This window comes from Pogona vitticeps, chromosome 12 (assembly GCF_051106095.1).
Source record: "Pogona vitticeps strain Pit_001003342236 chromosome 12, PviZW2.1, whole genome shotgun sequence".
Taxonomy (NCBI): domain Eukaryota; kingdom Metazoa; phylum Chordata; class Lepidosauria; order Squamata; family Agamidae; genus Pogona; species Pogona vitticeps.
Genome location: NC_135794.1, coordinates 6,435,187 through 6,550,625, shown reverse-complemented (window position 1 = coordinate 6,550,625; position 115,439 = coordinate 6,435,187). Strand labels below are relative to the sequence as shown.

The 115,439-nt window shown below is 46.2% G+C and overlaps 3 protein-coding genes and 1 non-coding gene across 5 annotated transcripts; 1 reads left to right on the top strand and 3 right to left on the bottom strand.

Annotated features, from left to right (window-relative positions):
* Positions 1-8,895: 8,895 nt before the first annotated feature.
* SHF (Src homology 2 domain containing F) lies at positions 8,896-22,093 on the bottom strand. Its single transcript, XM_072981537.2, has 7 exons — positions 21,669-22,093; positions 18,292-18,421; positions 17,538-17,759; positions 16,714-16,920; positions 14,363-14,492; positions 13,541-13,660; positions 8,896-11,114 (listed from the first exon to the last, which is right to left on the bottom strand). Exons 1-7 carry the CDS (start codon positions 21,954-21,956, stop codon positions 10,907-10,909), a joined length of 1,305 nt encoding a protein of 434 aa, XP_072837638.2. The 5' UTR covers positions 21,957-22,093; the 3' UTR covers positions 8,896-10,906.
* A 2,903-nt stretch (positions 22,094-24,996) lies between these two features.
* Positions 24,997-25,068, bottom strand: TRNAH-GUG (transfer RNA histidin (anticodon GUG)). Its single transcript has one exon. It is a non-coding gene; the product is annotated as a tRNA-His (tRNA).
* A 9,018-nt stretch (positions 25,069-34,086) lies between these two features.
* Positions 34,087-56,101, top strand: SLC28A2 (solute carrier family 28 member 2). Its single transcript, XM_020803681.3, has 17 exons — positions 34,087-34,227; positions 34,304-34,392; positions 34,703-34,800; positions 35,607-35,796; positions 36,727-36,868; positions 38,150-38,263; positions 38,412-38,489; positions 38,848-38,928; positions 39,972-40,052; positions 40,709-40,834; positions 41,808-41,938; positions 43,176-43,344; positions 44,486-44,683; positions 47,718-47,799; positions 48,519-48,617; positions 49,720-49,834; positions 53,130-56,101. Exons 1-17 carry the CDS (start codon positions 34,162-34,164, stop codon positions 53,260-53,262), a joined length of 1,992 nt encoding a protein of 663 aa, XP_020659340.3. The 5' UTR covers positions 34,087-34,161; the 3' UTR covers positions 53,263-56,101.
* Positions 54,249-103,656, bottom strand: ALPK3 (alpha kinase 3). 2 transcript variants are annotated; one of them, XM_072981550.2, is made up of 14 exons: positions 103,349-103,656; positions 96,266-96,304; positions 91,027-91,148; positions 79,861-79,978; positions 75,567-77,064; positions 66,738-68,595; positions 65,656-65,803; positions 65,388-65,515; positions 64,510-64,545; positions 63,179-63,453; positions 61,399-61,487; positions 60,401-60,621; positions 57,844-57,892; positions 54,249-57,239 (listed from the first exon to the last, which is right to left on the bottom strand). In XM_072981550.2, exons 1-14 carry the CDS (start codon positions 103,510-103,512, stop codon positions 56,897-56,899), a joined length of 5,088 nt encoding a protein of 1,695 aa, XP_072837651.2. In that variant the 5' UTR covers positions 103,513-103,656; the 3' UTR covers positions 54,249-56,896. The 2 variants fall into 2 exon arrangements, with proteins under 2 accessions (XP_072837651.2, XP_072837652.2); XM_072981551.2 differs by lacking the exon at positions 96,266-96,304.
* Between the last annotated feature and the right edge of the window lie 11,783 nt (positions 103,657-115,439).

The window sequence follows — 115,439 nt, the reverse complement described above, 5'->3', positions numbered from 1 at the left end:
ATAAGACATTTGTGTTTTACTTGCATATTTTTAGCTGCTGCCACCCTTCCCAGCTTTTGATATGGTAGAAAACAGGTCACTGCAGAGAAAAATAAAAGGATGTGGCACATGCAGGATAAAGAATAGAACCTGAAACATGCAGAGCAGTCAGAGGAGGTATGGAGAATATTTCTGATTCCCCGTTTCCCACTGCATTTATAGGCATTCACCCTCCAGCAGTCATCGTGACCAATAGTAAGGTATGGTGTTTAGGCATCTGGCTGGAGAGCCAGAAGTTGCGAGTTCGATTCCCCACTTTTCCTACTTGACAGGGGCTAGACTTGATGATCTATAGGATCCCTTCTAGCTTTGCAGTTCTAAGATGATGATGATGGTGAGAGTTGTAGACCAACAACAGTCGATTCAATGCAGCTTGGCTACTGCTGAACTAGAAAGATGATGAGGTGATAGCAGCACTCCTTCATGGGAGAAATGAGGTATTTTGAGAAGGTCCATTTTTGTCTGAAAAATTGCTGTAGAACGCCTATCAACCAGTTTCAGCAGAAATTGTAACCAAAGAAGTCAATGCAGTTCATGCTTTTTTCTACTTCCTTTCTCAATGGTGTATTTTCAGTTTTAAAAATTCTTAGAAGAGACACAAACAGAATTGGACTTTTGCTGCATCTTCACGTTTTGACCAAGTAAGGCATCCAATGAGATGCTGCTCTTAGTGCTTGTTTGGACCCCTCGATTTCTAGCAATGCCCAAAATCTAAATGTACAACGTGCCCAAATGAGCCTTGTGAATGCACATATTCTCTCTGCAACTAACAAAAAGCACACACAAATTCTTGCCATTTAAGAGGAAAATGCGAGGGCTTTTTGTGCTAACATGTCAGAATGACCCAAGCAACAATTTACATCTCCACTGGCCACTGTTCTTGTCTCTGTAGGGAACTGTTGGGATATGGTGGCTAAAGTATTAAAACTTAGGGTGTGATCATACAGGGAAATAAATCATAATTTGGACTGGTCTGGTGCAATCTATAACATGACATTCAGGGAAATGCACTCCAGCGTAACCCTGGATGGTGTCCATGCTGGGCCTTTTTAGTCCAGCTGTACAGCTACTATTTTGGGGGGAGATTTCCCAGAAGATGGAGGTGTTGCTTAAAGGGAGATTATTCCCATTAAAACAACTCCTTCCGGTGTGATCAGAGGCACACCTTTGCAGCCCTTTTTTCACACCTTGCAATGGGCCATGTCAGGTAAAGGTAAAGGTTCCCCTTAACATTTAGTCCAGCTGTGTCCGACTCTAGGGTGTGTTGCTCATCCCCATCTCCAAGCCGTAGAGCCAGCGTTTGTCCGTAGACAAGTTTCCGTGGTCACGTGGCCAGCGCGACTAGGCATGGAATGCCGTTACCTTCCCACCAAAGTGGTACCTATTTATCTACTTGCATTTGCATGCTTTCAAACTACTAGGTTGGCAGGAGCTGGGACAAGCAACGGGAGCTCCCTCCGTCACGTGGATTCGATCTTACGACAGCTGGTCTTCTGACCCTGCAGCCCAGAGGCTTCTGTGGTTTAACCCACAGTGCCACCACGTCCCTGGTCCATGTTATAATCCCCATTAAGTCATGAATCTCACTTGCTGATGTTGTATCAAGATCTCTCTTTTTCACCGCCTACTTCATGGAGTTGTTGCGAGGATAAGGTGAAGAGTAAGAAGAACCATGTACATCAATCACCTTGAGAGGAAAAGTGGACCAGAAAAGTAATCAAGACATAAACATTTAATTAGCAAACGTCCAAATGTTACTCTCAAAGGCCCAACCTCTCCGGGAGAAGGAAGTCTTAAGGAGTAAATCTCCCCTACAAACTCTAGACCATCTGAAGCCCCAGTGGTTTCAAGGACTCTACTCTGACTACACATCTGGATCCAGGTGCATTTAGAATGCAAAAGCCCACCAAGTTATTTTTTTCACCTGCAGCAAAACAATAGCAATAAGAAAGCCACCAATTCCTCTTTCCCCCTCCTTATTGAAGAAAACACAACCACAATAATTTCAATAACTAAGAAAATCAGTTCCCCTTCATGAGCTTCAAAAGTCAAGTGTTCCTAAAGCAGATTATTCCATCTGCCTGACAGCAGAGCCGGTCCTTCCTAAGGAAATGTCCAGTGAGAAATTTGGCAACACAGCTTTTCTGCAGTTACTGGAGCAACGGAGTCTTTGCTCATTAAGAAAAACATCAAAGTGGCCCTCGGCAGGCATGCAGCGTTTCACAACTCAAAAGCGGGCAATGGTCAACTGTGGTCAGCCAGGGCAGTGAGGGCCGGTCAACGCCACCTGTTGCTGGCCACCACCGAAAACGTGAGGAGCCTCGTTTCCTTTTGTCATTCTAGGGTTCACCACTGGAGATGTAAAGCAATCTTAAGGCACATCTGGAAACCTCTGGGCCATATTCTCTCTCTCTCACCCAGTCACTCATTCACATATACACACACTGGATCAGAGGGGTGGGGGGAGGCCCTATGAAACCCACCAGAACAGGCTAAGGATTTGCACCCTAATGTACCTTAATCAAACAGACCCAAAGCTCTGGGCACCCCCTAGAAGACTAACTCACATCCCACCCCATTACACCTGCACAGCAGCATTTGGAAGAAAAGGGAGACATTGGGGTGGGTAGGAAATCTATGGCTGAAATGAACAGTCCTTCCTGTTTCTCTTCCCCCCACAAACCGTTGGCCTGGGCATTCGAACGCAAGCAAATCCACGCGAAACATGTTCCCTTTTCATCATCATATACTTACAGCAATTGCTCTAGCCACTGAACAAGGCCCAGAGAGGGTGGGTTTGGGTGCTGATGGTGGAGTCAAGAAGCCGGTGATGAGAGACACGACGACATCATCGATGGAGCTGGGAGATGCCAAGAGGAAAATAAAGAACCGGCTTGTTCTGCTGACCAAGGGGGGGGGGGTCAAAAAAAAAAAGAGCAGCCAGGCAGGTTGATTGGAAGCAAACAAAAGGGCTTATTCGGCTGGCTGCACCCGGTGGCTGGCTTTGTCGCTCTCTCTAAAGCAGCGCGGTGGCCCAGATGGTTTTACCCATGCTCAGTGTGCAGCGCCAGCCAGCCAGCCTGGGCATCATGTGATTCTCCACGGCTGGGAGAGTGGGTTGGTGAGAAGGCGGCAGCGGTGGGGCGGGAGGGAGAGGCCGCGCTAGCAGCTCACACAAGGAAGTGCCCGCACAGGGTGGCATCTCCGAGGCATTCACTAGCCACCCAAGGAGCCCACGGCTCGATGGTTGTCCTGGCCGTCGGCACTCAAAACCTCCAGGGTGGGAGCCTTCACCAAAGAGGAAGAGCAAAAGCAGAGAGGAGGGGGTTGCAAAGGCATCAAGATTTCCAGCCACACTGCCTTGACCATCAGTTGTTGGTCAAGACAGCCCTAGGACGACCAGCTGTCTTTGGAAGGCCCCCCCCCCTTGCGGGCATTGCAGAAGGCGGCACACACTTGGGGAAACCGGAGAACGTGGCCGTGGGGGTGCAAAAGGAGAAATCTTCAGGAAGCCCAGTGTTCTTATTCGTTTGCTTTTATGGACCCAGCAAATCAGGAGACGTCAGATGGTGAAGGGAGTTTCATTGAAAACAAAAAATGGAAAACTGGGGTGGGGGGGGTTGTCACTCTTTGTCACAGGTGGTACCGATCAGAGCTTCAGGCACCCGGATGCCAGGAAGAATACCAGGGTCAGTAGCTCACAATGGGGTAAATATATGGGGATCATATATCCATGGGGATCATATATCCATGATCCACATGGATAAACCCTGAGTTGGGATCAACGGGCTACCAGCAGCTGAAGATGGGTTGTGGCCTCATTTCCTAACTTCTTATCAACTTCCTGTTAACAAAATGTTGTTTTATAACGCCTGTAATGTTTTATCATTCACCAACGTGCCTGCTTTAAAAAACCCATTCATCCCACGCTAACCTTTTGGCTCTTGTCATACTCTACCTTTGTTTTCCCAGGTCAAAGTGATATTTATTTAATTGAGAATACGGACCAATGGCTTTACTCCATCTAGATCAATGGTTCCCGACCTTGGGTAAACCCGTGTGTTCTTGGATGGCAATTCCCCAATTTTCACTAGCCTTTTCACTGAAATGTTTGGAAGTGTTTAATTCTAACTGGCCAGAACCTTTATGGTATTGGTGGAAAGTTTGTGTAGCTTTGCTACAGCTAATCGCAGCTAATTGACAAGGTGGAAGGGTGCATCACAATTGCACAATCAGGCCCATGAGGTGCCCCAGCACCTAATCAATTAGCCACAGTTAAGCCATTGCAAATTATACAAACCATACATGAATACTAATAGGGTTCAGGCCATTGTGTTTTAATATTATAATTAATTCAAATATATTTTAATATTTGTAACATAATGTATTAACAACAGAAGTCAGAATGCTCTCAGTCATGGCTGCAGGTATAGTTCCTTCAATCTTTGCTAGACGACGATTCTTCCCCATTGGAACGCATTAAACAGGTTTCAATGCATTTCAATGGGGAAATGCTTTTCGCTAGATGATGATTTTGCTAAACAGTGATTTCAGTGGAAAGGATTATCATCGTCTAGCAAGGCACCACTGTATTAAGGAAGAATTAACATTATATTTTAAATGTTGGGTATGAGCGTATGAAAAACAGATTTGGGTAAAGGTTCCCCTTGACATTTAGTCCAGTCGTGTTCGACTCTTGGGTACGGTGCTCATCTCCATTTCCAACCCACAGAGCTAGCGTTTTTGTCCGAAGACAATCTTCCGTGGTCATGTGGCCAGTGCGACTAGACACAGAACACCGTTACCTTCCCACCAAGGTGGTCCCTATTTATCTCCTCGTATTTGTATGCTTTCGAACTGCTAGGTTGGAGGGAGCTGGGACAAGCGATGGGGGCTCATTCCATCGCGTAGATCCAATGTTACGACGGCTGGTCTTCTGACCTTGCAGCACAGAGGCTTCTGTGCTGCAAGGCCAACAAAATATAAACCATCCTGCTTCTTGTCTCCTAGACTGCGAGCCACTAAGGAAAGCCTGCCTGAAGAGAAACGGGACAGCAAAGATGGGGCCAGCCGGCACTCCAGTGGGAGGGAGTTCCAGAGTCTAAAGGAGCGGCCACAGAAAGGGCCCTCTGCCGGGTCCCCACTGAACGCACCTGTGAAGGTGGCAAGAGACAGGCCTCTCCTGATGAACATAACACCCAGGCAGACTTGTAACAGGAGACACAACCCTTGAGATAGCTCGGCCTTGAGCCATTTAGGACTTTTTATAGGTTAAAACCAGTTCAAAGCTTGCAGTGTCAATGGCTATGATGCATTGGTCCAGGTTGTAACCAAAGGGCACACATGCCCTTTGCCCCAGGATCTCCACGGGGAAAAGGGAAATCCTTGTCTTATTAAGCAGTCAGGCACTGATTCTTGGATAGCAGGGCAGCCCATCTTTCTGTCACAGATGATTCACTTTTGACGCGTTCCTACCTTTTCCCCCTCCCTTTCCTTTGTAAGCCGCGGTGGCTGCCTTCCAAAGCCCCAACAGCTTTTCCTCGGCCCCCACAGACCAGGGGGCGGCTGCTAAGTCGTGACACGCGCTGGCTGGCTGCCTTCCTAGAAGGAAGGGATGTGTTGACAGTAATCTCTCTCACACCCTTCCCCGTAAGGGTAGCACTCGCTGTGCCTACAACAACAATCTCTCCCAAACCAGCCCCCTCTAGACCTGTTGGACTACCCTCCCCATCATCCAACAAGGCCACTTGTTGGATGATGGCTCTTGGTGTCCGGGGAAAGACCTCTTGGGGAGCCAAGAGGGTGGCAGGACAAAAAAAAAAACCCAACGTCCCCCATTTCTGAGGCTTACCGTGCATTTCGGAGAAATAAAAGAGGCGCCTAAGCGTGCGTAGCTTTTGAAAATATGAATAGCTAAAGCGGTGTAGCGGGACAGTAAAAATTGCCTGGGGAAAGACATTCAAAGATTCTTAGCCAGAAGCCTTTTGTCCTTTACACGCACTTGAGTTGAACGGCTTAACTTGCAATGGTAAATTGTTGCTAACTTTCCAGCCACCTTACGAAATCCACCACCCACCCATCCCCGCAAGAGGATGCTGATTCTTAAGGCTACCCAGTCTTCTCTTGCCCTGAATGGTTCCATTCATCATCACAGAGCAACACAATTTAACTTAACACAAACTTGGCTTGTATTTTTTTAAAAAAGATGGCCCAAAATGCACTACAATAGGACCCTGGATGCTGAAAAACACAGCTTACAGCAAACGTTATTTTTAACAGTGAATGCTATACATACATAGCATGATCTCTGGCTAGTCCTGGTAATGACATGGTGGAAATGTATATTTCTGGGATTTGTCTTTTAATATTTTCAGATTGCAGGTAAGCGAGTCAGCGGATACTGATCCCACGGATAAGGAGGTCCTACTGTAATTTTTTTAAAAACCCAAAGAAATGCAAACAGAGTATATTTCTAATATGATTAAAAGATAAAAATCAGATAGTTTGGTTGGAATCACTGATGGGGTAAGGATACCGGTGGAACCGGCAGAAACAAAATAAAGAAGCTCACATCTCTAACTATCTTTCGTCAATCAAGACTTGGGAGATGCTCTGTGAGGGGAGCATGGATGCTCGAGCACTAATCAGAAGAAGATAATCAAGGGATTGCACCCCATTCTCTTTAGAAAGAAGAACATGGATGAAGGAAAAGCAAATGGGCCCTGCGCATGATCAAGGAAACACAGACTGGGGACAGCCCGCTTCCCATTTGCTATTTCCAGCTTCTTTTTGCCTTGGAACGGTGGGAACCCCACTCTGGCCTCACCCACCCAACAAGGGCTACTGGGCAGAGGTTTCAGTGCATTTCCTCTATCATAAGTCTCTTTAGCCTCATTTGATCAAAACAGGTATATATCTTAGAAATGAATGACTCCCAGTCACCAAAGACTTCCATAAAGACACATAAATGACCAGTCAAACATGAATAAAATATTGCAGTGTTCCCTTACCTCCTAAATAGAGTGATCTGATGAAAAGGAGAGGGCTCTACCTTTATCAGCTGCGTGGAAGGGGAAGTTGTGTTAAAAGCTGCACCTGCCGAATAGGCTTCAGGTGGCTTCAGGAATTTGGCAGCTGAGCTACAGGATGGGGGTGTTTCGATTCCCCTTTGTGTGTCTCCAGGAGGAAGAAGAGCCAGCCTATGTAGCCTTGGGCAAGCTGCAGTCCTAGGGTGCCCCCAGAAACCACTTCCGAGGACTCTACACCTCAAAAACCCTGGAAAGCGTCACCCCAAGTCAGAATTGATTTGAGGGCATATGGTGGTGATGATTAAGCAACCATTAAAGGTTCAGGACCCTTCTTTTTCATCTGGCCGCGCTACCCTGGACCGGAGACTTAATGCTTTCAGCATCTAGTGGTGCAAGAAGACAGCAGGAACTGGGAGATCTGTAATGTTTATGAACTATTTTTATCTGCTTCATTTTCACCCTTTTGTCTCTTTAATTTTATCTACTGTTAACCACCCAGAATAGTGCATTGTGCTCATTGGGGCAGTACATAAATTGATGTAATAAACAAAATAGTGTCACACCCTTCTCCGAAATACTGTTAACTTGATAAGAGACTTGAGGATTTTATTGATTCCTTTCCTTTTCATTACCTCTGTTTTTCTGCTTTTCCCTTCTTGAGGATGAAGTATGCTCAGAGTATGGCCAAGGGCTTACTGCTACCTCACACTTCAGGTTCCAAAAAAAAAATTCCACACTCTTCTAAATGAGACCCTGGGGAAGGAGAGAGTGCCCAGTTTGAAGTTTGTCCCTTTAAGGCTTCTGTGCTTTGTAAGAAAGAATTGAGCCCAAGAGGTGCAGTCGTGGATATGGCTTCTCTGAGATAGGTGCTCACTTCAGGTTCGCGTAGATATCACGCGGCAGGCATCCAATACAGCTCAGAATCCAACACCCATTTTCTATGTGTCCTAGATGTGGAAGATCTGGGTTGCATCCCTAAAAGTTCGCCATGAAATATATTTGTTAGCTTGATGGGGGGTCACAACACTTACGCTTCTGTTTCCTTGGTTGTCAAAACAGATCCAGGCGGCTACCTCTCTCGAAACGTCCAGACCTTCGGCGTTTTAAAGCAGATTTCTAGCAGTGCAAGCACAAGATAACGCAGGCCGACGAGACCCTGGCAGCCCTTCTATGATGTGCTACTCTTGAAATTTTTGCTCAAACCCAGAGATGACAAGCTTGGCAACTTAAACCAGGAGGCATCCATCTTTGTGGGAGGTTAATTTGCTCCCACCAAGACACCGGACAGCTCTTTTTTCAGCAATAAAAGCTGGGTTATTATTGTTGCTGTGTGCCATCAAGCCACCCCTGACTTGTAGTGACCCCATGAATAAGATCTCCAAAATCTCCTGTCCTCAACAGCCCTGCTCAGCTCTTGCAAACTCAAGCTTGTGGCTTCCTCTAGGGAATCATTCCATCTCGTATTGGGTCTTCCTCTTTTCCTGCTGCCTTTCACTTTTCCCATCATTATTGTCTTTTCCAGAGAACCCTGCTTTCTCAGGATGTGCCCCAAGTAGGACAGCCTCAATTTCAGCATTTTTCCCTCCAGATATAGTTCAGGCTTGATTTGATCTAGGACCCACTTGTTCATCTTTCTGGCAAACCCAGGGTATCCGCAAAGCTCTCCTCCAGCACCGTATTTCAAACAAATCAGTTTTTTTTCCCTGTCAGCTTTCGTAACTGAACTATAATGCCAAAAAAAGACTTGGGGTAGGGAGGTGGGGAGAGCGAAGATGTAAAGACTCAGGCAGGCATGCTTACCGGTGAGAAGAAAGAACATTCCAGCAACTTAAGATATGTCATCCAATTTAATTTTTTAAAAAACGGTCTGCAGAAACCAGGAATAAAAGGCTCCTGAACTTGTACCAAATGAAAGTTTCAGAATGTATCAGGAATAAATGGATAACAACAGGGATCCCCACGCATGCACAAATTCTCCCCTCACACAAACAGAAGCGGGCTGCCTTCTGCCGTGTCTGATTCCTCCTCCATGAAGCCAAGGGTCAGTGCTTTGGGACAAGCCACATTTTGGACTCCAACTCCCAGAATCCTCAGCAGCCTGCTGCCGAGAGCTTCGGAGAGTGGCAGTCCAAAACAGTAACTTTTTTCTGCCCCTCCCTAGCGCTGCCTTTTGAGCAGAACTGCAGAAGGATTTTCGGGACTTAACAAAGCAAAACAAAAGTCACGTTTTTCGAAGATCTGCCCAGCACCGTGGACGCCAGCAGGCGGATTGAACCCGGAAACGCCTGCATGCAAAAGCTGGCGCTCTCTACCACTGCGCTGCAATCTGTCCATCTTTCCTATCGCTGGGTTCATTTCCTTCGGTCCTCCTGACCCACGGCTAGCAGATCCGAATCTTCCATGTTCGTTTGCTGTTTCGGAAGCACCTACTTCACATTCTGCAGCAGTGACGAGACAGGCAGACAGCCACGTGCCAGGAAAGATACCAGCGCCGTAGCCTGCTCAAACCCCCAAAGAACAGCTGCCTGGGTTTGACACCCACAACAAATCCACAAGAGACAACCCACTTGCTTCTCTTCCCCATCCTGCGGTACAGCGGCCCCTTCTGTAAAGGCATAGGTTGGAGCAAGGAAACCCCACAAGGCATTAAATCTCTTTATCAGACACTTTCACGGCCTCCTGGCCACGTATAGGTTGTGGCTGATGGGGGTCACGGGAGAGAGCAATGACAGAACGACATTATACGTAACTAGGGGAGAAATAAGGTGTCAAGCCAGCTGTGCCACCAAGAGGACGTTGGCAGCTCCTCCGTGCTTTTGGCGTTGCCTGTCTCACTCTCTCAGGCCTCGATGGCCCGCCATTAAATCTGTCAACCAGCCTTCCCCAAACGGCCCCTTTCACCACGCAGCGGGTTGCACCGTACGGCAGAAGGAACCGGGTAGGGAACGGCTGGCCCAAGCCACCTCCAGGGGAAAAGTTCAAGATCTGAATTGACACTGGACAATACGAGCAAATGCAGTCGGTGGATGCTCTGGTCCAACAGGCAGGATGGGGAGAAGACTCACGATGCCAGGTCCCTCTGTAATTCTGACCCTTCCAATCCGAGCACCGATGATCTCCTTCCACTTTGCAGGAGTTCACGGGCCACGCAAACATCCCCGTGGCCCAGCATGCAAAGAATCAATACAGTTAGAATACAGTGGAGCCTCGCATCATGACGTTAATTCGTTCCAGCGAAATCGCTGTAGAACAAAAACGTTGTGATGCGATTTTAAAAAGCCAATAGAAACGCATTTAAACCAGATTAATGCATTCCTAGGGGCTTCAAACTCACTGTCCAGCGAAGATCCTCCATAGCGCGGCCATTTTCGCTGCCTGTGCAGTGACGAACCCATGCGAAAACACAGCGGGCGGCCATTTTGTTTAGCCAGCGGCCATTTTGAAACCACCGATCAGCTGTTAAAAAATCATCGCAAAGTGATGATTGGTTCCCGAAGCAGGGAACCGATTATCGCAAAGCGAAATTCCTCCATAGGGAACATCGTTTTGTGATCGCAAAAAGTTCATCGTGATGCGATTTCGTCGTCAAACGGAGCACCCGTCTTGCGGGGCACCACTGTACAGTCAATGCAAAGCCGAAGACATCTCCGTTCCAGGGTCTGGCGTTCCCAGTTTGGTTCCCGCAGCCAAGGACTTCCCACCCCTCCTCTCCCAGCCTATGCAACCAACCCATTGTGGTCCAGAGGTTCCCCCCCATACACCCCCCACTCTCTCCTGGCGTGATCCTCCGTGCTTTTGCAACCCAGTTAACCCTTCTTCCAACAGCATCCTTCCCGAAGTCACGGCTCCGCCGCAAGGCAGCTGGAGGGTTGGGCGGTGACCGGGTAGAGCAAGGAGATGTGTTCGGCCCCCTGGATGGGTAGCTTGTGGCTGGCGTAATGGTGGATGATCTCAGGCACGTTGTCAAAGGGCGGGCTGTGCTGACCGAGGACGAACCTGTTGTCTTCCGTGGGCAAGAGTTTCATATGGAGGAAGCCCTGGCTGCTCCTTCAGGGAAGGGAAATCAAGAAGACCAAATATCAGATCTCGAAATCAAAGACCACCCCAAGGCTGTTGCAAAGCACAGATAATAGGGACCGTTAACATCATGGTCGTGTTTTTTCCTCTTCCTGTCTCCGGGGTTTCGTTGAGTATTTAGTCTGATGGTTCTGGAGGACCTAAATCAGGGATGAGCAAAGTTCAACCATACCCAGATCGTAGAGGTTGGAAGGGGCCCGTAAGGCCATCTAGTCCAACCCCCCCCCCCAGCTCAGGGCGGAAATAGAAATCCAAGGAGATCTTTGGTGTTGTTCTGCAACTTCCAGCAGCCAGGGCCAGCATCGTCAATGATGACACTGTCCCAACAACGTCTGGAAGGCAACTGCTGGACAGCTCAGTGGGATGAGGCGTCTGGCTGTGGAGCCAGAGGTTGGGAGTTTGATTCCCCACTTGTGCCTCCCTGACAGGGGCTGGACTCGATGACCCCTAGGGTCCCTTCCAGCTGTGCAGTTCCAAGATTATAAACCTTAGTCTACCCTGACCTTAAATGCCAACTCCAGTGGGGTGATATCCTCTGGCTCGTTCATATCAGAAGGAACTGGGTTGCTTATTACATTCAATTACTCTTTTCCAAGATATCCCCAATGATGAGAATTCCCACATGGTGCACGCACAGTGGGCCTACTGACTTGTATTATTACAGTGGTACATCACTAGATGATAATCCGTTCCACTGAAATCACTGTTTAGCGAAATCATTGTCTAGCGAAAAGCACTTCCCCATTGGAATGCATTGAAACCTGTTTAATGCGTTCCAATGGGGAAGAATCGTCGTCTAGCGAAGATCGGTGATAGGAAAGCCGCTTTGCGAACTGCCGATCAGTTGTTTAAATAGCTGTCTTGAAAAGCTTAGGTCCCAAAAACACCCGTTTTGCGAGTGTGGAGGGAGCTGTCAAAATTGTCTAGCGAAAATCGGTTTGCGAAGCAGGGACCAAACACTGTCCAGCGAAATTCCCCCATAGGAATCACTGTTTTGCGAATCACTATAGCGACTGCAAAAATTCAATGTCTACCGAAAAAACTGTCATGCAGGGAAACTGTCTAGCGAGGCACCACTGTATATTTAAATCTTTTCTTTCTTCTTCCACCATAGGGCTGATGACAGTGTACACATAGTTCCTAAAAAGTCTCCTCTCCACACACTGATACGGGGCAAAGATGCCTTATTTCAGCAAAGTTATCTGCCTTCCATCCATGGTCAGCGGCCTGGCAATTAGGATGTCATCTTATCTTTGAACATGTCTCAGATAAAGCAGAAATGCCATTCTGTACCCATCCGAATAGCATTTTCTGATTTGAGGTTTTCTGGGGTTTTACACTTTAAACTGTAAACCGTCCAGAGTAGTGCTTGCATAAATGGGGTGATCAATCAATTAGTGATTGATGAATTGATCAATCAATCAAGCTAATAAGGCTAATAAAGCTAATGTTAATGTTAACAACAACAACGTTTTATTAGAGGATTTTAAAAAAACCCATAAATCTTCCTTTAAATAAATTGCTGGCATTATGTTTAGCATCAACTTGCAGAACTTACAAAACAAACCACATTGAAAATGTCCTTTGTAATTAGGAAAATGTTTAAAAAAACACACAAGTTTGTGTTCCAAACTCAAATAAAGACATTTCCCAAAGATGCAACTTTTTATTTCAATTCTATCTTTATACACAATACTGTAATCCTCATTATCTTATCTACTCGATTATCCAACTCTCACGTCTATATACTCTGTGCCTGGGAAGCGCCTAGAAAGGGCCGCCATGATTTGGTATTGATTTGACAGAATGCAATAATTTCTATTAATTTATCCAAGTCTTCCTCCAAGTGTGGATATTACTGTAGACAAAACAGCACCACACGCAAAATTGTTGTAAGCTGCCTAGAGTGGTCCTATGTGATTCAGATAGGCGGGATATAAATTAAATAAATAAATAGAACAAGGGAGAACCAGCCGCCACCGTGGAGCCCGACAGCGAGGTACAAATTCTTCAGAAGGAGCAACCTGCCCAGGGCCTGCCAAGCCCAGCGGACGCAGAATGCCAGCTGTTTGGGGTGTTGGAGAGGAAGAGACGGGAAGACATTGTGGGAGACATCACGGCATCTGCTCAAAAGGCGCACGGCTCGCTGGCTGGCTTCCTCAAAAGCACACCTCCCTGACGTAGCCAAGTCTACATGTCCTCAATGCTCCCTCAACCCAGAACTTGTAAAAAAAATTACATTCCCAAGCTTGGAAAAGTGACATGTAGCTGGTGGTTCCCAGAATTTGCAGTCTTGGGCGCTGCTCACTCCCCAGCCAGCCCTGAATGAAACTACTCTGGTCAGCCGAGGACGGCGCTTGACCCACGGAAATCCCTCTGCTTTCTCGGCCACTCACTTGAGGGAAAGGGAGAAAGCATCGTGGCTGCTCTCGCTGTTCCGCACCAGGTAACTTGCTTCTCTGCAGAGGCGCAGCAGACCCTCGGCATCCACTCGGCTCAAGGTTCCGTGGTACCACCTGTAGATGAGGGAAGCATGCAAATGCGAGTAGATAAATAGGGACCACTTTGGTGGGAAGGTAACAGTGTTCTGTGTCTAAGTTGCACTGGCCATGTGACCATGGAAGATTGTCTTCGGACAAACACTGGCTCTATGGCTTGGAAACGGGGATGAGCACCGGCCCCTAGAGTCGAACACGACTGGACAAAAATTGTCAAGGGGAACCTTTACCTTTACCTGGGGACTCAAGGCTGGGAAACACTGATCTAGACTGTCAGTCTATCTGTCCATCTGTCTACCTACCTACCTTACTTATGCTCTCTCCTTCTCAAAAGGGCCCAAGGTGGGTTACAATATTAAAACAAAAAAAGGCTGAAACCAGCAGTAGCAGAGCTCAGTCAGCAATGGAATGCTGGCTTTCCATGGTTCCCCAGAAAATATTTCCTGCTCGTGCACCGTCGAAGCGGCCAGGTTTGGCCTCCAGATGCTGTTGGATAACATCCCCCATCAGCCCTGCCAAGTCTCACGGATGGGGAGGGACGATGGAAGCTTGAGCTCCTCAGCCTCAGCAGGGCCAGACATGCAAGATGAGTCCATGAGGCTGAGTGGTGTCAAGAGTATGATGTACCGGGGTGCCCAAGGAACAGAGTGGTGGAAGTGGGGGTGTCGTGGTGGACGCTGGGGTGCCCACCCACCCCTCTCCAACTCCCAGACTACTCACGCCTGGCTCTCCAGGGGCAAAGCGGGGTTGACACGTTCGCCAAACGCCAGCCCATGCTCCATGCTCAACCGACCGGGGCTGCCGCTGTTCTCCACGCAAGACGGCAGCTGACACTTCACGGTCCCCTGGCCTTAGGGTGCAAACATACAATTGTGCATGACATGAGGAACGGGTGATGGAAGGGCCCCGGGGTGCAGCACGAGAGCGACCTTACAAGGCCGGGCGATGGGTTGTGAAAGGAATGAAAGTAACTTGGACCCACAAATTACAGTTGGGGGGGGAAAGGAGTCCATGAGAAGGCCTGGGCTGCTAACTGTGCACGAAAGTTAGGAAACTACTTTGTTTTAGGCTGTCTAGATGAGCACCATTGACCAGCAGCCACCATTTTCTAATTATGATATTTTCCCAGATGAAAATTAGTAATTTTTTATTTGATACGTTGCTACCTAACTTGAAAAGGTGCAACGACACGCTTTGAGGGTGTTGCCATTGGCTTTCCCATACCTACAAACCTATCCTGTGAAATAAATCCATAAATCTAGGTGCCACAGCTTGTGGGAGGGGCAGCGAGAACGTGGCTGGCAGCCATCTTGGAAAATGGCTTCCACAGAGTCATTCCGGGCTCCTCAGAACATTCCCCACAAGTCACCCAACTGGCGGCTGCTGTCAGTGATGGACCTTTCGATGGAAGATCATGACCAGCAGTGGCTCTCCTGTGTTTCAGACATAGGTGTTTCTTAGTCTTGTCTCAAGATACCAGGGAGTGAATACAGGGCCTTATTCATGAAAACTCTTCCACTGAGTGACTGGTCTTCCCCAGGATGTATTAGTACAATCCCAATTTCTCACTAAACCATGAGGGCAGTAACCACAAAAGCACCTTCCCACAGGAAGTGAGGTTTAAAAAATATTACAGTGGTGCCTCGCAAGACGGGCACTCCATTTAACGACGAATCCGCATTACAATGAGGTTTTTGCAATCGCAAAAGCGATCGCAAAACGACATTTTGAATGGGGGGATTTCGCTGCGCGATGATCGGTTCCCTGTTTTGGGAACCAATTTTCGCTTCCCGAGGATCAAAACAGCTGATTGTCGGGTTTTCAAAATGGCCACCAGGTGCTCTAAATGGCTCCCCGCTGTGTTTAGGAGCCATTTTTCACTGCACAGGCACCCAAAAATGGCCACCCCATGGAGGATCTTCGCTGGACAGTGAGTTCTTAGCCGACTGGAATGCATTAACTAGGTTTTAATGCATTTCAATGGCTTTTTAATTTTCGCTTTACGACATTTTTGTTCTACAGCGATTTCGCTGGAATGAATTAACGTCGTAATGCGAGGCACCACTGTATTTCATTGCTTCCTCGTATGAACCCGTATTACCTTACTACCTGGAAGACATTATCTTTAAGAGGCAGTGCTCAAAAATATCCATCCAGGGACTCAAGAAGTCTGATGTGGGGGAATGCAGGGGGGTAAATGAGCAAAGAGGATGCTCTGTTCCCAACATACTTTTAATTTAATTCATATAATATTTTCTCCTTGTAAATTTTATTTCCAATGGACAGTCCCCATGGGCTATATTCCCAGAGGTTCCTCAGACTTGGGATGCAAATGGACAAAAGGGTGCAGGCAAAAAAGTGACGAGACATCAGAGTGAGATTTACCAAAGAGGAAATAAAGCAAAGGTGTGCTTCGTAACACTGCAAATGTGAAGCTGTGTAAGAGAAGGCGGAGGGGCCCCACTGAACACACTGAGGGGTACTTAGTAAACAGACATCATCCTGCAGTGCACAGACTCAAGATGCAGACAAAGGGGCTTGTGGCATGCAGACAGTTTAACTCCTGGATCCGTGGCAGCCACATCCAGGCCCTTCCCAGCTTCTCATGGCTGAACTATGCAATCAATGTATTTCAGATAATGATTCTAATAATTATACGTTATGTATTATATAACTTTTTATATACATATATCGCACATATATGGAATAGAATGGAATAGAGCCTTCTATTCCTCAGAAAGTCTAAAGACATCCATGGTGAAAGAAAGAAAGAAAGAAAGAAAGAAAGAAAGAAAGAAAGAAAGAAAGAAAGAAAGAAAGAAAGAAAGAAAGAAAGAAAGAAAGAAAGAAAGAAAGAAAGAAAGAAAGAAAGAAAGGTGCAATCTAGAAGCTTGCTCTTCACCAAGCAAAGCAAAATGAAACAAAACTGGGAAAACCACAGGCTTCCAAGATTCAGAGTCCCCCTTTGGTTCCAGCTGACAGAATGCCAATGCCCCCAATTATAACCCCTTCATCCACATTCAAACGTTCAGAGCCCCAATGCCCAGCTTTTTTGAATGGAGAATACCCACCGCTGATATCCAGGGGACTGGACAGATTTGCAGAGTGTTCAGGGCTGGCAGTGGTGTTCTGGAGGTTTGAAGGAGCGTTTAGCGGTACGCCTCTGGGGCTGGCGCTCTGGAGGCCGGGAGGTGCATCCGCGTCTGCATGGTTAACAGAGCTATCCAGCTGTCCAACTGGTGGGGGCCACGGTAACTCCCGGTTCCCTTCTATCTCGACTGGAAGAGCCATAGGAAAGGAAAGAGAAAGAATTCTGGAGAGAGGGTGGGTGGATATCCTCAGGGCTTAAAAGAAGTTCCTTTGGTTTTGGACTAAAGACTCCCGGAACTCAACAGCCAACATGGCCAATGGGGGAAAGGGGAAACCTGGATCAACTGTCTAAAAGAGGGTGTATCTTTCTCATTTGGAATATCTGCAGAGAGCAGAATGCAACCTTGAAAATGAAAAGGCTCCCATATAATGGTGGGAGAAGATTAAACATGGACTTCCCAAGGAACGTTCAGATCAGCTTGTCAACTCTACCCAACTTACAGCCGCCGAGGGAAAAGGGCAGGGATTCAGCCCTGGGCTTACGGGCTCCTTGGCTCTCAGTCCGAGAGATGAAAAATAATTAAGATGATCCTGCCCTTCCGCTTTACCCTGCCCCAGAACTAAAGCCTCTGTCCCTTCCCCTCATCCTGCCCCTGGTTCTTCTACACCAGTGGTTCTGCACCTTGGATCTTGGACTGCAGTTCCCGGAAGACTTCATAACCAGCCAGGCTAGGAACTGCGGTCCATGAACACACTGGGTGACCCAAGTTTGGGAACCACCGTTCTACACCCTTTTGTGGCTGACCGGCAAAGACTCTGGAGATCCGCTCCTTTTTCCACTCCCAAGGCTGGTCGTACTCTTCCGGCGGCCGCTCGTCATCTTCAGGCAGCCACGAGTGGCGGCACTTCGCACCGGGCGGGCGCGGCGAATTCGGCTCTGAACCATTTTCCGATTCATAGGGAATGTCATACAGGTGTAGAGGTTTTGGAGACGCCAGCTCTTCCTGGGAGTCTTTTTTCTGGATTTCTGGAGCATAATAATAATAATAACAATAACAATAACAATAACAATAACAACAACAACAATAATAACAACAACAACAAAAACAAAAACAACAACAAAAACAACAAAACAACAAAAACAACAAAACAACAAAACACCAACACCAACACCAACACCAACACCAACACCACCACCACCACCACCACCACCACCACCACCACCACCACCACCACCACCACCACCAACAACAACAACAACAACAACAACAACAACAACAACAACAATAATAATAATAATAATAATAATAATAATAATAATAATAATAATAATAATAATAATAATAATAATAATAATAATAATAATAATAATAATATTATTTAAAAAAACTCCATTTGGAAATCCCCACTGTGGATTTCAGCCCTGAATGTTTGGATTCCATATGTATAACCAAAAGCCAAAGCAGGGATGGATGAAGGTATAGAGCTTGATTCTAACCTGCGGACAAGGAGAGAGAGTTCAGAAACAGTAAGACTGAATACCAAGTTAGTACATTTACCAGCCAACAATTTCTGAGCTTCATACGGCTCCATGTAGCCTTCGCTATTCATCCTCTCCGGCTCTCCTGTTGGACTGCTGCCTTTCTGCCTGGTGTCAAATGGATCAGCATAATCCTCCAGGACCAGCATCTGAAATGGAGGAAATAATTCCGTTAGTTTAAGGAGCTGCAGCCCCAGAGAAGGAGAAATGTCAGCAGTCTTGGCCAAGCTAACCCATCCTCCCCAGTCAGCATGGACGGTCATGTTGACTAGGAGTTATGGGAGTTGTAGTCAACAAGCATGGAAGACACCAGGGTTGGGGAAGACAGCCATATTTACTAAAAAGAGTCCCGTGGAAACTTAAAAGTGGCAGAGCTACCAGAGCATAAGTATGCTGCTTCCTTAGGTCCGCAGAATGCTACCCTCTCTTGGATAGAAAGATCATGAAGTCTGTCAATGTCACTTCCTCCTAAATTTGAATTTTTAAAAAACTCAGGTTCTTTCTTAAGGCCCTATGTCATCTGTGGATTTTGGTCAGATCTTAAAAAACGAACTGAAACAGAATTTCTACCCATCTAGTAGTCACAGATCCTTTTCACCGCAGAGAGACCCTCCCGTAAAGTATCTGGTGGCCACAGGGGTGTTAAAGAGGAGCTGCCCCTTGAGAAAACAGATGACCCAAACCTAATCCAGCACTGACAAGGTTCAACAAACAGGGAAGCAAATATACCAGCTCTGAAAAGTTTAAGCACTGAAATCCCCAGGAACAGACAGACGGATCTGAAAGTTTCTGCTTCCCCCACATTCAAATATTTCAAGTCCCAGATTCTTTCCAGCCAATATATAAAGGAATTTGGAAATGATGAGGGAAATTCTTATTAAAAATGAACTTTTGTTTCAGTTCAACCCTAGCAGGGCTTAAAGCCCGTTCTTATGTGTCCTGCCTTCTGGGATGATCAAGAACAGACCCTGCCCCTCCTCTGTAGGACTACCTTTCAAGTACAGTCGTGCCCTGCTTAACAACGAATCCGCTTAACGATGCCTTTTTTGTGATCACTATTGCAATGGTTTAATGGGCAAAATCCGCTTTGCGATGATAGGTTCCCTGCTTCGGGAACCGATTTTTCAATTTACGACGATCAGCGAACAGCTGATCGCCGGGTTTCAAAATGGCCACCAGCTGAAGAAAATGGTGCCCCGCTGTTTTCTAGGACGGATTCCTCGCTAGACAGGCACCGAAAATGGCCGCTGTATGGAGGATCTTCGCTGGACGGTGAGTTTTCAGTCCATTGGAATGCATTGAAGGGGTTTCAATGCGTTTCAATGGGTTTTTTTATTTCGTTTGATGTTTTCGCTCTACAGCGATTTCGCTGGAACAAATTAATGTCATCAAGCAAGGGACCACTGTATTTGAAAACTGCTATCAGATCTCCCCTCAGTCCTCTTTTCCTAAGGCTAAATACATGCCCAGTTTTTTCAGTCTTTCCTCCTAGGGCTCTGTTTCAAGTCCCCTGATCATCCTTCTTGCCCTCCTCTGAAGCTATTCCAGTTTGTTGTCATTCTTCTTAAAGTGTGATGTCCAAAACTAGAATACTCTAGATGAGGCCCAACTAGCGCCGAACAGAAGGGGACTCACAAGAGTTGGAGACTATACTTCTGTTAACGCATCCCAAAATATAATTTGCCTTTTTTTTGCAGCCTACAACTGATATAAATAAAATGCATTTCTGTGCATCGCTCAAAAGCATGCAAAAAAGGGAGCAACCGAACGGCACAGAAATCGTGTGTATTCAAACATCTCAAAAATAGGCATCTAGTGTTTGGTCCAAGAACACAACACACACTTATGCAAATATAGTGTACTTAGAAATAAGCCTCACTGAGGTCAATGGCACTTCGTGGCACCAGTTAGTCATGCACAGGACTGTAATTTAACAATATGTTCCATTGCATGTTGCCAGTTTTACTGTCTGTAGCCAAAAACTGTTACAAAGAAACTCAAAATGCAAATAAGCGAGTATTTGGAAATTTAAGTATCCAGTTCATTTGAAACACCCAGCCTGACAAACACACACCAAAAGCAGTGGCAGAATTTCAACAACCTCAGAGTCACAAGAGATTTTTTTTTCCAAAAAGCATTTTGGACGAGAAATTTTTCTTGGGGAAAATGTCAACCATCCACAAAATGGAAAATAATAAATAAATTTCCAGTTTGGCTTTCCCTTCCTCCACCATACACATTTCTTCTGAACTGCAGGAGCTAACCAGCACAGCTTTGGGGTAGGCGGAAATCATTTGTCTATCATAATCCCACACCACCAGAAATGAAAGCAAGGCTTCCTAGCTCTGATGTGTGGCTTTTTTTTTCTGGGAAAAAATGGAAATTTACAGTAGAGATGTAAAGTTTCTGGAAATTTCCATTTTTTTCCCAGAGGGAAAAAATGGAATTTTGGGGGGGGGAACTTTTAAATCTCCAGCTCTGATGAAAGCAGACAGCATGCAATCGTTGACACTCGTACACGAGGGGTTCTGTGGGAGGTTTACTCGCAGGTAAGTGGGCTTCAGAAAAGTCCAGCTGGACCGACCCCAAACTGGGGATTCTGCTTCCCGGCAGCCAAGCAGATGTGACTCCGAAGCCCAGGAACAAGGGCAAGAATCTCTCGGCACCCACCCTCCTTGGGTCGGGAGGGTGCAGGGAGGATAGGTGCCCCTAAGAGGGGAGGCAAGCCATCATCCCCAGGAGAGCCCCCCCCCACCTCCAGGATGGATCTGCTGCCGGGCAGCTTCCTGGCTGGTGGGGGTCCTTCTCGGTCCCCTTACCTGCAAAAGGGCAGGACCCCCCCCCAGTAAGAGGGTGAAGGGTGCTTGGAGGATCGTAGCCCGGCTGACCCCCCCCAAGTAAGAGGGTGAGGGGGTGCTTGGAGGATCGTAGCCCGGCTGACCCCCCAAGTAAGAGGGTGAGGGGGGGCTTGGAGGATCGTAGCCCGGCTGACCCCCCAAGTAAGAGGGTGAGGGGGGGCTTGGAGGATCGTAGCCCGGCTGACCCCCCAAGTAAGAGGGTGAGGGGGGGCTTGGAGGATCGTAGCCCGGCTGACCCCCCAAGTAAGAGGGTGAGGGGGGGCTTGGAGGATCGTAGCCCGGCTGACCCCCCAAGTAAGAGGGTGAGGGGGGGGCTTGGAGGATCGCAGCCCGGCTGACCCTCGGCCCCCTCCCCAGCCGTGAACCCAAGGGCCCTTACACCTGAGTAAACAGGAAAGGGGGGCCGTGAGTCGGTCCCCCGGCCCCTTCCTCCAAAAGAGGGGAAACAATAGGGGGAACCCCTCTCTCGCCCCCCCCCCCGAGACCACCACCCCCGACCACCAGCCAACCCCCCCCCCCAGGCCAGGCGCGGCCGGACCTTCTCCTGCGGGCCGGGCGGGTCTCCCTCGGCCGCCTCCACCCGGATCAGGCGGCGCCGGGGGGAGCAGCGGCGGCGGCGGCCGGGGCGCCCTTCTCCGGGGCCCGGGACATCGGTGGTGCTGGCGGCGCCTCCGGCCGCGTAGGGGTCCTCGAAGTCGCGCTCCCGCTGCAGCCGGTAGGCGGCCAGGAGGTCGGGCTGCTCCGCCGGCCCTGCCGCGTAGTCGGGCTGCGGGGGCACCGGCTTGGCGCTGCGGAAGAGGAGGCGGTCGCGCAGCCAGCGGGCCATGGCCGGGGCCGGGGCCGGGCCGGGGGGGGGAGGCAACCGGGGCCGCGGCGGCTCCCTCCCTCCCTCGCCGGCCGGGCTGAGGAGGCGCGGGGCCCGCCCAGCTCTCCGGAGCTCGCCCCCGCGAAGCCTCCTTCTGCTCCTCCTCCTCCTCCGGGTCCCCCTCCAGGCGCCGCCGTGGGCTCTTCCCTCTCCGCCCCCCCCCCGGGCAGAAACCGGCGTGGGCCGCCCAAGAGCCCGCGCCGCCCGAGGCCCGGCCCGCGGGACGCCCTTTGGGGAAGCGACTTTGGGAGACCACAAGCCCCGGCAGGGGTAACTTTCCCGGCAGTGCGTCCCCTGGACTGTTGGGTCTCTCCTCCCTTGCCCAAAGTGAAGCTGGAGTTCCGAGTGACTTGCCCCAAAATAAAAACTATTATTATTATTCCTATTTTGATTCGTTGCAAATCGAGAATTATTAAGTCTATTAGTCTTCGCTGGCTTGTCGAAAGGGGAGGGGAATGGGTATGCTGGAATCAATAGAAAATTCAAATATGTTTTGGCTTGGTTTTCATACATTTTCTGTTGGCAGTCAGGTATATCTCTGTGACTAGACCCTTTTGTGACCTGTAAACCTTAGGCCCAAAACGGACTGGAGAACCTCTCTCTGCCAGCTGCCTATTAATTTTTGAAATTTAATTATCTTTCTTTTTTTTAAAGTCACGGTATTACTGCTCTTATTATTATACTGTGTTATTTTGATCTTGATTCAATAACTGCTCAGAGTAGTGACTCCCCCACTCATTGGGTGGAATGAATGAATGAATGAAATTGTTCCAAACCCGCATTTTCCATGTTTGGGTCATACTTTAAAAGGCAGGTCCAGGGAGTCATGAATCTATGCCTGTCTATGTGGGGAGAAACCCCATGGAGCTCAATGGGGTTTCCTCCTAGATATATGGGTACACTGTAAATGATGGCTTCCTCCAGGTTGGGTTTGCAAAGTTATGTTGGGTTTGCAACCCTATGCTGTGTTTGCAGCCCTATAGTATAATTCTGTACAATGGAATCCCGGAACCCTTCAACCTATCAATGTTGCACAAAGGAGTGAGCATCACTCGTCCAGATGTTTGGATGACAATCTCACAACCTCTCCGGGCATCCTGAGCTACCACCACTGGCCATTCCTGTTCAGCCCCATAGGCCCAGAAATTTGAAGGGCAAGGAGATTTCCGACCCTTGCATCAAAACGTGAAAATATTACTTCTTTTTTTTTAACTGCAACACCCAGAATCCCCTAGCCACCAAGGCTAGGCAGTCTGGGGTTTCCTGGAAGTTCAATAAAAAAGTTTCCAAACTTTTCAGTGCGTTTTATTTTTTTTAAAAGGGCTGGCCTACCCATCACCTCTTCCTCGATTCAGTTTAACACAGGTAGACATCCTTTGTGCATAATCTGGAACTCCAGACAAAGCAGAGTTTCTGATCATGCTTTAGGGTTCTTTATGTAGGATTAGGAATTTTCTTTTTCCGGGGCTCCTGATTGTGCCCATAGGATCTGTGTGCATGCGCACCATTCCCTCCGTGCATGTTCAGCTCTTTGGTGTGGAAGAGCAGCCATGCAAAGGCACTCCCACGGACTCAATGTACACACAAAAAAAACCCACTTCTATTCCACTTCGGTAATCAAGCCAAAGCACATGTCAATGAAACATCTGCAGGGGAATCCAGATTATGCCATCAGAAGGTGAAAGGAGTTGTCAGGCAGGCTGTTTTGAGGTTTACTACAGGTCAGAATCAGCCCCACTGTTTGAGTCTAGAAAGGCTGGGAAACAGCCATGCAGCTGGAAGATCTGTATTATACCCGCCTGTATCATACAAGCAGGTGAAGGGACTTGAGTCAAATGTCTAGCGGCCACATGCCGTACAAAACTCCTCTAAGACAAGAATCAAATCAAAAGCAAAAGTGAAAAAATTCAGAGGACAAAAATATAGTGGCTCCTTAAAGACTTAACTGCTCTATTTTTGTTTGAGGAACTGGGGTGTGAGACCCAATCCGCAATAGGCCTGAGCTGTAACGTTTCAGCAATAACTCAAATCCCGCCTGCCTTTTTCCCGATTTACACTTGAGAAAGACGGGCCAGGCCAATTCCACCTTGCCTTGAACTGTATATGTACCTCGATATCCCCCACTCCTAGAGCTGCAAAAATAAGTTAGTTCTGGCAGTGGTCACCATGACTTCTGGTCATGGTGATGAGTACATAAAATTGGTATGATCTGTGATTTCCCTCATGATTTGATGGACTACCCTGTCTCTAGTCCAGGGATGGGAAGATCCAGACACTGGGAAGCCGCTGGGCTACAGCTCCCATCAGTACAAACAGCAGGGTCAGTGTTTGGGGACGATGGAAGTGGTAGTCCAGCCAATCTGGACAGGCACATCATCCCTTCATTGTCCTGCTCCCTTCATATTTGCAGGCTGGGATGCTTCTGAGCATCCAGAGCTGATTACAGGATTGGTCAGCTTCAAGATGGCTTATTGAGAAGACTGGTGCTCCCCCCCTCCCTGTGAAAAGGGTCAACAAATGGGGGAAAATCAGAATAAATTTGATTTTAGAGCCGCTGCTGCTGCTTCTTGGGCAAGGTGAGAAGGAGAAAGGTGTTTTGGTGATAAGGGATGGATGATTCTGTAAGCTGGAACAGAGAAGAAATAATTGCAGTCTGCTACTACCCATTTGGTGTAAATGAGCGGGGTAGAAATCTAATAAAATAATAAATTAATAATAAATAAATAAAATACCTCTGCACCCTAAAAGCTCAGCAGTGGAGTTTCCTGTTGCTTTCCATCAAGCCCCCAATAAACTCAACACAGGCATTGGGCCAAATGTCAGAATCATTGCTTTTCCCTGGCCAAGTGCTTTCCTGCAGGACCAAACCTACTCTGGTGCTGTGCTTTTGATTTCTGGGACATAACAAGCATTATATTGCATTTCATTGTTTAAAAGCGTTAAAAACATTTCTTTGCTAAATATTAAGTAAGGGGAACGAAAAAAAATACACACCCGCTTCTGCCGTGACTCGGATTCGAACCGAGGTTGCTGCGGCCACAACGCAGAGTACTAACCACTATACGATCACGGCGAGCTACTGCGGCTGCTCTCTCCGAAGCCTCAGCCACCGCTTTCATTATGCTAGTCAGTGACGTCATCTGGGCTGCCCTGGCTAGCCATTCACGCATGCGCCTTACTAGCATTGGTGACTGCCTGCGCTCTTACAGACCGCCCGTTCTAAGATAGGAGACCGTCGGTACCTTTATGTTCTCCTGCCCGATGCCTACGAATTTTGTTTACATCCATTGCAAGTGAATTTAGAATGCATTTAGAAGGCTTGAAGCATGAAGACGTGCTTTAGCGGGGAGCAAGTTTCATTCAATTTAATCGAACTGACTTTTTTTTCCCCCCAAACATAGGATCCAGGATCGTCCTCCACGTCCTTTCCTTGCTGAACTCTATTGCTGGAGCGATTATTTTGTTCCATCATTAACAGTCCAGAAGAAAGTGTTTTTTTTTTAATAATATTATATTTAGTAAGTGCTCTGCAGTATTAAAAAAAATTAATCGCCCTTTCAAAGCTTGTAAGCAAAAAGAGGAAAATCATTTAACCACGACGATCAACGATAGTCTTAAAAAAAAAATTCGCCTTGGAAATGCAAGGGGATCATCGGGAATCCTGGGTTGCTCCATGTTTCCTTCCTTTTGGGGAAGGGAAATGCGTTTGCAGAAAATAAATACACGTTGAGCACGTTAGGCAAAAGGAGGAAGAGAGTTGAGCACGTTAGGCAAAAGGAGGAAGAGATGCAATCTCAAATACAATCTCTGTGTACTATACTTTCCTCCAAGAGATTTCTAGGCTGCAAGCGCCTTTGAAGGACTGGGAGGGAGATGTACTTGGACTGCCACTGTACTTGGACTACAACTCCCATGATCCTTTGCCCCCCGCAAGGACTGAGACGCCTAGGAGTTGAAGTCCACCACACACCTGAGTTTCCCCCACCACCACCACCTCCGTCAAAAGAGCAAAAGCAATTGCTCCTCTTTGCTCGCCCGCGAAAGAGAGGCGTAAGGACGCTAAGCACGCCCACTCTTCCATCACAGCGGCGTTTTAAAACAACCACTTCCCTGGGAGAGCCGCCACTTCCGCTTCGCCGGGCGGAAACCGGAAGCAAGCTTCTCTCCGGATGGAAGAGCCCGGATTTCCCATCTCTATGGCCTTAAGGTTCGAAGTGGCGAGGCGTCACTCTATCGTTCTTGCCTCTCGATGGTACTTTCGCCGCGCGCAGGCGTGGTGGCGCCCTTGTGGGTTTATCTTCGCCCATCTTAAAGATGGCTGTCTTTCAGACTGATAAAAGGCGGGAGCCTATGGTCGAGGTCTCTGTCCCGCTGGGCATGAATGGTCCCCTTCTTCTCCCATCTTTCTCTGTGCACACAACATGTACACTAAATGACAACCAAAAAGCAAGCAAACAACAAAAACCAGGGAGAAAAGCAAGCAAACAAACAAAAGGCTTGAATGAAAGGTCGCTTGCCCATGAGGGGCTGTGTGTGTTTCAATTCTCTCAAAAGAGATAGTGGTTTGCATGGTTGCCACCTCAAGGATGCTGGTGGTCGTGGGTAGTGTTATAAACCTTTTAGACCAGTGTTTCCCACTAGCTGGGGCCACCCAGGAGTTCTTGGACTGCAACTCCCAGAAGCCTTCACCACTAGCTGGGGTTTCTGGGAGTTGTAGTCCAAGAACACCTGGGGGGCCCAAAGGTTGGGAACCATCTTTTTAAGATAAGTAAATAAACAGTAAGGACATCATTGCCTAACTGTGTTGCAGCAAAACCTTTTTTTAAAGGGTTGTGACACAGCAAGAATATTGGGCTTATTTGGAATGCCTTTTTTTCCTGCATCAAGGACTAGCGGGAAATATTTGTTTTATCAGTGACCCCAAAAGGAACAAGATGTAGCTTTAGAAAGAGGTAGTCTGTGCAAGCCTGTAAAGTAATAACAAAACTTTTAAAAGACAAAAAACAATAGCCTCAGCTTCTGGGAAAGACTTCAGATAACATCTGGAGGGCACTAAACAGGAGTTTCAGAAATACTTGTCGGAGCTTTGATCCATAAGAACCTAAAAGCTTCTATGCAAATAATCTAAAATTTATCAATAACTTTATTTTAGGGACATTATATAACCATAGTATTACGAGCCTTGTTTCTGTTCAGCAAAAGATCTAGTGTCAGGGCAAAAGGCTCAACTAGTGTCAGATCTATGCACAAGCTAAGCCAGCTACAACGCAGGGCCTCAGATTATGACACAACTTTAAATAACTGCATGTTTTACAAAACGGAATCATGGTGAATAATGTCTGATACCCTTGAGGTAGGTTAGGCCTCCAGCATGTCTTAATGTATCCTATGCATAACAAAACATTTGCATGGAAATGGCTCCAAATTAGTATCACAGTTGCACGAGTCTAGTAGACCCCTTTTGTATGGGTCAATGACACTGAATATTTTAGAATGAACTTTATTGATGCAGTACATAGATACAAGGATGCTTAGGTGCAAGGTTGTAACTACCATAGCACTGACCATATAATCTCTTTTGCTACATAGGTGAGATCTGGAATGATCACAATTTTTGCTCTGTGTGGTTTTACTAATCTGAGCTCCACTGGAATAATGCTGGGAGGCTTGAGTCAGTCCAGAGTCCCAGAGGTCATGGTACAAATGAACAGGCTGAGAGGGAGAAGAGATGAGATTTAAAATTTGAGGTTTAAACAAATAAACAAACAAATCCCCAAGACTCCTAAGCTAGCAACCGAGTTCCCGAGTGCCTCTCTGAATGACCAGGCCTATTAGCTCTGCTGCTGTAGCTTCACTTTGCTATCCAATACAGTCCTGGTCATCAGGAGTGTGAGCTTGGCTAACCATGAATGCCCAGGATTCCTTCCTTCTCCGTTTTTGTTGTGTTTTTCTCTCTGAAGTATCCCTGGCACCAGAATGCAAGAGTGAATTTTCTTCCACCATCCCATGGACTTCATTCACTGGAGCCTGTACCTCTCTGATCAACACGTGTCCAGCAGGTATTGTCTGTGTGTTTTCTCGAGGAATGAAAACCATAGGTATTAAGGGGAGAGAGTGACTTTCCAAGGGTTTCCTCATCTGCTTCACACATTGGCTTCCAATTTTTTAAATTGTTCTTTAAAAGTAAACCATTTTTTCATATAAGACATGCCACTTTGGAGAAAGCATTTGCCCTCTTTCTCACTGTTACGTGTTCCAGTTCTTCCACCAGCGATCTTAAGAACATCAAGAAAGCTTCCTTGTCAAATTAGTATTGTCCCTCCCTTAGTAGTGCCAGAAATGAACATCACTCAGACTTGATACTTTATTTTTTTCATTGGCCTATCAACTCTTTTGCTATTAGCAACAGGTACAGTGATCAAGGACAAGAATAATATGACAATATATCTACATTTATCAGTGGGTGGAGGGACGTTGGTTTTATACACAAAGAAACAAACAAGAAATAAAATGTGTTCTTCTTAACAGATGCAATTTTAGCCTAGTTTATCTTAGGCCAATTAAGATAGGGAAACAATTTAAAATTGCTGACAACAACTGATCGTGTGAGGCTTCTTATCAGATCCTACAACCTCAGAGATTTCAGGTATGTTAATCCCCAGCTGTCAAAAGCAGGATAGGATTTGTGGCTTTGAGGTTTTTGTTGAAGTACCAGACCAGGAAAGGCAATTTTACAGTAGCAGAAAGAACACTTCAGATGGAAGTAATGACAAAATATGCCACTAGGGGGTGAATGAACCTTGTAAACCCTACTACGTATTTGTTTTTTTGTTTTTTATTATCAGAATTCATCATTTAGGTAATGAATTAATAATTATAATTCAACAAGTTAAACATTTTCATTTTTAATGTTGACAGCAGTAGATTAATCTATCCATTTCTAGTATTTAACATTAATCATTTAATCTTTAAACTCAATATTCCAAGCCTTGTCTCATACCGGCTTTTAGATTTATATAAAGCAGAAATGACCATATCATGAAACAGTTGTTTCCACCCATTATTCTGAGGGAGAATGGTATTTTCCTAGCTCCCCCCAGCCCTGTTTTTGAAATTGGTCTAATTTTTCCACCAGGACCAAACACGGCTGACGCCATTTAGCAATAGATGAAGCTGGAGAATCCTTTAACCTTTAGATGTTTTGGAATTCCTTCATGCCTTAGCTTACACTGGACTGTGGGAGTTGTATTCAAAACACACAGAGAGCCACATGTTCGACAGCTCTGTAGTAAAGGATGAGGGTAGGTGGCAATAAAGCCAAGCAAAGGAAGCTATTGTGCTAAGATAGAAATGCTGGATGCCATGGTGTTTGGAGAATACCTATAGAAACCGTGTCGCAGTGAATTCCTCTGAAGCGGCTTCTGTTTGCCGGAGATAACGTCAAAATGCACAATCAGAACTTTCCAGCTGAGTATGACTGAGAAAGTTGCTAATTAATCGGCTTTTTCCAAGGTAAAGCAGTTAGCACCCGCAACATGGGAGTCAACCTTCCGAGGGGACTTTAGCATAATGCATTTTCTCCTGTGCGAACATTGCAAAGATTAAAGGTTATTCATGCACTTCAGATAATGCGTTTGTTTTCCTGATGCTTGTTTTATCATCGCTTGCTTTGTGGCATTTCCTTGTCAGAAGAAACAAGAGCTTTCACGAGACAACAGAAAGCATTTGTTTCCTATACAACCTTCAAAGCTTGCTTTTCAGGGTGCGATATAGGTAGAAACACTTTTAAAATAACAATAATATATGGCTTGGTGAAAGGAAAGGTCTTCATGCTGAAAAGACAGAGAAGTCAATACTAAGCAAGCATCTATAGGAAGGGTGCTTAGGGCCAGGGAAACATAAACAAAGTGCCACAACTGTCTCTCATCACCATGTGCCTAATTGTAGTATTAATGTATCCCATGATCTCCCACTGCTTCTTACACAAAGCCCAATGTTACAGTGGTGCCTCGCTAGACGATTACCTCGCAAAACGGTTAATTCGCAAGACGATGGGTTTTTGCGATCGCTATAGCACTTTGCAAAACGGTTTTCCCTATGGGCGATTTTCGCTAGATAATGTTTCGGTCCGTGCTTCGCAAGACGGGTTTTTTTTTGGGGGGGACGGTTTTTCACAAGACGACAATTTTGACAGCTGAGTCCGCACTTCGCAAAATGGTTTTTTAAGGGATGGTTTTTCGCAAGATAGCGATTTTGACACCTGGGTCCGCGCTTTGCAAAACGGTTTTCCTATGGGCGATTTTCGCAAGACAATGATTTCCCCCCCATTGGAACACATTAAATAGTTTTCAATGCATTCCAGTGGGGAATTGCATTTCACAAGACGATGTTTTCACAAGACAGCGATTTTCGCGAAACGAATTAACATCGTCTTGCAAGGCACCACTGCATATATTTTTATTTTGGGGGGGGGGAATCTTGTGTTCAGATAAATGACATCACTCTATATTCTGTGTATCTTTTTCATATACAGTAATTTAATTTCTATCCCATCCATTTTTAAATGCAGGGACCCAAGATGGCCCATAAAAATTATTTTTTTAAAAAATGATACAGAATATTAAAATGCAATTAGGATGTGAAAATCATGAAACACTACTTAATAGTATATTTCCAAAACACTGATTGAAAAAATGATTCCTAAAAATGCAGCAATTCCCATTGGGAGCTCCTGTCACTGCAGCCGACTCAGTTGCCAAAAGACTGCCTGAAGAGAGGGGTCGCTGCTGCCCTACAAAGGATAGGAGGAGAAAGTTAACTTCCATTGAAGGAAATTCTACAGGCTGGACCAGCCACTGACCAGACTCTCTCTCCTGGCCTCACCTGTGAGGGTGGTCCTATCAAGAGAAGACCTTTCCTGAAGATCTTAAGATAGGAAAGGTTTGTAATGGGAGATGTGGCCCTTCAAATAACAGGGATCCTGGTCTTACAGGTATGTATATAAATCATAACTCACACTTTGAACTGGGCTTTGAAACAGACCAGTAGCAAATGGATTGCTTTAACGGCAGAGTTATACATTTTCTGTAAATAACCCCTTCCAACAAGCCGGCTGCATCATATTAGCTTAAATAGAAACCATTTTGTTTTAATTGACTTCATCTTCTTTGTGAATTTGCGCCAGGCTAGTGCCTGCTAGAAGAAGTAAATGAAGGTGGATAGCTCAGTGGTTTGGGTCTCTGGCGAGTCAGAGGCTGGGAGTTCGATTCCTCACAGTGTCTTCCTCACTAGGGGCTGGATTCAGTGATCCATAGGGTCCCTTTTAGCTCTGCTGTTCCAAGATCTAAGTCGCCTAGGTGGTTTCTAAATATTCACATTGAATTTATATCACTGTATATTTATGTGACGTGGTGCGCTGTGGGTTAAAACACAGAAGCCTCTGTGCTGCAAGGTCGGAAGACCAACAGTTGTAAGATCGAATCCCCATGACGGAGTGAGCTCCCGTCGCTTGTCCCAGCTCCTGCCAACTTAGCAGTTCGAAAGCATGCAAAATGCAAAAATTATGAATAGATAAATAGGTACCACCTCGGTGGGAAGGTAACGGCGTTCCGTGTCTAGTTGCGCTGGCCACGTGACCACGGAAACTGTCTTTGGACAAACGCTGGCTCTACAGCTTGGAGACGGGGATGAGCACCACGCCCTAGCATCGGACACGACTGGATTAAATGTCAAGGGGAACCTTTGCCTATATTTATGTGATTTACAGTGATGTCGTGATACATGTTAAAGTGCAGTCACTCATCTTGGCCGTTCTCACAAGCAAGCCAACAAAGGAAGTCCAGAATGCAGATAGCTGTTTTGATCTACATCAATAGACAGGATTCCCCATTTTTTTCAGGAAGCTGGGGGTTGTAGTAGCTTTGATAAATCCATTCTTGGTGCCGAGACTTTATCACTTCTGTATTTCGGGAGACTTTCCGTATCACACACGGCCGGATATGCTTCAGGTTTGAACTTCTGCAATGCCCTGTACAGTAGATGCAGGAGAAGCATCTCGTATGATTTTCATGAGATTTCCCGGCCACTTTCCATCATGCACACCCCTTGAGACCTTCCCAAATCGACAACAAAGTTAGGTTTTTGTTTTTTTGTTTTTTAAAAATATGGATTTAGATCCACTCCTTTAACAAATGCTTCTGATCCAGGAATTATCATCGCTGGGTGTGAGCCTGGGGAGGAGCAAAGTCTTCTGGAATTCCATCCCCAGGTCTTTGGACTGTGTGGTTAATTCATAACAGATCCACTGCTGGAGCAGAGATGAGACAGAATCCTCTGTGACGGTGTGCGGGGACTGGATGGAGCTGGGTACGACTGTGAGTTCATTCACTAGTCTCTCTGGAGTTAACCGCTGTCGTTAGTTAGTCTGTGAAGAAGTCATCGTCTAGGTGAGCCAAGTGGCAGGGGGGAAAAGGGGGGGCAGCACAGCTGGATAAGCTGAATGGAATGCAAAGATGAAAGGCCACCAAGTGCATTCATGTTATTTGTCACTTTGAAAGCACATCTTCATAGGTAACAAATAACATATAGTCTGTACAGTCAGGGGCCGGTCCTATTATTAGTAAGGCAACTGCTTTAAGCTGCAGATGATGGGAGGTGGCATCTTCTCCTGGATGTCATGGGCTTTCTTTTTTCTTGAGGTACAGATCCTATGCGTTGCCTCTTGTGGAAGACCCTCCCATGACCGGTGTTGAAGTCCCGGTCCAGTCTTTGTTTGACCCAGTTCTGTCCATGGCATAGAAATGGGCTCATGAACTTGTGCTTAGTTTCAAGCCGCAGTACGACTCAGATCAACTCTCAGTCACATTCCGCCCTGCCCGTGGGCTAGAGAATTTCGTTCCTTGAGGGCAGAATTCAAGAACCCCCAAAGATGGCAATCTTCCCATGGTCCTTCTCGCCCCCCGAGTAGCCCAAAAGTCTGTGCATTCGTTCGTTCATTCACTACGTAGCAGATTCTGTGCCCCAGCACAGCCCTTTGTAAGTAATTCATCACAATTGTGATAGGGCTTTTGTTAGAAAAGAGCAGCTTGTTGCATTAGACATGCTTTTGTGTTACTTTTCATCACTGTAATAGTAGTAGTGATAATTCCATGGCTTAACTCTTGAAAAACGCATCTAACTAGGTCTCTAAAACACTTCTGAAATTTAATTTATAAAGAGAACTAGAAAATATTATTTGTTGTACCCTTAGAGTGAGTTCCTCCCCACTTGTTTGATTACTTTTGAAGTATAATTTCATTACGCCCTTGTTTCTCTCTCCACCCCCCACCCCCTGTTACAGGCTAGTCATTACTTCTAAGATGCCGGTTCTACACTTTGCCCGGGCCTAAGAGTACCCAGCTAAGGACTGCTGCGGTGGGTTTATTTTTGTTGGCTTGCTTGCTTGCTTGCTTGCTTGGCTGGCTGGCTGGCTGGCTGGCTGGTTGGTTGGTTGGTTGGTTGGTTGGTTGGTTGGTTGGTTGGTTGGTTGGTTGGTTGGTTGGTTGGTTGGTTGGTTGGTTGGTTGGTTGGTTGGTTGGTTGGTTGGTTGATTGATTGATTGATTGATTGATTGATTGATTGATTGATTGATTGATTGATTGATTGATTGATTGATTGATTTCTATACCACCCATCTGGCAACCCAGGCCATTTTGGGCAGTTTACATAGCAGAATAAAACAGAGTATAAAAACAAAACAATACAGTAACAGAACAACTTATAACTTAATCAATACCATGTGAAACCAATAAAAAATAATATCAGTAAACATTAAAATAAGAAAAGGGAAAAGATGGTGGGGGTTGAACGTTAACGGTTGAATCGAGATCAAGCAGAGTCCAGGAAGGCCTGTCTGGATAAAAATGTTTTTAATCATCATCACCGAAAAGCTCCCAGGGAGGGCAACAGGCGAATTCCGGGCAGGAGAGCATTCCGCAATTGCGGGGCTACCGCCGAGAAGGCCCTGTTTCTGCTCATGGACCTCTGAGCATCTCTTGGAGCCAGAACCCTCACACAGCCCAGCCTGAGAAGATCTGACTCCTTGAGAGTAGGAAGGCATCCTGGCCTGCATCCCTTCTCCAGCTGATGCTCTTCCACCTCTTGTCTTCTGCTCCATTCAGCTGCTGAGATGGGAGAAGTCAGGGTTTCCCTTGAAGATGGAGGAGGTCTGGTCAACCCTGCGCTGGAACTTACGGTAAATTCTCTTCCCCTTACAAACGCCGGTGATACCTTCTTCCTCCCAAAGATAACGATGACTGTGCTCTTGGCAGGAACCAGAAGGAAATCCAGGGATCGAAAAGAATGGCTGTTCATCTGAGGTTATAGAAGAAAACAACACACAACCTGCTCCTAGCCAAAGGTACAGTCAACAAGGGAGAGCCCCGTTTAGATACCACCAACAACCCCACCCACCCCCCCGGCTTGTGGAATGCAAGGAGGAGGATCATCCACACCCTGAGTTTTTTATATCCACCCCGTGGCACTTAAGCAAGGCTTGAAGGGGCATCATGTAAGCCTCTTCGTCGGATATCCCAGTCCACCCTAGAGAGCATGGATGCAGAACTGATAGCCTCTATGCCCATCCTGCTCTTCAACATGGAGCAGTTCCACTTTAAATCCTTCCCTTTGTGCATGGATTTTAATTTTCTTTCCAATGCGATTCTCCTCAGATATAAGAGCCTGGCTCAACCTTTTTCAAAAGCAAGGAGCTTTTGCACGGCTCACCAGAAGCTGCTTGAGAAAATCATCATTGGCATCCTGTGCATAGGTGAGAACTTGACACGAACAGGTTTTGGGGGGAGGAGGCGCCGAGCGACACAGCCATAAACTTCGAAATGCAGGAACACATCATGACCCACTGTCTGCATGGAGACAGACACAGGGTTTGGAAAAGAAACTTACAGTTCCCAGAACCACCCCAGCCAGCATGGTCATGCAAGGCAGGGAATTATGGGAGTTGTGTTCTACAAAACTCAGCTCCGACCATACTATCCACTATCCACCAAATAGTACTGGGTCACAGCATCACACTCAATGTAGGGGAGAAGACTCCCTGGAAAAAACCCGGATGTTGGGAAAGTGTGAAGGCAAGAGGAGAGAAGGGGATGACAGAGGATAAGATGGGTGGACAGTGTCATCGAAGCGACCAACATGAATTTGACCCAACTCCGGGAGGCAGTGGAAGACAGGAGGGCCTGGCGTGCTCTGGTCCATGGGGTCACGAAGAGTCGGACACGACTGAACGACTAAACAACAACAAAACTCATTGAGCCTTCAATAAAGAGGTTCAACTTGCTAAAACACATCCTTTTAGAAATTCAAAGTCTAGCTTAGGGCTGAGGAGCCCCAAGAATCATGCACATTTCGTTTCCCACTTGAGCTGCTGCAAATGGAGAGACGTTCTCAGTGAAGGAAGCTCTCCTTGTTATCTTTTACTTTAAGACAATTTGGTATCTAAGAGGATGCAGACAATAATATCTGATAACGGTGAGAGGGAATGCAACCCGCGCTGTGGATGATGGGTTTGACCCAACGGTCTTGCTGCTCACGGGCTCTTGTGTCTCACCTTTTTAGCCTACCTGGCCTACTTCATTGCAGCCTGTTGGCTGGATTTCCATCGTGCCTTGGCTCTGGTGGTTTTAACCAGCTTGGGGATCTGTTACCTGGCCGTTCACCTGGTGAAGAAATGGTGGGGCTCCAAGATTGCCCAGATGCTGAGCCCTTGCGGGAGATGCTGTCAGAGGTCCTGGAGGTGGCTCAAATGGTGAGTACGTGACTAATCGCCTGCATAGATCTAGTAGATGGAGGAGAGGCTACTTGGCCTGTAGCTATGAAGAAATCTTTCCACCCTAGAAATACCTGCCTGGGGTGGGGAAAACAAGCATTTCTCTAGGATACACAGTAAGATTCCCTTATCTGCAGGATCAGCATTCACTGATTCACTTATCCACTTTCTGAAAATATTAAAAGAAAAATTCCCAGAAATATGTATTTTTAAAGGTGACGTTACTAGAATTGGCCACTAGAGGGGGCCAGAAACCATGTACAATGGTGCCCCGCTTGATGACGACCCCGTTAGACGACAAAATCACTTTACGATGACAGTGTTTCTATGGGGTTTTTTCACTTAACGTTGATTCGGTCCCTGCTTTGGGAACCGATTTTTCGTTTCACAACAATCTTTACAGTTGATTGTCGGGTTTTCAAAATGGCCTCCCGCTGTTTTCCGGACCTATTTCCGGAAGACAGCAATCGAAAATGGCTTCCCCTATGGAGGATCTTCGCAAAACGAGCAGGTATTTCCCCCACTGGAACGCATTAACCAGTTTTTAATGTGTTCCAATGTTTTTTTTAACTTTCGCTTGACGACGATTTCGCTTAACAGCTATTTTAATGGAACGGATTATCGTTGTCAAGCGGGACACCACTGTATAAGTACAGTGTAGTGTTTGCTACTAAAATAGCATTCACTATTGTCTATGGTTTTCAGCATCCTCGGGGTGAGAGGCAGGGCTTGCTACCGATCCCCTGCAGATACAGGGGTCCCACTGCACATGTCTAGGACTGGAGATGGGACTCTCCCCGTGCAAATCGTGTGCTTTGCCATGGAGCTGTGGCCCATTCCAGAGATGAGCCTCGTGCCCATCCAGCCAAACCTGTCTCATTGTATCCCCCTGACCTGTTTTCTCCCCAGGGTGTTGTGCGCTCTCCTTTTGATCGGTCTCATCACCTGGCTGGTTCTTGACATGTCCGAGAAGCGAGAGCAGCTGGTGTCCCTCGGGGGCTTCGCTGTGCTGGTGTTGATGCTCTTTGCCAGCTCCAAGCACCATAGCGCTGTAAGTGGTAGCTTTTGCCTGTGTTTGGGGTCTTTACACATGAAGAGAAATGACGGGCAGCCGCCTGATCCTCCTCCTCCTCCTCCTCTTGCTTTTCCTTGTTTCTCTTCCTCCTGCTGTCACATGTGCAAGCCAATGCACCTATCGTATGTCAGGGAACACTCCCCCCACTGAATTTAGGCAGACATCCTTTGGGGTGATCGTGCCTCTGATGTGGGCTGGTATCGCCGAAGCCATTTAAATAAAATCTGCAGAGAGGTGAAGAAAAATCACTCTTTGATTTATATCCTGCCCTTCCTCACAATGATCCCATGGCAGCAAACAATTTTCATTAGCATTCGAGCATAACGCAGCACAAATAACATACCAGCAGGATGACAGTGGAACCCATGGCCTCAGGGGTAGGTGTTGAGCGCTTCAACGCTGGAGGCATTCAAGAGAAAATTGGACCACACTCGGTCAGATCTGTTTTGATTTGGATTCCTGCATTGGGTAGGGGGTTGGACTGGATGGCCTTAGAGGCCCCATCCAACTCCATTATTTTATGACTCTATGATCAGTATAAGAGCCCTGCTGATCAAAGCCCTATCTAGTCCAGTATTCTGTTTCCACAGTGGCCAAGCAGAAGCTCCAAAGGGAAGCCTTCAAGCTGAACAGCCTAGCATCAGCATTCTCCAGCAATTGGCATTCAGAGGTTTTCTCCCTCTGAACCTGGAAGTAACATATAGACATTGCGACCGTTAATAGCTAAAAGCGATCTTATGCTCTATTGGTTTGCTCACTTAAAGCCTTTGCGGGATCTGTTGCATCCTGTTGGATCAGCAGGAATTTGAGCAGCCATCTTTTGACCCTTGAGTGTCAGATTAGAGTCACACATTCTAATCTTTACCACTCTCTCAAGTGGTAAAAATGTTTCCCATAGCGTACACCTTTCCTCACCTCCATATGTTGCATTTACTTGTTTTGTGAAGGGAATGTAAACACAAACTTACTTTGCAAATCTGATTGCTTATGCATACGTCTCTGAGGAAATCCTATAGGCAGAGGGAGAGTGTGGTCATTGCAAGAGAATATGCATTCCCCATAATGTTTATTTTGACCTTCAGTATCTGCAGACTGAGTTGCAGATTGGATAATACCTCCACCTTCTCCTCCAATGAGCCCCAGATATCTCTGTTTATACAGAGATTTCTACTTTTCTAACACTGTACAGTTGCTGGTTCTTACGGAATGCACCCAATTCCCTTACAACTGGCTCTTATTTGTGCAATGCGTTTGCAGGTGTCTTGGAGAGCTGTCATCTGGGGGCTTGGCCTGCAGTTCCTTCTCGGCGTCTTTATCATCCGGACTGACCCCGGCTTTCAAGCTTTCCAGTGGCTCGGCAAACAGGTCCAGGTATGGAGCATCTTAAGTGGGAAGGACCACAGTTCAGAGGGAGCAGAATCCATGTTTTCTGTGCCCAGCCTCTCCAGACAGACCTTCCTATGTTTCTTTGAAGCCTTATCCAGACTTAATACTCTCTGCACCCTCTTTTCCTTTGCAGATATTCCTGAGCTACACCACAGCAGGTTCCAGCTTCGTCTTTGGGGACACATTAATCCAAGATGTATTTGCCTTTCAGGTGAGTTGCCTGAGGATGCTCGACAACACTGATGCTTGTTTCCAACCCTCCCTCCCATGCCCAATAAATTCTGGGGGCACTTAAATGATGAACCCCCTCCAAAAAAAAACACACCTTGCCCAGATCCTCCTTAAACACAGCATTGGTCCTGCTGTGCAAGGAACGTCCACCAGATACACCCCTCCGAATGAGCCACCGTCTCTGTGTCAGTGCGTGACACCCAGTATGTCCCTAATGAACTGCATTCCAGACTTTGTTACGACATTCTCTGTGATGCTTCGCAATCTGATGTACCAGTTCAGCTGCAGGACCAGGTTGCTTGCTAAAGCTGACATGTGCCTTCCCGTTCTGTCTCCAGGCGTTGCCCATCATTGTCTTCTTCAGCTCTGTGATGTCGATTCTCTACTACCTGAGAGTCATGGAGTTCATAATACTGAAGGTGATACAGTTTATTTAAACTCTGGACCCTCAGAGGTCACTGACACTGGTCATTTTGGAGTGGGTTGGTGTAGGCTAAATAGAGGTTGCTTGGGGTCAGGTGGGGTGCAATCCTCGCATCCAAATAGTATATCAGAGCTCAAGAGACCCTATTTGGTCTGGCGCCTTCCATTCTGACTTTCTGATATTGTGGAGTGGCTTAATATGTCAGCCATTTCAAGATATTGGCGAATATCTTCTGCCCCTTAGCCAGGGAAGTGGATTGGGCTACGGGCAGTCTCTCAACCAGTACTTTAAGACAAAACAAAGAAAAACTATATTTTTTTATATAAGTGATGCAGCACATCAGCGATGATCTACCAGAATCTTAAAAAAGTAAGAAATTCACTTCCTCTGCCTCTCAGCCACTGAGCAGAGGAAGTGTTCAATCTGTCGATATCCTGAAGTGGCTCAGTTATTAAGCCACTTCACAATCTTGGACATTCAAAACAAAACAAAGCTTGACAACCAGAAGGCTTGCTTTTGATCTCTTCCCAGAGATCACTGGAAACAGATTAAACTAGAGTGGTTCTACCCACACCAAAAAAGTTGACGCCCCTGACAGGGTCTCAGAAAGATGCTCATAGGGATACTCTCAGGACAATTTGGTTTGCTGCTGTGATTACATCATGTGATCACTAGAAAAAGGAACAAACCAACCTGTCCCCGCAGGAAATGGGACAGCTTTGGAATGTGGTGCCTTGAGAAGCCAGGTTGGCTCCGTCAGGCAATGATTTTCCTCTCCAGGCAGGCTTTTAAGCAATGAGAGGAGGATTTAAGAATGCTGTATCTACTGAATTTAGAGAGTTCTAAACGTTTTTCTTTTTTAATTGCCTTTCTGATGGTACTCTGAGGTCTGGAGTATCTCATCCCTGTGGAACTGGATCCTCTGCTAATAGTAGTTGTAGGTCTAGAAAATAATTTTTCCAAGCTTTTGAAACTTTGTAGCTAAATAACTTTAGGAAATGCATCTCGAGTGACTCTATCTCTGGAAACTCCCTATAGATGTCCTGGCTTTTGCAAATCACTATGGGCACAGCACCCACAGAAACTCTCAGCGTGGTGGGGAATATATTCGTAGGGATGGTAAGTGATTTTTTAAATTTTGTTTTCCCCAAGTAACCCCGACACTCTCAGCCTTCTCTAGACAGAGCAAACAAAAACCTGATCAGAACACATTGTACATATTCCTTCTTTCGCGTGTTGTAAATAAATTAGATAAATAAATAAATAAGCAAGACAGAAATCTTTGGTCCTGATAACTACAGTTGAGAGAGGAGGGGACGTCTTCTCTCCAGGAAGAGAGGAGGAGGAGGAAGAAGCAAGATTGAATTGGACCAAGGTTTGGAAGGAACCTCCCAACCTAGCAGTTCAAAAGCATGCAGTGCAAGTAGATAAATAGGTACTACCACGGTGGGAAGGTAATGGTGTTCTGTGTCTAGTTGCGCTGGTCACGTGACCACAGAAGATTGTCTACGGACAAACACTGACTATACGGCTTGGAAACGGGGATGAGCACCATGCCCTAGAGTCGGACACAACTGGACTAAATGTCAAGAGGAACCTTTTCCTTTACCTTGGAAGGAAGGCCAGCTTAGCTCAAGGTAGTTAACAGGCAGTCTAGGATATTGGGGGACCTCTCTCCCCCGCACCACGTCTTGCGTGCCAGATGAGTCCCGCCCTACCACCTCCAGCATTCCCCAACCCAGCCCAACGGGGTGACCCTTTCCTTTGCCCGCCAGACAGAAGCACCGCTGCTCATCCGTCCTTACTTGAAGGACATGACAAGGTCAGAAGTCCATGCAGTGATGACCGGAGGCTTTGCGACCATCGCCGGCAGTGTGATGGGAGCGTACATTTCGTTTGGGGTGAGTATCTTAATCCAAGAACTTCAGAGGTGGAAGGGACCCTACAAGATCAACAAGCCCAGCCCTGGATGGGCTGGGGAATCCAACTCCCAACCTCTGGCCATGCCATGCCAAGAGAGAAGGGAGGGTTTAGGGGGGCGGGAGAGGTTTGCAAAGGGCCGTGGCATTTTTCTGTAGCACATGGCAGGGATGTCACCTTGGTTATTCCTTCTGTCCTGGAAACTCCTCCTGCCCGGAAGTCTCTGCATTTCAAATGGCATGTTAGTTACAGCTGTTGCTTTAGCTAGAGCTGCTTTGGATGCATCTGGAAGCAGCTCATGAATGGCAGCGAAGAAGCCCTTTCCAAATCTGGCTGTCTTCCAGGGCTAGAGGCGACTGAGGGGAAATGGCTGGGCTGGGCAGTTTAACGACCAGTTCCTTATCGCTAGAAATGCAGAGACTTACCCCTGGGGGAGGCCCTTGTGACGGTAACTCTTAGGAGGAAATTCTTTAGTTTATAACCCTTAGACGAGAAGCTGTAGGACACTGCCGAAGCACTTACTTGGCATAACAACGATGACCGCCTGTGGTCCTCCAGACTCTTTGCACTACAACCCCCATAATCCCTGATCATGGCCCATGCTGGCTGGGCCTTAGGGAAAGGGCATGACAAAACAGCTGGACCATATTGCTTGACTACCTCTACTCAGGATGGGCAAGAGCACCCCTTGGATATTGTTAGATTGCAACTCCCATCAGCCTTGGTCTGCATAGCCAATAGAGGTCATGGGAATTGTAGTCGTGGAGGGCCATGCATTCCCCTTCACTGTCCTATTAACCACTAGGTTGCCTTTTGTGGGGGGGATCTGCAAGCACTAAAAACGCTGGCCCTCCCCCTCTTCGTGGCACAGGGAACAGGCCTGTCCTCCGAGGAGTCCATCAAATGTGAGACGTCTCCCGTTTGCTTCCTGCTCACTTTCCTTCCTTGCTCCAGATCGAAGCCTCTTTCTTGATCGCTGCCTCAGTGATGGCAGCGCCGTGCGCTTTGGCGGTTTCAAAACTGGTCTACCCGGAGGTGGAAGAGTCCAAATTCCGGAGCCGGGAGGGTGTGAAGATTCCCTATGGGTGAGTGCAGGGTTGGGGGCTTGCAAGCTGATGGGAAGAGGACCAGCTCGGCTGTAGGCAGAGGGAAGAAATGGTCTCTGCCAGCAGATGCTGGGGAGGAGGCGGCAGCGGCAGGCCCCGGTCATTCCTCCAGAGCCCCTGGCTATGCCCTTTTTGTCAGAGGGCAACGCTTTCAGATGTAGCAGAGGGTCCAGTCTAGATAAAACCATAAAAACGGTAGTTCGTGATGGTTCGTGGTTTGGGATTACCTACAAACAAGCACAACCCCCTTGAAAAAAACGAACCAGTTTGCAATTCGTTTTTCAGGTTCATTCCAGTGCCTACCTGGTCCTGCCGCTTCTGCCACTGCCACTTGTCACCGGTGCCATCTTCAGAGGCGGCAGCAGGAGGAGCTGGGCCCACTGTCTCTCTGAGTATGCACCTACTGCCCAGCTCTTATGCGGGCGCATGTGCAGAGGCAACAGGCTCGGCTTCCCTGCCAGGAGCCTGCCGCGACCTCTGAAGAGGGCGCCCAGCAGCCTGCAGTGGCAGCAGAGGAAGTGGAGGCGGCAGGGCCAGAGGCGACCGGGGGGGGGCGTGAGAAGCGGGTGGGGCGGGCCGTCCTGTTTTGCCAAAGCAGAAATGAAACACCAAGTGGAAGAAAGTTCAGTTTCATTTTTGCTTCAGCGAAACGGGATCTCCGAAAGCAGGTCACGAGCCAAAGCACAAAACAGCCTGGTTTGTTGGTTTTGCTGGTTTGTTGTTGGGTTCGTGCCCATCTCTAGTCCTATCCACTGGTAAAAAGTAGACGTAGAACTCAGAAAAATGGACTGTTTGGGACTACATCTCTCATAAACTCTCTGCCAGCATGGCTACTGAGGAACTGTGGGAGTTGTAGTCCAAAACTTTAACATTCTTAAGCTCTAAATTGAAACAAGATTCTGCTACCATTCAGGTCGTATGCTGTGCCTTGGATGAGAGAGGAAAAACACAACCATTACATAAGATTGACTCTCTCTCTCATCAGAAATCAACCCATCAGGCTGTCAATTATTGCTCTTAGACTTTTTGTAGTGATGCAAAGATCAGCTCAGATGGGAATTGGCTGTGGTTGGATTAATATGTTAATCAACCAGAGGATGAATTCCAGCTCCACCTTTTTAATAATTCTTTTTTTAAAAAATCATTCTGCAGAACCTTGCAGAAAAAACAGTTCCTAGGCCTCTTAATTGTCTTCTGATTTGTTCTCTTGGCACAGGGAAGAGAAGAACATTCTGGAAGCGGCCAGCAACGGAGCAGCTGTCTCTGTGGGACTGGTGGCCAACATTGCGGCCAACCTCATTGCCTTCCTTGCTGTGCTGGCCTTCATCAACGCCTCCCTGGCTTGGCTGGGGGGTCTGGTCAACCTGCCGGAACTCTCTTTTGAGGTACCGTCCGCAAGCCAATGACCCAAATTGTGGCCTCAGTTTAAAGGCTAGACCCAGCTAGAGAAGACCCCTTGAATCTTCTGCTGAAGGTTAAGTCAATACTTGCGTGGCTCCATCAATTCATTGGGCTTACCATAGCTGGGATTGGCCGTTCGCTTGAGACAGTCTACAAGCTTGGTTTAAAGATGATAAGAAACCGTGGGGTTAATTGCTGAAGAACTGGCTCAGGGATGTATTGGTTGGTTTCCCATGGAAATAGGCTGCTTGTCAGTATCAAAGACTGTCAAAAGCAAAGAGAGTATACTTATTAAGGAAATCCTGCATCAAGCATGAGAAGATGGGGTTGCTGTCTATGGTTACCAAGGTAGGAAGATGAGGAATACAGAGAAGTGAAGCCAGACCTGAGAACATGAGTCTATAGACAAGGGAACAATAGATCAGACCAGACAAAGAGAGGATGCATCCAGGAATCTTAGTTCTCTGCCTCTTGTCTCTTCTGCCTTATAGGCTCACAGCTGTTTCTGCAAGAGCAGTTGCATTTCCATAGGTCTTGCAAGCCCTTGCCTATAAGCTCCTGCACAGCCTTGTTCCAGATGCTCCAACCATCCTGATTTATCAACGACATCCCCAATCTCCTAACAAGTGGCTCTATTTCAATGAGGATGCTTGGTTAGGGAATTATGAGAGTGATCAAAAACAATCGCAAACTTTTAAAAAGTTATTTCCAAGTTCTGATCCACCATAACCTCTTTTCAGGACTGATGTTATTTCAGAAGTCCGACAGCAAATTTTTCTTTTTCTCTTGAGGAAGCTGTCTGTGCAGAATGCAAACTTTCTGGCCTCCGTGGGACTCACAAAGTCTTACCTCCATCCTTCTGTGCAGGGTAGATCCTGTTTTCCTCGAGACAATGCTTTTCCTCCTTTCTCCCTACACATTAAGATGGGGGACTCCCTCTAGATTCTGAAAGGCCTGAGAAATTGAGCAGGCCAAGTCTCAATAACCTGGCATGGATGAAGGAATTGTGCTCGCGAATTCCAATCAGTTTATTGACAAAGTTAGCATGAACACTGGTAGGAGTCATGCAGAAGCTAGTTAGTGGACGGGCGACTTCATTTACAAATAGTTCCTTTTTGCTTTCAGCTGATCTGCTCCTATGTCTTGGTTCCCCTGGCGTTCTTGTTAGGGGCAAGCTGGGAGGACACGCCTCTCGTCGCTGAACTTCTGGGAACCAAACTGTTCTTGAATGAGTTTGTGGCTTATCAGCAATTGTCGACGTACAAACAGAGGCGGCTGGACGGGTTGCCCGAGTGGGACGGGACGCACAAGCAATGGATTTCGGCAAGTGTCACCAAGGAAGAGGAAAAAAAAGTACAGGAATGCAATACACACACACACACACACACACACACACACATACACACACACTTGGGAAGTTGTATCATCACTCAAACATCTTGATAGCTGTTCTGCTGATGCATTTGGGATATGGGAGAACAACTGAACTTAGTTGTATTGCCAGCATCCTTTCTGTGTGCAACAGATTCCCCCAGCTTGGAAGGGGTCTGTCCGCTTACTTTCTGGACAGTCATACTCATAGCTTGGAATTTGTAGCCTAGAGAAGTAAGTTTGCCCAAGCGATGCATCAGACCTTTGCAATAGGTTGTCCTTGGTAATTCTCAACAGGAAATGATCCACCCATTTTCAGCTTCTATTGAAACCTTGCTCTTTGAAAGCAACCCCTCGAACTCCTGCCCATTTCTCTTGGTTTCCCAGTCAATGACTGCTTGCTCCCATCTTGTCCAGATCTTGTTTCTCCTCACCTCCGGTTCCCAACAAGCGGCCTTATCCTGAGTCCATCCATGGCACCATCTAGATGAGTGTTGTCTGCCCTGACTGGTAGCCACTCCCCAGGTTCCCAAGCAGGGGGCTTCCCCCATCAGGAAAAATCCCATCCTTCAGACTCAAAATGCTGGGGATTTGAGCATATCACTTCCCATACGGCATTCCTGTTCCTCCCCAGAACCCAAAGCAGCAATGCTACTTCTCAAATTTGGCATGACGGCCGCACTTGGGCTTGGCTATTGCCCAGTTCCAGCTTCTATGGCCCTTTGGGGTCTCTTCCATCCTGGGTTGGATTAGGAACCGTAGGTCCTCGGACTGAATCTGGCCCTTCTGGAGTCCTAATCAGTCCTCTGGAAACACCCCCCTGGAGACCATCGTTGGGTGACTTACCAACTTTTGTACTGCAACCCCACTCAACCAATATATTGCCATCAGTAAGAGTTTTAAGCTGCTATTTTTGGCCCCACTCTTTTGGCTTAATCCCACCCACCACTGGAATGTGCCCCACCTCCCTTGAAACCAAATCCAGCCCCACACCCCTGGTTCACTCTTTTCCATCAAGTCAACATACCTGGAGTTTCAAAACCCTCCATTCCTTGTCCATCCCGATGCATTACTTCCGGGATCAGGGTGCAGTAAACGAATGCATTTATTCAGAAGTATGATGAAGTAATATAGGTTTGGCAACATTTCAGAGAAACTAGAAAGGGCTGTAGAGGGACACGAATCAGAACACAAATTCCATCATTATCTTATCTCCTGTTATCACCCAGTGGTGAATGTTTATAAGGTCCCTTGCAGGTAGCATTTCCCTGTGTATGGGTGCCTGCAGAGTGGGGAAGTACTATTTATGAGGCACCTGCAGTACACGGGCTCAAGTGCTGCAGCAAACAGCAAAGGTTGAGCTTTGAATTGGATCCAAAGTTGCACAAACCCTCCCAGATTCATCAGTACAGTCACACCTTCATGTTTTCTGGTGCTGGTGATGGGGAACCAAGCTTTGTCCCTTCTTGACTACCCCAAAACATATTAGAGGGCTTGACTAGTGACGGACCAGTTGTTCCAGAATGAACAAATCCATTCTGGATAAGCTCGTTTGAGGAGAGAGGAACCACTCTAAGACAGTGGGCCAAACGTCTCCCCCGATGACCCTTCCAAAGCCAGGGGATGTGCTTTCCTTGACCTGCTCAACTTCTCAGTAGAGAGGAAGATCAGGGCGGAAAAGAATCAGTGATCAATGATAAAGTGGTGCCCTGCATAGCGACGTTAATCCGTTCCAGGATTAACGTCGCTATCTGGAAACATCGCTATACTCCGTTTAATCCGTTCCTATGGGGGGGAGAACTCACCAGTAAGTGAAGATTCCCCATCCGGCCGCCATTTTCGCCGCCTTGGTAAGCGAGGGCAGGGCGCAAAAATGCTGCAGGCGGCCATTTTCTGCACCCGGTGGCCATTTTGGAACCGCCGATCAGCTGTTTTCTAAACGCTTACTGATCATCGCAATTCGATGTTTTGCCACCTAAAACATCGCAATGCGATCGCATTAGCGACTGCAAAAAATGTGTCGCTATGTGGATTCGTCATTAAATGGTGCGCTCATTAAGCGAGGCACCACTGTACAGGGATCCCTTTGATATGAGGGAAGGAGCTGGATCCAGGGCCAAATTCAAGGGCATGAATTCATAGGCTGCCAAAGGTTTCCTTCTTAGTATTTACTAGGTAGCTAGGTTAGGGGGCTTGAATGGATCTAGCAAGTCCCTGTTTTTTACGATGACCTGCTAGAGAGATGTTCCTGTCTGCCAAGCATGATGTGCTACTAGAGGTGAGGTGCCCTGCTATTTCTCAAACAAAGCAAGAGGGAGAGTCCTCTTCTGAAATAACTGAGCCCTGCATATTGTGGGCTTCCTGTTTCATATGATGTGATCAGTCTGGGAAAGGTTCAGTGAGCTACTACAGAGCCATGCCAGCAACCAGGCAGATGCCCCAACAGAGGTTGCCCCCCCCAATCAAAACGCCACCACTTGCCTTTGGACCAGCACCACCCACGTTTCCAAGTTCTCCCAAACTTTCCGCCAAGCGACAAGGTCCAAGAAAACAAGGGGCAGGGGAAGAAAAGCTAGGCTAGAAGGATGTTGTGATCATCCTTCTAGCCTATTTTTTTCAGGCTAGAAAAGCACAGTTTAAGTCTGGGCTCAAGGTGGGGGCTTCCAGATGGTTTTGAACCACTTGTAGGTAGCCAAGGGTCTTCAGCAATGCATCCGTGGAGGGACAGCGCAAGGGCTGATCAGGAAGGTGGCTGGCAATTCCCAGCCAGTCTTTTCCCTCGAGTGACTCAGGCGGGTAGGTTCCTGGCATCTTCCTTTGGAAAGGATGCTTGAACTTCTGTCCACCCCACCCCACCCTCACTGCATGCACAGCAGTTGCAGGGCGAGGAGTTGACAGCAAAGGTCAATACGCAACCTGGATGGGAAGTGGGGGTTATCTGCGCTCTTATCGCTGCCCTGATTATCTTCTTTCCCTTGTTCTGCAGGAGAGAGCTGAAACCATCACCACCTTTGCTCTGTGTGGATTTGCCAATCTGAGCTCCATCGGGATTATGCTGGGCGGCTTAAGTGAGTGGGCGGCCCAGGGAGGAGGCTGGGAGGGGACGAGGGCTCAGAGGAGCTCCTACGGCGCCTTGTCAAATAATAACCTGCCCCAGCCGTTGTCTTTGCCGAGCTGGCAGAGTGAAGCAACCATCTCTCATGGCAGAAGCTGGAGGGAGGGATATTAACCTGTGCCATAGGCAGCAACGTATTTGGGGATGGCCTGTAGCTGTGGTGGCACTGCGGGCTAAACTGCAGAAGCCTGTGCTGCAGGGTCAGAAGACCAGCGGTCGTAAGATCGAATCCACGTGACAGAGTGAGCGCCTGTCGCTTGTCCCAGCTCCCGCCAACCTAGCAGTTCAAAAGCATGCAAATGCAAGTAGATAAATAGGGACCACTTCGATGGGAAGGTAACAGCATTCCGTGTCTAAGTCGCACTGGCCATGTGACCACAGAAGATTGTCTTCGGACAAAACGCTGGCTCTATGGCTTGGAAACGGGGATGAGCACCGCCCCCTAGAGTCGAACATGACTGGACAAAAATTGTTAAGGGGAACCTTTACCTTTACCTGTAGCTACTATCTCCTGTGTTGCCTTAGCCTCTGAGCCCAGCCAAGTTGGTTATCCCTGGGAGGACCTGAGCATTTGGCCTGACAAAAATGGAGAAGGAAAAGCCCAGCGTAGCTCCTGGATCATCTCCGCCCTGCTAACGCAATTCTGTCCCCCCCTTTTTTTTCCATGCGAAGCACCCATGGCACCGCAGCGCAAGGGGGAGTTTTCCAGCATCATCACGCGAGCTTTGTTAACTGGAGCCTGTGTTTCCCTGCTCAATGCATGTCTTGCAGGTAGTGTTTGGGTGGGTGCAGGAGGGCAACGTTGAGAGGAGGGGTGGACCATCTGGAGAAGTCAAGGAGTCAGTCTTCTCTTCCCAAAGATTTTTTGGATTCCACAGGGGCTGTTTTTTTAAAAAAAGTCTGCAAGTCTTGCTAATGTCAAGAAACGAGTAGGGGGAGAGAGAGAAGTGGGAGAGACATTTCCTTTTGCTTAAATGAGGGGAAGAGGATCACACCCTCTGGAAACTCCCAGAAACAGGATTCTTGGCATATTGCTGTTATTTAATTGGGCAGTAGAGACACAAGAACCCTGTGATTTTCCAGTCCGCCTCTAAGCAGTACTCCACATAGATGGGAAGAATTAAGCCCCCGTTTTACAAGCAACACATCATTAGAGGCAGTGTGCCCTCAAAAGGAAAAGACCTTCAATTTTAACCTAGCAAACAGTTGTTTCCACCCACATCTGGAAATTAAGCTGCTTTTTGTTTTGTAATTGACTAATTCAGCTTTGTTTGCACGGTAAATAGAACTGGAAGATTTCATGAGCCTGTATAGATGACATTGTTAAGAGGAGGAGATATATATTTGCCTTAACATGTGATCTGAGTCTTGGTCTACGAAGCAAACATGTTTTTTTTTTCTATATAAGCTTTATTCTTTTTTGGATAAAGTCTTCTCAGTGGACCAAAGACTATGAGTGTCCCTGGAAGGCTGATGGAAATGGGGAGGGAGCAGGAAAAAGGGAGACAGAGTACTTAAATCTGCTGCAAACAAATACATTTGACATCAGACCCTACAGTTGAGAGACAGCCGGTGGAAAAAACCCATTCAACAACTGCACAGCCCACAAACAAAGTCAGCTCCCTGAGAAAATTCTTGCGTGGGTGTCATTGGCTGAAATCTTGTTGCTTAACATAATAAGTTGCACTAGAGCCATGTAATCAGTGGGAATTTGGTGAGTCAGCTCCTCCCTAGGTTCTACAATAGGCCTACTCTAGTACAACTTGATACACTAAGCAACAGGATTTCAGGCACTGATCTGGGAGGACACTTCACTTCTCAGCGTTCAAAGGAATGGGGAAGCCTCTTTCGTCACCTCTTCCATATCCTACAGGTATCCTTTATGTGCCCAGAGGAGAAATGACCAATTGCCCAGATTTCTTCAGCCAAACGAATCTCAGCTCCACCAGTTACACCATCTATACTTGTTGCAAAGGCTTGTTTACCAGGTGAGTGAACCACCTGTTTGTTAGCTCTTAGTGACACCAGCAAAGGATGCATTGCTGTCTAGAGGAGCAGATGGAAGGGGAAACTGAACAGAGCTGTGCATGTAAACAGTCAATCACATCTGATTATTTGTGTGTGTCTCTGTGTGTGTTTTAGAAGTTAATTATAAGGGTAATGCCGTGCTTCTAACGGCTTGTCTACATGGTGTGAAAGGAGCAGGGTGGATCGAGCTAATTAGACTTCCTAAGAGATCCGGTACAGCACTTGGTGTTATTTATTTATTTATTTATTTATTTATTTATTTATTTATTCATTCATTCATTCATTCATTCATTCATTCATTCATTCATTCATTCATTCATTCATTCGATTTATATCCCACCCATATGGCATATTCTTCTCACATTCAAATGGTGGATGGACCTCAAGCAACTCTATTTAGTCTACAGCCCTTGCCAATATCATAAAGTGGCTGCAAATTAACCACTTCCTTTGCTCTGTGAAGGGACGTGGTGGCGCTGCAGTTTAAACCGCAGAAGCCTCTGTGCTGCAAGGTCAGAAGACCAGCAGTTGTACCTTTGCTCTGTGAAGGAACAGAGGAAGTGATTTTTTTTTAAAGTATGTATTAGGGCAGTGAATATTCACTGCACCACTTAAAAACACAAACAAAAGACAAGTGGAAAGCTTCCCCTCGGAACTTTTTGTTTCTCTTAAAGGTCCGGTGGAGAGCCTGTTTGCAGCCAAGCTTGTGCTGGGCAATGGGACTGGGTTACAGGCCTTCTGGCTGGTTTAGGTCAACTGAAGCAGGGCTATTAAGTCCGCTTTTGTGTGTATCCGTTCAGTGTGTGGCAGGACACTTAAAAGCAGGCTCCAGGCAGAATAGCACCAAGATAAAGCCAGCTGAAAGCCTCTGCATATCTATGCAGCAACAAGGTAGACTTGTGAAAGATTTGTAAAAGTGCTAAGAGAACCTGTAATTTTGCCATTGTTGTTATTTAGTCGTTCAGTCGTGTCTGACTCTTCGTGACCCCATGGGCCAGAGCACGCCAGGCCCCCCTGGCCACAGTGATCTACAATCTGTGGCATAACAACAGCTGGGACATGCATTTTATGTTTTCCACTATGGAGCTTAGAATAACCAGCAGATGGCACCCCATGTTTTTTGAAGAAGACTTTTACTTAGCTTCACAAACCTGCTTAGTTGCTTGAAAGAGTTGACTAATCTACTGTATTCACGAAGGCTTTCACGGCCGGGATCTGATGGTTGTTGTGGGTTTTTCGGGCTCTTTGGCCGTGTTCTGAAGGTTGTTCTTCCTGATGTTTCGCCAGTCTCTGTGGCCGGCATCTTCAGAGGACTGGAGTCAGAACTCTGTCCATGCTCTGTTGAGAACTCTGTTCCGACTCCTGTCCTCTGAAGATGCTGGCCCAGAGACTGGTGAAATATCAGGAACAACAACCTTCACAACACAGGCAAAGAGCCCGAAAAACCCACAACAACTATGACTAATCTACTGCTGGCAATTACAGTGGACCCTCGACTTACAGACGGCTCGACTTACAGACTTTTCGAGTTACAGACTTCTCTGGCCGCAAAATTTAGGTTCGACTTGCAACTAGATAATCGACCTGCAGACCAGAAAAAAACCAAAATGGGACAGAAATGGAACAAAAACGGCCGGTTACAGGATTAATCGGTTTTCAATGCATTGTAGGTCAATGGAGATTCGACTTACAGACTTTTCGACCTGCAACACTGTTCCAATACGGATTAATTCCGTAAGTGGAGGGTCCACTGTAATTTCCCTCGAAGTGCAAGGCCTTGGAAAAAAGGTGGCTAGTGGCTGAGTTTCCAGGATGATGTTCTTCAGTATTGCATTAAACAGATAATCTGCATCACAGGATTTTCAACTTATTCTGGAGGAGTTCCTGTCTTCTATTTTTTTGGGGGGGGGGGAGGAATTATCACAATATAGAAGATTTCAGAGTTTGCAAGTTAGATCAGAGTAGATACAACTGTTTATTTCAGTGGGTGACTTTAGAGCTGGTGAGAATCAGGTGAGGAGGTAGAGAGAAAAATGATGTGGTGCACAGTCCTAGGGCACCCCCAGAAGAAGGGAACGGTAAACCACCTCTGAATATTTTCTGCCTACCCTTAAAAAGGATCACCATAATTGACTTGTTGGCACATGGCTATTATGGTTATTAGAATAGGAACAAGAATATAGGAAGCTATCTAATACTAGCTCAGACCACAGATCCATTTAGTTCACTATTTGCATACACTTGATATCAGCTTTTCATGGTTCCAAGGACTAAGCATGTCCCCTACTACTGAATTCTGACTCCCTTCTCCCGGATGGCAATAGATAGCCCAATACAATGAAGACATATTTCATCCCATGGATTTCCTCTAGCTTCTGAACCAGCATTTGTAGTAACAGCTAGTCTACTGATGGCTGACTAGTATGAAATGAATCCACATGGAGGAACTGAATTATCCTAAAACCATTTCCGGTGGCTAGGAGCCTATCTTCCTGTTTTTACCACTGTTAATGTGGTCAAAATCTTCAGTGGCTCAAGCAAGAATGTATACACACGGGAGCATGAAGCCTGGGAAAATTACACTCACCATTTTCTATTGTATATTCACACAGGAACTCCTTTATTTTTTTAATATTGGAATCAGCTCATACCTTCCTGTATTCAAGCTTCTTGCTTCATCCTGAAGGCTACGAGTAATCTGTCCTATTTTTTTTTCCTTTTAAGAAAACTGGATGTTGAAATCCAGTGGATTCTAGGAAAAGGACAATAGCACCATAATCTTAAAGACATTTTACCTGGATGACTATCCCTTTGAAATGAATGGGTCTTGTTTCCATGGAGACATGCATAGGATTGGGCTGGGCAGGTAGCAGTATTCCCACTAAGGGAATTCAGGTGGCATGTGGCACCATGAGTCAGTGTAGGTTTCTGACTGCTTCAGCTGCAAGATTGCTCAAGATCTCTTACTGCTCCTTATTCTAGCACTCCTTGCCCACAGTTGGGGCTCCTTGAATCCAGCATATGGGACAAGTTTTCCTCATCCAACCCCAAGTTGTGTTCATGCAAGAAAATAATGAGATATGAATGTGAGTGGGTGTGTGAATATGTACATCACGGATGCAAACTGGCCATGCTCTTGTCATCTTATGTGGAGACTAACAGTCAACATTAGTCAGGATTACTAGAGTCCCATTGTTGGTGTCCGGAGATAATAATCCTGTTGCCCTTACTTCACTATGTTTTTATCCTTCACAGCACTTCAATTGGAGCCAATGGATCCGTTTCTTTCTCTGGCGCTTGGGAAAGCGTGGATTTCAGCAGTTCAGTGGCATATCTCCAGCAGTGCTGTGGTCATTATAATGCCACTGCCTGTGTCTATGAGCCATAATCCGGAGTTTGTGAGGACTATAACTGAAAGCGTCCTTTGCCACTGAGCCTCGCTCCACTACTAATCCACTTCGGAAACGAACCGCCTTTCAAAACTATTGAGGAACCCCTTGCAAAATGATCCTCCGTCCTGGTCTTCTTGGTGTGACTGGATTACAGCTAACTTCTACTGGCTGAATTTTGCTCCTGGTGCCAAGCAAAGCGTACAAGCCAAATGTGATCTACACTAGGTGGCTTTTAAGAGCATGGAAAGGCCGGGGACTTGTCTTTTGTCACTGTTGGTACCAGTCTAAGCTTTGCAGTACTTGGGTGGCAGTAAAAAAATACCCACATCATCACTGGGTATTTAATGCAGAACAAATGATCTGTATGAATGAGCATCTACTGCAAAGGAGTGAGTCAACACAGTACACAAGGTGGCATCACTTGAACAGTGAAAGCCATAATTGGTTTTATAGCTAGTGAGCACAAGCATACCTTTGGTGTTTGTGTAAAAAACTACCCTCTGCATCTTGGCTAGGATGTGAAATCTCACATCCAAAGATAAGCCCAAAAATCACTGTCTTGTGAAGAACACAAGGACTTTCATCTATGTGTTCAACACTCCGAGTGTGTTTTCAGCTGCATTGTTTAGGATCATGTCCAACAAAATCAGGATGAGAGTCCTTTCTGGAATAGCATTAACGGGCTGTTTGCTTGTCTTGGTGCTGTGACAACAGAAAAGATGGAAAAGTGGGAAATGTTTGCTGGTGAGGAATTTCCTAGGGACTTCGTAAGGTGAGTTGCTGGACAACTCACTGTCTCTTCTAGCCGATCACCAAACCAATAATCCTTTTCACTCTCAGGTCCCCCCAGGGAGTGTGTTTTCCTATGCTCTTCTTTCCTGTGGTCCTCATGCATTGATTTCTCAGAGGTTAAGGGCTCATTAAATTTGGCAGCACTGACTGGCAGGTAAATGGGTACAGCATTGCAGCCTTAGGGTACATCTAAAACTTCAAAGTTATTTATTTTGGATTACAACTCCCAGAATCCCATCGCCAGCATAGAAAGCAACCCATGCCTATTTCCCTAAAAGAGAAATTCGGCAGGATTGGCTTCTGAATAAATATGCACCGAACTGCAGAAGTTGGGTATTTCCAAACAAACCCGTGTGCTCATCTGTGTTCTCCCAAGGGAACATTCGTGTTCGCGAGCTGATTTCCACTTTGACCAAAACTTTGTAAACAGGCCAGAGCTCAAATGGCATGTGTGCATACCCACCCAGAGCATCATCAAAAAGCAGCTCAAAGGTGCCTGCATTGGTAAAGTATTCCTCTGTTATGTTGATCTCCGATCTCCATTTCTTGGGGTATAAAACTAGATTGCTGTGCTCTGTCTGGTTCTAGAAGATCTAGTCCATCTCTCTCCCTAGGGAACCTACTCTCTTTCTAAGCCAGATGTTGAACTCCCACCATTCATCACTATTGGCTATGTTGACCAGGACTTGGCGGGAGCTGCACTACAACATCTGGAGTCCAACTGGGTGCTGACTCATTCTACAACATTCTCAGGTAAGAAGGATCATGGGATGATTTCTGTACAAGTATTGGCCTTGTAATGAGAAGGTGGTTGTTCTACTAGGGAAAGTAAGGTCCTACAGTATCCTCTTGACACCTAACCCATCAAGCCAAAGTCTTCTTGAAAGTCTGGATGAACCCGAGACTTAGACTTCTTCAACCATCGAGGGTTAGTAGAGAGCAGGAATATTTGTGTCAAGTTATCATCTGTAAAGTCATGCGTGCATCACGCTTGGCATGGAAACCCTGCTAGCTGAAAGAAGAGCCACATGTTGCATCATTGCTTACGCAGCCTTCAGACCGGGATGATGATGACTGCAACAGGCTAGCAAATGTACTGTTTACTAGCAGAGTTTGGAAAATGGTTGCAAACCGCTCCAGGGTCCCTCAGCCAGCACAGACATAGGTTATCTGGGAGCAGTAGTCTTTTTTAAAAATGCTCTTTATTTGTGTGGTCGTAAAGCCGAGCTTGAGCTGAACCAGAAGCTGGCACTTGTCAAACCCCATCCATTGATTAGAGACTATCTCAAAAAGCTAATCCGTGAAATTTACATTTTGTCTGAGGTATCCTTTCTCTGTTGCCCTTCCCATCCAAAGCTCACTCAACTGGGTTTGGAGGTAGCCTGGGAGCAGACGTAACACTGGAAGGCACTGATCATTAAGGGGCAGTGTCCCACAGTGGTCACACTGCTGTAAGGAAATCCACTTTTGAGCAGACGACTACCGAAGTGAGGACTTGTAGCAGGCATGCAACGTTAGGGAGGTGCAGGAAAGAGGCAAAGTGTTGCGGGTTGGGGGGCATTTCAACAACAACAACAACAAAACTGGTGCCAGATGGAGAAAGAGATTTTCTTCATCCAGTAGGTGAAGGGACAGCCGGTGTGGCACAAAGAGAGGACGGCAATGCTCTTTGAGGCCACGAGCAGAGCTTGTAAATGTTCCCCTTTCGATGGTCACACCTAGAATCCTCAACAGCCCTGTTGGCTGAAAACAACAATGACTAGAATGTCATCCTCAAAAAGGCACTTCCTCTCTCTGTAGCAGATTATTAAAGCACACGAAACTGATTTATCTATCAGGTGTAGACCTGTGATTAGCAGCAGCAGCTTCCAGGGACCTCAGGCAAGGCAACGTTCAGCTCCTGCTGTCCAATGACCTTCAGACAGCAGAGAAGAGGGAGCCGGCCTGGGCCCTTTCGGCACACAGCACCTCCCCGTGTTCTCTGTGGTACCTTGGAAGGAAAGGGCAGGGGAGCAAAGAGAGCAAAGGAAGGGGGCTGATCTTTCACAAAATTTGACAGCCCCAGCCCAAATCTTCTAAACACACCAACCTCAGGTTGGAACTGCTCGACATGTTCATGGCTGCGGAGGGGGAGCCACATTCGATCAGAGGTTCTCCCTCCAAGAAAGCCACTTTTTGCCATGGTGTGGAATAAAGAGTCATCTCTTTCTCCTCCCATGTGTTTCTGGGAGGCCAACAGGGCATGGTGGGCTGAGCGAGTGAGTGGGTGAGTCAGGGGCCAAAAGGGCTCGTTGGGACCCTGGGCCGACACAATCACAGGGAAAGCAGCGAAGGATGATGGATCCTCGGGTGGGGAGCATTAGCACATGGGAATCAAGTAACGCGGAGGTCCAAAAGGAGAGCAGGCCGACTCACCGGCACGTGTGCCCAGGCTCCCCACCTTCACCTTCTCCATTCAGAAACCACAAGAGTGGCCCTAGTCAACGTTTTTACATCGACACTGCACAAAAGGAGTGGTCACGATGGCACCTCGAAGTGTGTGCAGAGTGCCGAGCCGGGTTCCTCTCATCCTAGGCAGAGATACTGCAGCTATGGAGACACCCACCTGTCCAGGGGTTGAGCAGAGGCCAAAGGCTGTCCCCCCACCCCATCATCCTTCCCAAGCAGAACCTTCTCCAAGACACAGCAGGGGCCCCTCCCTCAAAGACCACACACAGACCTGACATGCTGGAGGGGAGGAGGAGCTGCGAGAGGCCACGGCCTCTGGGAGCAGCTGCTCCCCCCTCCCCCAGGCACACACCTGCAAGGCAGTGCGGAGGCTTCCCCCCCCTTGACCCATCATTGCAGCCGTCCTGCTCTGCCATTGTCCCTTCCTTTGGGCCGGGGGGCCGAGGGCGGCTCCGTTGTGTTCTCAGGGCCCCGGCGGGCACTCTTGGGGCTCACGGAGCCTTTCCGTGAGGGCTGGGGGCTGGCCAGCCCCTTCTTCTGAAGCTGGGGACTTGACTGAGCCGAGGAGCTCTTCCTGCCCGTGATGGGGCTGCGGGAGCCTTTGACCTTGGCGGCCGGAGGGTGGACTTCAAGGCCCTTGAGGGCCAGGAGCTCACAGTAGCGGTTGCATTGGTGGGAAGCAGCAAAGTGGTCAAGCAGGTTGGGGCAGCAGCTCTCCTTCAGGCCTTGGTACCTGGGAGTGGGAAGAAGAGGACACGCCCCAAGTCAGCCCTCCGCCATCCACCTGCCTCTTTCCCACCTGTTCCTACATACAGAGCCAGGAGGCCCTTTCGGACGCCAGTTTCTGGAAACTCAAAACAACATGGGCCAGTGCCCATCCCAGTTGAAGGATTCTGGGAATTCCAGCCCTTAAAGTAACTTCTCCAATCTCTGAAGTCTCCACTAGTCCAGTGATGCATGTTATCATCCATGAAAGCTTTCATCTGCACCTTCTACACCAAGGGTGGCCAATAGGAGTGTGCCGTTCTTTTCTTTTCATTCCGGACTCCAACTCCCAGAATTCTCCGAGAGTTCCCCTGGCAGAATTCGGGGAGTTCCTATCTATAGACTCACCTACACACACCTGCATTTTACTCGCTGGAACAAGCTTTAACGTCCAGGCTGGCGCAGACCTAGTTCCTGTACAAAAAGGCAACTGCCCGAGTGTTCCCGGGGATGGGGAGGGGGGTAGGTCTTTGTGGGAAGTGTAGTCCTTTGGTGGCTGCCTCGTATAGAGCCTTATGCGCAGGAAGACTACACCTCCCCCAGAACATGCTTGTTGATGAGTGGCTACTTACCCCTTCGTTTTGGTGGCAATTCTCACATTGGTGACCTTCCACCCGACACCTGTTTTAAAAAAAAGGCTCAGTTGAGGTCACAGAGCAGATAAGAGAATAATTTAGGCTGTTCTGATCATCACTTGAGCAATTCACTAAACTGTGGTCCAGGTTCTTAGCTCAAGCTCAACCAACTCTGCTATGCCACTAGCCAGACTCTTAGAAGAACAGAGCCTTCTTCTCAGACTTAGCTTGATGCGTGCAGAAAGAACATTAAAAGGGAGAAGGATTGTGTCCACTGACTCAGACGCCTGTGTCTTTAATCAAAGGAGAACATTGGGTCTCTGCCTGGACAGCCGTCTGTGCCCCAGGATGAAAGGCACAATCAGGAACAGAAGCTGCTACGTACAGTAGTTCTGTGTCACAAGGAAGAAGCCCTGTTCAGTCACTCTGAATTGCCAACAGATTTGCAGGGAGAAGGTAGAGCCCCCTGTTCTCTGTCCCTTCATTCATGTGCCAGAAGAGGAGGGTGCTGCTCACATCCAGACTCTGCATGGAAGCAAGAACCAAAATTGCCAGGATTTTTGCTCACATGTCAAGCTACACATGAGAAGGATTCTGCACCACTTCAGCCTCATTGCCACTTGTGCAGGGAAAAAGCAACAGGTATCTGGCTGTGGAGTTTGATTCCCCACTTTGGCTCCTAGACAGGGCCTGGACTTAATGATCTATAGGATCCCTTCTAGCTCTACAGTTCTAAGATGATATTAGAAAGAGGGGCAACTGCCCTCTCTCATGTTAACTGTGTGGATGATTCTAGAGTTCAGAACAACTGACCAGGTTTCGCCTCTCAAGCTGAACACCCACAAATCTCGTTCTCATCACTGGCTTTATGCAAACTAGGATGCTCTCCCCTACCTCAACATATCATACGTCCTGGCTTTGTTTCTGCCTATTTTGATCTTTATTGGTTCTGTTTTTACATGACAGTTTGAACTGTTTTAAAATCCCTATTCATGTTGTAACTGAGTAACTACCCCATGCAAAGATGTGATGATTAAATAATGTCTCATTTCAGCCTTAGGAATGTTTCTATGTCAAACAGAGCCTTTATGCCTTAATATAAGGCAATGGGAAAGATACTGAGTGACTGTCATCCCAAAGACAAAGGAATCTACAACCCCTTGACATGGAACTTGCTATCTCAAAAAATCTGAGTCTGAAAGTTCATAATTTCATTTTTCTATCTTAAAGTTAAAGACCTCAATGTCCAGCAAAAAATGACTTGGGGGACATTTCAGTTTCTCCCACTACTCCTCAAGTTCTGCCATTCTTGACCTGAGGAGGAGTCTTGCAGGGCTCAAAAGCTAGCCTGCTTGTGAGGTTTAGTCCTGAATAAAGGCATCAGACACTCTTGTATTTGGATTTTCCTCTCGGAATGAAAAGGGGTGGGCCTACTGCAGGATAGCTCCGTGACTTCTTAAGGCATCCGGCTGCAGAGCCAGAGGCTGGGAGACCGATTCCCCTCTTGTGCCTTCTTGACAGGGGCTGGACTTATCTATCCACAAGGTCACTTCCAGCTCTGCAATTCTAAAAGGATGATGATAATTGAAGAGAACAGCTGCAAAAAGTAAAGCACGGGCTTTTAAAATTCTAGGGCCACAAGACAACCACTGTCTTTTCTAGTGGCTTCTGTTCTGTTCTTGACATAATGTCAGCAGCACAGTCTTTGACTCTTAACCTGATAAACCTCACAGGGCCATTGCAAAGATTAAAATGGGGGGAAAGGGAGCTGGGAATACCTGGAGGAAAGGTGTCACAGAAATGCAATCATCAATAAAGAACCAATGCACATTGCCCTGCTGCATTTCACTTTGGACCCCTCCGGATGTGCTTGGATGCCATTCCCCCATCATCCCAGCTTGCTGCGTGGGGAAGGTGGTCTTGTGGTTCAACATACCTAAAAGTCACCAAACTAGGGAAACCTCACTCTGGAAGCCTTGTACACCCCTGGACGGATCTTGCCAGAAAGTAAGTCTTTCTGGCAAGACTTACTTTGCCAGATGTATGGCAAAGTAAGTATGTATTCCATACATCACCGTAGGGATGTACGGAAGTGAGAGCTGGACCATAAAGAAAGCTGACCGCCAAAGAATTGATGCTTTTGAATTGTGGTGCTGGAGGAGACTCTTGAGAGTCCCCTGGACTGCAAAGAGAACAGACCTATCCATTCTAAAAGAAATCAACCCTGAGTGCTCACTGGAAGGAGAGATCCTGAAGCTGAGGCTCCAATACTTTGGTTGTCTCATGAGAAGAGAAGACTCCCTGGAAAAGACCCTGATGTTGGGAAAGTGTGAAGGCAAGAGGTGAAGGGGACGACAGAGGACGAGATGTTTGGACAATGTCATTGAAGCAACCAGCATGAATTTGACCCAACTCTGGGAGGCAATGGAAGACAGGAGGGCCTGGCGTGCTCTGGTCCATGGGGTCACGAAGAGTCGGACACGACTAAATGACTAAACAACAACAACAAGTAGGAATACATAGAGGCCGGGGGGGTGCCTCCAGAGAGCTTTACCTTCCAAATCCGTCACTAGGATGTTGCCGTTTGTCCACTGGTACAGCCAGTGCTGGAAAGTGCAGCACTTCTGCCCAACCTCGGAAGGGTTGGCCGGAGCCAAGCCACTGCCATCTCGTTCTCGCCTGCAGTAGAGCTCAAACTGGCCCGGCAGGTCCTCCTCCATGGTGGCGTAGGGGATGTTGTTGGCTGGGCGGTAGATCAGGTACAGGGGCATGATTCTGGGGGGAAAGCAGGTACACGTCTGTTTTAGTTGGAGTAGCTTTGAGAAGAGAGGACTCCTACATGGCCCTTTGCCTGATACATGGGACAAAGCATGTCAAGCAAGGAACCACAGAGCTTGGAAAAGTTTTCCTTTTTGAGATTGTAAAGCCCAGAAACCCCAATACGCTGGCAAATTCTGGGAGGTATAGCCCAAAAAGTAATTCCACCCCCCCAAGCTCTGCATAGGTGGTCACGTGCTTACATGTCTTTCCAGCAGGAATGGGCAAATGACCATGTAAGTAGAGGACTAGGTTGGAAACCACAACCACCACCACCCGTTGAAAAATCAGCACTACTTAGGGAATTCAGCGATCACTACCATGTCTCTCTCTGGCACAGGAGATTCTCAACAGCACAGTAGCAGCTTCTGTGACTTTCTGTGGAACGGCTCTTCTGTACCAAACACCTCTGAAGACATATGGGGCTGAATGTCTCCCCTTCCAGCAGCAGGGCAGAAAGCCCTGGGCCAGGAAAACCTTTAAAAGGAGGTGGGAGGGTCTCAGCAATCAGGATGCTGGGCACTGGTGCCTTCCCATGGATGCCAAACAATAGCCAACCCTGTAGGAATATAGGGTACACTCTGTTGCTCTCCAGGTGCTCAACTCCCATCGTCCCCGGCAAGAGACGATGCTGCCTGTGGCAAGAAGGAATCGCATTTCCTTCCTATGCCTCACTTGTTCGGACCTGTTTGCACCCGAGACAGAGCTTCCCTGGAACTGAGAGGTGCAACTTACTCAGGCACCGGCCCAAAGTCAGGAACAGCTCGCGCTTCTGCAGCAAAGATCTTGCAGTACTCCCGACTTGAATTCTGGATCTTACACTCCTGCAGGGAGCAGAAGAAGCAGAAGAAAGGGTCCCTCAACTCTTCTTAGCTCAGTAGGTGCAGTGGAAGGATGGCACTGTGTGGCCGGACGCAGTGTGAAACAGCAGTGAGAGGGCTGGGCCAGAGACCTAGAAGAGCGGGGTTCGCATCCCAGTTCAGCCATGAACTCACCTGCTAGCCTCGGGCCAGCCACCATCTCTCGGCCTAACCCACCTGAGTGTTGTTCCAAGAAGAAAATGGACTGGCTGTTGCAGCCCTGCTGACCCTGTCACCACTATCTGTATCTACGTTGCCATGTTTCCCTCTTCAGAATTCAGTATTAGCTTTTAGACATGATTGAAAGGCTCATATGAGCCTACCCGGCAGTTAAGATCCAGCCAGGGGGCCCTTTTGAAAGAGCCGTCCCTTAAGGAGGTAAGAGGGATGGCTTGCAGACAAAGGGCCTTCTCGGCAGCTGCCCCCAGACTATGGAATGCCCTCCCAACTGAGATTCGTCTGGCGCCGACACTGATGACATTTCGGCGCCAGGTCAAAACCTTCCTGTTCCAGAAGGCTTTTAATTGAAATAATATTAGCTGTGGGTCCTGATGGCAATTTTATATATATTTAAATTGTATTTTAATTGTTACATATCTTTATTGTATTTTAAATGCTGTAAGCCACCCAGAGACCTTTGGGTAGTGTGGGCGGCATATAAATTAAATTAAATTAAATTAAATTAAATTAAATTAAATTAAATTAAATTAAATTAATTAATTAATTAATTAAATAAATAAATAAATAAATAAATAAATAAATAAATAAATAAATAAATAAATAAATAAATGAATAAGAGGCAGGAGTGAGTGGTGATGCAAACGTGTTGTATTTAGTATTTTCTTTGTATTCTGTTGCTTCCGAATCAGTTTGTAGTAATGCATTTATGTAACATTTTAATATAGTGTTATTAATTCTTTAAAATATTTTAATAATTTACCGTTTTTAGCTTTTAACATTGCGTTTTTAATGATGTAAGCCACTTGGGTTATATATTTATTTATTTTGGAGAAAGGTGGGGTAAAATTATTTAAAATAAATAATAGATTACAATTATGAGCCTATGACTACAGCTATTGGTCCCTACAGCCCAGTATTGTTTACCCCAGGGGTGGGCAACTTGTAGCATAAGAGCTCCACCTGGCCCATGGCTCAATTTCAAAGTGCTCTAGGGAGTATCCAGTTCACATCATTGCCAAGAGTGAGCTGTCCCTCCCAAAGTTCAGAGGAAGGACGTGTCAGAAAGAGACAGAAAGACAGACAGACAAGAAGGAAGGAAGGGTGACAGAGACAGGGAGAGAGACAAAAGAGGTAATACAAAGAAAAAAAGACAGAATTACCGTAGGTGGCCCAGTCTCCTTTTGATTCTTGATCTCTCCACCCCACCCCTCACTGGCTTTAGCGCCCCCCCCCCCCCACTGCTGGCTGGGGATCCCGGAGAGACTTGCCCAAGGAAACATGTTTCTTTAGCAAAACGATGTCCCCACCCCTGATCCGTAGAAGTTGTTCCATGGTCTCAGTTTATTCCCCTGATGGGATACCCGGCCCATTTTAACCCCCGAATACCCAGGGTTACACCTGGGACCTTCTGCACAGCCATCGTGGGCTCTGGGCCCTTGGTGGGAAGCCACACGCCCGAGCCTCCTTCTGCCCACCTGGATGGTGATGTCGTAGTTCCTCTCCACCAGCGTGCTCTCGCTGCGTCCACCGAAGGCAATGAGGTTGTGGACTTTGATAATGCCCGTGTGCCCAGACTCAAAGACAGGCTCGAGGCCGTAGATGGCACGGGCGCGACACGCCTTCCGCAGGAAACCTTGGCCTGCCTCCAGGTCCTCCATCATAATCCTGCCAAAGAGCTTATCCCCCCAGAAGCCAGAATCAGCCAGGCCTTTGGCAAACACCATGGGTGTCATCTCGATCTCCTCACCAGCTGCAGGAGAGGAAAAAGACATGGGAGAATAAGGCCAGGCTCAAGGGGGCAGGCAAGGAGCACCACAGGTGGGGGCAGGTGCTTTTAAGATGGAGGTAGAAAGTGGGGTGGAAGTCTACTAGGACTGAACTGAATGTTACAGTTCACCTGTCCTTAAAAGAGGGGATGCCTTAAATGCAGAGAAACATCTGATTGTTCCAACAGGAGCTTTTCACCCCTTCTGTAATTTGCAATCGGCCTGCTTCTTTGTGATTGGTTGTGTGTTTGCAAATGTAGTCGCGTAACTCTTAACAATAGCTCCATGAAGAGCTACCCTTGGATATACTGTAACATCCACAAGCCTGAGTTTCCAAGAGGGTAGTCCATCTGATGGCAAGTAGGCAAGCAAGCGATTTGGTCTCAAGGAGAAGAAGTTCTCTCTTTGCGGTGAGCTTTGGAGCTGGGGAGGAAGTCCTTACTATTGAGCCTGGGCGAGGAACAGGCTGCAGTCCAGAAACATCTGGAGAACCACTTGTTCTGTCCTTGACATCACCTCAAGCCTAAGTTCTGGGATGCCTGGAGATCAGGCGGCCAACTCTCAGGGGAGATAAAGGAGAACCAGGAAAGAAAAGACAACAGCTGATGAAATCAGGTGGTAAATCCAAGGGACCCAAGACCAGATAAGCAGAATGCCTCCCCATCAAACCCTTGGAGCACTACTGCGGAAAGAGTCTGGGGGAAGAGAGACAACTGAGGAAGGAACTTCTGATTAAGAGGTGCATTACAAAGGGAACACTGCTAGGATGAGTCAGGATGAAGGAAGTCATTCACAGAGAAGCAGAGAGAGAGAGAGATTTAAAAAGGACAGAAGGATATAGCTCTGCCCCAAACAAAAAGCATTTTTCTCTCCATGATCTCTAACTTCAGCATGAGAGGGAAACTTGTCTTTTTGGCTATTCCTGACCTCTTGGTGGTGGGTGTCACCCCTGCAAGGGCCTGTGGGACTCAGCTGCGGCATTTGGCCACGGTACCTGGAGGGGCATAGACTCACCACACTGTCCCCTGGGCACAATTTACCTTCTATTTCTTCTTTGAAGATAAATCCCGACAAGACTGAAAAGAGAAAAACCACACGTTTAAACTGCAGTCCTGGGCTTCCACTTAACTAGGAGAAGACCACAGAGAGAGGAAAGGCACCTTCAGTTTGAACCAACCCTCATTCATGCACATGCTCCGTTTACATGCTGGAAGTCCTGCCAGGCCACCCAGTTTCCCCTTTTCTCTAGCAAACTCTTCTGCCACCAGAAGTTCAGAGGAGGCCTTCTCGGTGGCTCCTCCCAGACTCTGGAACTCCCTCCCACTGGAGGCCAGCCTGGCCCCATTTTTCCTGTCCTTCCCCAAGCAGGCAAAGACATTTCTCTTCAGACAAGCTTTCCCTCAGTGCCCATCTGCCTGAGTGGGTTGTAGGGTTTTTTTTAAGGGATTGTTGTACTCTCCTGCTTTGAATGTGTTTTAGTGTTGCTTTTCTTTACCCTTTCTAGTGTGGCATTTGTTTAATCCTTTTTAGTGTTTGTATACTCACTGTTATTAGCTTTAAATATTGTCTTTTAATAATGTAAGCCACCTTGCATGCTTTTTAAGGAGAAAGGTGGGATGAAAAGGTATAAGATAAAATAAAATAAAAGAAGGCAGGAACGCAGGGAGGGAAGGGAAGAGGAAATAGGTGCTCTGCTCTATGTAATGCATCTTCAGGCCCTGGGTGTGTATGTTCCCCTGGCTGGGTCTGCTATTATCAAGCAAGTGCAAAAGCATTACCATATGCCAGGGAAAGATGACCAGCAGGTCATGGTGCACTTGGGCATTAAATCAGGCATAGCGAGAGTTTGAGCACCCTCTTTGCAAGGGATAGAACCGCAGGCCTTGCTGGATGAGGAGGAGCAATCGCTGGGTCTCACCTTCAGCACTCAGCAGGAAGTCAGTGGTATCTGTGCCATATTCATTCTGGATGGCGCACTGATAGACCCCACAGTCCTTCTGGGAGACCTGCACGATGGCCAGGGCTGCCTGCCCTTCATCCCCAGCACTGGAAGAGAGTCATCAAAACATTAAGAAGAGCCCTGAAGCCGGGTCAGGGCCAAGCCACCTCTAGTCCTACAGAAGATCTCTCTTCCACCATCATCCACCCCCCGTCCCACCCAGAAGGGCCGTCCCTATGCCACTGACCTTCTTCTGACATCCGCCACAGGCACCTCATCCTTGTACCAGGTCAGCTTGGAGTCACTCAAAATATTGAAGAACTGGCACCAAAGCTTTAGGTTTCCAGAGGCATCTGAGAACTGCTCTGCTCGGATTTTGCGAATTACCTGCGGCGCTACAGGAGGGGGGAAAAAGTGGAGGAAGTGGAGATGATGCATCCCCAGAGGGATCAGAGCTTGGAAGAAGTGTTTTCCAGCTACAGCTCTCAACAGTGCCCAAGCTGACTGGCGATTTGGGGGACCGTAGTCCAACACCAACACCCCAACCGTGTCATTTTTCAAACTCTATGTAACACAGGGATCTGAGATCTGCACACTAGGACTAGGAGAGGACCTTGTGAAAGAGGGAAAGGATGCTGGTGCTGCCAAGGGAAAGGGCCTAACCCCCACCCTGTCCACAGCTTGGGGTCAGGAGCCGAAGGAAACTCTGCCAACAACTTGAGAGCCAGGTTGGCTCTGGGAACAACCCTGCCTAGTTTGACTCTGCCTCTCAAGCGCTAAGAGAAGAGCAGGAAACCTCTTTCATTCCAACGGTCGAGATCAGTTCTTAAAGGAAACAAGGTGGCACTGAAAATACCAGCATGGTTTAGCCATAAGTTCGTACTGATTGTATCTAGGAGACATTTCCTTCCCCAGGGAACAGGGAGGAACCCTACAAAAGAGGGGGAACCCTACAAAAGAAGGCAGGCTGAGACTGCAGAAAAGCTGGATTTGGTTCTAGGTCCTCCTGAGATCCCCTATTCCTGCCTTACAGGGAAGAGCCATCCTCAGCCTCAGGGTGCAATGGTTAAACTGCAGTACTGTAACTAAAACTCTGCTCACAAACTGGGTTCAATCCCAGGTAGCCGACTAGAGGTTCAATCAGCCTTCCTAGGTTGATAAATTGAGTGCGCAGCTTGCTGGGGTGGTTGGGCAAAGTTTAGCCTGCATAATTACTTGTAAACTGCCCAGAGGGTGCTTTAAGTGCTACAGGGTGGTATATAAGCAGCACGCTTTTTAGCGATTTTTAAAATCCCATGACCTATCCTTGGAAGAAGGGTCCTCTCTCACCTTTAAATGGGTCATTTGTTTTCCGTGTTTCGCCTCCTTGACCTTCCTGTGGGATCCCTTGAAGGTTCTCTGGGGAAATCAAAGAGTCCTCTGCCACCACCTCCTTGCTTTCTTCTGCAGGTTCTTCATACATCTTGGGCACTTCCAATGTGGCCATCTTTCTGGCCTGGGTCGGGGAGCGCCTCTCCGCAGGTGGAGAAGCTGGCCCAGGGGCTGGGAGGAGAGCCGTGCTCCTGCGGCCCTGCTTCGGAGACACGGTGGGACTCTCCCTTTTGGCCCGTGGTGCTGGGTCGTCGAGGCCCATCCCCTCTTCCATCTCATCCGCCTGCTTGGCTTTGGGTAGGAATATTTTACGACGTGCCCCTAATGCCAACTCCTGAGGGGTGGCGCTAGGCAGGGCGGCCACTGCTTCACCAGAAATCTCTGGGGATGGCTCCGAGGGCCCGGCCAGCTCTGCAGAGGCACTGCCTACCACAATGGAGGGCACGCATGGCAACGCAGGGGCTTCTGGTTCAGCCACGAGGCTCTCCTTGCAAGCTAATAGCTCTTGGTTGATCATCCCCGTCAGCTTCCGAGAAGTCCTGGGGGTCAGCTGCAGGCTCTCAGCACTCTGGAACAGCTGGTTGGTCTCCACCCGCTCAAATATCTTTCTGGATGTCCTGGGGGTTAGCCCAGCAATGCCCACGTCCGCAACGTGCTTTGGAATCGCAGAAGGTGGCTTCGTTTCCTCCACAACCTTGGCTTCTTGCTTTGCTTTGCCTTTCTTTTTATCTGGCTCCGTGCTCATCTTTAAGAGGAGCAGCAAGTAATTCTTTAGAGAGGACACAAGGTTCTTGTGCTGTGCTTTCTGCACCACCTCTTCTTCCTCCTCCATGGCCGCCTCTGGTGCTGAAGGCCCTTCTGAAGTTGTTTCCTCCCTTTCCTGCATTTGGATTTCTGCCTTTTTGCCAAGAGGGAAAGCCTCTAGTTCGTCTCCTTCAACCTCTGGAGGACCCATGGTTTTTTCTTCAACACAGACTTCCTCTGCAGCAGTTCTATGGATAAGTTGCTCTGGAACTCCACCCATTGACGTTACAGATGACTGATCCTCTGTTTCCCTCCTGACGTCCTTCACCAAATGTGCCACTGACTGATTCCTCTCGGCAAAGCCCTCTTTGACCGGAGAGAACTGAGCTGGTCTCTGTGGTTCCTGGAGAGCTGTTGGGCTTGGAGGGGGCATCATAGCTGGAGGAATGTGGCCAGGAAATGACGTTTCCACTGCGACATCTGGGAGTGCCAATGGCCTGATTGTCACAGCCGGGAACCTCTCGCCCTCCAGACCTGATCCTGTTTCTAAACCAGGCTTGTTGTCCTGCGACACTTCAGCAATTTCTTCTTCACCCACTATTTCAATCTGAGGGACAACTCGATCAAAGGGGTCTGTAGGTCTCTCCTCAAGAACAGCCTCCTGGAAAGGTAATCCATGAGTAACCAGCTCTTCACTCCTATGACCTGGAGTTGGTCTGTGCTCAATTTCACCATTATCAAAACGTGGGGAATGCCGCCCCACATCTCCTTTCACAAGCAGCTCTTCCTTCCCAATCGGCTGCGAGACATCTAAGGAAACAGATGGAGGATTCTGGGAAGCCACAGAGACATCCTGCTTGTCTTCTTGGCCTAGACCGGCCACCTCATCCAGGTCTTGGGCTTCTGGGCTGGCACCAGCCGACTCCTCGGACCCTTTCGTCTCTCTTTCTCCAAGGAGACTCGTCCTTAACGTGATGCAGCCGCCTTCGTGGTTCTTTTCTTCTCTAAGATTAGAAACTGGAGTTTGGAGATTGTAGTCAGGGGATACAACAGGTGCTAGGTTTCCTGGAGACTAGAAACAAAGAATATTATTAGAAGGGGATTTGTAAGGATGAGGAAACTTCCCCCAACTTCAGTTAGAATTTCTCCTAGAAATAACTTTTTGACTTGATGGCCCGTGATTGTTATTACATTGCATTATACCTAGCTGGAAACCCAGTTCTCTAAATTTAAAGTGCTGGTAAGAGTCAAGGGAAGCTCTGCAAGACCTCAGTTTCAGGGCCTCAGCTCTCACCCCGAGCAAGCCCTGTACAAAAACCACCGCTTTTCCTGTTGACGGCTTAGAAAAATATATGTCTTTTACTGGAGTCACCTCCCGATTTATAATCTTGGAACCAACTTTTTGTTTGTTTGTCCTTTGTCAACAGCATTTTTTTTTAAAAAAAAGTGTCGACCTAGTCCTCTCATTTCACTTGTTTTCTATTCAAACTGGGACCCAACGTAACTGGAGGACGCCCGATTGGGTTCCGTCATCAAGAAATTGGGCTCTTAATCACTGCTTCTCCATGGAAGAAAAAAAAAGCCTCAAGAAATTCAAGTTAGAGTCATTTTAAAATCTGATGGTACAATTGGGTGCCTTCCTAAATTTAAACACACATAACACACACTGTGGGGGCAGAATACAAAGCCAACTTTTCATTGAGGGCCACGACTGCTTTTCAGAATCAGAGGCCCATCGCGACAGAGGTGCCCTGCAAGAGAAAGATAAACCCCGCGGTCCCAAGGCTGGTGTAACGGCACCAGGAATAGCAGCCCCAAGCATGGGCAGCTTCCAAACAACACCGAGAGGCCAAAAGGAGCATCGAGATCAGGTGGCTGGAAGGAGTGATGTCTGGAGAAGATTAAGAGAGCTATATCTGTCTGGCTTGGCTACAGCAGGGGCTGCAGGAGAGGCCTCCCGACTACCACCTCTGGATAAGGACCAGAGAAGGAGAGGGGAGAGGGAGGCAGAGATTTGTGAAAATAGACGTGAACCATCTGAAAGAAGTGGTGGCGGCAGGTTTATTAGGCTTTATATGTTTTAAATCAATCCGTGCAAAGTCATTTTCATAAAGAATGGATAGAGAGAGAGAGAGAGAAACTGTAAAGCAAACCTTTTCAGGGAGCCTTCTCGTATCAGAGGAGGCTATTCCATCTGGCCCAAGGGTGCAACCTCCACCCCCAGATTTTGCTTGACTGACTCTCTCAGCAGCTCTAGACAGCAAAAACAACAATGGGAGTTGCTTGAACCTGCATTCTTAACTACATATGGAAGGTTGCATTCTGCCCAAGATCTAGACAGAAGACTGCCTGCTCCAGCTTTCCCTGCCCTGGCACATTCGATATGAATGGGGCAGAACAGGCTGCTTGTCATTTTAGAAGCCTCGTGGCACAGTGGTTAAACTGCAGCACTGCAGCCAAAACTCTGCTCACGACCTGGGTTCAGTCCCAGGTAGCAGGCTTGGGGTTCACTCAGCCTTCCATCCTTCTGAAGCTGGGAAACTGAGGGGGTGGGGAGCAATGTGTAGGCTGCATAATTAAATTATAAAATTCTCAGAGAGTATTTTAAGTGCTATAGGGCACTACATAAGCAGAACACTTTGCTTTGCTTTTAAACACTTCACTTGCCAACCTATTCGCCAAATGAATGCATGAAGATTGTGTTCACAGAGTGACAAGATATTCCATTGTGTTTCACTTATACTGTACATGTCATCGGGAAAACCACAAGTATTCTGAGATTGTTTGTTTTAGCTGTCTACAAAGCTAAAAGGGAAATGAGAGGATAATTTTTCATAAGCAAACTGCCAGTGCAATTGTCAAAAGAGGAGGTAAAGGTAAAGGTTCCCCTTGACAATTTTTGTCCAGTCGTGTTCGACTCTAGGGGGCGGTGCTCATCCCCGTTTCCAAGCCATAGAGCCAGCGTTTTGTCCAAAGACAATCTTCCATGGTCACATGGCCAGTGTGACTTAGACACGGAACGCTTCCCACCGAGGTGGTACCTATTTATCTACTTGCATTTGCATGTTTTTGAACCGCTAGGTTGGCAGGCGCTGGGACAAAGTGACGGGAGCTCACTCCGTCGCGTGGATTCGATCTTACGACTGCTTGGTCTTCTGACCCTGCAGCACAGGCTTCTGTGGTTTAGCCCACAGCGCCACCATGTCCCTGTGTCAAAAGAGGAAGCTGATCATAAATTACAAAAGAAGAAGAAGAAGAAGAAGAAGAAGAAGAAGAAGAAGAAGAAGAAGTAGTGATGGATGGTACCAACAGTGGTAGAACCAGGGCTCACAGCATCCTCTTTAGCAGAAGATATGTTGACACTGTTTGCCATGACCATTAACAACCATGGGTACCTCCGTTCCCTCCGAATGTAGCTGCAACTCTTTCAGTGGCTGGAGAGGAAGGGGATTTTCCCCAGTAACTATGGTGGATGTCCTGTTGTATAGCATGCCTAGTGATACCCCAGTGTGGTGTAGCGGACAGAGTGATGAACTAGGACTCTGAATCCCTATTGCATCTTTAGGGGTTTGGTGAGTCAAGCGCTCCATAGGTTCCACTGTTTCAAGGAGCCTCCTCTAGTTGTGGCTTATGACACTAATCAAGAGGGTTTTGGTCAACTTATTGTCGTGAGCAACATTCCTTCTAAGCTGTGCGCACAGAGCCCCACTGGCATGGTGCAACAGCAGCTGGACTTGATGCTCATTTTTTTCTGGGTTTTGGATGAAACCCCACACATGGGGCAAGGCTTTCATACAGCAGGGCCAAAAATTAGAGGGAATGTTGTTTGTGAGTGATTGCTGTCATAATGCAGCGCAAATGTGTGATGCACATATGTAAATGAATGTGACAGAGACATATATGTACATATGGATCAACATATTGCCTGCATCATCGTACTATATTGTTTTCAGTGTGCAATTATTTGATGCAAGTTTGGAAAGTATATTTCAAGTCAGAGGATACAGAGTACGTTCAGCGCTACGACAAGTGGTTGGGTCATGGATCATTCTTTGAGTTCCTTTAGGTCTTCCATAACCAAATAGTTTGATATGAATCCTTTGGGGAAAAGCTATCGCCTCTTCTATTGTTCTTCCTACCAACACAGAGTCATACTGGAAACAGTTGCTCGGGGAAACGATGCCAATAATGCAGCTGCAGAGTTTTGTGGGAACAGCTGCTCCGAGGTCTTTGAGTCAAATTGCAAGACATGTCTCGAGCCGTTCCATGCTGTCACAATCGGAAGTGCGAATGGATATCAAATGTAGCTTTGAAAGAGTGACTCAAAAGCGCCAACCGGCTGTGACCATGAGATCGGCAGAGGTCCTTTAGTGCCACCGGTGACGTGAGAGCCCACAAACCACCACAGAGTCCTGCGCAAGCCGTGTCCGGGGACAGGTTGAGGCACTTGGATAGGCATTCTACTAAAACAGCCTCAAGAAGAAACTCCAACCCAAGGACAATAAGGATCAAAAGAGCTCTTCTATCACAGGACAGACATGTTTCGCTCATCTAGTTCAGTCCTGTGTCTGCTCTAGGATTGAGACACCTTGGTGCTGTTTAGGGATTTTCAGCTCTCCAAAGCTCCTGCCAACAAGGGCAATGGTAAAGGACTGTGGCAGCTGCAACAGGACTCTTCCACCACAGAACCATCATCCCCACAGAACAAAGAGAATGTCCTGAGGTGCAGATGCAGAATCGAAGTGAAGAATCTGCAGCATGTTGAGTGTGGCTTGCTTCTAGATCTTGCCAGCCCTGGCAATTCTCCTGATCTAAAATGTCCAAGCTCACCCAAACACACAATGAGAGGAAAATGTCATATGATGATAACTGCAGCTTTTTCCCAGGACAACTTGAAACTACATTGCAGGAGATTCAGAGTAAGGAAATAGTATAGAGGAGAAAGTTTGACCAGCTACCCCAGCACTACTGCTCCGATCAAAGCTAGAGCCTCAAGCAGCTGCTGTGAAGTTTTCACACATACTCCTGGATCACAGGCCTTCCATACCACATCAATTTTAATTCCTTAGCTACAACATGCAAGCTTTAAGATTTAAAAAGAAAAACCTCACACACCAGCGCCGCTGAGCGTGGAATCAGCTAACCTACCAAAGCATCCCCAGGCATGCTGGTTCCCATGATTAGCTGAGAGAGCCCCTTCTTTAGTCAAAGGCAGAGGCTGTTTTGCCTTGCCTAAAATGGAGACAAGTCAAGCAAATTCCAGCAAGATTGCAAGGGCAGCTGCTGAGTGCTAAAAGCCACTTTGGGAGGCCGATAAGGACCTTCAATGAGAAGGAAGTCCATTGGCAGAAACAGAGCCTCCTTCTGCAGGGAGTTGCTGGAGGAGATTCTGCAGCCATATCCCAATTCATATACAGTAGATTCCATAAAGGGGGAGACTTGAAAAGCCATTAGATTAGCCTTTCTCAACCTGGTGCCCTCGAGGTGTGCTACCATGACAGTTGGTTAACTCTGATGGGGGTCCTAGTCCAAGATACCAGGTTGAGGACGCCTACATGAGGGGCAAGTCAGACATTAATACAAACGCATATTTCCTGAGATTGTACTGTTTTGCCACTAGCCACACAATTCCTTCAAAACACCTTAAGACTTGCAAATGAAGCCCCTGCTTATCTCCCAAAGGCCAATCAGCAAGCAAATTTGCAAATACAAAGCAAACTCGGGATAGGACCACTGTGATGATTGCCCCACGCCATTCATGCCATTCATAGTCATGAGCTGATTTGCATGAGCCTATGAGAGGACTGGAGTCAGCAGTTACATGGGGTTTGGTGGGAGGAGTCAGATAGAGATTGGGAAGCGATCCAGATAGAGATAGGGACTGGTTAGTCAGAGAGAGAGGGAACAAATACTGAGAGAGATAAAGCTGGTTAAGAAAATAGGTAGAGAAGGTGGTAATGATATAGTTAGAGAAAAGAAGCATGTACTGAGAAAACTGTTGATGATTTGCTTGTGTATAATGTTTATCTGAGAAACCTCTGTTGTTATTCAATCGGCTTCACTTCAATAAATAAGTTCTGTTCCTGTTTACAAGACAAGTGTCTTGACAAATATCATTTGTGTAGCCTGCATAATTAACTTGTAAACCACCCAGAGAGTGCTTGAAGCACTATGGGGCACTATATAAGAAAAAAAATTGTAATGTGGATTAAGGTGATCCACTGGTGGCAGTGAGAGGAAAACGCAATGCGAGCCTTTGTGACAGAAGGACAAGCAGGGGCCACAAGGGTGAACGCCACAACCACCAGGTCAAATGAATAGGTTTGCCCCAGTCTCACAAGCTTGTGCATCCCTGGAGACAATGATCACTCGGTCAGTGGCCTGACAATACAGTATAAGCTGGCTTGGTGTGTTCACATTCTTAAGAGCTGCCTCCTCCACCCCACCGGGATCTGGAGTTCTCAGGCAGGGCAAAACGTGCATCGTCTCGAAACCTGAGCCAGAAGCCACTTTGCAGCTGCTCAGCTCAAGAAGGTGACCCAAGTTCTTTGGCCCACGCAAGTCTTATGCTGAGACACCCACTTACACCCACCCACGCACCTTCCCTTTTAACTTCTTGGCAGGGATTGTTCAGATGCCGATCCCATGAGGAGCACAAATCCCTGATCAGATCACAAGGTCTTGAGTCGGGAAACTCTGTTAGAAGATGGTACAGAGAGGCTCTTTTCCTAATTTTCAAAGTTGTAGCCATGTTACTCTGTGCAAGCATTTCAACAAGAAACACGAAACAAAAGGGGAGGGAGAAAAAAACGTTGTGGCACCTTAAAGACTAACTGCAATATTTTAATGTCAGCTTTCGTGGAACACGTCCACTTTGTCAGACGTAACTGGTAGAATGCAGAGACTACAGTCGTGCCCCGCTGGATGATTACCCTGCTCTACGATGAATCTGCTTAACGTTGAACTTTTGGCGATCGCTTTTGCAATCACAAAAAGATGGTTTAAATGTTGTTGTTTTTTTTCATTTCACGATGATCGGTTCCCTACTTCGGGAACCGATTTTCGCTTTACGACGATCAGCAAAAAGCTAATCGTCGGGTTTCAAAATGGCCGCCGGCTGAAGAAAATGGTCCCCGCTTTTTTTTTTTTAGGACTGATTTTTCGCTTAAGAGGCACCAGAAAATGGCCGCCGTATGGAGGATCTTCGCTGGACGAGCAGGTATTCAGCCCATTGGAACGCATTGAATGGTTTTCAATGCGTTTCAATGGGTTTTTTTATTTCGTTTGATGACATTTTCGCTCTACAGCGATTTCGCTGGAACGAATTAACGTTGTCAAGCCAGGCACCACTGTACATGGTAAAACATTCATGCAAGGCAACCCCTGTCCTTTTATCTTAGAGCTGTTCATGAATGTTTCACCATGTAGTCTTCTCTCTCTCTTTTTGGCTTTTCTTTCATTTTGCATTTCTTGTTGAAATCTTTTCCTAAACACAGAATTACTCAAAAAATTCTTCAGAATGAGTGATGGAAATAGACACCGGCCGGACAAGGATGGTGAGTGTCAGGGACAGCTGGGGGCCAGAAGCAATGCTACGATGATGGCTCAGGAGCAGCAGCTGATCCAAACCAGCCATGCAAGCCAGATCTGTCGGAAGGTACTCTTTTTTTTCTGGACTGCCTCTCCCAGAATCCTCCAGGTCCCATGGCTGGATGGGTGGGAGATTCTGAGAAGCGGACCTCGGACATGTCATTTTCCCAGGCTCTGATCTAGGTGCCTTTGCCACACACCCCCTAGAAAGAAACCCCCAAGGTTTCACTGCTGGCGAATACGACATTTTAAAGCCAGGGGTCAGTACTGGCCTGGAGAGTGACCATTTTGTTTCTTGCTGGTCATGCACATGCCACAGATCCCAGCTATAAATAGCCAGGGAAGCTTTGGCAGTTGCTGCTTATCTGATTTGGAAACATTTTGCAGGAGGTCAGCTGAAGAGGGGCGGGGAGAGAAGAAAAGGAGAGAGAGGGGGGGAAGAACTTACAGTACCTCGCAAGGCCCTTGGGTGTACAGCTGTTCTTCCAAGGCAGCCTCCTGTAAGTCTTGCTTGGCTCCCTGAGAGACCTGGGCTGGATTGATCCCTGTGTCTCCCCGGAAGGGGCTTTGGTGGTGCTGGGCTGTCTCAACTCCAGTGGGGAAGGAGTCCAGCAAGTCCGTTTCACGGATGTGCCCATCGAGTAATCGTGTTCTGTTCTCCTTTGGGAAAGGAGATGGCGCCCGGGCTCCAGGGTCCAGAGTCTCATTTGGATGCTGAAAATCCGTTCTTGAGGGGCTTTTGTCTGGCATCTTGGCCGCATTTGGCCTCTGGAAGGGAGCTGCGCCTTCTTGAGCTTCCTTGGCAGGCTCTGCAGACCTGTCTAGATGCTGGAACGATGTGGCGTTAGGATCTCCCAGGGTTTCCACAAATGGCAATGTTGCGCTCTTAATCTGTACAGCTTCCTTTTCCTTTTCCTCTCGCTCTGCACAGGATTCATTTTTCCTTTCCCCCAGTACAGCCGTTTTCAAAGCCATACTGGTTTTTGGTAGAGTCTCTTCTGGAACAGAGACAGCCACGCTGGGTTCATCTGCCTTTTTTCTAACCAACTTTACTTCTGGCATCTCCTGCTTAAGTTCAGGCTTCTTTTCAGAATCAAAATACATATCCTTCAGAGAAAAGTAGATGCCATCTTTGGAAGATGGGGCAGGGGGCAGGGATGCGGGTCTTTCTGTAGCCTGGCATGAAGGTTCTTTGATCTCTGCTCCCGTCAGCTCCCCATTTGCGACTGGCGATGCACTTTGAGCTGCGGCAACGGGGCTGACACCTTGATGGACCGCGACATTTCTCCTCTGCTGCTTCCCACCCTCTTGCTGGGAAGCGTCCCAAGGTGCATTTGGTGAGCTACTAGCCTTCTCCTCTTTCTTCTTCTTCTTCTTCGCGGAATACTCCTTGTTTGTGGGCTTGGTTTTCATCTTCTCCACGGCCTCATAGATATAGGAGAGGAAGCCGTTGGCATTCTCTTCCCCGTTCGGCTCTCCGTTCTCCAGAGAAGCATCCACGTTGGCAGTGACTTCCCCTTCCATCCGCCCCGAGATGAAATTCTTAGAAAACAGGGCAGTGGTGTTTAGTGGAGGCTCTTGGTCTGTGGGGTGATCGCCCTCCCCAAACCGTGACTTCCCATCCGGGATGCGCACCTTTGCCACCTCCTCTTTGTCCCAGAGGGAGGCACCTGACCGCATCCCAACTTCTCCCGTCAGCCGACGTTTCCGCTGGAACCGATCCGGACTCACTCTCCTCAGCTGCTCCATTTCCACATTCTCCTTCCCTCGTTTCCTGCTCTGCTCAATCTCCCGCAGCTTGGCTTCGGCGTTCCTCTTGAGCCTGGCAAACCACCGCTGGTGGATTTTATACTCTGTCATGGTTCCGACTTCCAAGACTCCCGAACAGGACACGATCCCCTTGCTGTTTCTGGCTGAGGCCTGGTAAATGGCTGCATCGTCCTCTGTGCACCTGGAGACAAAGACAGAGAGAGAGAGAGAGAGAGTATTACAAGCAACCAGGGAAGGAGGAAGGTTTTCCTGCTATTCCCTGTTGGAGGACACTGCAGCTTTCACCAAACTGGCACTACATCACTCATCATCCTCAACCAGCAGAACCAGTGGGAGTTGTAGTCCGACACACTTGAAGGGCACCCAGTTAGGAAAAGGAAATCGATAAGGAGTGTCTCAAAACTGCCTTAAATTTCGTCAGTTTCAGCTCTCTGTAGCCAGACGGACTTCCCTTTGCAGACTGAGCACTCCCTTCACTCAAGGAAGGTGTGCATAATTCATAGAGTTTGTCCCACAGGCAGATATCAATGCAGCCCAAGATTAGTACGTACATGCATTACAATATTGTTACTGTTGATTAATGCCTTTCTGACCACAGAGGATTACCTGCTCGCCGGAATACGTGAAGCTGCCTTATCCTGAGTCAGACTGAGACCATCTAAATCTAGTATTGTCTGCTCTGACTGGCAGCAGTGGCTCCCCAGAATTTAGAGGAAATTCTTTCCCAGCTCTACCTGGTGATCCCTGTGTTCCCGATGGTTTCCCACCAAAGTGTTAGGAAGGCCTCACTCGGCTTAGCTTCCAAAATCAAAAAAAAATATTTTGTCTGGTCTGGTGTTAAAATCAACCTAAGTTCAGTTGATTTTAAACTCTCCCTCTCCTCCCCCTAAGGTTCAGCAACCAAGCACCTTCTGCCCTGACCCTGTTGCCCAAGTCAGTACAACAAAGAAAATCCATGCTACAATACCAACTTCAGAACCTCTAGGGTAATCTTATATACTAGCACTCCCTAGTATACAATTGCAGTGGTGGCTCAAGGGTAGATCTTCATGTACAGATAGGTCTTTGGTTGACTTGCAGAAGTCCAGCAAGAACTTGTGACTCCCACCAAGAATTTGTGAGTCGCACATAACACTTGCAACAAAATGATTTTCCTCTCTCTCTAAATTATACTGCAAAAAGGAAAAAAAGTCAAGGGCAACCGGAAGTAGATTTTTATGTTTGGAAAGACTCTGAACACCCTCCAGTTCTGATACTCATAGGAAATTTCTGGACTCCAAATTCTTCAGTTCTAAGTCAAGGCATCTCTAGCTGGTGTGTCTTGGGATTCTTGTAAAATCCAATGTTTTGCAAGCCTGAAATCTCTCTTCTGCTTTGTTATCTCTTCTCAGGGAAAATATAGATGTATCATTAATGGCACAAATGCAATCAACCTCTCTTTTTTGTATTGTCCATTTGCCCCTCCTAGACATCCCGCGTGACCTTCGGACCATGGGGCAAGGATGATTAGGGGTGGATTTAAATTCTTTCTTTCTCAACCCCAGTTCTCATCAAAGGCAGGGGAAGAGTTAATAGCTTCCTTTGTCCATCTCCCAGGACAATGAGGGTGCTCAAGCTTTCCAAAGCTCTGGGGGGGGGGGGGAGGTGGGGATAAATCTAACTGATGCAATTGGCATTCCTTATAGTTTGGCCCTTGTCAATTGACTTCATCCAGTTAACATGGTATATAATTCAGACCTCATCAACTAGAATTATGCAATTTACACTGCATCTAGCTTGGATCTCAATATTTATATCCAACAGGACACCACACTGTGGTCTCAAAGAGAAAGAGGTGGAACCAAAACCACTTTCTGTCCCATACAACTGAATGAAGTATCCTCTTTTCTATAAGACATGCGGAGTTACGAAAAATGGTAAACTGGAAAGAGGCGAGGCAATCAAAAGAAACTTAAGAGAAGATTAATATAATTTATATTCACATCTTTCTGCTGAAAACAGCATGCAAAGCAGCTAACATAATGGACAGACTGTAGTTTTTAATTCTGTAGTATTAAAACAGCACTATGCAGAATTAGTGGCACAGTATCTTACACCAAGATTAATGGCAAAAAATTTTCTAGGGGTGGGAGAAGATGCTGTTCACTATTCCTTTTTTTAAAAAAAGAGGCTGTGCACTTCACTTTTCTGAAAATTAAAGTTCATATTTATACCCTTTCATTCCACCAAAACAAATATAAAATTTTCAAGGCAATGAACTGTAGGTTGTCACTAAAGAGTGAGAGAGAGCACAGGGTCTCCAAAGAACTGAAAAGATTCCTTGGCATAAGAACGAAACACTCAGGCACTGCTGTTGGGGAGGGGGAGCTTCCTAAATTAGGCTTTTTGAATCAAGAAAGCCTACGAGGGGGAAAAGAGGAATAAATCTGTCAGTGAAAAGACTTGCCTCTGGACTCCCCTTTTCCTACTGAAGCCAAATTCTTGGGCTTCATGTGTGTTCAGAGGCACCTTCTGTGTTTCCCTATTTGAGCTGCTCTTCTGCATCTGACTCCACTTCCTAGGCCTCAAGTTCTAATCATCATCATCATCATCATCATCATCATCATCATCGAATCCTGCCAGAACTCAAAGACATTCAGTTTTTTGCTACAACCTGTACAAGTCCCCCACATTCTGGCCACTATGGCCAGTTAGCAGGATGACTAATGGCTTTGGGAGTTGTAGTCTTAAAAAAGTAACTTCCCCAAGACCTGATTCAGAGCAGCAACATTAAGCAAAGAGGTATCCCTTAGACCAGTGGTCCCCAACCTTGGGCCCCCAGATGTTCTTGAACTTCAATTCCCAGAAATCCTGGCCAACAGAGGTGGTGGTGAAGGCTTCTGGGAGTTGCAGTCCAATAACATCTGGAGGCCCAAGGTTGGGGACCACAGCCTTAGACAATGAGGACAATGAGGCATCCCTCTCCCCCCTTCCTTACTTGTATAACTGCAGTGTATGTCGGTTCCCATGACGGAAGATCTGGTATTTTGGCAAGCCACAGTATCTGTCCATCTCTTCTTCATCTTTGTACCAGGTCACTTCTGGCTGTGGGTATCCTGATGAGGACATGAATCATTAGCATTTATTATAGCTTCATCTTCTATAATCTCTAGCCAATTCCAACACAAATGGAAGATTCCACATTAGAAAAAGTTGCCCAACAACCATAAAGAAAACTGCTACAGTACTTGTACCAAACATTTAAGGGTCATATAGGACCACACAGTGAATCAGTGAATAACCTACCTACCTCCCTCCCCCCCCCTCGTTGTGGTGCTCCTTCAAGTGGTGAAAAGCTTCTATTCACTGTAACATGTGCTTTTCCTCACCTATATGTCTTGGATCTGGCATGCTTTGTTTTGTGATTGGTCAATGGAAGGTAATCATGAGCTTAATTAACAAGTTTGATTGCAGAAGCAAGTAGCTCTGAGGAAATCCCATTGTGGGAGGGGAAATGGGTTAATGTCTCATTTGACCTAGTGTCTAATGAGAAGGGAAAAAATAATACAGAAATAGCTGTCAGGGCATTTCAACTTTCAAAACAGCACAGACTAAAAGAAGATGTGTTTGATGGCTACAGCAATGTAGGACTGGGTGATGCATGAGCCATACAGGCACCACATGAGGCACGTCTGGAGGAAAATGTTGAATATGGTGCTTCAGTAACTAGGATTTCACATCAAACCAAGACACATGGCCTTGGGTGCACCTAATTTTTTTTTAATTGAAACATATTGGGTTTCTAGCCTCAAACCTTCTAAAGCTGCCCATCCCTGCAATAATATCATAGCTAGCATCTGGCATGCACTTCTCAATAAACAGAACTCATGGCTGGCACCACCACAGCAGTGGCAACGAGAATGAAGATTGCATCTTCCTTCCTGTCACCCAGGTTTGAATGGGGGAGATTATTTGCCAAAAAATTGACACCTTATAAAAGAAATGTCATCTGCACCCTGACCTTTTCCCAGTATACTGGTAACAAAATTTAGCGGTTATTTTCTTTAGTAAGACATTTCTAACCCACCCTACAAAGAGCTTGTCAATTAAATGGCATGAAAACAGACTGAAACAATTGAAACAGCCCAAAAGAATTCAAAAATCAAAACAAACTTTGCAATCCAATAAACTCCCAACAAACCATTAACTCATAAAGATCCAACTGCTTGAATGAGTAACTAGATTATAGCATGGTGTGCTGAAATGAGGCCAGTGTCAGTGCCAGCTGGAGCTAAAGGAGACACCCTTTCACAATCAAGGCACTCTATAGCTGAGAAAGGTCTATCCTGAATCTTCACAAGGTGTACTGCTCCTAACACTGGGACATTTAATCACTCCATGTCCTAATATAACTTTGCTAGAAAAAGTCAGTGCCTACACATATGAGTTTTTCTCCCCCAATGGGCTGTGTTATATTTTTATTTATTGAAATGCTGTTAATCTATATGAAGGGCACTTTACGGAGCATAATAGGTCTCTGTGCCAAAAAGCCTGCAATCTAAAATTCAACTCAGAAAAGATTGCAGAGAAGTGGGAGGGAAATGGAAGCAGGGCTAAACAAAGAGGAAGAATATTACCCATTACAAATATTCAGGCTTTGTTACAGTAGGGCAGGCCTGGGCAAAGTGCAGCCCGAGGGCCACATACAGCCCGCAAGCCACTCCTGTCTGGCCCGCGGACAGTTTTGAACATCAAAACCATTTATAGCTTTTTGTCCAAAGTTGATCAGTTGCTTATCTTTAACATACCACAAAAAAACTCTTTAGTATTTGTGAAGATTAACAAGTTTAAAATAAAAACAATTATAACATCACTGTTTCATTTTATTTATAAGTAAAGTTGGTTCGTCCCCCAAACACAGTTCAGATTTTTTATGTGCTCCCCCCCCCCTATAGAAATTAATTCCCCACCCCTGCAGTAGGGTATATTGACCTGAGCTGGCTGAATAGCTCAGTGGTTTAGGTATCTGGCGGTGGAGCCAGAATTTGGGAGTTTAATTCCCCACCGTGTCTCCGGTGAGTAAAGCCAGCCTGTGTGGCCTTGGGAAAGCTGCACAGACTGAGGATGCCCCCCCCCCCCCAGAAGATGGGAATTGTAAACCGTTTCTGAATATTCCCTACCTGGAAAATCCTGGAAAGGGTCACCATAAGTCAGAAATGACTTGATGGCATATGGTTATTATTGAATTGATCTGGATCTAATGTCAAGGCTTCAGCTTAGCCACATGGCTGAAATACCCCACAAAAGTGGGCTAAAGCAAGACAAGACAAACTCATCTAATAAAACAGACAGCCTTCCAAACATCTTTTGTTAGCACACCAACTTGTCTGACTTTTATATTTAGAGAGACAAGAAAGACCTAAGGTGTGTGTATATAACAAGGGCTTGGAAAAGTTACTTTTTGGGACCATCGCTTCCTGAGCCACTTGACCAGCCCGGCCGTGATGACTGAAGGAGTCTAGCAGTTGCAGCAAAGAAAGTAACTTTTGCAAGAATGATGGGGCTCGTGATTTAACAGAGAAGGACACCTTGGCAGCTGTCCATCATTGAGAGCAAAAAAACAAGCTGTTTGTAAGCACACTTAAGATCTAGCAGTGCAGATCAGGTGAACTTTTTCGGTCCGGGCCAGCATAGATGGGTGATGAGAACACCCCTGCTGTTCCAGGAAGTGTGTCTGCTTTTGTGGATTGAAGTTTGAAGTTAAAAAAGAGGCACCCTGCTCAGGGCCAGCAGCTCCATGGAGAACCAAGCATCACAGTCTGTAAACTGAACCTTAAGTTTCCACTGGGCAGAAGCAACCGCAATTGCATCATAGCCTGCTTGTGTCCTCCAAGTGGCACTGAACAAACAGATGCCACCTGCCTTTTCGGGGCAATGACATCATGGAACATAAGTGACCGGCTACTTCAGGGCCAAAAGGGCTACGCTCTTGCTGGGATCATCGGACGGCAGGGAGGAGGGAACCTGCCTGACTCCAAAGCTTCCACTGAGTCTTAATCCTTTAGCATGGAGGAAGATGGTCTCCAACGCTTGGATTTTGCACCTCATGCCTTGCCTCTCAACCCTAGCTGACCTCCGGGGGAAGTTCAACAACTGCATGAGTTCAACATGTTGTGCACAATATCTTGGGCACACCTCCAAATCTGGGATGTCAACTGAACAGAGTTTGGGAATATTTTGGAAGGGATTACAATTCCCTGAATCCCCAGTCAGAACAGCCACCCACCATGCCAGCTGGCTTCTGGAGTAAGGAGATATAGTTAGTGCATCTTCGCCTAGTTATGGCCAGGTCCTGTTCTAGTGAAGGGAATAAAAAGTCTATTATCAGCTTTAGGGATATTTGCACAGTGATAATTACAGCTTTAAATCCAGGGGTGTAAACATAAGACCCATTTCCTAAAACCATTGCTATTGATTTACACATTGCTGTGCTGCAGAGGCAAAGTATTTCGGGAACAGCTTATCTTTCACAGGCTCCATGTTGCCTCTTGTTTAGAGATACCTCTCTAGTTATCTCTGGTTGATCATTAGAAGCATTAGACTTTTGCCCAGAACACACAAAGACACAGACACCCATCCACAAAACACAGACACCCATCCACAAAACAACAACATCATCCAAAACAGGAGGATAACAATTGCCTTAGGGTCCAACTAAACACTCAAGGGAATGAATGTCCATGATGATCAAGCTGCCTTCCTTTCTACAACAGGATAAGATGTGTGCCTCAGCCACCAGACACATCAATTCAGCTTGTGTTTACCTTCTAAGGACCAATCCTAAAACAAGGCACACAAAATGCAAGCTTAAGAAAATCACAAGGTGTGGGAAAGGAGATAATTGTTTGCCACTTGGGGGAGCATCTCTGCAAACATCACGGTGAAGAAATCATCGACTTCACCTACAAGAAGCAATTTTTGATCAATGAGGAAGGGGGGAATCTCCTATTTTCAGTTTTTGTCCTCTTGAAAGTCCAGTGCTATTTCGCTTGGTGTCAAGCCAATTTATGGAAATGTTTTAAGGCATTCGAATGCCTTTTATTGAACCCTACATGAAGATATTTTTTTCCACGACTGCCTTCCTGTTTTAGTGTGCGTGCATACATGCATGAGTTTAGATTTCTTTGGTTTTCTTTGGTTCTTATCTTTCTTTATGAGAACTCTGCATAATAAAAAAAATCATAACAGCTAGTAGAGGGTGCCAGGTTTTGCAGCTGGGCAAAGTCTCCCCATAGCCCTCATATACCCAAGGCAATCTTGCACCAACTGGGGTGATCTCTAGCCCTCCCACCATTCCCTCTCCAGAAGGACCTTCCTCTCCTCCCCATTTCTAAAACCGGACTCTCAAACAACACCCACCCCTCCCATCTTTCCGAACTGCCGCAGCCAAGGTCACCTCCAGCCTTTCTCATTCCATCTGGCCACCCTCCCCTGCTACAAGCTCTGCACTTGGGTGAAGTTCAAACATTAACTCATGCCTTGCTCCTAAGCACCCACTGACTAGTAGCAGTCAACACCTGGCCTCATTTCCCCACCTTCTCACCCTGCTTGTTTAGCTCCTTACAGGCATTTTTATATAACCATTCCCTGTATATCCAGACCTGTGCATCCTATAACTGCCTGTGATAAAAGATCTCTTAAGGGTTTTTAAAAAACAATGAAACTGTCATAAGAGAAACAATGGGATCAGAACCCCATAACTGCCTCCCTTGAGAACATTTCAAAACAAGGATATGGTATAAGAGATTATGAGAATGTATCTTTCCCGTGAAGCCCAGGTTTGTCTTTCAGTGACCACTTAGAAAACAAAGCATGCTAAATGCTAAAGGATACATAGCTGTGGAAAATTACATGCTGTGACAAACAGATGATGTTTTTCATTAAGGGAGCACCTCTTCAAATATATGCTAAGTGTATTTAGTCCAACTCTGGGAGTGGGGTGCACGAACGAATGTTGTGAGTGTGAGTGTGTGAGGGAAAGAGCATGACAGAGTGTATCTATGCACATGAACAGATGTGCAGGTCTGCCCACGAAAACAGGTAAGGTGGTCTTCAAAATTCTAGCCTAGAATCAATTTGTTCCTCAAGACAAAGACAAAAGATAAGAAAAATAGAAGAAAAGAAAGGAAAAGAGGTTCCCAAGTCTTGGTTTAATGATAGCATGAGAAAACAATCTTTTAAGACTACACTTCAAAGAGTCTCCAGCCAGGTCTGGCCAGTGGTTTAATCCTCCCTTTCCCCAGAAACTGTTTTCATTATTTAAATTACTCAGATACCCAGCAGGGACACATAGTCTTAAAGCAACCTTCCACAATTTGATGCCTTCTAGATGTGCTTAATGACAATTCTCATTGTCCACTAGTTAGCATGGCCAAGCAGGATGATGGGAAACATCATCTAACACATGAGAGGGTATCAGATGGCCTATAGGTCAATCAGTGGACATGTGCTACCCCTCGCTGGCCTCAATGATTGAATCGGCTTCAGCGTTGTTGATTGACCTCTGCATAGAGAAAGAAAGAATTTAAACCCACCCCAACCTCATTATGTGATTTAGATTAGATTAGATTAGGCATCCTTCAGTCTCGAAAGACTATGGTAGCGTGCTCTGTATGGAGGGCTTGGAACAGCGCCTAGTGTGGCTGAGAAGGCCAATTCGAGAGTGACAGTCCCTTCCACACTGAAGACGAATCCATTCTGTCCCCTGTCCGGCTCCCTGGTTTTGCTGCTTTTGTGACTTCCTCTTTGCCTCGGCCTGCTGGGCAAGGGTCTCTTCAAATTGGGAGAGGCCGTGATGCACCGCCTGCCTCCAGGCTGAACGCTCAGATGTCAGGTTTTCCCATCTGTTGAGGTCTATTCCTAAGGCCTTCAGATCTCGCTTGCAGATGTCCTTGTATCGCAGTTGTGGTCTCCCTCTGGGGCGCTTTCCCTGCACTAATTCTCCATAGAGGAGATCCTTTGGAATCCGACCATCAGCCATTCTCACGACGTGCCCGAGCCAACGTAGACGTCGCTGTTTCAGTAATGTGTTCATGCTGAAGATTCCAGCTCGTTCTAGGACTGCTCTGTTTGGAACTTTGTCCTGCCAGGTGATGCCAAAAATCCGTCGGAGGCAACGCATATGGAAGGTGTTCAGCTTCCTCTCCTGCCGTGCACAAAGGGTCCATGACTCACTGCAGTACAGGAGTGTGCTTAGAACACAGGCTCTATAAACCTGGATCTTCGTATGTGTCGTCAGCTTCTTATTGAGCCATACTCTCTTTGTGAGTCTAGAGAACATGGTGGCTGCTTTGCCAATGCGTTTATCCAGCTCGACATCTAGAGAGAGGGTGTCAGAGATGGTTGAGCCGAGGTACACAAAGTCATGAACAACCTCCAATTCTTGTGTGGAGATGGTAATAGAGGGAGGTGAGTCCACGCCCTGGCCCATGACTTGTGTTTTCTTCAGGCTGATTGTTAGTCCAAAGTCTTGGCAGGCCTTGCTGAAATGATTCATGAGTTGTTGGAGGTCTTCAGCAGAGTGGGCAACAATGGCTGCATCATCTGCAAAGAGGAAGTCCCGCATGCATTTCAGTTGGACTTTGGTCTTCGCTCTCAATCTAGAGAGGTTAAAGAGCTTTCCGTCTGATCTAGTCCGGAGATAGACGCCCTCGGTTGCAGCTCCAAAGGCATGCTTCAGCATGACAGCGAAAAAGATCCCAAAAAGTGTTGGTGCGAGGACACAGCCCTGTTTCACTCCGCTTTGGATGTCAAAGGGGTCTGATGTTGAGCCATCAAAAACTACAGTGCCTTTCATTCCCTCATGGAAAGATCTGATGATGTTAAGGAGACGAGGTGGACATCCAATCTTGGGAAGTATTTTAAAAAGGCCATCCCTGCTAACCAGATCAAATGCTTTTGTAAGGTCTATGAAGGCCACTAAGAGTGGCTGTTGTTGTTCCCTACATTTCTCCTGCAGCTGTCGGAGTGAGAATACCATGTCAGTGGTGGATCTATTAGCTCGAAATCCGCACTGTGATTCTGGATAGACTCTATCTGCAAGCACCTGGAGCCTCTTCAGCACAACACGGGCAAGCAGCTTCCCTACCACACTAAGAAGAGAGATGCCACGGTAGTTATTGCAGTCACCCCTGTCTCCTTTGTTCTTGTACAATGTGATAATGTTTGCATCCTTCATGTCCTGTGGTACTCCACCTTCCCTCCAGCAGAGACAAAAGACTTCATACAGTTCGGAGGTGATGATCTCCTTACAGCATTTCAGCACTTCAGCAGGGATGTTATCCTTTCCAGGTGCCTTGCCGGAGGCGAGGGAGTCCAAGGCCGCTTTTATTTCTGCTAGGGTTGGTTCGCTGTCCAGCTCTTCCAAGACAGGCAGGCATTCAATGTTATTTAATGCTTCTTCGGTTACTACATTCTCTCTGGAATATAGCTGTGATTTAAACCAGGAAAAAAAGGGGGGGCGGAGTTCCAAATTCTGCAGCTAAAGTTCTTCGTGCAGAATTAAGATAAGGGATTTTTGTGTTCTGCCATAGCCTGTGGCCCACATAATGTTGCTGCCTGAGAGCGAGCAGCAAATGGCACCCTGACATCGACTCCACTCATGGTACCCAAAGCAGAACAAGTTATTTTAGCCATTGCATAAATCAGAAGGTCCTGGGGCAGAGAATTATAGTTGCAATGTGGCATCAATGGGAGCTGCTTCTCTCTCCTTCTCTTTGAACCCCCAGCAACACGGACAGGAACTGACCGAAAACTCATTTAGCCTCCTTTCCCTCTATGGGTTCCAGTTACACATTGCAGATGCCTCTACTGTTAAGTCACAGGTGCGGCTGGAAGCCAGCAGGGATGGGCTAGAACAGAGGGGATTGTGTGTTGCTAAGGCACATCTCCTGCTTCCCCCACCCTCCAGCCATACAGCGTGCAGACCTATAACACAGGAGATACCCAGGAAATACTGATGATCTTACCATTTTTTTAAATAAATCAGTATTTTAAACATGAGGGTTGCAGAAAAAAGAAGACAGATAATATGTAAGTCATTTCTCTCCAGCAAGTGAAACTACCTAGTGTCAAGGCTGAAAATTCAACTAATTCAACTCTGGGAATTCTCTATTTCCACCAAATTACCCTTCTCTCTCCATAACCTGCTTTCTCCAGACTAATGGACGTCAACTAATGGTTCTCTGGGTATTCTGGACTGGGGTGAATACAAATCAATAATTTTTTTTAACAATTAAACTGATTTTTTAAAAATTTAGATTGCAAAAAAAAAAATCAGATTTTTAAAATTTTAAATCAAATCTACCCTGTTTCGGACTTCACTCCATAGAAACCCCAGGCAGCATCCCCAAGAGTCAGAGATGGTGAGAGGTGAGTCTAAAACTGAACTACAGTATTAGTCTATATCAGTCTACCCCAAACTGGAGCTTTCCAAATATGTTGGCCTGCAAATCCCATAATCACCAGAAAGCACAGTCATTGGGATGGAGGTTGTAGTCCAATGCATGGGGTAAAAGCCAGGAGGAGGAAAGCTGCTATAGTGGAGGGAGAAAACGTGGACTTTTGTGGCATTGTCTTCTAAATATGCACATTTATAAGCATGGTTTGGAAGCAGCTTTCCTGACCCTATCTTTATCTTAACAGTGTCTGGGTTTCTGAAAATCAGATTCCTTGAGAAAAGTTCCCATTTTAGACGAGAACAAAAAAATTGCAAATGATGTCTAATTGAGTTAATTGCACTTTACATTTTTTAAAAAAGAGTGCAGAAATTAGAGAGGACTGCTTCCTCTTTGTAAAGGTGTGATTTCCAGCCAAGGAGGAAAAGAGATGGGGGATTAACCGTTCCTTTATCTGATTCGACTTAGTCAGTGTGCGCCCACTCAGGCTAAGTCTGGGACCTTGCAGAAAGGTAGAGGCTGGAAAAATTACTTCTTAAAAGGCTATCTCCCAGAATCCTCCCAAGCCAACATGGCAACTGGCCATCCTCACTGGGGGATTCTGGGAGTTGTAGTTAAAATATAACATTTGTAAGTTGTATGTTTCTAGAGACAATGTGGCTTCAAAGCAAGTGGCCAGTGCTCATCTCTGGACATACCACAATACTTTTCCATCTTCACCAGCTAGGACTGAGAGGTAGAGGGGGAAGATGTGTGTTTTTGGACTACAACTCAAGAATCCCCCAGTGGGCATGTTGCCTGGGCATTTCTGGGACATTTCTTGGAAACACACACACCCAAAAAAATCTGCATCTCTCTATTGATGGGAATTCCCATTCATCAACACATACATTTTCCAATCCTACTGCTGGATCATGATTAGCCCTACCTAGAGCTCAGAATAATTACTTTTGTGGCTTACAACTCCCAGACTCCCCCGCTTATATGACCACCAGCCATTCCCAAAGGGACATCCACTGTGCTGAAAGAAGCAAAACTCAGCTAAGCAATATGTCAGAAAGAAATCATTTGTTCATTTTGTTTTGGCATGCATTTAAACTTCAGCGTGTGTATCTGTTTCCCTATATCTTTCTGGGGGTGGAAGCAGAGTCAAATGATCAGGTTTCCAGTCCCATCTTTCTCATCCTGTCCTTGCCTAGCCTTCTTCCAGCTGGTCAAGAGTTCAACCATTCCTGTTGTTTCAGAAAAATTATGACAGCAAGTACTGAACTAGTAAGAACTGGTCCCTCAAAAGGCACACCCTGATTCCCAAAAGGAAATATTTAAAACAGAAGGGGTATGGAGGTTATAAATTGTTGGAATATATCACCACTAGACATGGGGGTATTCATATAGGAATACAAATGCCCCCATCTCTAATCACCACCATTATCATAATCCTAGAACTGCACAGCTGGAAGGGACCCTATAGATCATCATGTCCAGCATGGGAAAGGCCAGGCACTATTTTTTCTCTCTGCTTTAAAATCCAGTGGAGAGACCAAAATAACAACCAGAGGTCAAGGCATGAGAACCACAAGGATCAAGACAGAGGGGGCCAAGAACGCTCTTCCCAGGGCAATCCAAGCCCAGCAGGAAAACTACTAGAGAGACGGAAGCAGAGATGAAACCACCAGGAGGAAGTGTTACATCAAAACCTTCCTCAGTTCAGATATAGTTGGTGATAAAACCAAATTAGAAGCAAAGGAATTCAAGTTGGTGCAGAAAGTAGCAAAGATAAAATACAACTCAGTGCCATGGGTTAAAAAAAAAGAATGTGCGATGTGTATGTCTGTGGGGAAAATTCACATTACTCGCATGACTGAACTTTGGTCACTTGTTCTTTTCCTATAAATAAGAGTTTGCCATTGTTCACATTTTACCATTTATTTTAATAAAGCTGATTTATACCTTCCCTTTCTACCAGGAAGTGCACCTAGTTACTCTTCCCCCCCCCCTTTTTTTTTTTAATTCTCTGCAACCCTGTGAGGTAGATTAGAGAAAAAGAGAGAATTTCTCTCTCAAACTTGTCCTGGCGGATTCAGACCGAATCTCCCAAATTGCTGCCAAAAAACACTTCAGCCCCACCCACCCATGAAATCTGATAGAAAAAGGATTGGTGCATCAAAATAAAGTAAGCGCGTGGCATTTACACGAAGGGTCTAGGCACTGAAACACGTGGTCCAGGTTTAAGAATTTAAATTTGGGATTTAGCAAGTGTACCTAGGATTATTGTCTGTGCTACTGTTAGCATTTTCATAAGTGGGGATGTGCAATCAAATCCCTAAAGGGTTCACAGGGAAAGGAGGGCCAAGGGCTGCAATCCCATACTTTTACCTGAGAGCAAGTCCTACAGAATCTAGTCGACCTTCTACTCAGTAGCCATGCAAGGCAGTCTGCTGCAAATGGACCCAGAGTTTCATATCTAGACAATGAGTGACTCTAGAATTATGTGTCTCTGTAGTTCATCTGCCATCAACATATTGTAAATCTCTGCTGATGCATTTGCTATGTGAGTTTTTTTAAAAAAAATTCTTTGTCAAATATGGATGCCACCCTGCTTCTAGTTTCAGCCTCAGTAAAAAAGAAATCCAGCCTTATCACTATATTTTATTCACAGACCTGTATTCTGTTGCTAAAAACCCAAAGCCCCCACTTGGTTTATTTACCTGTCACCACGCATGTGAATTTTGCATCTGCGTCTTCAGACACAGCGTATGATTTCAGCGTGGTTTCGAAAAGAGGCTGCGTCTCCTCAGTCAGCTGAGCAATGATCGCACAGAAGGTGCTCCTAAGAAAAATGCAAACAACAAGAATTAGCACTCGGAGCAAAACTGGAGGAAAATGGAAGCTTCTTTCCTTCCCAGAAGTTGGAAGCAAGGTGGATAAAAATCTAAGATAAAATAAATAAATAAATCACAATTTAAATTTAAAAATTGATTTTGTAAAAAATATGAAATCGTCGAAAAAATCAGATTTTAAAAATTAAAATCGCAATTTAAATCATAATTTAAATTGTGATTTAAATAAATTTGATTTAAATCAAATCCACCTTGCTGGAAGCATTCCTTTTGGGAGGGGATGACAGCTCCTCAAATCCCTCATGGCCATGCAAGTTAAGGAAATTCTGGGAGCTGTAGTCCCAAAAAGTAACTTTTACACATAGTATTCTTTCATCCCCCTACCTCTTGCTCCATCTTAAGCACCCAGCTCCTTTCTCAATTCTGGGAAACTGCTGGATGAATTTAGAGGCAAGGCTCTGCAGTAAACCAATTTTAACATATCCCCCAAGAGCAGCTACTGTGTACAAAGAGATTATTTGTATCACTCCACAAACATTATCCCACACTATAAGGACACAAGGCCAGTGCAACCTCTTGGAAAGCTCATCCCCATGGAAAGACAGCAGCACAGGGGGCACCAAAAACCCCTGGCTTCCATGGCTGCTCAGTTGCCCTGCCAGATGTTCGGTCACATCTGCACATGAACATCCAACCCACATCCATGCCTTCGTGACAAGACTTTTGCATGCCGGCTTTTTTAATCCTTGGACTGCTCTGTTGTCTCAGACAATCGCGAGGACATGCCTATGTTTTTACATCAAGAGATTAGACAAGCCACCTCATGCGGATGCATCCCCAGACTAACCTGGAGAGATGCCCACATGGCTCACAAAGACACATGGATGCGTACAAACAGACGGGCCTTTGCCTGTCGGCTAAGGTATACAAGCTGTACTTCCGACAATCCCCAATGTGGGTTTTTTTTGTAAATAAATGCATATTTTTTAAAAAAACGCAACCCACCAATGTCTACCTTTCAAAAGAAAGCAAACCTGGATAATCGATGCACTCTTAGCATTCCTTGACAATCAAAAACAAGGGGTGAACATAACACAATGTGATTGTATCCAGAACCAGGGGGGGGGGTCTGCTTTGTATTGCGCAAATGGTACACAGATAGACATTAGATGGTGGAAACACAAATGAAATTGTGGAACTGAAATCTGTATCAAACCAGACATACAAGGTGTAGCTGGCCTAGCATTGCCTTCTGGACTTCGTGGCGATGTTAAAAAATGGCTCTGGGAGATGAATCCATAGAATCATTGGAAGACGCCTATAAGGCAATGCAGGAACCCAAACCAAAGAAGATCTGACAAATCATTGTCCAGTTTTCTCTTGAATGCATCCAGTGTTGAAGCACTTACCACCTCCCTAGGTAATTGGTTCCATTGTCATACTGCTCTAACAGTTCAGAAGTTTGTCCTGATATTCAGTCTAAATCTGCCTTCCTGTAACTTGAGCCCATTATTATGTGTCCTGCCCTCTGGGATGATCAAGAACATGTATGACTATGTATGACTACCTTTCAAGTATTTGAAAAATGGCATCATGTCTTCTTTTCTCAAGGCTAAACACACCTAGGTCTTCCTGTTTTCCCTTATATGACTTGATTTCCAGTCCCCTAATCATCCTTGTTGGCCTCTTCTGAATTTGCTCCAGTTCATTGGCATCCTTCTTAAAGTGTGATGTCCAGAACTGGACACAGTACGCTTTATGAGACCTAACTAGTGCTGAATAGACAGGAACTAATATCTCACAGGATTGTTCAAGAATGACCTGCTTATGAAACTAATGCTTGGAAACATCCAGAGACTGATGGCAGTCTGCTTAACCCTTGCATCAGAGAGAAATCCAATACAAACACAACACATTAACACACACACAGGGACATTAGAAGATCTAGACTCAGGCAGAAAGCTATTTCTATTCTCCATGGACAGTGTACGTATACATTAACATACACACATTTTGTGCAGATTTGTGGTTTATGAGTCTGAGACCCTAACATTTTAAGTGCCTAGCAACACTCTTGTACACACACCATTCCTCACACTTTGTATCAAACCCAATCAATACTCATGATTCTACACATGAGTTGAATGTGCTTCTTGCATTAGCAGAAAAATAATCAGGTTTGCGGTACTCTGAACATTGTTATTTTCTCATAACAGATGTCACAGTGCAATCAGGAACCCGTGTAACTGTAGAAAGAAGAAAACCTGATTTACATCCCTAAGAAAAAGTCTGGAACTCATGCAAGCCAGCCAGAGAAGCGCTGCTTCATTTACAATTAAGCCTTTTAAGACTTGGGGGGGGGAGGGACCCAAAGCCACTAGAAACCTGAGGGTAGCAGCCAGGAATCTGAAATATTTTAAATATCTCCACTGACAAGCTTTGAAACTAAATATTTGCTTTAAGGAGAAAAGATGAACCCAGATTTCTAGGGTTTTGAACTCCTCACTGGGCATCAGATTCCCAGACATTTCACAAAATTCTACATTTAAAAAAACCCAGCAAATTCATGAAGAATTGTTTGTGGAGTTTGGGGCAATCCATGTCAGTACCCTCAATGCACTCTGTTCTATTTTACTTCCACCCTCTCAGTTTCCTAGTGACAGCCCATTCATCCAATTGATACATGTCTCCCCAACTAACAGGTACAACACCTCCTTGAGGAAGCCTAGAGTCTTGTTTGTGCTTAAATAACACTGGATTGCAAAACTGTTTTTTGTGCAATGGTTTTATGCCCTCAAATCATTTTGGAGGACTGGACGCAAGAGGATGAAACTTGAGAAGGGACCATGAAGCAGCAGGCAGGCTTAGCTTGTGCTAAAATAAATTAGCAAGAAATCCAGATAAACTGGTGCATTGATTGAACAGAGCCAGTCCAACACAGGTAGGCAGGCTGAAACAAGCATGGCATGAGGTCCAGATCATGTGACCAAAGAATGTATTCACTTACAGGAATTTGTGAAAGAACAAACACGTAATTGTGTGGAGTGCAAACAGTGGTCATGAGAATCCATTCATTCAAATGTGCAAAAAAATGATATCACTTTAAGCTGCAGAAAATGGTACCAAAGCATACATATTCACACACACGTGTACATATAAAGACATGAGTGGAGAGTAAACAGTCACAGATCAGATCATGGGATGTGGCTAGGATTGCCAAAAGTCCATTTAATGTATCAGATTGCATTAAAAACTCCCTCAATGGCTGCAGCCTATGAGTCGAATTTTAATGTTAGCCATTGTAAAGTCCCCATTTAAGAGAAGAGCTTTAGAGAAAGAACAGTGCAGATGCACTGCATGGAGAAGGATCCAGATCTTGAAATGTTACTTGAAAGAGGAATGAATGCAATGGCATACAAAAGGCATCTCTAAATGGGCAGGGTCAACGTGATGCCCTGAGATTCAAAGCATCGCCCTACTACTGCTCAGTTATGAATGGCTTGTCTTTACACTCCTTCTTCTTCTTACAAGTAATTTTCCAAGTTCTAGTAAATCCTAAATGCAAACCTTGACATTTCCATTTATAAGAATCACTTAGCGGGTATGATCTTGGGATAGTTGCTATTTTGGACTACAAAGCCCAGAATCCCACAACGACCATGGCTAGCACAATTGTTCTCCCCACTCCACCCCACACACTGCACACTACCCTCTCAAAGCGGTGTGTGATGGAAGAAGCGGCCACTGCCCTCCTCCTATACAGCATCAGTGCTGTGCCCTTTGGTTTGGGCCTCACCTAGCAATTCTAACTCTAACAAATGCAGTAGCCAGCTTGCTGACCGGGCCTGGATACAGGGATCACATAACGCTCCTGTTACAGCAGCTCCACTGGCTGCTGATCCATTTCTGGACTGAATCCAAGGTGTTGGTTCTGACCTATAAAGCCCTGAATGGCTTGGGTGCCGGCTATCTCAAGGACAGCATCTCCCTTTTAGAGCCTGCTTAAGTGTTGATGATCAGGAGAGGCCTTGCTCTCAGTCTTGCCACCTTTGCAGGTGTGTTTGGTGGGGACCCGGGAGAGGATCTTCTCTGCGGCTGCTCCCAGACTCTGGAACTCCCTCCCACTGGAGGCCAGGCTGTCCTCACCTTTGCCGTCCTTCTGCAAGAGCTGAAGACCTTTCTCTTCAGGCAAGCTTTCCCTCAGTGACTGGCTACCTGGAGTGGGCATTTTTAAATAGATTGTTTTATCTACTTCACTACTTTGAATGTGGTTTTGGTGTTGCTTATGGTTTTGTTTGATCTTTTTTAGTATTTAATATATTCCCTTTTATATTGTCTTTTATATTGTCTTTTAATGACACAAGGCACCTTGGGTCCTTTTAAGGACAACAGCAAGGTAAAATGTTTTAAATAAAATAAAACAATTTAAAGACTTGAATTATTCACAGCTTTTACCAAAGGTAGAGAACTTTACTTCCATGTTAACAGGAAGTGAACCATCATCTTAAATGAGGGTTGGGAGCCTCCATCCCTCTGAGTGGTTCAGATTACAATCGCCATAATCCCTGCCCTCTAAAAAAGAAACCCCAAACTCTTTGCCACTCTCTCCCTCTTTATTGGAATGTTGAAAAGTTATTTTTCTGGACTGCCATGTCCAGAATCCTCTTGTCAGAATGGTTTGTTTGTCCTAGTTGGGGGATTATGGGACCCATAGTTCAAAAGGGAATTTTCTGTCTTTCACCCTAAAGGCACTATAAGAAGAGGGTTAAGGAAATTTGGGATATGCAGCTCTGGATGGGACAGACTCAGAAAGCCACAATGGCCATTTTAATTTTCATTGGGGACTCACAGCTTCCTGTAACAAGAGATCCCTATAAAGCGAACTATACGTTACGTTTACCCGGAAGCGGCTGGATAGCGAGATGTCCCATATTCCACACACTTTAAAACAGAGCAAGGAAACGACTGTTTTCAATGCAGGCAAGAAGCATGCAACACCATGGCAACATAGTCAGTGCAATTAGTACTCCTTAATGACAGGCCAGATGTACAGACATCGTGATCCCAGTGGTGTACAGTCAGACAAGACTAATACAGTATGATTTACCTTCCAAAGTTGGAGGGAGATAATCGGTTGGTTGGTAAGCTAAGCAGAGACAGCAAACAGAATAATTAGGACTTTTTTTAAAAGAGAGAGAGAGAAAGCATAGAAAGTGATTAAACAACAGTGATTAGGACAAATGTAATGAGTTCTCTTGCACAGATCAGAGATTCTATTAATATAATTCAGCTGCCTTCCGCTGCCTGCCAGTGTAAGCAAACATTGCTGTAAATTGTAACCAAAGGCTGTGAATGAATAGAACCCTTAACAACGGGGGGCAAATGGTGAACGGGAGACAGAGAGAATTCCCAAGATCGGATTTCCCTGAACTGTTAAGGCATGTTTTGCAACAGGAGGTCGAAAGCAGGAATGATCCTCCAAAGTAGCCGGGGTTTTGCAAGGAAGACTCTCCAGAACTTTTTTAGGGAAAGTTACCTTTTGGACCAGAGCACCCAGAATCCTGCAGCCAGCAGGGCCACTGAGAGATCATGGGAGGTGTAGTCCATAATGTAACTTTCTCAGGCTTTGGGAATATATGTTCTACTTCCCACAACAAGATGAAGGCAACCTAGCAATGTGCGTGCACACGCGCCCACACACACACACGTGGACTTCACCCCTTCCTTTGGCAGCTGGAGTGCGGGAGAGCCACACAGTGGGGTCATATGATCTCCGTGCTGGCTGATCCACAGGTGTTACCATGCTGCTCAAGGAAACTAGAGAGCAATTCCAGCAGGATCTGGGAGCGCGGCTCTCCCTCTGAGCCCAGCATTCCGGAAAACAGGGCTATAAATAGCGGGTATGCGCAGCCCTTCCTTAGCCGGCCATTCCCCTCTGTTCCTCTAATAGCCCTCCTTGAGAGCCCTTTTGGACAATACCAGCTTCAAGTTGCCAACCTGTTCCTAAAGACAATTTCCAAGGCCCTCCCGTTGGAGGGAGCTGCCCTCGTTTTCTTCAATGACACCATTACAAATGGGCAGAGGGGTGAGTTCTAGGGATCAGGTGCCCCAGCAGACAGCTACAGTTTCACCTGCTGCAGCAAGGAGACCTTTCCCAACCTCGTGCTCCCCAGATGTGTTGCATTGCAACTCCCATCATCCCATCCTGCTTGGGGATGATGGGAATTCATTCAGCACACACACAGAGGGCTAGCAGGCCACGGAAAATTCTGGCTCTGGCTGTTCAAAAACAGAATACGCTTCTAATTTACCAAGAACCAGGAAGAACTAGGATCCGATCCTGCCCGCCCCCACGTTTCCAGGCACACTGATGCTCGCAATATAAACATCAGCTAGTCACTATCACTCCGCTCAATCTACCTCATGGGGTTGTTCTGCAGATAACAAGAAAGGTTTCATCCCTTGATGAAAAGGTGCAATGTAAATGCAACAACAATAATTGCTAGAGGTGTGTAGATCCATGTTTTTGAACTACAACTCCCAGAAAACACAACCCTCTACACCTCTTGCTGCTGGCACATTCTATATAACACTAACACAGTGTTATTATTAACTGTTTCATGGATGACCGTTTGTTTTTGACACACATCTCCCACAACAGGGATCCAGTTCCTGTTCTGATTTTGGCGATAACCGGACAACTCATTGCTGAATCAGTGAATGTCATTTATCAATGTTTTTGTGTTCCTTGGGTATACAATTTATATTTCTTCTTCAAAAACCAAGCAAAAATAAATTAAAAGCTATAAACATTTCTGCCCACTTTCCCAAAATCCAAAACACTAAAAATTCAACTATATAAAGGAAGAGGAAAGAATCTTTGTTGTGTTCGATCTAGAATGTAAATGAACATATTTATTCGTCCAGGTTTGGTGAGTTGACACATAAGCACAAACAACTTGTCACTGGGGTGGGAGTTTCCTGTTGGAAATTTTGGGGTGAGGCACTTACTATCTTGGCCCCCCAGCAGTCCTTGTTCTCAATCTTCACTACTTGCCACTCCCCCCCCTCCACCTTTAATCTTGTGTGAATCATCTCAAGAACTTTGTTATGGGGTCACCTATAAAATGTTTTATGAAATTATTATGAGAACAAAGTATTTGTACAGCAAGCAAGCTTATAAACATGATCTGTCTACATCAACCATAGTATCCATGGAGCAGTATAAGTTATTATGAGGAGCAACAGTTGCCGAGTTAAGTGCAAACAAAGAGGTAACGAAATTTATATGGCTATTATGTTCTCCTACAAGTTAGCTCATCAATATACACAACTGTCTGGTTTAAAAGAAGGATTATAATAAGCTGTTCCAAAATTATAGTCATCTCAAGGGGCTCCAGAGGATGCTTTAAAGGCATTCTGAATTCTTCAAATTTGTAAGTAGCTGGGCCTGTAAATATTTCAGATAAGTAGATACCTCCCCCACACCAGCTGTGTTTTTACTGTCACGCTTACAAAGTAAGCCTGGGTAAAAGACACCGGAGCTTAGGAAAGTTACATTTGGGGACTACAGCTCCCAGAATTCTCCAGTTAACGTATCCACTAGCCATGCTGGCATGCTGGCTGGGCATTTGAAAGCTTTAGTCCAAAAAGGCAATTTTTCCAAGCTCTTGTGGGGGGGAAACTATCACAGACTTGCAACGCAAACTCAGATTTTCGTCTAAGCAAAGGTTTATGGTAAACAACTAGCTTGAAACATTTCAGAAAGGATCACTTGGCCCACTAAGGCACCACATTCGCAGCTCCTGATGCTGCAAGCAAATTAGCCAATGGCGGGGAGTCCAAAGAGCACCGTCATGGAAGGGCTGCAAGCCAAGAGTGGTGACGCACAACCATGTGGCACATGATGGGACTTAAAGAGCAACTTGGTCAGTCAGTCTGAAATGCAAGCATAAAAAGCTACACCGGGTCAGGATGCGCATCTGAGTTATAAACGCCTCTCTTTCATGCAGAGAATGTGACAAAACTGGGTTTTGCGTAGTACCCAAAAATATTCTGGTGATGCCACTGCAAGCTTGAAACTGAGTTTTTACGTGGTAATAAACAGTCTTTCCCAATCCATGGCCCTCAGGATGAGAAAGACTTTGCCCGTCATTGGCTGTGGTAATTAGGATCCTTGCAATCTTAGTCCTACAGATCCAGAGAGCACCAGATAGGGAAGGCTGCATTACATAAATCATCACCATCATCATCACTATCACCACCATCATCTTAGAACTGCAGAGCTGGAGGGAACCCTACGGATCATTTGAGTCCAGCCTTTGTCAATGAGGCACAGTGGGGAATCGAACTCCCAGCCTCTACCACTGAGCTACTCAGCAATTCTCAGGACTGTGTTGCCTCTATCACAGTCTGTATTGCCTCTCCGCAGCCATGGTTGCCAAACAGGAATCAGATGATAGGCTGAAATGTCTCTGAAGCAAGGAGACCACATGGGGATCGTGTGACCAGGTTTTGCAAACCACTGGCACATATTTGTACATATTTATGTTTTTCACTTTGACAAATGCAGGCAGACTTAAAGTAAGTCAAATCACTGGTCCAACTAACCTGGAATAAGAGCTTTGGAATCTTTTTTCGAATAGAGCCTCTTTTTTTTTTTTAACTAGAATTTCCAGAATTCTGCAGTCAACATGACAGTTGGCTGTACTGACTATGGGATTCTGGGAACTTAATCCAAAAAAGACAGAGACCATTCCTAAACTCTGCTAAGTACCAACTGGCAAGATCCCTGCAAGGCAGAGTTCCTGCTATTTGCCAGGCTCTGAAAATGGATAATTTCCCCTTTTTGTAGTTCTATAAAGCAATTCTAAGCATGAACATTTTCCAGTTTTTAAATAACAATCTGTTTTATGACTGCATCAAATATTTTTTAAAAATCAGCAGAGCAAACAGTTCCATGTAGGAATTGACTATGGTGTTTTTTTTTCCACCCTTTCCTCCAATGAATATAGAGCAACATGAACACCACTTTTCTCTTTCCCTATTTTATTCTATCAACACCCCTGCAAGGCAGACTACACAGGAATCCACTCAGTATCTTCCCATGAGTCTCATGGCCCAGCCTGAATCCAAATCTTCAGTATTCTGCTATCTACATTGTCTTGGACTGATATCAATATTATACATTATCTGATATACAAAAAGATAGGGCAAGAACGTGTAAAGCCACTCTTGAGGAGAGTGCTGATCCAGAGGGTGCTAACCTATAACTCCCATTATCCATCACTGCTGGCAATCCTGGCTGTGATGGATGGGATTTTAAGCCGCCTAGAGTGGTCCTCACACAACCAGATAGGTGGGATATAAATAAAATAAAATAAAATAAAATAAAATAAAATAAAATAAAATAAATAAATAAATAAATAAATAAATAAATAAATAAATAAATAAAATAAGTCCAACACCACCTGAAGAGCCATCTGCTCTGAGGCTTTGGGACCGTTTGACTTACGGCACGTGTCCCTTCATATCTGGATCTTCTGGATCGCCATCGTTATTAGCTGCTCTCTAGTCTCCCACCATTGCATCTCAGCATATGTGTGGGAGTAGTATCATGCTTTTGGCATCCTAGCTAAAGAACATGAACAGGGAGTGTGTGACCCTCTAGATACTTTTGAATTGAAACTCTCATGATTTCTCATCAAAAGCATCTGACATGTTCCCCATTCTTGATGCATGTCTCAGTTCCTAGAATGGCTCAACACATGCCCCCAAAGGATGCCAAGGACTTTGTGATCTAAATACATGTCAAAATCCATGGCTTAGGTAAACCCCATATTCCTAGGCTTGCTTATGCAGACATGTTCTTCTAAATTCAGTGTGACTTGCTCCCTAGTGAACAGGTTTAAGATCAAAGCCTTACATTGCAATCTTATGTTTACATGTAAGTTAAATTCCACTGAGTCCAAAGCAACTTAACTGCCATGTAAAACGATACAGGACTACAGCCTTCCAGACAATGGAACGAGCTGCCTCTGGAAAAAGGAGATTCTCAATCTTTGGAAATGCTGGAGCAAAGATTGGATGGCCATCTATCGAGGGTGCTTTAGCTGTAAGTTTCTAGTTTTGGCAGAGAATTGGACTCAACAGCCTTGGGGTGGGTCCCTTCCGGCTCTTACAATTGTATGAGTCTATGTTCTGGACTACTGTTCCCATGATCTTTTAACTTTGGCCAAAACTTCTTGAAGGCCAAAGTGTCTCTACGTTTGTCTTCAACGTGCTTTCCAAGAACTAACTCCTCCAGGCAGAGGCACAGCACACATTCCCAAGAAATGTGTGTTGTGCCACAATCACAAACCCTGATTGGCGAGCATTGTTTTTCAAGGAGAAACGGATATAAGCAATTGTGGCTGTTGTCCAGCTCCGAATTCTGTGTTCCTGGAAGTTCCAGAACAGCCTCAGGAGGTGCTAGAAAACAACGATGGTAACTAGCAGTCTCAAGGTTGCATTTACTCATTGGAGCGTCAGATGAAAAGGGCATTTTAGCTTCCAGCAGTCTGGAAGCATCACTTTTTTGGACTACAGTTCCCCAAAACTCCCAATGGACATGCTGGTTGGGGGATTCTGGGAATTGTAATCCAAAAGAGCCTACTTTCCCCCAAATGTTTAATGGCCAGAAGACATCTGGGATGACGCCAATGCAGACTTTTCAGACAAGAATCATCCCTTCACACCTGTCAGCCTTGGCGTGATACCATGGCTCCATCTCTTTCTTCCAGGCAGCAGAAAACATTTTTTTCCTTCCTATTCCCAGTAAGCCTCAAGACTGCCTTCCATTCCTTTCCTGCAAGTTTTCTTGCTACCATCCAAAACAAGAAAGACCTCTTAAGATGACAACTGTAATGAGCCAAAACCTATTACAGTATTTTCCTGAAAAAGTTGACCATTTCATCATTCTAAAGCCCAGGAATGTATTATCTCACCACCCATCACTGGCCTTTTCCCTGAGCTCTGCCTAAAATGGATTCTAGGCCGCATGGAATTTATGGGGTTCCTCTGATCTCTAAATCATCCCCCTGCATCCCAGATCTGTATAGGATCTATTTCTGATTACTCGAAAACAGAAAGATCAAAGGCATTCTAACAATGCTCTAAAAGCCATGTCTTCCTGTACAGTATTTTCCATGTTTAGGGCCAAGATCTAGGACTGAAAGCTGGTTCCAGGAGGAAGCCCCATTCAGACAGCTGAAGCAGAGTTTCCTAAGAACATGGGAACCAACAAGATGTGGCTGTTGAAGTCTTAGTCCAGAACTCACTGAGTCAGGAAACCTATTGAGTAACTTTCTTTCTCAGCCTGTAAGTTTCAGAGAGGTAGCAATGTTTGTCTGTTTCGGCATCTATACACTACCTATACACTACCTAGAGAGGTGTGTGGTGAGGATAAAGGAGGCATAGGGGAACCATGTACACTGCCTTGAGCTCCACCCTGGCAAGATATAATCATTAAGAATACAGGCAATGCATAGCATAAAACCCTGATTCAGAGGGGGGGGGGGGGACCCAGACTGATCCAGTACTCATGTTCAAGCGATGGTCAACCAAATGTCCTTGAGAAACCCACCAGCAGCAATGCAACCCTTTCTAAAAGAATGCCCCACCAGTTCCTGGTACTCTCTGATAGACTGCCTCTGAACCTGGAGGCACCACGGAAGTCCCTAGGCCATCTATGATTTTCTCCTCCTGGAGTTTGCCCGTTAGTTTTTAAGCGACTCCAACGAAGCCCTGGGCTCTTAACATCCATTACACAGGATCTCGTGGCGGTGAATTCCGTAAGCTCACGCCGCGGCCAGGAGGAATTTGGCCAGCCCTCGCCCTCCTGCTGCCAATCAAAGAGCTCTCCAACCGCTTACACAACGAGGGCGTCCGGAGAAAAAAAGCGACTGGAGAGGAGCGCACGACGGGGCGCGCACCGCGGGGACTCGCCCGCCCGAGACCGGAGCTATTCCGACCGGGCTGCAAAAGCGTGGGGTGAATTCTCGGAGGATTGGGGGGGGGGGCTGGACCGTCCCGTTTCTCTTCCCCCCCCCAGCCCGCATTTCCCAGCCCTTATCTCCCCGATCGGGACCACCACCACCCCCCTCCCCGCCTTGCCACGCCACCCGCATCTCCCCGCGGGCGCCGGCCCTACCTGTTCTCCGGGCGGACGCTGAGCAGGTAGTTGCGCCTTTCTGGCCGGTGCTCCCCCAGGGGCCCGTTGTCCTCGCCGTCGCTCCCCGGCCCGGGGCTGTACGCGGAGAAAGGCCCGTTGCCCGAATAGGAGCGGCCCAGGGGCCTCCGCCGGGAGCCCATCATGCTCGGGCTTTTGCCCACCGGACGGCCGGACGGAGACCAGCGGGGGAGCTGGAAAGGGCCCCGGGGGGGGGAGATCCCGGGGGGCTCCCAAGAGTCGGCCCGCGTCGGGGGAGCGCGGCGCGGCGCGGCGTCCGTCAATCAGCCCCGGCGGGCCAACACCCCGCTATTTATAGTCGCCCGCACTTGGAGCTGTCACTCAGGGGCAGCGGGCGGACCCGGGCCCGGCTGTCGGGGCTCGGCCGATCCCCGGGCAGGAGGGGGAGGAGGAGGAGGAGGAGGCTGGGGCCGGCTGGGGAGCTGCCTGGAGCGCGGTGGTTGGGGCTCCCAGAACGCGGGGCGCAATCTCGAGGGCAAGACTCCCTGCTAGGTGGGACACGTTGGGTCATTCACCTGAGCCACGAAGTCCTGTGGCGGAAGGGTCCCTGTGGTTCACCAGAGGCAGGGTGGGGAATCGAACTCGCAGCCTCCGGCTCCGCAGCCAGAGGCCTCAACCACTGAGTGTTTCATTTGGCACAAGCCATCCTGGCCCACTTCTGCTTCTTCTGCTAGCCGCAACCCACCAAAGGCTTGGCCATAGGAAAACCTGTTCATGTTTGTGGCACCACAAGACTTACTGTTGCTTGCACAAATAGGAAAAGTTGCCATTTGGACCCCTTGCCTAGTGGTTGCGTGCAGCCCGTTTCCGGGTGCTAACACAATGCACGGGGAGCTGCTTGAGTTCAACAGTCCCACATCCTGGTCTTCCCAGAAGCACGGTCTACAAATCCCTGCAAATACAAGCTCTAGAGAAGGTCCATCTTGTCCAGCCTCTTGTTCCTCTGACTGGTGAACCCAATGCCCCTCTGGGAAGCCCAGAATGTGGGGCTTTTGAACTAAAATTCCCATAACTCAGTGGCTTAGACATCTAGTTGTAGAGCCAGAGGTTGGGAGTCTGATATCCCACTGGGCCTCTTTGACAGGGGCTGGGCTCCATGATCCATAGGGTTCCTTACAGCTCTGCAGTTGGATGATGATAATGACAAGCCCTTACTGTTGGCCATCCTATCTGGAGCTGATGGGAACTGAACAAAAGACCCGGACGGCCCAAGTCTCTTCAGTGCATTCTGATAATTTAAATCAAATCCATCCATGCCAGTGACTGCAGATTCTACAGGTTTACTATGTCCTCTGGTCATGAGCCGCTTATGCCTCCCTCCTCCCTCTGGACTAACACAACCACTGTGCAGTAGTGGTAAGAACTATCCTTAGCCACTGGATGCGTTCTAGCAGTGTTGCTCTACAACTGTAATGCCTGCTTGGCTGGGAATATCAAGAGTTTTGGTTGAACACATCCGGGCTGGGCTAGATGAACCTTTTAGCTTAGAGAAAAGAAGGCTGGGAGGTGATATGATAGCCAGCTTCAAGTATTTCAAGTATTTGAAAGGCAGTTACGGGGAGCAGGCGGGCTTGTTTTTTGCCACTCAAGAGAACAGGATCTGAAGTAATGGAGTTACAAGAAAGGAGATATTGACTAAACATTAGGAAGAATTTTCTAACAGTGAGAGCCATTTGACAAACGTATGGACTGCCTTATAGGGTGGCCTTCAGTTGAGATTTTTAAGCAGAGGTTGGGTGGCCACTGCAGATGAGCATGAACCATCGGTTCAGTGGTTTGTGCCAGTTTGGTGGACAAATGTTTTGCAGTTTGGCACCCTGCCCCCTCTGGCAGACACCCACTCAGAAGAGGAAGAGGGACAAGGAAGCCAGGATGCTGCTTCTGAGTGGAGACCATCTAGAGGCGACAGGGCACTTAACCGTGAAGCACCTGTATGGCTGTCTATCAAACCAGCGCGAACCACTGAACCAGCAATTTGCACCCATCTCTTGTGGCCACCTACTAGGGGTACTTTAGTTGTGAATTTCCTGCACTAGCAAGGGGCTGGAATTGATGACCCTTTGGGTCCCTTCCAGCTATACAATGATAGGCTATTATGATTGTATAGTTTTGGCCTACAATTGGAAGGAGAATAGATTAGAGTGTCAAATCAGGGCCAATGAGATCCAGGTTCATGTCCTCACTTAGTTGTGAATCTCCCTCGGCGACCTTATAAAACTGAGCGTCCAGCTTAAGTAAGCTCACAAGAATGTTGACAGGATAACATGAAAGGGGACTACCCATGTTACTGTAAGCAGTGTGTAGAAGGATGGTGGCTATGATTATGATAATACAGGCAGCTTGAACCAACCCTATGCTTAATTCTGTATACAGTGTAATGCAAAATTGTATGCAGAGTTCTGCATGTAATGAAGGAGTGGTTTTGATTGCTTTGTTGATTTATAGTATTTGAATATAGCCCTTTGCACAGTTATATCTCAGGGCAATTCACAACAAGAAATCAAAATGTAAAAACGTCATTAAAAGACTTCAGTAAAAACAACAACTTAGTGGACTCCTACTCTGCTGTAATATTTAAAATGCACAGCTTTCATGAGTCCTATGATTTAACATGAGCTGACTGTTCCAACAGGGCAGTTAAGTATTTTTACACTCTGGACTTAATGGTCTTCAGAGTCCCTACTGCTTCAGATAATAATGTAGATACTTCACTAACTTTGAGATATGATGTGAAATGGGATGTGCTGTGTCTGGGAAAGATGTTCATTCAGCTGAGCTAGGCCCTGGGCTTTTCCTCCAAAGTCGTGATGTAACTGGCACTGCATTGAATCCTACAGAAATGAATACCTGACATGCATTAGGGTAGGTCAGAACCTTAGGGGATGGTAAGATCCATGCCCCCACCAGCAGTATTAGGAAGAGGGCCACAAACATAGTAGGAGTGACTTGCCACATATTGAAGTCAATTACCAACTAGATTATGCCATTTAAAGTCTAGCATCTACAACTACATAACTACACCATTGCAGTGGCAAAATGGGGAAAGGGGATTCAAACACTCCTCTGGTTGCATTTTGCTCGTTCTGGAGAAAACAATTAAAGTGCATAATAAGGAGGTGATCTCGACCAGGGAGGACAATGCTGGGAATTAGACTAGATTAGAATCATGATTGAAGCTGAGGCTCCAATACTTTGGCCATCTCATGAGAAGACTCCCTGGAAAAGACCCTGATGTTGGGAAAGTGTGAAGGCAAGAGGAGAAGGGGACGACAGAGGACGAGATGGTTGGACAGTGTCTTCGAAGTGACCAACATGAATTTAACCCAACTCTGGGAGGCAGCGGAAGACAGGAGGGCCTGGCGTGCTCTGGTCCATGGGATCACAAAGAGTCGGACATGACTAAACGACTAAACAACAACAGAGTCATGATGCCTCAACGTTCAGAAGAATTAGCAGGTGCTGACCTCAGGGGGCCATCTTGGGTATGACATGCCTCCCAAGCCATAAGCGTTCTCATGGTTACTATTCCAAGCTTCCCCTTCCTCCGCCTGCATCTCTTTGCAAGCTAGCATTGCTGCCGAACTCTTGCCAATTTGAGCTACACCCATACTTCATCACGCTTCACGTACCCTGCAACAATCCCATTGATTCAAATGTGTATGCCAGCATTTCCCTAGCATTAGTGTGAGAAAATTAGCTTTCTTGCACTGGAACTCCCAAAATCCCCAGCCAGCATGGCTCTGGTCATGCTGACTGGGGGTCGTAGTCCAATAATGTAACTTTTCTAAGCTTTGATTGGGAAGCTACAGGAACAGGCAAGGACGTGAGGTTGACGGTACCAGTTATGCAATGAGAGAGGAAATTCTGGATGTCATTAAAAAGCTGCATCTGCTAGGCACTAGAGAGTGGGTCGGTAGGATTCCCTGCCTCAGCTGCCAAAATAACTTGGCTTGGCTTGGATATGCGCCAGTTGCTTCACCAACTCAGGGGAAAAAATATCTTGGGCTCCAGGTTCTGGAAGGACATATCTTGGTGGCAGCATCACCAGCTGCTTTTCACACTCAGTACCTCACATCTCCAGTTACAAGGATCAGAGGGCAAGGGATGGAAAACACCCTTCTTTACCTGAGAGTTGCTGACAGTCAAAGTAGTCCATCCTGGCCAATATAGCCAACATTAGATTGACACTTGCTTTGATGAAAAGTTGGACCTAAGAAAGAAAGAAAGAAAAAGAGATTAAGCTAGGGCATGTTCCATTTATCATAAAATATTCATTCTATATCCCCTCCAGAGAGGTCCTAGATAATCAAATCAAGTCGGAACACTCTCTAAAACCAACAAGGACAAAACAAGCTGTCATACTTTGGGTGTGAAGCCAAGACTGCCTAGAAAGACAATAATGCTAGGAAATGATGAAGGCAGCAGGAAAAGTGAAAGAGCAAATATGAGATAGTTTGCCTCAATAAAGGCCTTGAGTTTGCAAGAGATTAGCAAGGCTGGTAACGACAGTCCATTTTGGACACCACTTATTCGTAGGGAGACAACTTGGAAGCACCTAACAACCATCTCCTCCACTGGTGTCTATAGGTTGCCTTCACCTTCCCCTGCATTTCCCCCTGCAAGTCAAATGACAATCTGTCACTTTATAGAGGATTCCTATGGTATTTTCATTTATCTATAGCTATATCTTGCTTGCTTGTTTGCTTCCTTGCTTGCTTCCAGAAAAATTAATAGCACAAAGCAGCCAACCCATGGGTTCCTCACTCTAAGACCTGCACATGGCACCAAGTCATTACTTCTTTAATTACATGCATTGCCAATATACCCAGCCATTTTGCATGGATTGGCTCTCCTCATTCCTCAAATACAGTGGCTGAGAGGTACAGATTGACCCAATGACACCAAGGAAGTTTTGTGACTAAACCAGGACTTACATTTGGGTCTTCCTGTCCAAAATCCTACCAGTGAATAAGATATGTTGTTTTATGGCACCGCAGATATTGTGCAAAAGAAATACGCTGGTGAACACACATCCTTTGACATTGGTATACAGCCAAAAGGAAAGTTTGACTTGTTCACGGCCTTCCCCTGCATTAACTTAGCAGGTAATTGTGAACAGAAACCCTCACTTCTGCACTTTCTCCTTTCCCCAATTTTATCCCACCACCCACTATAGCATTTGAAACGAATACCATTTCTTCTAAGATATTGTTCAAGCATTTGGGGGCCATGTTAATCTTTTAAGAGCCATCATGCCATATTTAGGTTATCGCTAAAGCTTTCGACTATAAGGGCCTTTCTTATATCTTCCTAAACCATGAGGATGTTATCTAGGGTTATCAACCTAACTTTCAGAAATGCAAACAGATCTGAGATCACAGATTGTCATGTAGAAAGCCTAACATCGCTTTGATTGCTTTGGCAGCAACGTGATTTGGATTTTTTTTAAAGTTCCTTGGTGTCAAGCTGATGAAACAGGCAAACGATTAAATCTTACAATAAACAGAGATGATACACATAATGCAAGAGACATCTGTTAGAATATTCTTGTGTCGTGCATTTGAAAGAATATTCTAATGACTTGCATTCCCAGCTTTGAACAAAGTTTGGAGAGTCTTGATGCCAGGGCTGTACTGCCGTCAAACTTTCTACAATATGCAGAGGGGTTGGATACAGTTCTCACATCCATACTACATCACAGAACAAGGCCAGAACACTTCCTTAAGTTTGCACTTAAGCCCATAAGTTGGGAGAGCCATCACACCTTTGAAATGTACAAGATCCCAGGCAGGGGTTTATGACCAGGACAGAGGGGGTTCTCCCATCCCAATGCACACACAGGTCACTCATCACAAGTCATTCATGGTCACTTACCATCTCCAGGTAAACCTTGGAGAGCCCTGAAGTGATACAACTGCTCAGTTTTTCCAGCATTGTAAAACAACACTGAGCAGAGTTCAGGCTTGTGAGATTTCCTTTATTTTCAAAAAGAACTCCAAGATCCATTCTCATTCAGAGCTAGAGACAAATTGTTTACTCAGTGCAATGAAGACTATTAAACTTAGGAATCTGTTCTGAGTACTCAAACTGACTCAAGTCCATAATTCTTCCACTCTAAATCTACTCCTGGTTACCTTGGTAAATATAATTTGTGGAGAGAATGGAGATAATTTTATTGCGATTATATTCGAACAATTGTGTGTCAGAAAACTTTGTCAAGCTGGTGCCAAACATGCGAACACCAGAGCTTGGGAATTTTTTAAATAACAATTCCCTGAAACCCCCAGCCAGCTATGTGGGAGTTGCAGTCCAAAAAAAAAAAGTAATGTTTCCAAGCTCTAGCAAAGATGTACCACTAGTTCTAGACCTAGTTTCTCCCTGCCTCTTGTGTAGACATTATTGAGCTTGCTAGGTCAGTGTTTTATACACAAAGTTGTGTTTTAGGTATGCAACAGGCTGTAAAGTTATATCCATCTCACGGCAACCCTAATAGGATTTTCAGCATAAGTGAGATATTTAAGGTGTGTTTTTTATCAGTGCCACCCTCACATACACCCCGTGACTCTGGCCAAGCAGATCTCCTGAGCCCTAGCCCACCATTCTATCCACTACATCACACAAAGTATGAAGGAATTCTCCATTTATTTTACTTCAGGTAAAATAAGGTTGGGACGGGAAGAAGCATCATTGAAGTCCAAAAACCTAGTTAGATAAGCCACAAGGCTAGTAGATAATGGAGGATGTAAGACTGATGGGTGGACAGTGTCATCGAAGCGATCAACATGAATTTGACCAAACTCTGGGAGGCAGTGGAAGACAGGAGGGCCTGGCATGCTCTGGTCCATGGAGTCAAAAAGAGTCGGACACAACTTAACAACTAAACAACAACAACAAAGACTGATGAATCACTGATAAGTGTGCAGAGAATATTATCTGCAGCAATCTTCTTGCATGACTTTCCATAACACCCTGTAGTGTAAACAACAAGGACTTCAGACCCACTTACCTTCTGCCTCACCTTCCCCCGTATTTTTTTTCCTGTCCTTACTTTCTATCTCTGCCTGATTGAGCATTTACTTAAACACTTGTTTGTGCTTTTGCACACTTATTGTGCCTTTTTAGTTCAGTATTTGGGATGTTTGTTTTGTGCCAGCATAGCTATCCCCGCCTTTGTTACCTGTGCAAGTATCAGATGACACAGAGCACTGTCCTGCTGTGATGAAGAGAAAACAGCGGCTACTCATATCTCATAACACCAGGCTTGTCGTAGCTCAGAGATCTGCCTCTTGCCATAAGCAAAACATGGAGGTTTCCTTGAAGGTTTAGAACAGAAGTTACAAAGACTGGATAGCTCAGTGAGTTGGGCCTTGGCAGCATGGCCAGAGGTTGGGAGACAGATTCTCCAGTGTGCCTCCCAAGAGAACAACCTTGGGCCAGCTGCAAAGTCCCAGGGTGCCCCATCATTATAAACAAGGGAATGGTAAACCATTTCTGAGTATTCTATGCCTAGAAAACACCAAAAAGGGTCACCACAAGTTGGATTTGACTTCACAGCACACAATTAATGAGTTAGTTCACAACAGAGTGTGAGAGAAAATGGTGGACCAAGGAAGCAAGCCTATAAATACTTAATCAAAAGCAAGTCTCGTTGAGGCTGAGCTTACTGCTGAATAAAAAATGCATAGGATTACACTTCTAATGGGATCAGATGCTGTGCGGGTTTCAGACGGCACATAAAACATAAATGCACACATGCACAGCTAATGTGCGACAAGCTAGATCTTAGCTTTCCACTTCTGCAACAAACATTCTACAGATACATGGGCCATTGGTCCTAGAAGACTCTTTAGGCTTCTCTCCGCCCCCTCCCCTTTTTTTGTGCTGCCTTATTGTACAAAAGCAGAGCAGTCACGAGAAGGGTGACTCTGAAAACAGAAACTTTCTCCATTAGAAGATGGGGGAGTCTTTGCCAGCTATGCTCATTAAGGCCCATTAGATCTCCTCCAAAACTCATTTGATAAGTTGGAGAGATGCATAAAGTGAGGGGCACGGGTAGCTGAGATGTCAAGTCTCCCTAAAAGACATGAGGATCCTGGAGATAAAAGAAGTCATTAGCAAGGCACAAACAAAGGGCATCCCAAGCATGTCAACATGCCTCTCCTCTGAAATGAATGAAATAACCTTTTACATAATCCCATTAGCATTTTCATTTAAAATGATGGCATTTGAACAGATAGTTAAAAGAATGCTTTTCCTTTTCCTTGCAGAAAGGCCAAAGGTATTTAATCTGATTTAATAACAAGAAAGGCAAGAGATGCAGAAGAGCTTTGAGTTAGCTACAGATTATCCAGTTTTTGCAAGGAGTTCAGCTGTATAGGGTATGGTTCAACTGTGCTGCAGGAAAGAAAACGGTCCATTTCATTTCAGCCATATAGTGCACTTCTTCTCTTCTACGATTCTGCCAAAATTTAATTGCACAGAGCAGTGGCCCTATGAGGTCCCCTCATCTTGCCTTTTGGTTGATGAAGACGAAAACAACAATAATTCCCTATGAAACATAAAGTAGCCATGTGATGTGTTAAATAAAATGCAGTCTTAGGCTTTATTAGGAGGGCTGAAATGCTACTAAGGTGGTGCAGTGGAGTGGTGACTTTTTGAGTTCCCCACTACTCTTAGCCAGGCACGATGGCACAATGACTATGGAATGAGGAAGGTACAGAATGTTCAAAAATTCTGATTTAGTGTGTGGACCATTTTACATCCCTCTGTAGCTGCTGGATTTTGGACAAAGAATCAGCGAGCAGAAAGGTACTTAAGTTTCAGTGTACAGCATGTGCAAATCAAAAAGGACTGGAGACCAGATGATTCTATTGGAGACTACATGGAAACAAGATGGAGGAATCAGACCATACCTTGAAGTATACAAACTAACAATCCCTTAAAAAAAAAAATAATAAAGACCTCACAAGAGACACTCCTTTCAAAGCACTGACTTATGAATACCAAGCCCTACTTAAAAGATATTCATTTTAGTAAGGCCTGCCAATATTTTGGACTAACAATCAGCCTGAAGAAAACACAAGTCATGGGCCAGGGTGTGGACCCACCTCTCTCTATTACCATTTCTACACAAGAATTGGAGGTTGATCATGATTTCATGTAACTTGGCTCAACGATCTCTGACACTCTCTAGATGTCAAGGTGGATAAACACATTGGCAAAGCAGCTACCATGTTCTCTAGACTCACAAAGAGAGTATAGCTTAATAAGAAGCTGACAGCATATAGCAAGATCCAGATCAATACAGCCTGTGTCCTGAGCACACTCCTGTACTGTAGTGAAGCCTGGACCCTTTGTGCATGGCAGGAGAGGAAGTTGAACACGTTCCATATGCGTTATCTCTGAGGCATTTTTGGTATTACCTGGCAGAACAAAGTTCCAAATACAGTAGTCCTAGAACAAGTTGGAATTTTTAGCATGTATACATTACTGAAACAGCGATGTCTACATTGGCTCAGGCACATCGTGAGAATGGCTGACAGTCGGATTCCAAAAGATGTCCTGTATGGAGAATTAGTTCAGGGAAAGTGCCCCAGAGGGAGACCACAGCTGCGATACAAGGATATCTGCAAGTGGGAACTGAAGGCCTTAGGAATGGGCCAACAGATGGTAAACTTTGACATCTGAGCATTCAGGCTGGAAGCAGGCAATACAGCATGGTCTCTCCCAATTTGAAGAGACCCTTGTCCAGCAGGGTGAGGCAAAGAGGCAGTCCCAAAACTAGCAAAATCTGGGAGCTGGACAGGGGACAGATTGTATTTGTCTTCAGTGTGGAAGGGATTGCCACTCTCAAATTGGCCTTCTCAGTCACACTAGACGCTGTTCCAAGACCTCTACTCAGAGAACATTACCATAGTCACTCGAGACTGAAGGATGCCTACAGCAACTTAAAAGACCTCTGAGAGTCAAGGCATCCAGAGTATCATTAGAAAAGAAAAACAGCAAATGGAACGGAGGGAAAGTCGATTAGAGTCACAGCTTCTAATGGCCTGGAAGAGGGCTCATTACCATAGTGATTCGCAATTAGAGTAAGCCTATTTGGAACCCCATTGATAGAACTTCAGGAGGAGCTAACTCACCAAATTACCACTGGTTCAATGAGCCCGCTCTAATATGATTTACTATGTTTAAAAAAACAGGATTTTGGCCATTGTTAGAAAGGTGTTCCAAGGGGAAAGAGGTCAAATATTTGCTGTTGTGGCCTGCAGAAATCCCTTCTTATAATAGCTGTTGCCATATGGACTACTTCACAGTTGGGTCCAGTGTCAGCCCAAAATATTATGTTGTCTGAGGCAGAGCAGTCAATGCCATCTACCCGCTTCAAGGAAAGGACCAAACATGAACCCACTTCATTTTGGCACATGAGGCAGAAAATCCACAATATCCCTGTTAATGCACCATTAACAAAGCATTGGGTTTGCTGATCTTTCGTGGCACCCCAAATCTGATCCCTCATGGCAGACTGGCCTGCATAGAAACCCACCTCTAAAACTGGCAGTTGGCTTTTGTGTGTGTCATGAGGCCATTTCCAACAATTGCCTAGAAGCAACTGTCTCAATTTACAATGGTCAAATGAGCTACAACTTTCAGCCATTTATCCAGTATTTTGAGAATTATGTTCCAAGCCTGACAAGTGTTTAGAAGAAGTTTTCTCTTTGTTTCATTTTTTGTAAGAGTATTGCATAAGCTAAATGATCAGTAATCATTATTATACCCAGAAGGAAATTGACCAACCCAGAGGTGGGGAGATGCCCTGGGCAATGATTGCCCTAAGCAAAAGTCAGCACTGTTATGGCCTGGATATACTGTACATACAACTGAGTGATGGTCAAGAACCTGGGAGTCGGAGGGTCATATTCTCCAGAATGTCAGTGTAAACTGCAGAAGAAAGCCCTGCTTGTTACACACAGACTCACTATTCTGCATCAGTCCTTCCATACACATATGCATTTTCTGAGTATCCTGTCTATTGCACAGTAATACTTAAAACTCCAGGTCAGTGTGGCTTCTGAAATGATATAGATCACCTCAATAACAATCAAATACTCCTGATTCCTAGCAATTATTATACTGCTATTCCTAGTAATTATCTAGCAATAATCCAAATAGTAAGAACAGTCAGTTCAGCTTCTTAACAAGAAGGGTCAATGTGGTATGGTGATTATAGCAGGGTGAGTATGTTTGGTTGATCCAGGAAGGTCGCTCATCATCATCATGGGCCTGTGCCAAATCACATTTTTGGACTATGACTCCCGGAAATATTGTTAGTATTGCTATGCATAAATCAATGCATTTTAATTGTTTGCTTAATTCTTAGCTTAAACCCACATGATAATAAAAATTACAATATGCCACCAAGTCAGTTCCATCTTATAGCAATCCTTTCCTGAGTTTTCTAAGTACAGAAGGTGGAGTGCTTTACTTTTCTGTTCTTCTGGGGGTGCTCTGGAACTCTGCAGTTTCCCCAAGGATATATAGGTTGGCTCTTCTCTTGGGAGGCAGAGGGGAATCAAATTCCTGGCCAATGCTGAAGAGCTTTAAAATGCAGTTGTACATATGATTACCTGGAATCGAATCCTATTGAGTTCCATTGGTCTTACTGTGCATTTACAAATAGGATTAAGGACAGCAGCTAAAGAACAGTCCTCTAGATGTTGTCAGACTACAAATCTCATCATTTCTCACCATTGGTTATGCTGACTATGCCTGCTGGGAACTGCACTCCAAAAGGAGCAGGAGGGGTGCATTTTGGCCACCAATGGGCTGTGGGGAAACAACCGCTATCTGAATCCTTGGAGTTCATAGTGAGTGTAGACCAGCCTTTCTAACCTGATACCTTTCGGATGTTAGAGTACAGCGCCATCATATACATTCATTGCAGCAACTGATAATGGAAGCAAGTGTGGTCTAGGGATTAGAGTGTTGGACTAGGACTCAGGAGATTTAGGCTCAAATCCCCACTCGGCCACAAAGCTCACCAGGTGCTCTTTGA

Coding starts and splice junctions, on each gene's coding strand:
- SLC28A2 (XM_020803681.3), top strand. CDS start 34,162: ATGGGAGAAGTCAGGGTTTCCCTTGAAGATGGAGGAGGTCTGGTCAAC. Junction 34,801..35,606: donor CATTGGCATCCTGTGCATAG/GTGAGAACTTGA, acceptor TCACCTTTTTAG/CCTACCTGGCCTACTTCATT. Junction 48,618..49,719: donor GCTCAATGCATGTCTTGCAG/GTAGTGTTTGGG, acceptor CATATCCTACAG/GTATCCTTTATGTGCCCAGA.
- ALPK3 (XM_072981550.2), bottom strand. CDS start 103,512: ATGATGGGCTCCCGGCGGAGGCCCCTGGGCCGCTCCTATTCGGGCAAC. Junction 79,979..91,026: donor ATTCACATGCGTGGTGACAG/GTAAATAAACCA, acceptor TGTCCTCATCAG/GATACCCACAGCCAGAAGTG. Junction 77,065..79,860: donor CATACACTGCAGTTATACAA/GTAAGGAAGGGG, acceptor CTTTGTCTCCAG/GTGCACAGAGGACGATGCAG.
- SHF (XM_072981537.2), bottom strand. CDS start 21,956: ATGGCCCGCTGGCTGCGCGACCGCCTCCTCTTCCGCAGCGCCAAGCCG. Junction 17,760..18,291: donor AGCTCAGAAATTGTTGGCTG/GTAAATGTACTA, acceptor ATTATGCTCCAG/AAATCCAGAAAAAAGACTCC. Junction 14,493..16,713: donor CAGTCCCCTGGATATCAGCG/GTGGGTATTCTC, acceptor TTGCACCCTAAG/GCCAGGGGACCGTGAAGTGT.